We start from the raw sequence: 124,706 nt of genomic DNA, 5'->3' as shown, positions 1-124,706 counted from the left end.
TTATAATAATATTGTTGCCGTTAACTTTTGACACGTTTGTGAATTTACACCGGTCTGTTAATGCAGGGACATTTCCACGCCTCGAAACATTTCTTGGGCCTTGCAGCCATATGTTCTGCAAGACTAGTCATACTCTAGCTGTGCATGCATCCAGCTGCAGAAGCCCGTTAACATTGCGTTGAGGTTTTTTTTTCAATTAATAATGCATTTTGTATCAATACCCATAACCATTTAAATATGATATAAAAACGATGTCAAGAAATGGCCCAAAAGTACATGAAATATCATAATTGTTTTAATTTGTTTTAGAGGCTTGAGGGCTCCTTGGTGGCCACGGAGGCCCTAAGCAGCCGCTTAGTTCGCTTATGCCTTTTGCTTAACATTTTTTGAGTTAACATTCCCATATTGTTTTGACAGTATTGAACTAAAGTCAAAACAATATATACAATTTTAAAACAATCAAAGTCAAAACATTAACACAGCCATCAAAACATATTTTACATTTTCCATACGGCAATACCATAGAAAACATCAATATTTGGATGTATTTTTTGTCTTCCACCACAGTTAAAACAATGAATGTTTTTTATTAAATATGTATTAAATATAGTGCATATATATTTGATGAGAGGCTGAAGTGTAGAATGTTTTTTTTCTCTGATGTTGGTGATTTTCTGGTGGTTTCCTGTGTACAGTCTTAAAATGCACTCAAGTAATGTTTTTATGGAAATAAGAAATGTACTGTTAAAAACAACACGTAATGCAGCAAATGGAAATTCTGAATCCTCTTTTGTACCTCAGTTCAAACCAGGGGCGCAACTCAGACTATTTTACGGAACACTGAGTTAAAACCAATTTTAATTTTGGTTACAAAGTAGCCTAACAATTAATATGCAACATATATTAAAACAAAAGTAATGATACTAAAAAAGTGTTTAATTAATTTAATATGGAAGCACAATAAATGTTGTAAACGCAATACACCTACCCCAACCTTATCCTAAACCAGGGGTATTCAATTAAAGTTTCTGTATTGTACAGCGGAGGTCGAGACAATTCTTTATTTTAAATATTATATCAATTGTGCCCAGTCAAATACGGGTATGAAAAGCATATATGGATTATAGAAAAACTGGTTACTGTGAAGATGTACTGTGCTTATAAGCCCCAAGAAGTCTAGTGGTCTATTTTAATATAAAAAAGAGAACATGCAAACAATACAGTCCATAATGTAACAACTCAAACACATTTTATCATGAGCAAAAGTACAAAGTTACACTGTAAGTAGCCTTTCATGTCATTCATACCCGAGCTGATTCTAAATAATCTTCCCAATTAAAACATTCATTATTCATTATGAAATGCTCTTAACATGCTGATTATTAATGCTGTTAATATTGCTAATATCATTAATAAAACACATTATGGTTTATAATCTGTTACACACCTGGTATTTAGCAAACAGTAAACTGACTGACCGATAAAAATCGGCTAGCGAAACGGCTAAATATGGTGTTGAACACATGTCTACCGCATCACGCCACTCAAGTGTCTGTGTAAAGCTTAGTGGTTAGTATCACCATTCCATTCAGATACTTGTTGCCGGAGCTAGCGTACAAAGCTTTTGCGGGTTGTGTAAACAGACACTTCGTTAAAATTAAGCATTAAATTGATGAGGAAAGTTTAAAAAAAGTGAGGGGGACGTGTAGAAACTTTTAATGGGTCTACAGTAGCAGTTACTATCTCATTCATTCAGTTCTTTCAGGTGTTGAAGAGCTACATCACACTGATATATTACATTCTTTTCCCATCTACTGAAACCCTCTACTCTTCACTATTTTATGATCACGGTTATTAATCGACCTGTTTTCCGTTGCCTGTTCACAGACAAACATTGGCTGATTTCGCGCAGCAGCAGATGTTTGTGAGTTGGGTAGAGTACAGCGGTACAAGATCAATAGCTGGAAACAATGATGCACAGAGACTGTAGCTGAGATAGCAGACCAGCCAGCGTTCTCCATTGTGATCTGCTGTTATCACTGAAGCCATTCATTACAAACTATCGACTTTTCCATGACATATGGTAAGATTATCGTCGTTTTCCCACTTTAAAGATAGTCCAGATTCAGCTGGAAAGATGGCTTTAATAATCTTGCCAATTGAACTGCACACATTTTACAACTTTGACACAGGCTGTTCTTTACAGTATCGTTTCTGCAAATGGCCGTTTGTCATCGTGATGGATTACTTCTGAGTTTTTCTCTTTATCACGCAGTTACAATGAAAGTTCAGAGCACCTTGCAGTGTGCGTATATATAAAATTGAAAGGATTGACATTAAACTTTATCAGCCGTTTGGTACAATACTTCACTGTGCTTTTTAACACATTAGGTTTTATTTGTGCTGTGCTTGCACAGCAGAGACGGCTGTGTTGTGCTCAAAATTGGCCTTCCTGTAGCTCAGTGATTAGAGCATGGCACTAGCAAAGGCTAGGTTGTGGGTTCGTTCCCAGGGGATTCCACATACTTAGAAACAAACTTATAGTATAAAACAATGTAAATCACTTTGGATAAAAGTGTCTGCCAAATGCATAAATGAAATTGTCGATAACTGTCAATCTTGCATCAAATGTAAAAAGGTGTTTGCAACAAAATAAAAATTCTGTCAGACACCCTCATGTCTTTCTTAATCTGCGTGATGTTATTTTTCCTGCTGAACACGGAAGGAAACTTCTGAAAAAGACAGTTAATATTATGTTGTTTTTTTCTAAAAAATAATCATCACACCATAGAACAAATTTGCATATTCATCATCTCCTTCGGTAAACAAGTGAAAACGTGACATCTTAGTTCTTTGTCAGCCACCGTAGTGAAAGGGAAGGGTGGAGCGAGCAGCTGGTTGCAAATCACAACCTCGCCTCTAGATGCCGCTAAATTTCATACATAGGACCTTTAAAACAAAACAATAAACTAGAAAAGTGATAGAAGTCATATTTGATGTCTTTTGTGGCAGCAAAAGGTTTAATCGTTTAATCGTTTTCGGATTCAGTTTTAGACACTGGTAATGCAATCAATTCAGTTTTTTCAAACTATTATTATTTTTATGAGATATAAACTGAACAACAAATTATCCATATTACAAGATATGTGAGAATGTAATTTTGGTCGATGCCAGTAAGAACAGAAATCAAAAGATAAACTTGATATGTTTTTCTATATATATCAATATATACATGTTCTATTCATCTCATTCTTAAATTTGATATATTAATAAGAATGTTCTCCCAGGGACAAAGGTCCAACTAATGTAAAAAATGTTTTAAAATGGAGAGCTAGTTTTTTTCAAGGATAGTTTGTGACACAGCAAAGGAAGAGTTTGTTTAGATCTTTCATTTCTTTTTAGCTGCGTGAGATGAGCGTAGAGACATTATAAAGCCTCTCATAAAGTTGCATAGAAACCTGCTGTAAATTCCTTTCCCTTTTATATTGCTGTTCCTATCACACGAAAATACAGCATTGCTATATTATTCAGCTGACAGTGAATTTTTAAAGCAGATCCATCAGATGTAGATTGAATGTGCTCAGCTTTGTTATTTGTACAGGCTGCAAACCCATGATTATTGTACAGTTCCCTATCATCCACGTACATGCATGTTTACTGATCCGCAACATGTAACGCTAAAGCCTTGTAGGCACGTAACTGTTGGGTTTTGTGATCTATAATTGTTTCAAATCTGTCAACACCCATGTGTTTGCAAGGAGATCTGTATTGACCTCAGAATTACAGTGATCACTTAGGGAGGTCCCGAAGCCAAGCGAAACTGAATTCCAGAAGCCTGGGAACGTTCAGCTCGGCAAAGAGCAAAGACATAATTAGTAACAAGGATAATAAGCACCTTTTGGCCTCTTGTTTTTCTGATTCTTCTGGTCATGATCAGATCTCAGCGGGGGTGATGGCATATGAAAGCATTTGAATGATAGAGGCAAGCGCAGCGTGAGTCTTCTGCCTATGAACCCCAAGAAAGAACGACTAGGGGATATTATATTCTGTATCATACGACTTTAAAACACTCGCAACATATCAGCCACTGTTATATATTCTTATTACACGGCTCGTTGGAATGCTTGATTCTGATTGGACAGTCGCAACATTTGCATGTTCGTTATTCCAAGATAACAGCCTTACCAAGATAAGGAAACGTTTCTTACCTTAAAACCGAAGGTAAACAGCTAATAAAATATTTCAAATTCACATTTCATGTCCAGTAGCCATTTAATAAGCGGATGATGTGCAAGCAGCTAGCTGTTATTCCGAAATATGCTCCTTCGTTGTGATAGAACTGCATTGATATATCAAACTGTCAGGGCTTATTTCTGCCATAACAACCGACTGCTGTACATTATCCTTTACATGTTGAAGGTAAATAGTCTCTTGAAAGTCCTCTCACATATAGGACATTGGGGATAACATGCTAGTGAATAAATAAGTTGGAAATTCCATTTCCTTGTGAACTTTTTGTATAAGTCCTCAGCTGTTAGAATGCCAGCAAAGATTTTATTATAATTAGTCTTATAACTTCTGGTACTTTCCCGAGTTCAGAGTTGATGACTTCAGAAGAAATCCTGCTGGGCGCAGGTGCGGGAATCAGATTGCAGTGCAGATTCTGAATAAGATATGCTCTACTTAAAAATCTCAGAAGAGAATCACACACACACACACCTGCACAGTAAACGTAGCAGTTTAAATCCCAGTTGGCTCCTGCAGCGTTTTTGAGCCGCTCTGTGATATCCCTGTCCTGGTGAAGTCTGGGGCCTGGCCTTTGTGTGCGTTCCCGCTGTGGGCTACATTAGTATGCGGCTCAGCCGGGTTCTGGCTGGCATTGGATAAATTAATTTATATTTTGGTAGCGGGGAGCTTGTGACAGTTCCAATCTAGCAGGGACAGTCCTTCAAACTGACCCATTTTCCCAACCGCTGGAGTTTGGGGTTTAATTGAGGCGGGCCTGATTTAGCTGTTATCTAAGTGTATTATATTCAGAATGCACAAATCAGCGTTTCTTGTTCGTTGCTTTGTTAATGATGATGAATTATTCTTTTAATTATAACTAACAGCAGGTGGTCTAAATGTATAGAACAGAAGAGTTGTCATGTCTTTGGTGTTTTTTATATTCTTTCAGTCCTTGCGCTGTATTCCTCATTAAGTTTCAACAATGGTATGTTTTCAGCTAATGGGCATACCTGCTGTTGGCCTCTTAAACTTTCTGAAAGTATTACTTTTTATATTCAGTCTTGAAATGGGGAAATGGGACAGAGTGACAGCGTGCCATACAGCTTGGCTTTTTATTTATTTATTTAAATCGTTTTTGCATTTGATTTTATACTCTAGCCATTGAGTGGACTGTTGATGTCTGCTTCAAAAATAGCAAACCTTATTCTTATTGCCTAGTTGCTTCTTTACATTTTCAGGACACAGAATGTTTATTGTTGCAGTTCTTCAAATGAGAACGATTGGTTTGTGACAAATTGAATCCCCATACAAGCATTTCCAAAAGTCTCTGAGCGAACAGATGTTCTGTGCTTATTGCGAGATGAGCGGGTCTTGATCCTGATCTTTGACGGGGCAGATTCAGCGCGTGACTCATCTTTCAGTTCTTTGTCTCATGAGGTTTGGGCGATGAGTGGGCGAGAGTGCCCGTATCACAGCTGCACCTCTAATCGCTCGTTCCCATCAACCCTGACCATGTGCAACGGGGCAAAATGCCATGGAGGAGATGACAATGCCATGAATGCCAAGAAGGCTGAAGATAAGTAATGCTTTTTCTTAGATGGAGAGAGAGAGTCTACAGACCACATTATGTTTCCATTAATCTTCCCTCAATCACCTGTCAGAGGGGCCCGGGTGTAAATACACCACCTGTGATTCTCTATACACAACCATACTAGGAAAAAATGCTTTATACATTTCTTGGTTCTGTTGAGCACTTGAATGTAGGAAAGTTTGGGGCACTTTTGACCACCATTATTATTTTTCCTATATGGTTGTCTCGTCAATGGTGGCTAAGAAATATTTGGTTACAAGCATTCTTCAAAATATCTTTCTCTGTTTTGATCATAACGAAGACATTCACACAGATTTGCAACCACCGAGTAAATGACAGAATTTGTATCTTTAGGTGAACTGTCCCTTTAGTTACACTTAGTACAAATCAATAAAGGTACTTATTCATTGTAAAACTTTGCTGTAGTTTTTGCAGCAGGTTTGCCAGTATCGTACTGTGGATTTAATGACTACTTAATCTAGCACTTGAAATACATTTACAGTAGTACATTTTTGTGAACCCTTTTCACATGGGTATTCATTTCTTTTGAGAATGTTGTTAGAGTGAAGATTTCGCCATCATATTCAATAAACTGGGAACACTATGGTCTCCCTATCGTTCGAATCTTGTGTCAGCAGGTGATAGATCTAGTGAACAAACCGGCCTGTTCTCTCGGCTTGAAGACGAAATCTCTCCTCCAGTTCTCATGCCTACAGGTAAGACAGACACTAAACTGTCATGACAAACTGCTTTGGAACAGCAGGAGAGATTGCCAGGCTGTTGCAGTGCCATTATTGGTGGCTATTACATCTTCTTTCTTTTCCTCAGGTGTTATGTCGAGCTTACGGTTTGGTGCGATGAGACAAAAGGGCCATCAGGGTCAATAATAATATCACTGTGTTTCCCCCTGCTCTCAGTTTCTCTGCACCTCGGTCTCTCCTCTTTGTCCTGATCATCTCTACCTGCATTTCTACATAATGGAAATGGTCTGGACCCTTCACAGTTTCTCTGCACCTCGGTCTCTCCTCTTTGTCCTGATCATCTCTACCTGCATTTCTACATAATGGAAATGGTCTGGACCCTTTACAGTTTCTCTGCACCTCGGTCTCTCCTCTTTGTCCTGATCATCTCTACCTGCATTTCTACATAATGGAAATGGTCTGGACCCTTTACTTTCATACAAAGGTAAAACTGTGCTGACAAGCTTAATGGCGAATAAAGCACTGACTTATCAAATAATTATTCTAGCTGGGAGGCCACAGGACCTGCGAATGAAGGTTAACCGGTCAGAAGAGCATTTGAGGGTTTCGTATTAAATTTAGTGATTAAAGCCATCACATTTCACTAGATGGTGGATGGTGCTTTTATCAGTTATCCTGGCGGAACGGGGATGCTCCCTAAAGATATAAAAGAGTCTTTTTATGAGTTTGTTCATTATCTTTGATATAGCTCACAGCCGGTTTATTAAGGTTACGCACAAGGTGCACTTGTTGCTTATTGCATATCCGCTGAAACTTTAACACGGGAGACCTGAAGTGATAAAGGCGATTGGCTTTCTTGAAGAGGAAACGGAGTTTGATTAAATACAGCTGGCTTGTGATCTACCGGCAGGGATCAAATGTCCAACTTTGTGTAACCAAGAAGGTAGAAAATTATTATAGTTGTTTCTTTAAACAGGAGGAAAGATTAATATTCTCTCATCATTTATTCACCCTTATGGCATTCTAAACCCATATGCCTTTCTTCTGTCTGATCTATATTTGGAATCTTATTTTAATTGAACATCTCTGTAAAGTATCTGTGAGTGCTCTGTAAGCCGTGAAGACCTCTTGTGTCATTTATCATTGCCATGAACTTAAGGTACCGAGACTGTCTGACCCGAGGCTAACACTGATGTTCTCTCGCTAAGAGAGGCACTCAAAGCAATCGCAAAGTTACAGCAAGGGCATCTAAGTGATACCTGACATCTCAAACGCTTATTTTCTGTCCTCTGATAATCTTTACCCATGGCATTACATTTCACTGCAACTAGGAAATTGTGTATTGGTGTCAATTTACACTTATGCATTTGTCAGACGCTTTTATCCAAAGCGACTTGCATTGCATTGTACTATTCATTTGTTTCTGACTATGTGCATTCCCCTGGGATCGATGACCTTGGCATTGCTTGCGCCATGCTCTAAACACGGAGCCACAGGAAAGCTTACACTAAATTTACACTATCCAATTGTGCAAAGCCCAGCATTATGTATTATTTACATTTTTTAATGTTTCTTAATGTAGATGTTCTGAATGTTTTTATGAAAGAAATCCAAATCACACTTAAAATTATTCTAATTGGTCCAAAGATGTAGAATGGGAGATATGTAAGCGCTGTTCCAAACTTTGCCACTTGCTGCCTACATACAGTCTGTCTTCCAAAGCTCTGTTTACACTGAGCGGCAACCTTCCAGTCTCTCTAATGGAAGTGACTTAAAATGCAATTCATTGACTGGCCGCTAGAGACTGACTCCTAAACAGAGCAGAATCTCATTGAGCCCCATGTTAAAATTGCCAACTTTATAGCAGAGAAAAGCATGTTTACAGTTTGGTACAAAAAGGGTGAGGGGGTGAATTTTTTTTAAACTCCATAATTTTTTATAATTCTGCATAATTAAGGGCGTAACCACTTGAGTGACAAATTGTTTCACCAACCAGGCGTCCTGCCTTTTTGCCTTTATTTATTATGCGGGAGTAATGCACTGCCAAGATGCAGACGACTGGCTCCGCTCACTTTAGGTTTCAAAATTGCTCTTCACAAACCTAGCGGTGACTTTATCCAAAGCAACTTACAAAGAGTTCAGAGAGCAATAAGCGATATGTCATACAAGGGCAATAGTACAATAGGTGCTAATACAAAGTTTTGAAAAAGCAGTGAAAGAAATATCACCTACTGTCAAACTGGTCTCTCAATCCTGCAACAAAGTCCTTTAAAGATGAAACCAAATCCACACCTTGTAGGACTTTACTAGTTGCATCAAATCGTTTAAGTATGAGTAACGGAGGCCAGCGAACAGAATTCTGTGAAAGGTAAACCTCACTACCCGACCAACAGAGACGCTGCACCCACAGACGCTAGAGACTACGGTCTTTACCCTCCCCCCGTTAGAGCGCCCGTCGCCTATCCGGACCAACCCCGGTTTGAGGCCCAGTTACATATGCAGTTCCAGTAACTGTTAACTGTGTTTATTCCCACTTAATTAAAGTGTCCGGCAGCACAAGGCACCCATTTACATCCTGAATGCGTGACTGTACACCCTTATAAACCCCTGACATGTTGCTTGCGTTGTCACTGTCCGCGACAATTATATCATATCAATTCCTAGCTCATCAGTACAGTCATTACGGAGTTAAAAAGTGATTCCCTGTACGGCTTGTTATTGAAAGACATTCAAGAAAGCGCTCCTCTTTTTTTCCCCTTCGGGAGAAATGTATCTGTAGCATGGTTCAATAAAAGGAAGGAAGGAGGTGGAAATCGGCCGACTGCCGACCACACAAACACAATACATAAAGTCCAGGCCTGTCCTCTCTCGCCTTTCCCTGTTGTTGCTCCTCTCTTATACTGCCGGAGCTCCTCCGTGAGATATGCGAGACCAGTGCATGCGCAGCTGACGCTCGTTATCACTCCCGTCACTGGCCTCGCGCCGCTCCCTCATGGCTCTCGTCCCGCACTGCTCGCCACAGTATCACACTATAAAGGAGAGCTTATCGATATGGAAAATATCTGGTGTGGTACCCATGCTTATAAAAAAGTACTTGGCTAATTTAATTTGATTTACAATCTCTGGTGAAACCTTTTCTCAGATCCTTGATGAAACAGATCCTTAGGTTGGAGATTACAGAGGCCAGTCACGTGGAAAATACTCACCATTAGCTAGTTTGTGGCTGAAAAGCTCTTTGAAAATGCCAGTTTTTGGTGAATCTGCGATTCTGACATGGCACTGGTCCATTTCCGATCCAATGATTTTGGCCTAGCGTGTCAATTACAGCAGGCCAGCATCCTGGGTCGGTACCGTAGCTGTGGGGTCAGCTGTGGCCTAATGGTTAGAGCGTTGGACTTGTGGTCAGAAGGTTGCCGGTTCTAATCTCAGTGCCAGCAGGTCATGACTGAAGGGCCCTTGAGCAAGGCACCTTACCCCTGATTGCTCTGCAGTAATGTGCCACTGTATAAAACTACTTGTAAGTCGCTTTGGATAAAAGCGTCTGCCAAATGAATAAATGTAAATGTAAATGTAGCTGTCGATTTCCCCTGCAGTCTGATCAGATGTGTTGTCTGATGTAAGAGCTGGTGGCGGTGCCGGCACCAATATTTCACCATGCACCTGACTATTCACCATGCACCTGTCGTTTTTATCCAAAGACAAGAGGCAAAGTATACATTCATAAAACACTTGCTTTCTAACTGGTTGGTTATAAGAACAAGAACTTATTACCGTCAACGTGTAAGGCACATGGATCTACGACGGTGGTGGGTGATGCTAAAGGATTTTCCCCAGTCACGGATGTTTTGTCCGAAAGTGAACCGAAGTAGTTGAATATTGTCTGTTAGATTAGCCTCACACTTTACCTTTTCAGATTTATTTCTTCTTTTTTGCGCACCATTTAACACCAGCCAACATGCGATTGTTGCGAAAGCATAATGCAAAGAGGTGTTTCCTGATGTCATGGCGCACATTGTAAAGTGATTTTGATTGAACGTTGAATTATATCAGTCAGGAACATTTTCCAATCATTTCTTGCTATTTTATAATCAACCGCCTATATGAATTGTCAATCAATGATGTAAGGACCGTTCCCATTTCCTCCAGCCAATCAAGGGCCCCCTCCTTCCGCAGGCCATGGGGCTTCAGCCCCACCTAGCCCTGACCCTGTATACTGTATGTCCAAAGTGTCCTATTGTACAGAGTTGCAGACACTTAAAGATTTATCTTACCGAGTAAAACTTTTTTTGTATATTACATACAAAATAAGTGCATGGAAACAGCACTTTAAGACAAGTGCATGTATTATAGTGCACTTTTTTACCTGAGGTTGGGCCAATTTAGTCCCAAGTGGTAATAAAATAGTACACTTACAAGTATACTACCAGTACTGTATACTGATGTTGGTATTCCTATTGGATAAAGTATACTTTATTTACACCTGAACCATACTTGAGGATCCATAATCAAATTAACTAGAAGAATACCTATTTTGGTAAAGGGCAGTTTTCCACACTTTTGTAGAGTTTGATTTTAGGGGGTGGCTGAACTAACCTTATCACATGGAAATTCGTAACTCTTTTGTGAGGTGGTTTATTCGTATGTATGGGTACATTGTGAATTGTACAAAAATGTATGATGACAAGAAAAAAGCAATACTGAAGCCCCACCTCTAACCCTGCCCCTAACTCTAACATCACTGGCGCAGAAGCAAATCGTACTAAAATGTACAAAAGTAGCCACAACGTGAAATAGTAATGTTTTTGCCGCGAGATTGTGTTGGCTGAACTCATGATGTTGTACTCAAGCACACACAAACATTGGTTGAATATTACATGATCTTTTTAATATAAACATCAAGGATTATCTTGCCTCTTCCTCTTATGAATGTTTATTCCATGTTTATCCACTTGTCACTATACATTCTGGATTGCCTCACCTTATGAAGGCTACATGAGATGTTGCTTTAAATTTGTCTTAAATGAGCTGTCTGAAACTGCAGCATAATTAAGATGACTACCATTCAAAGCACAGCTTTAAGATTATCCCTCGGTGGACAGCTTATAAAGCTTTGGAACAGAGCCACCATATATCACTTTATTGATCTTAGAAAGAGATGAGTAAAGCACATCAGGGTTACACGTTGTCAATGCTGAAAGTTTTTCTTTCATGGAGAAATGAATCATGCTCATTAAATTCCAGTGCCGGAAACGTCACTAAGTTTTTAATAAGCAAGACCTTTAGTTCATTATCCCCGGTTATCTTTAAGCTCGGCTGTTGCATTTGGCTTTAATCCCTCAATATTTCACATTAATCAGCTCGACGTGAGCCCGGCTCATACGAATCAATTATTACACCTTGTTCCCAATTTCTTTCAAGCTGATTCTCGGAGGTAGGAATTTACCTTTGTTACAAGTGAAAAGTGGTTTTCATGGGTGAGATACTGACATCTTTTAAATGAAACAGTTTTAATATTTCCCCTTAGTGATCATGGTACGGCAACAAATTCTCACTGGGTACAGCAGTTGCTTTGATTTAGATTTATCAACTGAAATTGTCGTGTCTCTGGACATAACCAGAGTTGGCCTTTGCAATCTCATATTTAAAGCTGACAAATATCAATGTTTCAAGCACTAATAACTTTCCAAATTTTGTTACTCAATATTAGATTCTCATGATCTCAAAATCGGCACACCTGTGTTATTCAGGGACTCAAACCTACAGCGAAATTGCATTCATGTGTACACCACTACAAACTGTCACCACGAAGGCTTGACTCAGATAGATGCTGAATTCTACTAAAGAAGATAAATACGAGATGTTTGCCATGGTAATGATTCTTCAAGTCAAACAGTTTCTCATAGTCTTTTTGCTCACAAAGTAGAAGCGCAGTACTCAATCACAATGATCGGACAAGTAAAGCATTTGAGTTTCTGTCGGGAGAATTCCCCCACGGCATCCACGGCATTTATTTACAGACGGAAAACATCTTGCTTGACTCGGAGTGATAGTAGCGTTAGTATAAAAGATTAATCTCCATTATAAAGTATAGAGCTTTAGTCTAGAAGTTCAATAACAATATAATGTTGCACAAAGTCTGCTGAATTATTTTTCAATGGGTAATTTGTATTCATTGACTTTTTAAAACCGCTTTGTAATGAAACCCTTGCATTTATATTTCCTCTGGTTATGTACGTCAGGTACCACAGCAATGTAAGGAGTAAAGGATCTAATTGGTGCCGGATTCATATCGCCTCTGATGGCAGAGAAATGGTGCTTTGGCATCCTTGATTTTATTAGAGTCACATCCTTTAAGTTCATTTGAAAAAATAGTGAAATGAAAGTTAATCCTGAGATGGACAGAATTAGTGTTCTCATTAACAGTCTGAACATGCAGCTCATCGCTGACCCGCGCTTGTCAGGACATCCTGAGCAGACCTGCTCTCGCCCATCTGAGTTCTGTTTTCTCTAAAATCAGACCTGATGAGCGCTAGCGGGGTAATGATGTCCTTTTATCTTCATAAATTGGGCTTCGAGATGAATGTGGATCTCAGAACGTGGCTTATAGACCATTACTTATCTTTAATGGAGTGTCTCTTGTGCAAATGGGGACGGACTCGGGTACGAGCGAGAGTTGCCACGGGCTTCAAATTAACAATAGCAACAACAGAGAGGTTCATGCAATAAGAATGCAAAACTGAAAAAGCACTTCTCAGGACACCTGGGTGCATTTGAGTTTGCTAGTATATTAAAGATCCAGTGTGTACTGTTTTGGAGGATCTATTGACTAAGAAGGTATAGTTATGTAAACAGTATTATATTGCAGAGGTGCTTAAAGACCTTACATAATAAAGCGTTATGTTTTTATTACCTTAGAATGAGCTATTTCTAGCTACATACACCGTGGGTCCACTTGCATGGAACCCGGCAAGTTGTTTCTACAGTACCCCTAAACGGACAAACTGCTATAGAGACTGCGTTTTGTAAATCCGTTATCTCTTTCAGATAGGATGACATCTAGGACACAAAATATCACAAATACTTGGGATGCGTACCACTGTAACAGTTTGAAATATCTCCATGGGTTTTGAAAAAATGCTTTCCTGTAGCTCAGTGGTAAGAGCATGGCGCTAGCAACGCCAAGGATGTGGGTTCGATCCCAGGGCATTGCACGTACTTAGAAACCAATGTATAGTATAATACAATGTAAATAGCTTTTGATAAAAGCATCTGCCAAAAACATAAATGTAAATGTAACTTAGACATTTGTCCTTGCTTTCCATCACATTTTATCTCCTCCAAACACCTTGTCTGTATCCTTCCTCGTCCACACAACATGACAGAGCTTTAACAATGGAGCGTGAATGTTCCAAATAATAAGCGTAGACTCCGCCCAGTTTTGGTTTGGAAAGCTTGCGACGATGAACAGCACCCATCCCAAGAATTTACATTCATACATTCAACACTACTTGGCTATGTAACAACTGAGATTAAGTATTTCAAGTATCAGATGCTTAAAGTGGACCTGTGCTCTTCTGGAGGAATGTTAGTGGTCATGAATGTTCATTCAGTCACGGATGGATAATGTATAGGATCAATACTATCTCAGAAAGCTTATGGATTTGGTCATTACAGTTCTCCACAGTTTGTTCTCTAGGTGGAGGTCTAATTTGAGACGCCGAGACATTAGCACGACCCGGAGAGGTAAAGTGGCAGTTCTTGGTTTATGAGAAGTGATGAGATGCAATAATGTCCATTAACATGACCTCTGGTCAAGGACCTGAGAGAGATCAGGATCAATACCTTCAATATTTATCCTGGCGAGACGATTTACATACACCAAGAATCCTAGCGGGAGGTGACAAATCGAAGAATCAGCATTTAGCAGGCTGTTTAGAGAGCCTCAGATAGAACCTGATGTTGATCCCTACATGGCCACAAGTGGAGAAAAACACTTTTATTTTAATATTTTTTGGAGTTGCTCAATCAACGTATTGAATAGTATCTAGATTTTAAATCTAGAACCTCATTAGTGGCTGATCGGAAACATTGTTATAGGCAGCATCTCAGTCACTCATGTGTGCTACATTAACAACTAATTCATGACATTAACATCACAATGCATTTTGGAATTAGTTTATGCATTAGAAAAAGTAAAGTTAGTTGCTCAAGTCTAAATCCCTCTTGCAAATGTCTTCCTAATAAACATAAGGGGTCTGGAACAAGGAGAAATGGCAGCATTTAGTTGTTTATTAAAAATAAGGAGACACGCAGCATCTGGCAAATAACACGCAGTTGTCAAATAAAGTGATAGTTCACCCAAAAATTTTTCTCACCGCTTCATTTCAAACCTTTGACTTTTTACTTCCACAGAACACAAAAGAAAATATTTTGAAGAATGTTGCCGGCACCAATTCACGTGCATTGGTTTTGTGTTCGGTTACCAACTTTCTTCAAATATCTTCTTTTTCAATATCTGGTGAAAATATCTCTGAGAAGCTACTTGCCAAGAGGGCATCCTCCTTCAACAGTCTATTATTTTACAGGGATTGGATGGCCATAAGAAGCATGTAGGGAAACTGAATCAGATTTTGCTGGATCAATTCAACCCCCACCCCTGCTATTGACAAGGCTGTCTGGCTTATTTACTATTGGCGGTTTAATAACTAAACCTAAATTTAAATGTATTTACCATACAGTCACCCTTAAGAAAAGTGCGTCTTAATCAGAACTATTAGCTTACAGTAAATGTAACGTGATCTGCTTTTGATATCATGACTCTGCTTTTTCACTGTGTATGGTTCATTTGAGAATGATTCTCACAGCGAAAGAGAAATGCCTCCACTAATCCAAACACGCTCAGTCGAATGGTTTTGCATTCAAGGATGTTCATTTTAGTGCAGTCTATGTGAATATAGGTTCTGGTAGAGCCATATGCTCCGTTTAGCTTGTAAGTAGCTGCATGAATAATTAAGTGAGAGTTCCCTTAAAATAATTCAGTCATTATTAACGCACCGCCATGTTGGTACAAATCCTGATGCAGTGTTTTTTTACTCTAAATCGGTCATAGTTTTTATAGTACTCGGCAAGACATTTTTATTGGGTGCCAATCTATTGCCTTTTTTCAAATTAAGTAATTTTTGTACTCCGATTTTCTTTCCTTTTTTCCCCGATGAAATATCAGTGTTCTTGTGCATATTTTTTTTCGATAATGGATTGCCAACCCCTCAGTTTAAGTGCAGAATTGGGCTAATTTTAAACTCATTCTGCGGGTTGTTGTTTTATTCTGCCGGTTGAAGATTTGACATAAAACAATTCTAACAATAATAAAACTGTGGTGCTATGCCCAAGTGAGCACATTTTTGTCAGGGAGGGGCACTGCTTATGTTTCCATGGTAACAGATTGGCGGGTCTCCTCATGATTGCTTCTATTAAATATACATTTTGTTGATCAGCTGTAAATCTCAAGGTAAGATGGTTTTATTTTCATAAATATACTGTCAATGATAACTGTATGGAAGTGTTGATTGCATGACTGTAAAAATGTGTTTTAGGTTTGAGAGTGGCTCTTTTTTTGGACTAGTTTGATTGGCCACCAGGATAGTTTAGCTTGCTTACAAAAATCTGGCAACCCTGGTTGTATGGATTAAGAATTAATTATTTCTTAATAATGACCTCCCAAGGGACTGCTGATAAAAATATGCCTCTGGCTAAAACTGGTATATTGCATTTAATTCATTTCAATGAAAATAAAGAATTGTCAATATTTATTGGTGGCTTTAAATATTGGTCCATTGGTACATGGTCCATTTCCAAACAAATAAAATTAAAGAAATTTAAAACATGACAGAATAGTGAAATTATATGATCATTTTTGGGTGAGTGAATGCTTTAAAAGCATGGATTTGTTAGTGGATCATGCTGTCCTAGGTCTCATGTTTTATAATACATTTCATGAATACATGAATTGTTACACTATAGCATATGAAGTGCATCATGCCTCATGTCTTTTTTCCATGTTGTAGTTTCAATCCAAAAAATCCACATCACTGCCAATTCTTTGTCTGTCTCTATCAAAGCTGTCTGGATTCGTAACCAAACCTGAATTATGAACTGTTGTTAGCCATACTTTGGTTCTGATTTCTTTTATCATATCGTATCGTTAAATCAGTGTGACCGAAGATCAAAGGAAGGTATGATGTGGATCCACGGAGGATCAGAAAAAGTTACATTTGTCAGTGTTTGCACATGAGATGTTGCCATGGGAACTGGTCAAAGACCGTGAGTTCACCCATCCAGAACGAGCCTTGCCTTTGGACGAGTAAAGGATCTGTCATCTACATACCGCAGTAAAGTGAACGGGCATATTAGGACCGCATTAATCCATCATCAGGTAGAAAAAGATCTCGGAAACATTCATGACTGTGGTTCAAAGTGTGTGTGGTCATCATATGTGTTGTTGATGATCGTCAGTGCTATGCAGTTGCTAAGGAATTGGTTTCATTATTTTAATGTGTTGCTAGGTTGTTCTACTGGTTGCTAGGTTGTTGCTTTCCTATGGCAAAACAAGCATTCCCAAGCATCTATCATATTTTTTCTGGTCCTTTCCAAACCAACAATGTGTGAACAACCCGGGTGTGAAAGAAGTCACCGTACTCTTACCCACTCACATCCTTTCTAACACATTAATCAAGGCAGCTTCAAGCTCCAATCCAAGCTGACACCAGCGCCAATCACTTTCATCCAATTGACACTCACCTCCGGTACAAAAAGTCAGAGGCGCTGGTGTGAAATGTCCTCCTGCTGAGCAGGTTTGCAGGCGGTGAGTAAATGTCATGAAAAAATGTCAGCAGCGCGTCTGAGGTTTGATACCTCTCAAAATACCCAAAATGTGTGTTAAAGTCTCCTAAAAGTGCATCTGGTTAGCCTGGCAGGTACGGAGTAATTACATTTCTACATTTCATTTATACAAAACACTAATGTCTGGCTTAAATAAATTTAACTCCGTAGGCTAATAGCTTCCTTAGTTGCTTCTTTCATAGGCATGTAGACGACAGAGATTGCCATTTCTTAGCTTAAACACATACTATTTCTAAAATGACATTAAGTGTATACATTTTTTTTATAATTTGCTTATAAAGTGTTCAACCAGATCGGTTGAAACTGCACACAGTTTTTGTGACTGTAAAGGCTTTCTACACATTTTCATCATTTCCGAGTCTCATAATTGACAAAGTGTTTGGCTACCCATTGTCTAAGCCAGGACATATAAGAGAGCATGAGGTTACCATGGCAATCGAGACCCAGTTTGGCATCCGTTGCTGTTTAATAAAAGTTACAATACAGTTGTGTCTGAAAACATGAACATCATAAATCCATAATTACAAGGAGATCGTCAATATTTGTTTTTGTTTAATAAATGTAAAACAGGCTCAGCCAAAAGGCTTTAAAAGGCACACGTTGAACACAAAAGAAGATAATTTATAAAGTAAATAATGGCAATTACCATTTACTAAAAAATGTTCGACCTCACTAAGCTCCGTATGCAAGGACGACTTTGTTTAGCAAAGCTAGTCCGCTCCAATCATGGATTTGCTCCTCTGGACCCTTATTAGACTAAACTGTCTTTTGACCCTCATTAGTCTAATACCTGTCATTAGACTATTTATAAACCATTGCCAAAGCAAAAGAAAGTCTTGGGTGTTTCGATCAATTGGCAAACCGGGGCGAGACAAGCTTGACGCCGCATAATTACAGTGGTGCTGCCAAAGGGGTCATTGTTTTGAACGGATGCTCGCAGTATGAATTGACTGGTGAATTCAAGAAACAAACAATGAGCGGAAAACATGTAAATATCAGTAACATGTCAAATTAGCGTTTGATTTTCTGCCATGCGTTCAATTTGGTGCAAGCGTCAGGTTATTGATGAGATTTGACTATCTACAGATAAACTCCAATCTCTCACAACAGATGTTGCTCACAGAATCAGCTCTGACCGGAGGTTTTTATGAATAAATTCATATTCTTAATGAAGTTGTTGAGGAGAAAGTAATGCAAGGTATTGGACCAGGACTGCTTTCTTTTTATAGTCATATTTTACATTTAAATTTTGCATTTCAGACACAAGCCATGTCTCCATGACAACGCCACAATCTGAGCCAATCAGGGACAAATGCTCTTCTGGGGCATTGGCCTAATGATGGAACCTGCGGTTGTGTTCAAGTGGCCGATCAATGATGGACCCAATAAACTCAAATGACCCGTGCGAGCTTTTAGGGGGTCACGGCATGCTCTGGTTGATTGAGAAAAAATATGATAAGGAAGTAGAGCGAGTGATAAAGCCTTCAGGGACCAATATGTGGATGTAGTTTTAGCCCATTTTCCCCATGTTTTTTATTTGTATTCAAAATTGAAAATGTACGTATGACAGTTACTTCAAGGGATAGTTCACAGAAAATTTAATTCATCTACACGTGGTTTAAAGTGTCAACATATGACTTTTCTCTCTGTGGTACACAAAGATAACTTTTTAAGAAATATTAGGTTCTCAAAGTCAATGTTGTTTGGTGACCAAAGAAAATCTACGAAAGAAAGTCATACAGATTTGAAATGACATGAGGATGAGTAAATGATCAAATTATATTCAGGTAAACTATGACTTACTATCCCTTACAGTATGCTCTACAAATTGTTTGGGTGATATATGGATGTTTTCTAGGTATATTTAAACAAAAATGTTGTTTGTGCATAATTTACCCAGCCTTGGGCTGAAACAACCTATTGCATTTTTGAGTCTGGTAATGTACATACAGATATACCTACTACTCGATATACAAACTTGTATCTTTTATTTTGGGGGGCTTAAAACCCTTCAGAGTAGCAAGGAAAAATAACTCGGCAGTCCAATTTGATTTGATTTAAAAATAAATAGTAACATCCAAAAACATTATGTGGCAAATGTGTGAGGTTAGTATAGTTTTGGACTGAGTGTTTTCGCTGCTTTGGTTTTGATGTCAAACAATAGACGGTCCTCCAGGGAATGTCTGTAAAATCCCTCAGGAGGCTTTCAGGAACACAGCAGCTCTTCAGAGATTTATGGCAAGTCTGTTGTTGCGTCCTGACATATTGAGGACCTCCGTGGTGTTCTGTAGATGCTTGTGTTTTACATTTCATGAATGTTGTCCCCCAGTTCTCAGCTGAAACTAAAAAACTTGCCAAGTGCCATAAATTGAATTAGAAAGTGCAAAAGTAAACCACAGGCCAACCTTTAAAATACTCTTGTTTTTTGCCAAATCTGCCACTGTTATGCAGCATTTTTAGACATTATTGTTGACAACAAAAACAATTAAAGGAATAGTGTATTGTGTCTCAAATTGTTCCAAACCCCTTCCTGTGGAACATGAGGACACTTTGAACAATTAAAAATACAATTTCAGCATATCTGTGACAAAAATGTATGAAGGAAAACTTGAACAAGAAATAAATTAATCATATTATCAGAAAATGCAAAGCACGTTAGCAAACAGTATAGTGTATTGCACAAACACTGTTTTTTTTCAGCTGTTATTTTTATTTGCTTCAATATTAACTGTCAAAACCCCACGAAAATGCATCATTCATAACACAAACTATTATCAAACAATCTCGTACATCACTTAAAACTACCAAAAATACTTAAAGTTCTAAAGTCTTGCATGTGGACAGTGTTAGAAGAGGAGCTTCACAATAAATAACACACCGCTCCAGAGGAACCAATAGAAAAACAAGGCTGGTTTATTTATTAACATGCAAAATACAATCATGCACCTGGCCCTGCATATGCAAAACAGAACATAAAATAAATATATATATATAGAGAGAGAGAGAGAGAGAGGAAAAAAGCATTTCATGTCCACATATTTATACATATATATATATATATATATATAACTAATTCAAGTAGCTATTCTCTATGATCCAAAATGCTTTACAATGTAAGAACATTACGAAATTTAGCAAAATCTCAATAAACCTTTATATAAAAGAAACCAACAGATAATCCACATACATTACTAGTCCCAGTCATCATGCTCAAATCAGACATCTTGATGCTTTCACGTCATACATAACTGTAAATCTGTACATGTGCACATGTACATAATAGGAAAGGTAGCATTGCAACACCTATGCAAGTCTCACAGGCTACGCATGCAAATGCAACAAGTAGAACAGATTCGTTTTTAAAATTCACAGAAACGTGCTATTTTCAGGAACGAGCGGCAGTCCGCGCTTTAGTGACCAAACGTCCTGGAAGACTCGTACTCGCTGGGGCACTTGGGCTTGATTCCCTTACTGTTGTAATAATCCACCACCTGGTTCGGGACCTCGGCTAAGACACTTTTTGCCAGGGCGGCAGGAGAAGCCTGTGACAAAAAGCCAAACAGAAACAGCATTGGATGAAATTTTTCCAGAATTATCCACTTTGCCATCTGGTCTTGTGCTAATGATCTGAGACGATGTACTTGGCGAAACATGCAGATACTGTGATCAAAAACGCTCTTTAAATTTTTTTTATTCTTTCATCATTTACTCACCCTCATGTCATTCCAAACATTTATGACTTTTCTTTTTCCAAACCACAAAGGATGACATTTTGAAGGATGCTAGAAACCAAACAACGTTGGACCCCATTGACGTCCTTCGTAAGGACACAACCACCGACACATTTCACAAAATAACCTCTTTTGTGTTTCACAGAAGAAAGTCATGTTTCGATAAATAATGACAGATGTTTATTTTGGGGTGAACTTTCCATTTAAGCAGACTTTAAACAGCATTTCGAGATGGCAAACACCTCCAACCACTTCTGCTAATAAGATAGAGAAAAGATGCTTCGATAAGCAGTGGAGGTGGCTGACGCTTGGTGTTGTTTGACAGGGGTCATCAATCCAGATTTTGTCTGGAAAGCCTACCGTGAGGATTTCAATAACCTGCACTGTCACTTTGCCGCGTCACATAAACTGACAAGCTGCTGCCCAATGTATACATTCATCATAGACTCAAGTCAAGTTTTCCCTCAAGCTACTATTAAAGCTAGTACTGTGCTTTGGATGTGCATATTGTTTCAATAACATATATTCCTTGCTGATTCCTAAAGCTTCACCCTCCTCATATAAACTTTTGATTGTGTATGAAGAACGGACAAAGCCGCATGCATGACCCTGTAGATAGTCGACTTGTCTTTCTGTGGTTGGTTTCTCACAAGGGAACGGCAGTAGATGTGATAATTAATGAAGCAGTCAAGCTAAAGGTTATTAGATTGCTCCGAGCCTGGCCGAGAAATGTGAGAGGGACAGCGAGAAATGGGAAGAAAGTAATTAAGCAGAAGAGATTCTCCTCTGAGGTTTTTCAGACATTATAAAGATGCAGAATCTAATGATGCTCTGATTAAAGGCCGAGATCTGCCGTTTACAAAGTTCAGCTGTATGTATAATCATTGAACTTCCAATTTTAAAATAGACTGAGTTCAGACTTCAAATATGAAAAGCTCCCTCAAGCCACTTAACATTAGCTACTTACAACTAAAGAAATGATGAGTATACTAATGCCTTGTTTGTGCTGAGGGCCATCCTCGAAATTTTACCACCCTGTACACTACTGATAATTCAAAAAGAACTGAAATTAAAATAGCTAAATAGCACTATAATAAACGGAATTATTTAAAATGTTACGAAACACTAAACAAACATTATTTAGATGTTAACAGAGTAGGTTGTACATCATCGGAAACAATGTTAGCAATATTACAGTAGAGAATACAAGTTCAAGCTTTTTTGCGCTATTTTTGCCTTCCGGGTTTCAAATCCTCATCTGTCCAACGTCAAAGAATGTGATGTGGCGATGTTCTATAGTACATGGATGACGCGTCGGTGTCTCATAATTATTCATGAGACTGTGCTTTCTTGACAATGAAAATACATTTCTCCTAATTATTCATCACAGAGCCTGGTGTGTTTCTATCTGAGCCTTCAGAGAGAGCCGTTCATGGCACATGGATGCGAGTTAGGCCGGAAGAGTAGCAAACTATGTTTTATTCGGGGAAAGCTTTTCGAAATGGAGACAAGTGGACTTGTCTCCACTCATGGAGACAGGAATGCGGTACCGTGACTTAAGGACTTTTCCCTCTCTTCAAAGGCGGTACCTGTCATATTTGAACTAGAACAGTTATACTTGATAACAAAAATGATATTTAAAAATAAATACTCATATTACATTTAGTGGTTTCTGTAAAACCGATGTGGCTTGAAAGGATGATTCGTGTAATGACCATAGACTGCGTAGGGTCTGGATCATTGAAAGAAAAGCCATAACCCCCCCACGCCCCTTTGTTCTGTTTTCGTGATGCCATAATCAAAGGGCAAACCCATTCGCTTCCCCATGGGGTATTTACGACCCCTAAGCTTCAAAGCAAGCAAAAGGAGATATGAGAAGTCGCTGTCGCATCTGTAGTTTGTCCAGAGGAACTTATCTGACACGACTGTTCTTTCCTCTACATGTATGTATTAATGTTCTTGTTAATATGTCTGTTTAAACATTCACCCATAGTAGTTTAAATTAATGGGTATAACTTCTGGAATTACTAGATTTGCAGTAACTCATTTGACCAAGATGATATGTAGGTCATATTTGAGGTCTATGATGTTAGTGTTAATGTTTGTTGTGTTTTGGGTAATTCTTTCTATGTTAGAGTTATCCAATTCTTAGAAGTTTTCTTAGAGGACATCCACATGGAAAACAAGTGCTGGAAGACAAAGACAATTTACTTGCCCTACAGATGTGACTGACCCAATCAGACGACGGCACCTTTGGAGGGAGTGACATATTTACGACTTAAGGGACCACCGTCTCTTCCTTGCTGTCTTGTTCTCTCTTTCGCTTTGTGACCTTTTTCTACATACCTGCCTCCACCAGAAACCAGTTTGTGGCTTCTCTTCGGAGACCCCCTTTCGCCCCACCGGGGGGGAGAAGGAACAATGCCACGAGGCCGAAACTTTTCCAGAAACACCACATCCTGAAACCAATTGAACCTTTTACATCTCTCCAAGCGCACACGGACATCTAGCACAGAGCTCGCAAGTATCGTTTCTTTTTATAGAATCATCTTAATCTGTGTTGAAGGTCATTTTATTGGTGTTCAGGAATCGCTGTAATGCTTTCTTCCTTCTTACACAATTTCTTTCTCTCTACCTCTTTCTATGTTTTGGGAAACCTTTATCAAGGCTGGTAAATGATAAAGGAATAATGCAAAATTTTGAAAAATGAAAAAAATCATTAGTGTTGAACTATACACCGCAAAAAAATGTAATCATTTCCAGCAACTGGGGTGCCGTCGAGTAATTGTTTGTTTCAAAAAATGATTTATGTTTGTATTCTTTTTTATAATTTCACAATCCTTAATTAATACTATATAATATATGTGTGTGTGTGTGTATATATATATATTTACAAGGGTGTATCTTTGGTGTGAGAAGTGGGAGGATCCTATTTATTTGAATCCTATCACAAATTCAAAATACCTATGTTTTGAGTTGTTTTTGATTGTTTAAATTGATTAAGCCATGAAACCAAAAGGTGTTTTAGTTGTGTAGCAAAAGTTAAGGTTCATGAAGGGGTACAATGCTGATTTAGATTTATTAATTGACTGAGAAACGGAGGAAAACATGGCTTGTAAACCTGAATCTGCGGTTGCAAGGAGACGAGCCAGATGACTAAAATGCTTATCAAGTTTTAACGTACCTAAACAACGACCATGGAACCCATAGAAGTCCATTATAAGGAAACAGCACAACAGCCTACCAAAACAACGACCACGTAAAAACTAATTTTGATTAAATTAAACACAATCTCTCCATGGCGGGTGACGTTGTGCGGTGAAAGTGAGGGGGACACATACTTTATTTTGAAAAGTGGGGAGGACATGTCCCCCTGTGGAAATGAAATAGAAATTTCTCAGATAGAAATAATTATTTTTTACAGATCGTAGTTTACATTCTAGATTTTGTTTAACATGAAATTAAACTCACATGTTTGAAGTTACGGAACGGTACAAACTGCACGATGTCCCGCAATACCGGTTCCCCCTTGGGCGAACGGAGGATCCCGTCATCCCCGTCAAGCATCTCCATATCGGTAAAATCTGCGTTTCCCACTCCCACGATGATGACGGACATGGGCAGATGAGACGCGTGGACGATGGCCTCTCTCGTGTCCGCCATATCTGTGATCACTCCGTCCGTCAAGATGAGCAGGATAAAATATTGCTGCATCAAGACAAGAAAAGACAATTAATAGCAAGAGAAACTCGATGTGGAGAGACAGAAGGACACATCGCTCACCATGGCCTCTTTGGTGTGCATTTCTTCTGAAGCAAAGTTGGCCACTTTCTGGATTATAGGAGCTATGTTTGTGGGACCGTATAATTGAATCTTGGGAAGGCAATTCTGGTAGGCCTCAACCACACCCTGGATACCTGTAAAATGAACAAGATTGCATTAGATTTATGGTGCAGACAGTTGAAAGCAACAACATAAACGTTACTGCACATGCATGCTTTTGTGGCCCAAACTTAACTTCCAGTACAAATCCGCAAAGAAATCATCATTTTTTGATAACAAGCTAAAGAAATAACAAATTCCATTAATTAGCCAGTTTTATTTTGGGTAACCAGTAGAAAACCGCTACTTGGCTAGATTTTTATATGACAAAGTTATACGACCCATTCAACAAAGTTGAATATGTAGTAACATTTAAACACATTGTTATTCAATACAATTAGTACACAATAAAATATTACTATAAATAAAATATGATAAATTATAAATAGTTTGTTATTAGCTACTAACCAGACCGATCAACAAACACAACTTCGGGCCAGAGTCATGTGCGTCTGATGAAACGTCTAAAGCTGGGCTTTGCTAAATTTCACTTTGCTTAATTCGCAAGAAAGTTTTAATGCTCGCTTTAGCTGTTTTTTCTTTTTTGCGAAAAAAGGTTAATGTGAAAAATGGGAGATGGAAATGCATTTGCTAAATAAATATCTCCAAAAAGTAATATTTTGACGGCGTAACCTGACTAACCAGAGTACTAATCTTGTACAGCATCTGAACTGTTGTTACGGTCATTCTTAAATGCCAGAGCAAAGTTGTCAAAGTATTTCTGTTATCGCCTCCCAGAACTGTCACGACTGCGTCCCCAAACAGCAGGCATCCACGAAAGCACCCCGGTTATATTGATTTGTCTGCTCGCTTGAGGCGCAAGTAATTGTTATAGATGAAGATGATTATATTCATTGGCTTCTCCTACATTTCTTACTGTTATATAGTGCTAGTTTCTAACGAAGTTATGATTTTGTTCTCTTTGAGACGTTAGATGGAAACGGTCCATAATCGCAAATTTTTTATGTAATACAACATTTAACGCATAAGCTACATTCGCAACTTTGGATGGAAACCCGGCTTATAAAACAAGTGTCAAACACATTAAACACATTTTTTCATGTTAAAGCTGCAGTCATAACTTTCATCTCAATATTACAGTTTGAAAAATAAAATTGCAGGTTACTTTATGTACAGTACTTAATGTAAGTCAGTTCACATCAAACATCAAATAAATCCTTATTATAAGCTTAACGTTAAAAAAAATTCTGTACGAGTTCACTTAAAACTGCTTTGACGCTGTATAAAACGTAGTACGCAAAATAAGAAGCCACAGTGGGCATCCTTTCGGTTACAGTTCTTATTTCTGTTCGTGTAGCCATTTCCCCAGAAGTAACAATGTTGTTCTCTTTAACACATAGAAACACTGCGTAAAATATGCTTTTATTCTGTATAGCGAGTGAAGGCTAAAACTCAGCCATTAATGCTGTTGACTGACACCGTGGGCATGATCTCCTAAAGTCAGCCTGTGTTTCTCTCCATGTCTCCAACTGTGTCTTTAATTAACACCTGTGAGCTTGAACATGCATGACCGGCGGCTTAAAGGTGGAGGCGTGCCGCGCTGTGCAGCGCTGGAATTAAGATGAGAAGACTTTCATACTGGAGGTCAATGGATGTAATCGTTTCAGTGGCTTCCTCACAAAGGGAAATCAAAAAGACGCACGCTCCAGCCGATTTTGATCTTCGAGACTGACAAACATGCTAAGCCGTCTCTTGAAAAAGCTTGAAGTCAACGACTCCTGATGTCCTTTCTTCATAGCACCTTTCGTACTTTCATACACTGTCGTCACACTTGGACGATTCACACGGCTCCTGTAAAAAAGCCGTGTGAATCGGTCCAGCTCTTTCATACACTGTCGTCACACTTGGGCGATTCACACGGCTCCTGTAGAAAAGCTGTGTGAATCGCTCCAGCTCTGTGGTGTTTAAACAATAAATAAAACTCAATCGCGCTCCATAAATAGATAATATCACATATGATTTCTATGTATGGATTTCTACCGATCCAGCAGCTATACCAATACTCTTCTTCAAACAACCCATGATGATAATAATATCTAATAAATAATCATATATTGCAGTTATTCACACATTAATCGCATCCAGAATAAAAGTTTGTGTTTTCATATATGTCTGTGAACTGTGCATACTATTTTTGTATTTATTCAAACATATTAGGAAATATTTACATATATTTATTAATATTTAGAAATAATGTCAATTATATAAAAAGGTTTATTCATTTTTATATATTTCTTAAATGTATACATGTATGTACAGTATGTTTTTATAAATACAAAATTTGTACGTACAGTACACAGACATATATTATGTAAACACAAACCTTTATTTTGGATGCGATTAATCACGATTTATCATTTGACAGCCCTTAATACAATTATTGATATTATTGATCGAACAACATGAAAAGTGGTCATTACATGTCATTGACCCAGCTACCAAATCCACCTGCAGATGCTGGCCCAAGCAAAACAGCCAAACCTTGACCCTTTGATTTAGCAAGATGTTTACAACCCACTTTTCAAAGTTCTGGTTTTGAAAAGTTTGCTGCCAAATGAGTGACTTTGGACGAGTGAGGAGACTGCAAATTGGCCTCTTTGGTGTAAAAGCAGACATGCTCTCTACACGCCTTGCCAAGAGACTGTCAATAGTTAGAAAGTAAAGGTTGTTTATAAATGTACCCCACACTGTTCACACCAAGCAAGCATTTTGTGTTTCAAGCGCATGGTCGACTTCGCAACATAACCATCATTGTCATTTTTCAGGCAGTATCGAAGCGATGTTAGGGGAGATGGGCTGGCGTGCATCCTGGTGAGGCTGCAAGCCATGAGCTATTCTTAGAAGAGGCTGGCTGATCAAAAGCTGAGTGGTCTGTGCCCATTCAGGGCGCCACCCTGGTGTGTCTGCACTGACAGAGGTGGTACAGAAATAGCGAGGGAAATCAAGTGACACCACTGCATCGAAGAGATGATCAATTCATCCTATTCACGGCTGAAGAGAGGGATGATCATGGGACAACTGAGTGCCAAACACAAACTGGTACCAAAGGCAAATAGTCACAAACTATATACAAATGCTGCATTTTCAATAATGTGTTGCAGCTTCTCGGTTGACTTTCAATGCAACATCATCCCTAAGAGGCTTGTGTTACAAGACATTGACATGCATAGGTGGTGCGGTGGAGGCTTTCTGTCGACAACAAAATTATCATTTATATTACTTTACTTTTCTATCTAATTCTGCATTGGAGGCACTCATTGTTCTCACATTTTCCCTCTTTACTTTCATGGAAGGCGTCTTTTAGGAGAAGGGAGTTGCAAACTTTAAACAGACTGAGGTGATGTAAGCCAACCCTAAGAGAACAGTTTAAAAATACATCTTGTCTGCTTGCACACTTTCACAGGAAGGATGGATAAATAAAAGAGAAGAGTGTTACAAAATTGCAATAAAATATGAGCCATTTCTCATGAGCACATGCACTGTAGATTTTGAAAAAAAGAAATTCCCTTAAAACGCTCTCAGTATTTTTTGGTTTATCCTATTTTAAATTCTGTCCTTTTTATATACCTGAGAAATATTTTCTTTTTACAATAAATATAGTGTCTATATATCTAATAATTAATATTTCATTATGGATTTTAATAGAAGTCGACTGCGGTTTAATGTTGTTCATGTCGGTTGTGGTGTTTTTAATATGCTCCAAAAGTGAAAAACTATTATTCAAAAAACAGCAGTGCAGTGATTAATCACATTTAGAATAAAAGTTTGTATTTATATAAAAATATGTCTCTGCACTGTGCATTTTTATTTTGTATTTACACATTAGGACATATTATATATGTAAATGTAATTTAATTTATATATAAATGTGTATTGATATTTATGTTTTTCTTAAATATATTCATGTGCTTTTTGTGTACTGTTTATAAATACAAAATGAACATAGTATGCACCATGCACGAACATATTTTATGTTATTTCCGTTGGTCACGGGAATACCGCTCTTGCGGTACTTTGATGTCATCTGCCTGTCGGATCTTGCGGTGCTGCATCAAGTCGAACAGGCTTAAAATCACTATTAATCTCGTGACTGGGATGGGATAGGAAAAAATTATCAGCGGAGGTGGGTGGGACCGGAATAATAACAACAAGATGATTCCCAACTTAATACATTTTATATAAATAAACTATATATTTCAATTTTCAACTCAATTCTAGTGGCACTGTCCCTGTATGTTCTCCTGTGTGCTTTGGTGTGGCTGGTTAAATGAATGACGCGTTTCACACCCATAACAGTTGGTGGCGATAATGCACCATAATGTCCGGATCCGGGTTCATTCTATCCGGAGAGCGAGACATATGAAGCATTCAAAACATCTGAATATCGGAAAGTCGCGTCCCATAAAGACCTGCAGATACCAAGAGCAAGTAAATATATTAACACAACACAGGGTTGGGAGGGAATGGGAGTCATTCTTTGGGATTAGATTTTCCCCAACATTAATATTTTCAAACAAATTAAAGTTCCAGGTACAAGCTTTTGACCCTAATGCAACAGACAGGTATGACGCAATAATCCCTATAGCATCATACATCTGGTTTTGTGCTGACAGTCGTATTTTTTGTTGGGTACTAATTATTGAGGAAGAGGAGGATGTGAAAGTAACGTCACCTAGCTTCCCCCATTCAGGAATTCTCCAAAGACTGTACTTTATATTTAACTCAATGCATACAACTTTAACGTGTCTACCCTGTCAATACCGTACCTCAGTACCTCAGCCATGCATATATTTGATCTCATTAGTATGAGGTAACAATACCGAAGGGCTCTTTGACTTTGCCATTGTTATGTTGAGGCTTTGAGTAAATCCAGACCCACTGGGCAAAGATCACACAGGGAATTAATGCATCTGCAGATCGGAAGGATTTGAGAAGATATTTGGTCCAGAATGGCTAATATTGGAATAAAAGCTCCATCATACAGTACCTGCACATTCGGAGTTGTCCTCATTTAAGTTGACAGCAAAGTCATGTGAAACCTGAAAAGCAACAAAACAGTGAGAACTTCGCACACAACATTCACGCAATCCTCAAAAAGTTTTTTCATTCTGTGAACTACTAACAATATTTCTCCCAAATTTAAATTAAACATTGTTTCTATTTGCATTTACTTGCAGAAAATGAAAACTGGAGAAGCAGGTCAAAGTAACAGTAAATATGTACTGCAAAGAAAACAAGTTCATATTCACTTTCAAGCATTACAACACTAATATGTGTACATGTATTTAGGAAAAGTTAAAACATGCTTCTTTCACATTGTTGTTATTCCTGAGGTTTGATTTTGATGAAATTCATTAGACACTGAACTCTAATGGCCACAAAGCATCTAGAAACGCTAATTAAATTAAAACGTAAAAATGTCAAATCTAATGTTTTCCACAGATTTATGTTTAACAGAAGTTAATGCAAAAGTCTGATTCTGTCACCTTAAAGTCCGGAGGTATGCGAGCACCAAAGCCGAATGCGGGGAACATTTTATCACTGCATGGGAAAGCAAAGCAGACAAGAGATTAGACCCGGCAGGAATTGAGAGTCTAGGGAATAAATCACCAAATTTCCCATCATGCCCTTCTGTCTCAATAGCCTCTGATCGCTGCTCATTTGTAATGGACGTGGATTTGCATAATTGTCATTGTTAGCGGCTGCCAAATCAGTGTGTGCTGTGATTTGGGCTTTTCTCCAGACTAAACGCCCTGATGGATGTGCAGTTATTCATCTCGGGCTGGAGTGAAGCCGGAGCTCTCCGTGGTGCTGGAAATGAGCTTTCCAGTGATCTCCCTCAGTAAATTACACTTACATTTACAGTAACCAAAATGGTGAGATTTAGGATGTTATCCAAAAACGGGGTCAAGCATGGAAACAGTCACTGAGTAAATAAAGTGCTTAAAGTGATAGCTCCCCCCTAAAATGAAAATTCTGACATTTACTTCCTTCTTGTCATTTCACACCTTTATGATTTCTTTCTTGCCCAGAACACAAGAGAAGATATTTTGAAGAATGTGGTTAACCGGCACCCGTTCACTAGGTTTTGTCTCCATACAATTGAAGTGAATGGGTGCCGGTTTTGTTCGGTTACCAACTTTCTTCCAAAAATCTTTTTTGTGTTCACTTTAAAGATATAAAAACAAGTTTTGAATTTACTGTAAAATTTGAGTGAAATGTTAAGACACGATGCCGTACAGTTTTTGTGTTCTTCATTTGTCATAATTGATTCCTGAACATATGACAAAGAAAGCATTGCAGATCTTTCGTATAACAAAATAGTGTTATAAAAATGCACACAGATCTCAACATCAACAAAAACTTTAATAATGGTGACCGAATCTCAATAAAATGAACTGTCACCACACAACGTATAAACAATTATGATAATAACAACAGTAGCATTAATAAAGGCAGAATAACAATATTATATTGTATGTATAATTGATTTCTTCTGCAGTGCATGCTGGGAGACTGCACAACCCTTATAAGTTTCTATAGACTACTGTAGAGCAACATTGGCTGTACTGCTGTTTCTCCAATAAGCATTTAATGTGGTTATCATACACTACACTCTTCAAAAAAGAACTTCATCGGTTTCCTATCATGGGTGAACGTATGTAAACAACTGCTGTGTGGAAAAAACAAGTCAAGAACCATGAGCGCTAAAGCTGGGATTTGATTGGCCGTTCAGCCTGTTTACCTGTCATAGTCTTGGCAAATCTCCCCAACTGCGACTAAAGCTTTCAGATATTCGTTCGGCTGGTAGGGGTGGATGTAGTGTAGCGAACAACTGTTCTTCGGATCCCCATTAGATGCTGTGAAATCAATAGCTACCTGAAAAGACAAGCAGCAATCAAAGAGCTTTGATGCTAATTGCTGGAAACGTAAGTGAGCACCATATGGGGATTCACCACAGAGCACCTTGTCCTAACAAAAACTGTACCACAGAAAGTAAACAGATTGTAGCTGTAAAAATGCATTAGTGTTGGCAGGCATGGGACTTATAGAAAAAAGAGTGGATATCATTTAATTAAAACACATAAGCATATTCACTGGAGTATACATTATATATAATGATGCATTCACTAAACTATGTTCCAATTTAAATCACTGCTAGAATTCATGCTTGGCTGCAATATGTGTGGCACTAGCATCACGATGGCAGAACAAATGTTCATATTTGGATCACGTTTCCAAATGTTTTTGGCATCATACTGGTTTACTTTTCTAGAGAAATATAGTGATGTATCATGAGAACTGGATATTAATATTAATAATGCATGTGGCAATTTCGATTAAAGTATTATAAGTAGAGATGCACAGGTACAAATTTTCTCTCCCGATACCGATAGCCGATTATTATCGAGGGATATCTGCCGATACAGATTCTCAAGATTATATTATATAACTTTCTGAATGTTATTAATTGATATAATGATTATTAATATATAACATCAAACTGATCACGTTTCTTAACATTTTCTATGTACAGGACACAAATTCATCGCATTTTACTGTCCTCTTTCGATTGAAAGACTATATTGGCCACAAAATCCTTTATCGACCGATACCGATTGTTGGCCGATATATCGGTGCATCTCTGATTAAAATGATTCTCAGAATAAGAAAGTGTGTTCGCAAAGTGTTCAAACATACACACTATGTACTCTGAGTATATACAGTATATACAATAAAACTAAAAATAGAATAGACATAAATTCTTTAATAGTACTTGACTTCATTTTTAATATTAAGTAATTCTGGAAACAGTTTAAAAAGACGGCAGTTTTAAGGAAAATATATAAACAATGAAATACTACAGAGTTCACATCATGTGAAGATAACTTCAGTGCTACAGGTGAGACAATTATTATTATTATTATGCCAAAACAGAACATTTGAAATGACACTTTATTTTTCCTGTTTCCATTAGTGCTGACATGGTAATGAGTAATAAATTAGAAGTGCTCTGACTAACAATAACAATAATAATTCATTAAACAAAACCGGCAGCGTGCTAATATCAGGGAAACCAAATGAGAATAACTGGTTTGATTTATTGGTATAAACACAAGGGATATGCAAAACATATTAACACAATTGACTATTGGCTGCATAACTAGTCGACAAAATCAACTAAACACCGAGCTCAGCTGACTTTTGTATGGACTTTCTCTCTGTATGGAGTACTCTGGACTTACTGTAAACTGTATTTGGCAACCGCCCATGATGTAGTCCAGAAAGGAATGCATCTTAATTATCTGTGGATGTAAAAGGGCACATTATCAGAAAACCATTGGAGCATAAACTCATGCTGTTATCTTTTCCCATCACCTCCAATTCATGTCAACTGCGGTCAAATTCACGGGCCACTGTCAGCGCTAGAATCTCACATTTTAGCCGAGTGAAAAGACATCGAGCTGTGTAAAGTTCCCACCTTCAACCGCTGTCACCTACAACACCTCCGCTGACACGGACACTTTCTGAAAAATAGGACAACATACAGTACCATAATGCAAATATTACCTTGCACTGATTCAAAATGACAATCCCAGAGTTCTTGTAGTTCTTCTTCTTGACTTTATATTTTGGATTTAAGCATTCCCACTGGACCTGTCATTGTTTAAGAAAACATAACCATTAGCTTTCCATCCCTGGGAAATAGGGACACTCCAAACATTGCAACAGCTTCATTAGAATGTATGGGATGATGCGTAATGGCTTCCCATTGGAGCACAGAAGGCCAAGACAAGTGCTCGAGCAGACAATAGATTCACAAACAACAATTTCAGTCATAATAATGAGAAATGTTGTTGAGCCTGGAAGGGATATTCTAAAACAATTAGCAGAATCTGGTACTGTTGCCTGCGGAGCTGAGATACCGGCTCGGAGCATTTGGGACTTCAGAAGCAGATGTCATCCAACTGCGGCTTTTTAGCGGAAATACAATTCACAGACGGCTAAAAAGACAATGGTTTATTGCTTTCAAACCAGAAGATATACTTTCTAATGGAGTTTTTAGAGGTAATAAAATAGTCAATTTCTGGTGCTATATTTTAGAATAGGAAGTACATTACAGTCATTTTAATGGAGTGGAAGCACGTTGAAAACTTTAAGTAAGGAATTAAAGCGACTTTCATTCAAAATGACTGCGGTTGTGCAGGAAATAATTCTACCCTTTACACAGAACAACATGCTTATCATTGACAAGAAGAAAAAACATTTTTTGGTCTATTTTTATCCCTAACAATTGCAGTTATTTACTTTGTGTACACTTCATTGCAGCCATAGTTCACTTTTTAAAATGGAAATTCTGTCATTATTAAAACGCCCTCTTGTCATTTCAAATCTGTATTTACTTTCTTCTGCAGAACACAAAAGAAGATATTTTGAAAAATGTTGGTAACAGAAAACCTTGGTCCGCATTGACTTGCATTGGTATTGCATCCTTACCAACATGTTTTGCAGAAAAAAGAAAATCACAGATGAAGATGACAACAGGGTGAGTAAATGATGACAGGATTTTCATTTTGAAGGTGAACTCAGTTAAACACAATAGTCCTGAAAAGCAACAAAGTACAAATTAAAGTCTTAAAGGTATAGTTTACCCAGGAATATGAATTCCGTTATCATTTATTCACCCTCATGTCAATCAAAACACGTGTATGACTTTCTTTTGTTGAACAAAAGATACGAGATTTGTGTGATACGAGAAATGTCTCTGGTTTTGTGGTTATACAATGGAAGTCAATGGGGTCCAATGTTGTTTGGTTACAAAATATTTTCCTTTGAGGTTTGAAATGACATGGTTGTGAGTAAATGATGAAAAAAATAGCCCTAAATTGCCACTTAGATATTTAACATGTATGCAGACAGAAAGAGAGAGAGTGCAAAAGATAGAGAACTCTTCTTTACACCAGAAGATTATCTTTGTAGATAATGAAAACTAACAGTTGTGATTTGACATATGGGTGGGTAGTTCTCACAGCCTGAAGAAATATAAAATGAACTAAACGTGGCCCACATCAGAATCACCTCAAATAAACCTTATATTTCACACTGAGTCCCTATTTATCTTGAACTTATCCTGCACTGAATATCTTTAAGGAGCTCTTAACCAGAAAGCCAATTAGATGAAAAACCCTGCCTGGCTCACGGATCAGTTGCTTTGTGACAGTGCGCACCAGATATGAAAGATATGTGTGTTGATGAATTCATCCATTTTTCATGACCCGTGTTAAAAAATCTACCTGTTTGCCATCCATCGCTGACCGCATTTCTTTGAACGTGGCTTGGAATTCTCCAATGAAATCGTGCTTTCCATTCGAATCCCAGTCCCACACTGTACACTGGCGAAAGGGATATAAAAAATGAACAAAGGCGAACATCAAAACTGACCTATTTACTGTCTTATTGAAAAATCCCAGTTTTGTTTTGAATTATTTGAACGTTTGTAATCTTTAATCAAATATTCAATATAATATTTTGCTCATCATTTGAGACATCATTTTCAACACACAGTCGTGTCAATTAAATCTAACGAGATGGCCAAGATTTCTAAGAATAAGATTTTAGTTTCGTTTTATCGTTATGTTTCAGTACAAAACGGCTAGTTTAGGGGTTGAGTGGGATTTCATTATACATTTTTCTAACAATTTTACTATTTTGTACGATTCACACTGTACAAGTAAAAAAAATGCCAATTTCACTTGTATTGGGTGTAAAAGCACCCAATCTTTGCCATCCAATAGAAAAACAATTTGTGCTTCTTTTATTTTAATTACCATTTCAACTAAATAAACCCTTTCCACCCGACACGTTTGCTTCCTCAATAACTTCTAGTTTAAAAACAATCTTTCTAAGCATTCCTCTGGAACAGAAATAAATTACATTTGCACAGCATCTAGTCGAAGCCACGGTGTGATTGCCTATATGAGGTCCACAGAAAGCTCTGAACGCCAGAAAAGACTGGAACCCAAACATACAGAATAGAGAACTGGAGCAGTCTGTTCCCCGTTCATCCATGCATTAAACATAAGGTGACATTACAAATTAATTAAGCTTGATGAATTTCTGCAATATTCAGGACACTCGCTTATATAATATTGTTGGAAAGGATGAGGTCACAACAGAGTGCGAGTCCAATTTCTTACTACATACTTTTGTGTGCAAGAACAGAGCAGTTGGACAACCATAAATAGTCAAAGAATTGAATAAGAAAAGAATGTTGTTGCAACTATTCAAGTTGGCATTGTGAATGAGGTTTTGATTGTATAAAATATGCATTTCATCGTATTTTACTTAAGTGCTGACATGAAGGACAATATCATATACAAACCACTAAAATTAAAGGGGGTCATATGATATTTTTTCTAAATATTAAAATACATTTGTTTCAATAAGTCAAAATAAAGAATAGTTCATTTTTAATTGAATTTCTCAATAGATGATTTATTAATGCTTAAAGGTTCAGTGTATAGAATTTTGCTGCATCTAGCGGTGAGGTTGCGAATTGCAACCAACGGCTCTCTCCAGGACACAGGACTAAGATGTTGTCACGTTCCTTTGCTGAAGGCGATAATGTATTTACGAAACACGCTCTGTAGAGCAGTTCGTCCATTTAGGGTTACTGTAGAAACAACATGGCCAAATCTACTGTATGTAAGGAGACCCGCGGTGCACGTAGATAGAACTAGCTCATTCTAAGATAATAAAAAACATAACGCTTCATTATGTAAGGTCTTTATACACCTCTGAAGACAGTTGTATGTATGTATATTATATTGCATTTCTGTCAATAGATCGTCCAAAAAATTACACATTGAACCGTTGAGGCACACAATAAAAAAGACAAAGACGTGGCAGGGTCCACAACCATTAGACATTGATATAGGCGTGGATGTTTAGAGTCTTCGTCCAAGATCTTAAAATGAGAACATGTTTACCGCACTGTATGACAGCAGCAGTCTAATAACAGCGGGCCTGGGGAGCGGGTGGGCTCCAGCTGTGAGTTGGGTTATGTCCGCCAATGTGATTCTGCAGATGGCACGGAGGATGACTGGTACTTAATGAGGCAGAGCAGTTTGCTGCGATAGGGTTTGAGCTCTGTTCGGTCATGAAGAGAGACCACTCGCAGGCATACAGTGATTTACTATGAGTGGGCATACAGACCCTTAAGGGATGTTTGTAACGCATCCTGAGAATTTTAACGTTAAACGGACACAGTTCATGGTGAGTACGGGGTCTTTGGAAATCACTAAGCAGTCTTTCATAAATTATAAAGAAATAAACCAAGCAAAAGAAGGGCAGAGACCAGAGAGGTAATAAACACACGGGAACACCCTAATAGATTCTTTCCGAAATCTCACATGCACACATCCCGATGTAATGTTATTATGCCATGTGACTGAACCTTAATCCTATCTCAGTGTAACGGAGGCCAGCTAGAGAAGAGCTGTGCAGTGTTTAAACCTCACCAACCTCACCGTGTTTAAACCGACCAACATAGACGCTCAAGCGACAGACGCTAGAGACATCCGGACCGACGCCGGTTCAAGGCCCATGCGGGGCGAGTCAAACTGGTTACATCAGCACTGAGGTTTGTGCACTATATCACTGAAACCTACAAAGGTTTAGAAATACTCCAATTAAGTTTGTTTTTTAAAGCAAGCCTGGCCGGCATCATGAGTCCCGACTCACTCACTCACTCACTCACTCACCCACCCACAAACACTCACACTCGCATACAATACTGTAAATCTGTAATTGCTTATTTATCAAGTCTAATAAAAGCAAATATGGACAAAAGGTTACTACTTTTATCAAAAAGCATGAATTAAACATTGGCAAACCAAAACAAACACAGCAAAACAATTACAATTAATATTACCCACACATATTTTGACAAATCTCTGTCATCTCACAGTAATAGGATGTACAATATTTACACAATGAACACACCTCAGTGCATCTTAATATTATTTACAGCGATTCGCATTGATTAAGTTTTAGGAAGCATTTTCTACATTTGGAAAAGTTATACTTTTATGGATCTCGTAATTGCAATATAAATGCCTTTCCAAAGTGCTAAAGTGCCATTCTTAGTCAAAATCCGGTAGAGGAATTGGCGACTAAAGGGCAGGAAATTCTTTTTATAAAAGCACTACGAAATCTAATCAAATCTAAACAATGCATGTACTTTCTTGTAAGCTGCTTTGAAGAGATTGCTCTGCCCAGAACATAAATTGCAAATGTCAATGTAGGTGGAAAAATAAATTAAAACAGATCTGGATATGTTTTCGGTAAAAACAAATACAATTTACTACAAATTTTTCGATTGAGACCTCGTACAGCAGATGTTGTCAAATCATACTGTACCTTCAGTATTCTCTCGTGGTCTCCACTACAGAGCGAGTTAATGGACGTTTTGAAGGTTTTCCACACAGGATTGAGGTTGTTCATGATGGTCTGTGTGCAGACAGAGTGAGAGTATTACTTCAGTGTTGGTTAAGCAAAGAATATTAAAAGAAATATTCAAGAAAATATCAATTGAGAATTGAGAAAATGTTTATAACAGTTATTAACAAAAAATGTTGTTTGCAAACCTTTACAGAATACATAAACTGTATTTTCACACACACAGATGTACACAGAACAGCGAAAAAGAAAATATGAGAATAAATCAGATTAAGTCTGTGCATAGTTAAAATGTACTAAGAGCGTCTTGAAATCATTTCTGTAAGACAGGTAGCCAGTGGAGAGATTCGAGCACCTTGTTGTCTTACCTCTGTTCTGTGCACCAGCTGCTGGGTGTTGTCATCATTTATCCTGTAGATCTCCAAGAATGGATCAGACTTGCTGAAAAAGTCCTGAGGGAACAACAGAAACACAGAGGTCAGCTGATGGTATCACACACAAGGGTTTTAGGAAGGTAGAATTTGTCTTTCACTATATCTATGATGCATGAAGTGAGATACTAATATGTAACTACTTCACTTTTTTTTCATCTCTGTTTAAGTTGTATTATAGTCCAGTGTCACAAAATAAAGAATGTAAGGACCAAAGTATCTTCAAAATGTCTAACTGTTACTCTAAATACCATCAGCATTGTTTATATCACCAACACTACAACGAATCGGTCCATAGAAACGCAAGCCATTTCTGACCAAATACAAAATAGATTATTTACGAGTAAAAGATAAAACAATTAAAGTAACAGATGAGAAAACCTTGTTTGCATTTCTACTAGTAGTCTACTCTTGGATTTGTCTTGGCCAACAGTGCTTATAAAAAACCCTTCACCTTTAAGAAGACTTGATATTGCTGAATGATCTTAAGGGCACTGAATATCTAGGAGTCATTTTCATTCAGATAAAAAAATCCGACCTTTGGGGTTTTGAGAGCTTGCTGAATGAGAACACTAACAGTCTAACGCTCTTACACATTAAAGAAGCACATGCACAAAAGAATCAAAACAGACCGCTCACTGCTTAGTTTTCAAAGATGTTTATTACAGACTGAACTACTAATGTGCCTTTGTTACACTCTCTTAAACGCTTCTATAGTCACTCAGCAAAAGTTAAGGGATGACGAATGAAACAGAAACTTGTCAAAAGTTATCAGGAAATCTTGACAGTGCGTGGCTCTGATCTCCCGTTCCTCTGCACTTAATGAAAGTTTTAATTACTTTGATGCGAGGATATGAATCACGCTAAAGGATTGTGACTTAGCAGTGAAAAATGATTTAACCGGTTTTCCTCTTCTCTCTCTTGACGTCCTGTCAAGCAGCACGCAACACCCTCAGCATGAAACCGACATGCTCCTGTGGATCATTTGTTATGCTTGTATTAAATCCCTTTTATTAATCTCAGTCTTGTAATTACCTTAGCGACAAGAGTTGACTGTGTCTCCCGGAACAGTACTCTGTACAATTGAAATACAACAGTAATATCTTTACATATATTTAGGAAGTTTTAAAAGTTCAAAGATTATGTTGTTTGCTCTTTGGTGGAAGGGGATTTAATCTTTACTTTGTTGTGGTGTTAAGTATATACAAAACTATTTTTTTCTTTGTTTGTTTGGTTAAAAATCTAAAAGAGACCATTTCCAAATTATTCTCAGTTGTTTTGAATTTACTATTTATAGGTATGTGTTTAGGTAAATTGATCGGTTTCTTTTTTCATTCTGTGACCTAATAATATTTCTCCCAAATTTCAAATAAAATATTGTTTCTATTTGCAGTAAGTGAAAACTGGAGAAACAGAATTAACAGAAAAGATTCTCTGTCCCTTTTCAGACCTTAAATACTGCAAAGAAAACTAATTCATATTCACTTCTAATACAACAGTGATATTTGTATGTATTTGGGAAAAGTAAAATAATTATGTGTTAACCTCAACCTCAAATTTTTATCACGGTGTTCGTGTCTTGACAGGCTGTCAGTCTTTCACATTGCTGTTAGATGACTTTCTGTCACTCCAGAGATTTGTTTCTGTTGAAATTCAACAGACACTGGAATGACCACAATACATCTAGAATTGCTGATTAAATAAATAAAAATGATGTTAATGTACATTTCTTCTGCGGCTTTGTGTGTACTCACTTGTTAAAATCTGCAATCATTTAAGAAAAATCTGCTTTTAAATGTGCATAAAATAACATAAGCAGCAACTTGTATGGAATAGTAATGAACACAATAAAACACAAAAAACATACCAACAGAAGGAGCCATTGGCCAAGACATTGGGATTCCTGTTTTTTAAGTCAAGCTGGTGTAAACCTTCAAGTTTACTCTTTTGAACACATATCCAAGTTGAATAATTTGTAAACAATCACTGAAAGGTGTCATATCATAAGGAATCGCACCTTCCTTGATCTTTTGAGATAAAAACACACTGCAAGTTTCAGAACACAAAATTTCCTTAACAGAAGAAACAGACAGGCTGCATTATATTTTCACAGTGCTTCAGAAACTTGCTTTATTCTCTCATAGTACTAAAGGAAATAAAATGGAATCCACGCTTTTATTCTCAACTAATGTTAAGTGTTAAATGTTGTGGTGTCTGTCAATCCTTGCGCTCTTCCAGTATGACACCTGTCACTGCATATACTTCCACAGGGTTCCCATGTAAGAACCAAGTGGCTGAAGTTCATTTTAACAAGATGCCAAGATCCCTGACAAGATATCTCACGAAGTAACGCAGGCTTCAAATGAGGCTGTTCTTGAAGGATATAGAAGTCATAAACTATACAGTATTTGACATGACAGCAAGACCTCCTTAAAGATAACAGACAAATTGGCACAGCGGCCAAAAATATAAATCAGAATTCTGAGATGGTCAGTAAAAATGAAAAATATTGACTTGTATTGATCAAATTTAGGGAGAGAAATGATAAAAAATACAAACAACTCATCGCACGTAAATCTGATGATTGTTGCCATGAGAGTGCATTTTATACCAGGAAGATGTTGCACAGATGCTCGTACCTTATCATCCAGCTTCCTGGCACTGAATGAGAGTTCCACATAATCGTTATTTCCCGTCAGCTCTTCGGCGGTGATCTGGAGAGATTGAGAGTGATGAATTGTTTTCAACAAGAGATAAAACTGAATCAGAGCCTGTCATGAAGTCTGACATTTGTTTTATAGATCTTATTCCCTCACCCGCTGTGCTGTACACGCTCAACTGTTGCCGCTGTGCTCTGTCAATGTGCATTAACAAACTCCTCTGGCTTTTCTGAGCGAGCGTTTTTGTTTCATAACCTGCCTACACTACTGGATCTGACCCCTTTGGAGGGTTCTTGGGTATATTGACAGGTCAGTATGCGTTTGTTAAGGTTCAATAGTGGCATTGATCGTTTCAAGTACGTCCTTCATAAATGTTTTTAAAGGGGAGACTATGACATGTTTGAAAAACAACATTAGGATTGCGTTGTGCTCTTTTGTATGTTTGCATAAGGAGTCCACGAAATAAGGCAAACAGATAAATCTAGGATTTTGGAAATTGCTCACCATGATAGAAGACTTCCCGACTGTGTTGCCTTGTTTAAGCAGGGCTTTGGTGAATTTTCTCTGGGAGATGATCTATTTAGAGAGAACAAAGGATATTTTAAGTATGCATATGATTTTTTTCTTTTATAAACAAAATATACATAAAGTGCAAGACGTCTTAAAGGGACAGTTGACCCAAAAATCAAGCGTTCTATCAGGATTTACTCACCCTCGAGTTGTATATATTAATTTTTTCTGATTAACACAAAGAGAGATTTTTGGAAGAATGCTTGTAACCGAACAGTTCTTGGCCACCATTGACTACCATAGTAGGAAAAATGACATGGGTAGTCTTCAACAAATCTTCTTTTGTGTTCAACAGAACAAAGAAATTTAGAAGAAATTTATAAAGCAATTTTCCTGCTATGCTAGTCAATAGTTCAAGGCATTCTTCCAAATATCTTTCTCTGTGTTCATCAAAACAAAGAAATGTATACAGATCTGGATATCCAGCAGTTGGGGTTGTTTTTCTCCCTTTACATGATTTTCCATTTATTCCTCAATTATGACCACAGTAAAGCCAACATAACATTAAAAAGATTGGAAAGACTATTATGATTTATACACAAAGATCCTACGTCTGACAACCAGACATGATAATTAAATAATAACACTTTAAGATCTTTCTATTGTCTGTGTTGTTTTTCTACCTCACACAGAGTGTGAAAATAACACTGGAACCTTATGAGGGTTTTTTTATCAGACTGTATGTCTTTCCCTCACAGCCTTGTTCCCATTCATGTTAGATTAAATACGACATCTAAGTGCACACTGCAGTACATAATAACACCCTGGTGAGAATGTGGCACGCAAGCCGGTTCACAATTATACCACGAAGTCTTATTCACTTCAGATAAGTAGTCAACTTTTTTCTGGGTAGTTAAACTATTTTAAATAGAGAGGAATGCTTTCGCTTTTATTTACAATTACATTTACGTCAAGTGTCAACACCTGTCTCTCTCTCATTATTAAAAAAATAGTTAATCTCTAAAATAACAATTCTGTTATTTATTCACCCTCATGTAGTTGAAAACTTGTGTATGACTCGTTCTTAAGTGGAACACAAAAGAAGATACTTGTGTCCATACAGTCTAAGTCAATGGGGTCCGATGTAGTTTAGTTACCAGCGTTTTTTCCAAATATCTTTTATGTGTTTTTGCAGAAGAAAGAAAGTCATACAGGTTTGGAATGACTTGAGGGTGAGTAAATGATGACAGAATTTTCATTTTTGAGAGAACCATCCCTTTTAACGCAGCTCATTTCACGAGTTCACCTGCGCAGATAACAGCGATGTTGATAGGGATAATAAAGCAAGAGCTTGGTTATGAAGGTTATGCGTATTTGGCGTGCTGTCCGGGAAGCGGGCTCCGAGCTCGCCAGATCTATCCGAACCCGAAACACTACACCTTGGTCAGGGTGAGTGCGCCGAGCTCGGAACCGGTTTGAGCCCAGAGCACACCCCCCGGGGCTCTTGCAAAAGAAAAGTGAGTTTGGGAGAGGAGCCGGGGTGGAGGAGGGATGCTTAATCTTAGGAGATCGAGCAGGTAAGATGGATTCTCTATTTATGAGCGAGCTCGCTATGGCTAATTGTGTATGTGCAGTGATTGCTGATTGTGGACCAGCCGGCTGATTATATGCTACGGCTCCTCCCGAACTTTGTTAATTAAACATCATTTCACGAGTTCACCTGCGCAGATAACAGCGATGTTGATAGGGATAATAAAGCAAGAGCTTGGTTATGAAGGTTATGCGTATTTGGCGTGCTGTCCGGGAAGCGGGCTCCGAGCTCGCCAGATCTATCCGAACCCGAAACACTACACCTTGGTCAGGGTGAGTGCGCCGAGCTCGGAACCGGTTTGAGCCCAGAGCACACCCCCCATAAAGCAAGAAGTTGGACAGCCGCCGGAGTACGCATACCCCCCCAAACGCGGTGCTGGACAGTATGGAGGCGTGGACTGCGTTCGGGTAAGGACAAGAGGATGGTGGCTCCTTAGAAGGTGTGGTTTGAGATGAGGCAAGACTGGGGCAGGGGTTCCTCCAAGGATGGTTGAGACTGATATGGAGAGAGGATGCCTGCTGGAGTGGTGAGAAGTTGAAACCCATGAGCGGCTGGAAGTAGATTTAGTGCCCGTAGAGGGTGTAAATCTAGGAATTCAGAGATTATCTAAAATTAACCCCTCTTCGTGGGTGTCCCTGGATGAGGACTGATACTGAAGGAGGGGGCTACTGAAGGAGGGATCCCGCTGAAGTAGAGCACCTGATGGAGGTTCCTGCTGGGGAGAGAGCTGCTGTTGTGCTTGATCCTTAGAAAGTTGTAGATGGCACAACACGAGATGGAAGCACTGGCCTCTGCGAAGGCGATCGCTGCGGCGACGCAGGCTTCGACGTCTTAGATGGAAGCACTGGCCTCTGAGGAGGCGATCGCTGCGGCTACGCAGGCTTCGACGTCTTAGATGGAAGCACTGGCCTCTGCGGAGGCGATCGCTGCGGCGACGCTGGCTTCGACATCTCAGACGGAAGCACTGGCCTCTGCGGAGGCGACCGCTGCGGCGACGCTGGCTTCGACATCTTAGACGGAAGCACTGGCCTCTGTGGAGGAGATCGCTGCGGCGACGCTGGCTTCGATGACTTGGATGGAAGCACTGGCCTCTGCGGAGGCGATCGCTGCGGCGACGCTGGCTTCGATGACTTGGATGGAAGCACTGGCCTCTGCGGAGGCGATCGCTGCGGCGACGCTGGCTTCGATGACTTGGATGGAAGCACTGGCCTCTGCGGAGGCGATCGCTGCGGCGACGCTGGCTTCGATGACTTGGATGGAAGCACTGGCCTCTGCGGAGGCGATCGCTGCGGCGACGCTGGCTTCGATGATTTGGATGGAAGCACTGGCCTCTTGCGGAGGCGATCGCTGCGGCGACGCTGGCTTCGATGATTTGGATGGAAGCACTGGCCTCTGCGGAGGCGATCGCTGCGGCGACGCTGGCTTCGACGTCTTGGATGGAAGCACTGGCCTCTGCGGAGGCGATCGCTGCGGCGACGCTGGCTTCGATGACTTGGATGGAAGCACTGGCCTCTGCGGAGGCGATCGCTGCGGCGACGCTGGCTTCGATGATTTGGATGGAAGCACTGGCCTCTTGCGGAGGCGATCGCTGCGGCGACGCTGGCTTCAATGATTTGGATGGAAGCACTGGCCTCTGCGGAGGCGATCGCTGCGGCGACGCTGGCTTCGACGTCTTGGATGGAGGCTTCTGCTGAAGAGTCTGCTGTGGCAGAGCCTGTGACTTGGGCGATGGCCCCTGCAGGCTGGGTCTGAATCCCTGGTGATTGCTGAGGCGGTTGCAGTGACCGTGAGATCTCCCGCTAGGGAGATGAAGGCTGAATAGTGGAGGTTCGAGCCCATGTGGGTGAAGGATGGATTCTTAGATGATTCGGGAAATGAGGGTTCGATGGGCTTCCCTGATGATTGAGAGATCTGACCTGATGTAGCTCTTAAAAGCTTCCGACGTCCAGCGCCCTAGTGCTTGGATTTGAGACTGCGATAGGCCTTTTTGGGCGGCTGTAGTTGCTGCGCCTATGCGGAAGGAGTGGCCGGAAAAGTGGTCTGCGGGAATGCCAGACAAGAGCAATACGGCTTTGAGGTGTTTTTGGAACCAGAAGCGTGTGGCTGGGCGGTTAGATTCGTCCACGAAGAGAGGGTCTGATGTGGTTTTGGTCTGAGATTTCCTGAAGTGAAGGTAGGCTAGAAGGGTCTGATAAGGCTGAATCGGTGACTGGAGGTTGAAGATGTAGATGAAATGTCCCCTCCTGGTTTGGTCCGTCTTGCTTTGTTTAATTAAGAATGAGATCGTCTCTGAATCGAGTACTGATAGGTCAGATAACGTTGGATGTATTACGGGTTGAAGATGGACGTGGTGGAAATTTCAGAACATCTTAGAAAGCCGAAAAAGGCTAGGATAAACATGGAGTCGAGCGTGCGATCGACGTGCTTGGAGTGATATCCTTTACGGAGGGTGGAAATGCATCTGGTCAGTATATCCAGGGTTATAGGTTGCCTGGCGTCTGGGCGAGCAGGCTGGGTTCTTTGAATGCCCTTGATGAGCATAGATGTTTGGGAGCTGGCTATTGCTGCGGATGGAGAGTTGAATATGAGCTTGTGGAAGAACTGGACCCCACTCATGTAACCTTTAATTGAGCTTGCTTGGAGGTTTTTTGACAAGTTTAGGAAGGAGATGAAGGAGGTGATGGAGATTACGGAAAATGAGGGAAAGGGAATGTTGAACGCGTGGTGAAACGCCTTGAAGCTTTTCCATGCAGTGAGATAAGATTGGAGGGTCCTAAGGGAGACGGCTTGGATGATGGAGTTTCGAGATGCATCGAGGAGGGTTGTTAGTGGGTGGTTTACAGGAATATCAGCTCCGAATAGGGAGGTATCGGAGTTGGCAAGGGGTCTGCTTCGGGCGCCAGCTGCCTGAATTTCTGGAAAGCGAAACGAGAAAGGGCATCAGCAATCTGATTTTTTGCTCCGGGAATGTGTTTGGCAGTTAGAATGAACTGGTCACAGGCTGAGATCCAGATGAGGCGTCTGAGGAACGGCATTAAAGCGGGGGAGTGAGAGCGGCCTTTGTTAATGCAATGAACCGTGGCCTCGTTATCGCAATGTACCATAATACTGGAAGCCGACCACTCTTTCCCCCATAGGGATGCTGCGACGACCAGTGGATACAGCTCGAAAAGTGCAGAGGATGCTAAGGCCTGCGGAATCTCTAAGAGCTGGGGGGGCCAAGAGGATGCAAACCAACGACCCTGGTAAAAGCCTCCGAAACCTACAGAAGGGGCGGCGTCAGTGAAAAGGTGAATATCGACGGGGGAGGAGGACATGTCACTGTAGAAAAATGACAAGCCATTCCATTGCTTGAGAAATTGTATCCATAAGCTCAGCTCGTCAAGGCAGGGGCTGGATATGGATAACATGTCCTCTAAAGCGTGCGCGGTGGACGCGAGAGAGAGGAGGTGTGAAACGAACGGGCGACCTTGCGGGATTATTCTCATCGCGAAATTCAGATGGCCGAGAACGGACAGGAGCTCGCGTTTGGAGCAGCGGGGATTAGCTAACAGCGAGGAAGCGATGACGATTGTTCTGTCGATTTTCTCTTTGGGCAGTGAAGCCTGGAATTTAAGAGAGTCTAATTTTATTCCGAGAAATTCGATGGAAGTGCTCGGTCCTGAAGTTTTGTCTGGGGCAAGGGGGACGCCGAGTTTTTTAAAAACCTGTTGGACTTTTGCTAGATGCGCAGCTGGAAACGAGTCGGGAGACGAGATGATTAAAAAATCGTCTAGTAGGTGGATTAAGTAGGGAATTGCATAATTGTTAGAGAGAATCCAGCAAATTGCCTCTGACAACATGTCGAAGATTTTGGGGCTGCTTCTGCAGCCGAAAGTAAGGCGGACAGAAAAGTAAAATTTATTGCGCCATTGAATGCCGAAAAGGTGCCAGAAGTCTGGGTGGATGGGCATGACTTTAAATGCGGATGTAATGTCGACTTTGGCTAGCCAAGCTCCACGACCTGCATGTTTTATTAAAGTAATGGCTTGGTCGATGTTGTGATAGTGCAGCGAAAATTCCTCAATTGGAATGAGGCTGTTGATGCTTGGAAAGGCCGAGCCGTGCGGTGACGAGAGATCGAAAATGAGGCGCTTTTTGCCAGAGAATTTACGCGTTGCTACGCCGATGGGGCTGATGCGAAATACGGAAAACGGGGGAGCTTCGAAAGGGCCGATAATGAATTTTGCGTCAATCTCCTTTTTAATAAGGAGATCGACTGACTCTGGTTCGGAAAGCGCGGACTGAAGGTTGGGGCAAATTAAGCTGCGTGATGGCAGACTGATAACGCCGGGGTCGAAGCCGTTCGAGAGACCGGTCAGAAGGTAGTCCGTGAACTGAATGTCGGGGTGCGAAGACAACTCGAAAGACAAACAAGAAACGTTCACGGGAGTCGAGAGGTAATTTTTAAAATTTTTATTCTGCATTTGGGACATCGGGCATACAATGCGAGCGTGTGCACCGCTGCAGAAAAGGCACACGTGCAGGAAGCGACAACGCTGCCTGGAACATCTGCCAGAATTGAAACTCCTGCATGCCTCCAGACTGCTGGGTTGCCCGTGAGCTTGGTTGGCTGGGCGGTTTGGCAGGCGCGGAACAGAGGAAGTGGATTTGGGAGGCGTAACTGGGCATGAGGGAAGAGAGGGGGTGACTAGGGGACAGCCGATTGTAGGATGCGCTACTGAGCGACATACCGCGCAGGAAATATTCCGAACGCCTAAGAAAACCCTGTTATGCAACTCAGTGTCCAGTGCGCCCCAGTAGGGGCACTGGTTCCACTGAGCCACACGAATGGCACACTTGGCGGAGAAAAGTTTGTGGTAAGTGTAAAAATGCGCGCCCCCGTAGGAGAGAGCGAGCTCTGCCACGATGGCGAGGTAATCGCCCAGCTCGCGTCTCCTATGAGGGAACGCAGTGCAGATCACGTCAGTGTAGCGGGAAAAAGCAACGGTAAATTCGGGGAACGACAGTGTGCGGGTGTGGTTGGGTGACTGATTTTTAAATGTGAGCGATAGATCACCGTAAGAGATCTGCCGCTCGGTTGACGGGGGTGATAATGGTGAGAGGAGAAAATAAAGGTCTGTGTCCGCACCTGTCAAGATCTGCGTTCTTATGTTCCCCGAACTGGAGGCGGTTCCAGGGCTGGTGCGTTGATTGGCACTGGCATTGCTGTCGCCGAGGCCAATGAGAAGCTCGATCGAGCCTGCGGAAGAGAGAGAAGGGGGGGAATGGCGGCCGCCTGAGCGGCTAGCGGAGTCATGCTCGCGCTAGCAGCGGCTACCAGGGTGGCTGGGAAATGGCTAGGAACCGGCGCCTGCATCGCTAGCTGAGGCAGCCTCGCGCTAGCGGCGGCTACCGAGGGGGTTGGAAAATGGCTAGGACCCGGCGCCTGCATCGCTAGCTGAGGCAGCCTCGCGCTAGTGGTGGACGCAGGCGCCGTGGGCCAAGAGCCAGGGGCAGGGAATGGGAATGGGTGGTAAAGCACCGGAGCTCCAGGTGCTGGTGAGCCAATGCTTCGAGAGCAGCCCGCTACTGCTGGCGGGGTGTTTGCAGGAGGCCGAAGCTGGCCAACGGCGAGAGGGACCGGTGGGTCCGTGGCGATACCTGCGCTCGCGGAAGCCCTGCTGTTCCGGCTTCCCCGCGGGCGGCCGCGACTAGCTGCGGAGGTGGATTGCCCGGGTCGGGAATACGGAGAACCGCGAGCCGTGCCCGGCTTGGTGGCGGAACCCCCCATAGCGCCCTTCGGTGAGGCGGTGTCCGCCAGGGAAGAGGCGTAGAGGCCGTAAAGCTCCGCCTTGGTCATCCGCCTGTGGAAGTGGACGTCCGCGTTGGACAGAGCTAGTCGTAAGCCCTGGACGGTCCATTTCTGTATGGCGGGGATCGCGTTGTGAGCGGAGGTGTAGGAAGAAGCCGGGGAAGCAGGTGGACGTCTCTTTGAGGCAGGAGACGATGTGCCACCTCTCGGCTTAGCCTTCCGAGGTGTAGAACGGCGGAGCGGGCGGCCTCGTGATGAAGCCGGAGAATCGCTCGATATATCCGATCCTGAGCTGGATTGATGAGCGCTCGGCGGCGCTGGAAGATTGTCGTCGATGACGTGGGTCTCAGACATCGCGTTGATGCTTAATCTTAGGAGATCGAGCAGGTAAGATGGATTCTCTATTTATGAGCGAGCTCGCTATGGCTAATTGTGTATGTGCAGTGATTGCTGATTGTGGACCAGCCGGCTGATTATATGCTACGGCTCCTCCCGAACTTTGTTAATTAAACATCATTTAAACAATTATCATCTCCAATTCCCCCTACAACCAAAACAAACTAAACCAAACCAAACAAGCCAGCTCTTCTGAGAATAGAGAGATAGTGACTTTGATGCACAAAATAAACACATGAATATTAAACAAAATGAACTCGAGCATCCCTTATACATTTATAAGCTTCTAGCAAATTCCTCACTGAAGGGATTGCAAATCTTAACCATCTGCCATGAGATCATGAGCCTCAAAACTGCGGCGAAGAGTGGTCCATCTGGGCCAAGCGTCCCTGCACTAAGCCAACAACACGTCTCACTGTCTCACAAACTCAATCGGCCGTACTATGTCAGGAAATGCTGTTAACTGTTGTTGGTGAGATGATTTAATTAAGAGCTTTCAAGCGATTTGGGCACGGTGCCTTCGCTCATCCCTGACTGTGTGCAATCAACCTTCACATGTGGATCCTGTTGCAAAATCAGCTTCCAAGCAAACACGAAGGAGCTGTAATGAGCGCATAAAACCGGCTTGAAATTCTGCGTATGTTGCAGAACGGAGGCGGATGCTCACTTGGCCGAGCGTGCACTCCATCGCACCCAAGCAGTCCGCATCTCTTGTGCCATTATGGCTGCTGCTGATGTCATAGAGCTCGTAACGTAATCGCTGGACCTCCTCGAAGTAGAAGTCAAGGGTGAAGACCTTGGAAAACGTGGGGCTTATGGAGCTCCGTATAACCTCTGTCCTGTCAACCTGTAAACACATCAGAACAGATTTTTTTAAACTGGACATTGTTGTTTTGTTCCCACATAATCTCTAAACGATACCCATATGCCTGCGTAGGCCAAATTGAAGCAGGTCAGCCGATATCCCGCAATGCACTTTTCATGACTTTTAATTTCCAGTGTGCGGCTTGGTGTGGTACCATTAACATGTCAATGAAAGTGTCATTGCTAACTGCATCCGCTCTTTCGTAGGAAAATACATGAAAACATGAAAAGAAAGGCAAACTTTCATACTTTAGGCTCTTGTGAATGAAACCAGTGAATGGAATAAAACTCTGAACAAAAGAATAAATCCATGACACGCTGCTGCCAAATCCCTGTTACACTAGATATGTCTGTCTTTTACCTCCCAAATACAAAGAAAGAATTTATTTCATCTGCCATGGTCTTGGTCTCAGTTGTTTTACTTTCCTCAGGCGTCTCAGAGATCCATTTCTCTTTTTCATTACAAGCTGACTCCAGAACCTTCTGCATAACATCACAGGAATATTGCCAGTCTGTTCTTTGTGAAAGCTCCCTAGGATATTTTGCTCCGTAAGGAAATCTTTGGTAACGCTTTAGATTTAGCGCAAAATAGATTTATGTACTGCATAATTCAACAGAATTTACAGCGTGACTGATTGTAACAATAATGCAACTCTACTACAGTACATATTTGTAGGTAAAAGGGATCAATATGCAAAGTTTGGGGAATAAAGAAGATTTACACTGTTAGTATTTTGAAACTAAGGGTATTATATTTTTGTAAAAAAAGTTACAATGTAAATCCTGTTAAATTATGTGGTACATTGCGGGCGTAATCTAAAGCGTTGAGATGCAAGTCTCACCTTGTGATGCTTTTTAAACACTATCAACGTAGGGTAGTTCACATCAATTCTAGGATCATACACTGCAAAAAGTGAAGCATCTTTGTTTGTTTTCTAGTAAAAATATCTAAAATGTATATTTTATTACTCTCAAGTTTAACCACAAGTAAGTGTGCACCATACATAAATTAGCACAGCATTCTGGTTCATTAAGGTCTATAAATATTGGCCAGAATATTTGTTTTACAGGGGCTTCCCTCAGGCCATCTGCTGCTGTTGTATTAAGAATTCTGCTGGTGCCACCTCTTCAACATTCATCTGGAGGGATTACAAACATCAAAGATGGACCTCAAAGCATCTGTTTAATTCTCCAGGTGAATATGCAGGTAAATCTGTTATCACACCGAACATAAAGCAGTTTTGATGATGCTTAATACACATCCCTGCTCAGTCTAATATCTGGCTGCGCACAGAATTTTCAGACACTGCTGTCAGGAAACATCTGCTCTGTTGTACATCATGCAACTTGTTAACCTCTGAGAACCATCAACAAATTACCAGCATTTAAAGGCATAGTTCACAAAACATTTTACTCACCCTCATGTCATTTCATTTTTCTTTTGCAGAACACAAAAGAAGATATTTTGAAACACTGTTGGTAACCGAACTTGCATTGGTTCTGAGGCCATACAACAGAAGTGAATGGGTACCGCCATTCGTTCGGTTACCGACATACTTCAAAATATCTTCTTTTGTGTTCTGTAGAAGAAAGTAAGTCATAAAGGTTTGAAATGACAGTTTTTGGATGATCCATCCCTCGTCTATTAACAAATTGGTTTGTAAAACAATTTTTGATCAATAAAGAGCACTTTAGAGAGAGGTTGTGATAGGAGAAGTCAAGAGCAGAGGATTTCAAAGTTTACAGGATGAGTTAAAGGAAAAGTTCACTCCAAAAATAAAATTCTGTCATAATTTACTCACTCAGATTGTTCCAAACCTTTATAAATATATTTGTTCTCTTGGATACAAAGTTAGGATATCAGTAACCAAACAGAACTCATCCCCCATTGACTCCCATTGTATTTATTTTCCCTACTATGGCAGCAAATGGGGGTCGAGATCTGTTTGGTTACTGACAGTCTTCTAAATATCTCCCTCTTGTGTTGAACAGAACAAAGACATTTATACAGGTTTGGAACAATCTAAAGGCGATCAAATGATGACAATTTATATTTTTGGGTGAACCATCCCTTGAAGGATTTTTTTATTTTAGGTAAACTTTCCCTTTAAATATGGCCTCCTGAATATAACCTTGTTAGAAATCACATATCCTCTGATCTACTGCAAGAGAATCTAAAAAAGGTATTAAATAATCAGCCGTGGTCTCTATTGTATGCATGATACCGGATGGAAGTTTGGCAAGAGTAAGCATATTTCCTAAGGTTACATCACGCTCTCTCTCTCTCTCTCTCTCTCTCTCTCTCTCACACACACTCACAAATAAAAATGCCCCAAGCCAGGAGCCTCAACATGTGCAACTTTCCCCCCCAAACCCAATCTAATTACCCCTGGAAGCCACATTTACCTTCCACTCATCCTATCTCACAGTGATGCCCTCGCAGACAGAAATGCCTCAGACCGGCATCAACGTTCATTCTGCATGTTTAATGGGCTGCTCCTCATTAGCCCATCAGTGGGAGAGAATGGAAGTTTTCTCTAGGGATGATCAATATGGACTCATCTCAATGCGTATATGAACACAGCCCAATGTGAAAGGCTGCTGGCTACAGCAACAGAGCTGTCCTTAAACCCCTCTCTTCACACCAATCAGTTTATTGCTTTAAAGTAGAACAACCTGTGTCCAGAAATGTTTCATTCAGCTGTGCAATATAAATGAGGAAAATACAAAGATTGAGAAGTCTATGTATTTCTCTTTTCACCTGCGCAGGAACAGGTAGATATAATAAGCAACTTGGTGCCTTTTTCAGGGTGGATGATGAAAGGACAGAGATGGAAGAGGCAGAAAGTGTGACAATACCAGCTCTAACAATCCCAAGGGTCTTATTTCATGGCCTTGTGGTCTTATTTCATGTAAAATACATTTTTGTGGGTACCCTAGAAAGTGGTTCTTAAATAACATTTATTAGAACTGAACCTGATAAAATTACAATACAAGCCCTAATAAGACATTATGCAAGAAGGAACGGTGAAATAAAAAGAGTAGGAATTTAACAAATAGATGGTTTGCTTCGCATGACTGATATTAATCGTCAGTGACCCGTGTGACCCGCGTGACCCGCGTCTAGACGCACAACTCTGCCAGCCGGTCATGTTTATGCTCACGCTTCATGAATATTGATATAATTTTATTTTAAATGTCACAGAAGTTTAGGAGAAGGGCATCATGATAAGACACAACTCCACTTTAGAAAATGTCAATGCAAAAAAAAAAGCGTAAAGAAAAGAGCTGTTTACTGGGGCGAAAAACATGGAAGAAGAAGTTTGATTTCAAAGAGACATAAACATTAAACATAATTTTCACCCAAAAATGAAAATTTTCACTCATCCTTATGTCATTTCAAGCTTGTATGACTTTCTGTCTTCTGAAGAAGAGTTGCACATTGATATACAATTTGGGTGAGACAGGTTCTGGATCATATTGAGGAATATATAAAATGAAGTGCTTGAAGTCTAAGTTTAACATTCAAATGACTGAAAACATACAGAACGCTTTTGTCAGAGTATCTAGTGACTTTGCATAATTTTGCCTGAAGCGGCAGGCTCAAAAATCACATGTTGAATGAAATCTTAAAATACACATAACAATGTTTTGTTATTGTGTTTGATAAAATACACGTTTTTAAAAATTCTGGAAAAGAAAGTTCTCTGAAGTGTGACTGCATCGGTGACTGGGTTATTACAACAAATAAGCCATTTACAGGTATTTACAAATACATTTAATATACAATTTTTGTTTTTGTAATGTATTGTAATGATCTTTTATTGTTTTATCTTTTGCAATGGTTTCGCTTTCTAGAATTTAAACTTTCTGTATATCAACTACAGGCTTTACATATTATTTATTTACAAGCTTTTCACAAGAGGATTTGTGATTTATAATTTATGTTAATAATTTAAGATTACTGCATTGTGCTACAGAGAGCATAGTTTAAACATGGTTCGTGTAGTTAAACTGCGTATAAATGGCAATCAGTCTGCCACAAACAGGGTTAATGCACTTTTACAATAATAAAATAACAGTTAATTTCCTTAAGGGAGAAACTTGATTTATTATTACCTTGGAGCTCGGGAGGTCTGAGGGTGTTTCTGCCCTGCCCACAGGAACCCATCTACGGAAGCCAAGCGCTAAATTTCCGCGTATATTCATCTCATTTTACCACTTAAAATAATAAAGGAGCCAAAAAATTGTGTTGAATAATTCAGAACATATTTAACAATCTTGCTAGATTCAGTTTATATACAGTACAAATTTCTATGGATTAATATTTTGCGGGGGTGCTGCCCCACCTGCCCATATAGAACAACAGTGGTACCCATTGACTTGCATTGGCTTTGTGTCCATACAATGGAAGTGAATGGGTACCGCCATGGTTCAGTTACCAACATTCTTCAAAATATTAGTCTTTGCTATTGTGATGTGAGGATGGCCAGTATTCAATCGTCAGACACAGTACTCAGTAACCAAAATCTTTCTTGTTCTGTCCCTCGTTTTACATCAATATTCTATTATCTCAGTCCATCTGAGTGAAAGCTAGATAGCACACTGAACGGAGTGAGGTAGGGACTATCCTTATTCAAATGAGAAATGCTCCCTGTGATTGTCATTCTGGATGATAAAAAAAGCACCACCTGCCACAGTCATTGAGATGTGCGAGTGGATGGTGATAGTGACGGTGAGACTCTCACCTTCACTTGTGTCTTTTGTCTTATTATTGCTGAGAAATGACAGGCAGGGCACTGGGATCTGACACGCTGACAGGCCATTAGAGACATTTTCAGTGTGACTCTTTCATTTTTCTTGCTACGAGACCATTGAAATGGAGAGGTATCTTCTATCAAAGCTTAAATGATGAGGGCTTCAAAAATGAAAGCTGTTTTCTTAAAGCTTTTATTTTAAGGATCTTTGAGTTGTTGTTTCTTGAAAATATAGCGACAGTCAAGTACTTGATAACATGCAGGGTTCACACATATCAATTAAAAAATGTTTTTTCAGCTGCGTGTATGTGTTTTTGTGTGAGTACATAACAGAGCAGAACTGATAATGAAAAATGAAAAAAGACAGACTGTTTATTTTAAAATGGACTATAAATGGTGAGACGACAACCCTTTTTCTTACCCTTTCCAACTCGCTGTCTGACATTTAATCTAACTTTAATCGAGCAACATGCTTTCTGGTGGTTGTAAACTAAACAAAATAAAAAACAGCCAGACATGCGGTTCCACTGTTTTAAATCATAAATTCATATGAGAAGTCATATCAGTAGCCTACTGAAAGCGTATTTATTTTACAAAGAGTGGGTCGCAGCGTGGGTGGTCAGAAAACGACCAGCTTTATCCCTCCTGGTTAAGACACATGGTATACACAACACACAATGTAAAGAAAACATTACTGGGTGCAGTCTGATCGTTGAAATGGAGGAAAATATAAACGAAATAGAAGCTGATCATTCAGTCTACTAAAGACAACACCAGTCAGATTTTGTTATGGGGGGTTTATCTGCCTGGCACAAAACAGCAGCCACAAATCCCTTTCAGGGTATTTTCAAGGGCGAAACATAGCGGACAGTGAGGGCATTTGAGACTCTTCACCCCAGAGAATAATGGCCCATCGTGACTTTATTACAACAGTCAGCATGCTGGAGTACTTGCTTTGACCCATCGGAGATCATCTCGTTGTGTTTGATGGTGCGAACGGCTCACATTAATTGAGAGTGGAGTCAGCAGCAGGTCTTTACTCTCATCCGCAGTTTAAAAGCTTGTTTGCTCGCATCCGGTGATGTGTCCTTTACTTACACTTGTTTATGAACTCATGGCTGAATAAACAAGTACTTATCTTGATCAAGGGTTAAAGACAGACACCGCTGATTCTGAGATTTCAAAATCGACGGATGTAGTTACTGATGTAATTATTTCTAATAAACCCACTGCTTTCAGAGTCACTAGAAGCATTCTTTTAAATTGCATCCCTGCTAAAAAAAACGGCATAGTTCTTGGTAACCAGCATGAGGTGCCTTTATGTTAGCTAGTACAAACCAGCAAGTACCAAGATATTTATTCCAGTCTAGCCTGGTCTTTTGGCATAGCATCTATTTCTAATTTGTGCTAATTTAAAGAAAATGTAATACATTTACACTTCAAACAGGACAAGAAAAGGACACGCGTTTGATAAATATGTAGTCAAATACTCAATATTAGGAGAAACAACGATATAAATATAAGAAAAGTTGATCATTCATCTTATATACTATTTTTTCAAAGGCTCTCTTCGTGTGCAAAATTAAGAGACCATTAAAAGATTTCAGCATTCAACATTCAGCATTTCTAGATGTATTGTGGCCATTTCAGTAGTGACACTGGATAAAGCATAAAGTCATCCAACAGCAATGTGAAAGACTGACAGCCATTAAAGTTTTGTCAGTAATGTTTAAGACACTGACAGAAAAATCAAGGTTATCGCATGAAAAATGTTTGTGCACAAATATTACTGTTGTGCTTAAAAGTGAATATAAACTTGTTTTCTTTGCTGTATTTTAGGTCTGAAAAAATACAGATCATCTTTTCTGTTATTCATTTCTTTTTGACATTTTGGGAGAAATATTGTTAGTTAAGAGAGTGAAACAAAAAAGATAATTTTATCTAAATAAATATCACTATAAAACACTATAAATAATACATTCAGAACTGAAAATAACTTTGAAATGGTCTCTTAATTTTTACAAGGTGTAAAATAGTGACTAAGTGCAATATTGTTCCTCATGAATGAATAAAGAATTGTGATGTAATGGAATGCTACGGAAATTAATAAATCAATTCAACTCAATGCAATGCATCTGAAAAGAAGTAGCCGTTTTCCGTTAGTGGATCTTTTTCAAGTCCCCACCTACTGACCTCTAAGACGGCACTTGCTGTTATCTCCTCCTCTCCAGGTGAATGGGGCATATTCTTGGCATCGTGATACAGGCAGAATTTAATTAACAATGTCATACTTCAGCTAAAGATTTGATAATAGCTCCCAGTGTTCAGTCATAAGGTGAGAGATGAACTTTCAAGAAGACTCAGACTATCGCAATGGGATAACTCACTCAAATTAGATTCAGTGAAAACTCAAGGGTAAGAAATTTAAGTAATGGGGACACAAAATAAAATAGTTTGTATAACTGACATTTCCAGATGAATATGTCGCCCAGTTATAGCCTGGATATAGAGGAAACAGGTTACAAGATGTAAAGAAAAATGCATTTGTGCTTTTTTGTCAGCACTGCAATAAATCACATAGTTCCCTTTCTGTCGGTCTCTCGACGTTGTGTCGACAGAATGGGGTTTGACTTGAGAACCTACCTTCTCTGACTGACTTGAACAGGCCAATGAAAATTGGCGAATGAAATTTGCATGCCGGACTCCGCCCCCGGATATCCGGGTATAAAACGGAGCCGGCGTGCCACATTCATTCACCTTTTGTTCTTCGGAGCCTTCGCATCCTGATGCTGACGACTCTGCAGATACTATCTACGTTTTGCTGGTCTTACGACGTGGTGCAGCGGACTGTCCCTTTTCCTGTGACTTCCCCTGGGCGTCTCTCTAAAGAGCGAGCCCTTTTCAGGGCTTAGTGTTTCTTCAGCGCGGCATGTCCCGCTGTGCTCGTGGGTGCGGCGCACTCATCGAGGAAGGGGACGGACACGATGTCTGCCTCGTGTGTCTGGGACTCCAGCACGCTGAGGCAGCGTTTGTGGATACATCTTGCCCGCACTGCGGGCGGATGGTAATTCAGACGTTGCGGTCACGGGTAGCTGCGTTCTTCCGAGAATCAGCCGCCACCTCGAGTGCTTCCCGTTCTGCGGCAGCAGTGGCATCAGCCCTGCCGTTCACGCCCCGCCTCGCTCGTCTGACCGTCCCGGAAAAGGCGGTACGCCGCCTTGTTCCTCCGTCACGTACTCGGACACGGGGCGTGACGCCGATGAGATGTCGCTCGCAGCATCGGAGGGCGACCTCTTGGCATCCGACCCCGACGATTCCTTAGAGCTTCCCCCTCCGGGGGGTCGACCTCAGGATGAAGCGGACGTCGAGATGTCAACCATGCTTTCCCGGGCCGCCGCGAGTATTGGGCTGCAGTGCACCGCACCGCCTCTTCCCCAACGCTCGCGGTTGGACACGTGGTATCTGGGGACCGGCCGTGACTCTAAGCCACGGTCGGCGCCGGTACCATTCTTCCCGGAAGTGCATGAGGAGCTCAGTCGGACCTGGAACGCCCCCTTCTCGGCGCGTGCATGTCAGACTAGCTCGGTCGCCCTGACTTCCCTCGATGACGGGGCAGCTAAGGGCTACGTCGACATCCCTCAGGTGGAACGTGCAGTCGCGTGCACCTGTGCCCGCAGACAGCTGCCACCTGGAGAGATCGACCAAGGCTCCCTTCCAAAGCTTGTAAGTTTTCGGCATCGCTGGTGTCGAAGGCTTACAACGCTGCGGGTCAAGCTGCCTCGGCTCTTCATGCCACGGCCATCCTGCAGGTCCATCAGGCCAAGGCGTTGAAGGAGTTGCACGAGGGAAAGTCCGACCCAGGGATTATGCAGGAACTCCGCACTGCCACTGACCTCGCTCTTCGGGCGACGAAGGTGACGGCGTACGATGTCCACATTAGTGGTCCAGGAGAGACACCTCTGGTTGAACCTTGCGCAGATGCGGGACGCTGAGAAGGTTCGCTTTCTCGACGCTCCCATCGCGCAGGGTGGGCTGTTTGGTAATACGGTCGAGGACTTCTCCCAGCAGTTCTCGACTGTAAAGAAGCAGACGGAGGCGATAAAACACATCCTGCCCCGCCGCGACCCGGCCGCCTATCGTCCGTCAAGGTCCCGCGCGGCGTCTGCTCCCCAGCAGCCCCGCCCCTCGCCGACTCAGACTCCGGCTCCAGCGCCCCCTGCACAGGCGGCCTCCCGGAGAAGGACGTCGTCGAGGAGAGCACCATCCCGTCACCAACCTCCGCGGAAGCAGAAGCGTTCCTGACGGAGTGAACCCAGGGAGATCGAGTTCACCGGGCCCGACCCTGACAACTACATCGCTAGAGGGTCGGACTGGGACGGTGCCTGCCCCGTCCCAGCAACACCAGCCGGGCCCTTTTCAGGGCCTGGCGCCCACATTCTCACAGAAAGAGCTTTCTCTCTCCCTGGGTCTTTTTCACAGCCGCTCTCACCCTCTGCAGGACGGTGCTCGGCAACCCCACGTTGTGTTCCGGCGAGACACACGTTTGGGTATAACTCTCAGTGGCCACCAGCACCCTCAGTCAGACGGTGCGGTATGCCGCGAAGTCGCCCGGCAGGCACCTCGGCAGAGCCGCTCTCCTCCCCGGGGTCCCCCCCACGGCGATGGAGCCGTACTGCCAGCCATCGAACCACCCCCCACGGGGGCAATGAATCAGATCGAACCTTTGGTCCCCCTGTCCCGGTCCCTGGGAGCCTGGTTGGCTCTTCCCAGACCAGCACGGTGGCTAGAGAGAACGATCCGTCTCGGCTATGCGATTCAGTTCGCCAAGCGCCCACCCAAGTTTCGGGGCATCCTCTTCACATCAGTGGGAGTAGATGCTCCCGTGCTTCGGGCCGAGGTCGCTACCCTTCTGGCGAAGGGGGCGATCGAGCTCGTCCCTCTGGCCGAGATGTACTCCGGGTTTTACAGCCCGTATTTCATTGTCTCCAAGAAAAGTGGCGGGTTGCGCCCCATCTTGGACCTGCGTACCCTGAACAAGCACCTACACAAGCTGCCGTTCAGGATGCTAACGCAGAAGCGCATTCTGACGTCCGTCAGGCGTCAGGATTGGTTCATGGCGATCGACCTGAAGGACGCGTACTTCCATGTGTCCATCGTCCCTCGTCACCGGCCATTCCTACGGTTCGCTTTCGAGGGACAGGCATATCAGTACCGCGTCCTCCCATTTGGTCTGTCCCTGTCTCCTCGAGTCTTTACGAAGGTCGTGGAGGCCGCCCTCACTCCCCTCAGGGAGCAGGGGGTGCGCATACTCAACTATCTAGACAACTGGCTCATCTTGACGCACTCGCGAGATCTGTTGTGTACACACAGGGACCTGGTGCTCCGGCACCTAGACCATTTGGGGTTGCAGGTCAACCGAGAGAAGAGCAAGCTCTCCCCTGTGCAGAGCATCCTTTTCCTCGGTATGGAACTCGACTCTGTCTCCATGACGGCACGTCTTTCTTCCGAGCGTGCCCAGTCGGTGCTGACCTGCCTGAGGAGCTTCAGGCAGCAGCCAGCGGTCCCGCTGAAACTTTTTCAGAGGCTCCTGGGACACATGGCGTCCTCGGTGGGGGTGGTCCCCCTCGGGTTGATGCACATGAGACCGCTACAGCACTGGCTACAGAGCAGAGTTCCTTGGAGTGCGTGGCACACCGGCAACAGGCGTGTCCCGATCACGCCCTTCTGCCAGCGCACCCTAACCCCATGGTCTTCAATGACCTTTCTGCGGACAGGGGTCCCTCTTGGGCAGGTTTCGAGGCGTGTCGTGTTGACGACAGACGCCTCCCTGCAGGGTTGGGGTGCTGTGTGCAACGGGCACGCAGTGTCGGGTCTCTGGACGGGCCCCCGCCTGCGCTGGCATATCAATCGCCTAGAGTTGTTGGCGGTGCTGCTTGCACTGAGGAGGTTCCTTCCCCTCGTGCAGGACAAGCACGTGCTGGTCCGGTCGGACAGCACGACTGCTGTGGCGTATATCAACCGACAGGGTGGTATTCGTTCACAGCAGCTATCGCAACTCGCCCGACGCCTACTCCTGTGGAGCCAGCAGGTGACGAAGTCTCTGTTAGCCACTCACATCCCGGGCGACCTGAAACAGACAGCCGATGCGCTCTCTCGTCAGTCGACGCCCCGTGGAGAGTGGCGGCTCCACCCCCGCGCAGTCCAGCTCATTTGGGTGCAGTTCGGGCAGGCACAGGTGGACCAGTTCGCCTCCCTGGACACCACCCATTGCCCGCTTTGGTACTCCCTGACCGAGGCCCCCCTCGGCACGGATGCCTTGGTGCACAGCTGGCCGCGGGACAAGCGGAAGTACGCCTTCCCCCAGTGAGCCTCATTGCACACGTCTTGTGCAAGGTCAGGGAAGAGGAGCATCAAGTGCTACTAGTTGCGCCTTACTGGCCCAACCGGACTTGGTTCTCGGAGCTAATGCTCCTGACGACAACTCCCCCCTGGCCGATTCCCCTGACGAAGGACCTTCTTTCTCAGGGGAAGGGCGCGTTGTGGCATCCGAGACCAGACCTCTGGAACCTCCATGTCTGGCCCCTGGACGGGACGAGGAGATCCTGAGTGGTCTACCCCCAGCGGTGGTAGAAACCATTGTTCAGGCAAGGGCCCCGGCCACGAGGCGGTTATACGCTTTTAAGTGGCGCCTCTTCTCGTCCTGGTGTTCTTCTCGTGGAGAAGACCCACGGATATGCTCGATCGGGAGCGTGCTGTCCTTCCTGCAGTCGAGACTCGAGAACAATCTCTCCCCTTCCACGCTGAAAGTGTATGTAGCCGCAATTGCCGCTCATCACGAACCAGTTAGTGGGAAGTCTCTGGGACAGCACGACCTAGTCATTAGGTTCCTGAGGGGCGCGAGAAGGCTGAATCCGGCCCGTCCGCGCTCCGTTCCCTCTTGGGACCTCAATGTGGTCCTGGCAGGCCTCCAGAGGCCCCCCTTCGAGCCCCTCGGAGATGCCGCTCTTTCTCATCTCTCGATGAAGACGTCTCTCCTAGTGGCGCTCGCTTCCATCAAGAGGGTAGGGGACCTACAAGCATTTTCCGTGTCCACGGATTGCCTAGAGTTCGGGCCTGGTCAATCTCACGTTATCCTGAGACCCCGGCCTGGCTACGTGCCCAAAGTTCCCACCACTCCCTTCCGGGACCAGGTGGTGAACCTGCAGGCGCTCCCTTCTGGGGAGGAAGACCCAACCCCTTCCGTGTTGTGTCCAGTACGCGCGCTGCGCCTCTACTTGGGCCGCACGCAGAGCTTCAGGAGCTCTGACAAGCTCTTTGTCTGTTTTGGAGGTTAGCACAAGAGGAGTGCTGTCTCCAAACAGAGGTTGGCGCACTGGATCGTGGACGCCATCACTATGGCTTACCGATCGCAGGATCTCCCGTGCCCGCTTGCAGTGAGGGCACACTCCACCAGGGGTGTGGCCTCCTCGTGGGCACTGGCGCAGGGCGCCCCTCTGGCAGACATATGTAGAGCTGCGGGTTGGGCTACGCCCAGCACCTTCCCGAGGTTCTACAGCCTCCGCGTGGAACCGGTATCTGCCAGAGTCTTACGAGACACCGCCAGGTAAGTCCGGCAGCCGGTGGGCGTACGCCTGCCATAGCACCCCTCCATAGGTGAGACGTGGTGCTATCCAGCCTCCCCTCTTCCCCCCACGTGGGCGAAGAGTAGGCGTCCCATCCATCACTAAGCACTCCTCGGCGGCGGGCTCGGCGGAGCAGCCATGCCTCCCTTGGCCTGTTTCTGAGCTCTAGCAGTGACTCAAACGAGGCCTAGTGCTCCACACGTAGTAACCCCCCCACAGGGCGGTTCCGTCTGTTGTCTTCTCATGAATGGCTCTCAATCGATGGCCCATGACCTCTCCCAGGTGTACTTCGCCTGCTCGCGACACCCTCTCGTGTCTGCATGTTCCCACGTGCTCTCCCCTATCCGGTGGGACCGTGTGTGGATCTCCACTAAACTCCTCCCTGCGGTAGGAAGTGGTCTCCGTAGCGCGTTCCCTCAGGGGGGAATGACGCTTCCCAGTGGCCTTACGGTGCTGGGCGGCTTCTCGCTGTTAAGAGAACTAGGCCGCCGTCCGTGACGGCCGGTGGAAGGGGCTCCCATCTTTTAGGAAAGCTCTGGACCCCTTCCCTTCCACTGGAAGGTTGCAATTCATGCTAGCGCCCACGTTTGACACGCCTAGGCCAGTCAACGTCGCTTCGCGAGGAATTGTGACGCGGCACAGCGCTGTGGCGTTTTCCGAGGAACCCCATTCTGTCGACACAACGTCGAGAGACCGACAGAAAGGGAACGTCTCGGTTACGTATGTAACCTCCGTTCCCTGATGGAGGGATCGAGACGTTGTGCCCTTCATGCCACAACGCTGGCCGCCCGCTGCAGCAGTCGGGGCAAGATCCTCAGGCTCCTCAGCACAAAAGGTGAATGAATGCGGCACGCCGGCTCCCTTTTATACCCGGATATCCGGGGGCGGAGTCCGGCATGCAAATTTCATTCGCCAATTTTCATTGGCCAGTTCAAGTCAGTCAGAGAAGGTAGGTTCTCAAGTCAAACCCCATTCTGTCGACACAACGTCTCGTTCCCTCCATCAGGGAACGGAGGTTACATACGTAACCGAGACGTTCTTGTTTATTGCTTCAGAAATGCAACCTGCTTCAGGCATGTAAAGACAGAGGATATGGGGAAACAAATATCACAGTTTTTTTGTATCTTAATAGTACCCTTTAAATGTAATTGGGAGTTAGCTCACAGCTATTTATTATTATTTACGACTTACACAAATACAGTAGTAATTCAATTTAAAACCTCTAATATGAATGTCTCTTGAATAATTTGTTAATAGCATAACATAATATACAAAAAATTGGTCAATTACATAATACCATTAAAAAAATGAATCATTTTTATTTGCCAGTTTGAGCTCAAGTAGCTATAGTCATTATTCTGGCATAATCTTTTCTGTCTTTCCACATTAATAGATCTGTACATTTGTCTAAATCTAAATTACTAAGCAGTAGACTCTCTTCAAATATACATAGTGGGATTTCCAAGAGGAATAAAGGGACCCTCTGAAGCAAATCTGAAAAAAAGCTTTTACAGTGTGGTTTTCCTAGAAACACGCACACACAGACACATTTGAAAGAGAACACTTGCCATGAGTGAACATGTGAATAGGTAATGAGGACAGTAGAAAGAAAGACTAGTGAAAACAGCTTCCTGCTGGTGAGCTGGCAAACCCTTCATAACCTGACAGGGAGCTCACTTCTCGGTAAACATATGCCGCCTGCTTCTGACACTCGCACACACGCTTACACGTTCACATCCCAATTTATATACAGTATATGCACCCATGAGATTAAAGTGATGGCTGTCCCCAGCGCCCTCACCATAGTTCCCTTTACTAAATCCTCAGAAACTCAAACTCTCCCACAACATCTGATCTAACAGCTTGCTACCTTCTGTGAACACTTCAGTTTAGGTACAGTAAGTTGTCAGAAATCAGAAACAAATGGAAACGCAACAGGAAAGAAAACAGTGCATTGTCTTCACTTCGTGTTGTTAAACTGTGCTGAAGTGGCACATTTTGAGGCAAAACGATGGATTTGCATACGCCTGGCATAGGTTTGGTTTTAACACCGAATTATTAAAAGCAGCAGAAGTAAATAGATGCACTATGTTTTCGCCCACACAGTAAAACTCTTTGGTGTCAACTTCCCCTACTGACTTAACCAAAATCGGTGTGAAAATGAATAAAGAAAATAGACATTTCAAAACCTGCAATAAACCGTGTGAAAAAGGTCCACGATAATATTTTAGAAACCTTATTTACACACAGTCATTACATTTAATTCCATATCTTGGTATTTCATGCTCCTGCTTGGAATCGCACACAAACTCACCTCCAGCCACTGGCCATGGGACTGCATTTTGATGACCACGCAGGGATCAGGCTTGGAGAGGGCATCCCTGTCAGAAATCCCTTTGCAGGCTACGCGTAGCTCCACTTTGGTCAGGCAGGGACTGTTGAACAAGCCCAGAGAATTGGCTGCAGACTCGTAGATGTCACTCATGTTTTAGATACTTGTGCTGAAAAGAAAAAAGCAAATGTGGTTACACATTTTTAACATTTCTCTTTAAAAATGTTGCCAGGCTTGACCCACATCTCACTGATATTATGGTTTCTAGACATGGGTCACGTCCCCCTGATTCTTTTTTTTTGCTACTTTTTAGCATCTGCCGTGCAAATCATAAATGAAATCTCTTAACAGTCCACTTGCATTCTCAAAGCCTCAAAATTTAAGGCATCATTCGTGTGCGACGAGTTATGTGCGTACGTTTAAAGTTCCAGTGTATGAAATTTTGCTGCATCTAGCGGTGAGGTTGCAAATTGCAACCAACGGCTCTCTCCACCCCTCCTTTCAAAGCACTACGGTGGCTGACACAGGAGTAAGATGTCGTCATGTTTTCAATTCTTTGCCGAAAAAGATAACGTATTTACAAAATGTGCTCTGTGGGGCGGTTTGTCCGTGTAGGGATACTGTAGAAACAACATGGTGAATTCCATGTAATTGAATTTCATGAATTCCATGGTGTATGACTATGTAGATCGAAATAGCTCAGTAAAGGGTAATATAATCATAACTCTTTGTTATGTAAGGTCTTTAAACACCTCGTAAGACCTAGTTAAGTATATTATATTGCATTTCTGTCAATAGATCCTCCAAAAAAATGATACATTGGACACGTAATCCATACAGCAACATAAATCCTTGTCTAAGCAACACAAATGAAGGAAAACAAATCGCCTGTTACATTTACAATCAGGTTGCTTCTGTTACTGTTAGAGCTAATCTATCTTGATTAAATAAGACAAAATTGTGGTTGTGACTTTCGCAGACCTATAACACCCCCAACAGCAGATTTAGAGATGACAGGTATGACCTATGAGAGCTACATTGTGAATGAGAACAACTCATTCAAAGGATAATTCTCAGCCAATGAAATGTCATCCATCATGCCCACAGTTCGGCTCTGACAAGTGACAGCCTCATACATTATACTGTAGGTCAGCTGCGATAACACAGCGGTGAGTGTTTCTCTCTCTCTCTCTCTTTGAGAAGTACAAACTTCTCAACAGCGACTGAACACATACGTCACTAATCTTCTGCTCGCTGTTTTTTCTGAGTGTTAACTGCCAGTTTCACTTCTATTTCTGTGTGTGCTAATGATGCTCGCTAAGGTTCTTCATACAGACATGCAATTTTTATGAGAGAAAAGCGATTCGACAGACACATAAATGCGAAATCTGAGCAAATTACGCCCATTCATAACACTTAAACTGATGAAACCCCTGACGCAGGTTCGGAAGGCACACTGTAAACATTGTAAATCAATACAATCTGAAGCAAAAACAGAAAGTCGCATGTCTGTGCTTTTGCCTGGGGTGCATAAATCATGCAAGAAAGCCAAAAAAATCTTCCAGAAATAAAAGATATTTCTTCTGTAAATATACAACACGGAGGCAACAAGACGTGACCTCCTCAGAAGACTGTGACCTTAATGTCCCCTCCATCAGGCCCCTGAGGACCTGCTGATTACTTCATTTCTGACTTTGCACTGGAAAGCACCGAGCCATCCATTCCGACTCCATTAAAGTCTAATGGTGGCAGTTATTGGCTTTATTGGTTCCCTATGGCATTTTTAAAGAGCAGACGAAATCAAAATTGACTCAGTTTGCTTCCTTTATAAACGTTCCTGTCTACTTGCGCACAACTCATCAGAGCTAAACAGGTTGGTTTTCATTGTCTATTGTCAAAGTGGAATAACTTTGTCGGATGTGAGCCAATCATTTTCTTACTTTTCATTTTAAATAAAAATAACCAAAATGAAGCAAGACATTCAATATCGAACCTTCATTTTCTGATGATGTCATTAAAGCGATATAGCAAAATAAAAATGATTGTATAATATACTAACCCTCGTGTCTTTCTGCAGATGACAGTGTGATAACCGAACAATACTGACTTCTATTGTATGGATGCAAAGTTACAGATTAGTTAAAATATATTCTGTGGTGTTATCAAAATGATTTAAGAATAATACAGGACACACGAGAGTAGTGAATCCGTAACTTTCTTTACTCAACATTCTTCTTTCTCCGTACGTCATTACGTACGTACGTCACATCTCATCACGTGACAACAGCTGTTGTCTCGGGAAGTTTCTCTAATTCCCTCATCAGCAGTGGAGGAGACGGCGTTCACAGGTGGAGTTTGTCACAGGAGCACTGCTTATCTGTGCCCCCATCAGATACAGCGCTGCACTCCATCTGTGTGAGTCTTCTCTCACGACTGACACTACGCTGCATGCAGTTTGTTGCAGTTGCATTACTATTTAAAAATAGTATACACAAATAGTAACATTCCACATTACTCATGAACACAACATATTCGTTTGTGTTCCACAGAAGAAAAAAGTCATACAGATTTGGAAAAACATGAGGGCGAATAAATGATGAAAGAATTTTCATTTTTCTGGTGAACTATCACTTTAAGGCAAAAAGTATAATCACGAGAGAAAATAACAAGACAACAAATAATATACACATTGCGCTCGCACACACACACACACACACACTGAAAAAAGTAAACCTTCAATGCATTGTAAGTAAACACATGTTTCATATTTTTTACAGGTCCATAAATCACCCCTCAAGTTCGTCTTTAAAGACATATACAAAATATTTGACCCGAAAACAGCTTGTCAGCTTTGACAACACAGAGCTTAATTACTCAAATAATACAGTAGGGGTTTTTTCCACTCAGTTTTTGACTGCTTCCTTCCGATATCAACAAAATGTAACAATACACCATGCAGTACATTTACTGTATTATCAGGAGAGAAGCTGACACTCGGTGTCTCTAATTGGTGCTGGAACAAACATTGTATACTAGTAGCAAATACAAACTGCATGCAGTGTAGTGTCAGTCGTGAGAGAAGACTCACACAGATGGAGTGCAGCGCTGTATCTGATGGGGCCACAGATAAGCAGTGCTCCTGTGACAAACTCCACCTGTGAACGCCGTCTCCTACACTGCTGATGAGGGAATTAGAGAAACTTCCCGAGACAACAGCTGCAATCACAGAGAGGAGGCTGTCCATCATTCTGCCGTTCTTTCTCTTGGATTAACTCTCTGCTTTCTAACTAGTAGATGTGTCGATGTACAGCATCCTGCTTGTTAAAGCAATGACAGACAGAATGTTCTCTCATGCATCATAGATTTCCTGGAGGACAAAAGTGGTACAAAGAAACCCAGCAGGATTTTTCTGGGAATCCCCCATTTCTGCAACACAATCCCGCTGCTCTCACAGCTATACATTAACTTTGGCCGAATTAAACAGGGCTCAACATTAATGCTTGTCGGGGACAAGTGAATGTTTTGTATGGGCAAGTGAGAGAATTTTACTAGCCCAACCGGACAAGTAACTTGAATAAAGTCCACAGATTAACATGCCACACACGAGGGATGGTAGAGGATTTGTCTGCCTCTGCACTGTTTGAGGATATAAAACACATGAACTTCATCTCCAGAGTTGCCCTGAGAGTTTTTTTCGAGCATTTTTATTGTTTGAGGGAAGCTATCGTCAAACACACTAAAACTCAAGCGTCTCCCCGACGACCCATCAAAATAAAAGTTAACATGAACACTCATGTAGTAGTAAAAACTACAATTTATTAATTTACACAGTCTATAGTAAATAATATAGTATACTGCAGTAATTTATGTGGACAAATATTTCACTATTGTATAGTAAAACATACATAAACTTAGAAACAATTTAAATTTATGTAAACTAAGAATGATGTGGTCCCATTTAATTCATCTGCATGAATCATTTATTTAATTTGTCAGTTACCTGCCTATCCATGTGATGAACTGCACTTCTATGTTATACTGTTTTTAAATGATGACAACAGACATTTTATACCTGAGCTACAACTGTTTGGCCTGTGTAGCACCAGTGTTGTGCCAAAAAGTTAACGCATAGTCCTGAAATAATAAGGTTAATGCTTGCCTTTGTTCTATAGAAATCATGGAGAGTTTAACCAAATTCAGCTGACACTATAGGTAAAACGCGAAGAAGCTAAATTGAATAATCAGAAGCCGAAACAAGTATATTGACACTTCAAATCAAATTTCTTTTAAAGTCATTTTTGTATTCGGACAAGTGAATGACAAATGTACGTGTCCAAAATACCACCACATGAAAATGCTTAATGTCTAGCCATGAAAAAGCACCAAACCTGCTCACTGTAAAGGCATAGGATATTGTTAGCAGTCAGGATTAAATCAATTCCACGGCAAAAACCTTTAAGCTCCTAAGAATATTAGTCATCTTAGTGAAAGGGAATCCTATAGGAACTATAACACCCCAAAATACAAAGCTGTCTTATTGTTTATGTAAATCCTCATTTTGTTATTTCTTTTCATGTGGAAAACAAAACCTGATTATTTTATAATGGCGACACAGGCTGAAGTTTGGAGCGAAAACGTGCTCTGTAGAGTAGTTTGTCTGTTCTGGGCTACCGTAGAAACAACATGGCGAATTCCATGTAAGTGGACCCACGGTGTATGTAGATAGAAATAACTCACTAAGGCAATAAAAGCATAACGATTCATTATGTAAGGTCTTTATACACTTCTGAAGACATAGTTATGTATGTTATATGGCATTTCCGTCAACAGATCCACCAAACAATTACACGCTGGTCCTTTTGTGTTCCACTGACAAAATAACAGAATACAGGTTTATGATGAGGCTGAGTAAATACTGACAGCATGTTCATTATTCCATTAAATCATTTAGCAGACACAAATTTCCAGACTGGGGTTTAAAATAAATGCTTTAGCTATCGCATGTGAAACTGCCAAGGTAAACAGATGGCGTGCGTGCACTTCAAATCAGTTAACTGCTAGCTTTTGCTGCTATCTCCCCTGACAAGTCTTTTACAAGCAATTACCTGGCAGCAACACAGTCTGCAGGCTTGTTATACTGCAAATATCAAGACTGGAGTTGATAAACAAAGAAAAGGAAACATGTATCAAGGCTCACTTGGCAATATTTATGCAGGACGTTATGATATTAATAACGGCGAATCCAATAAATGTGTTGCTTGCTCTGACAGGTAACAACAAACTGTTTCCATCGTGTTATTAATTTAGGTGCGTAGTTTAGTGCACAGCACTGCAGTATAGTGTAAACACGCTTGCCTGATGAACCCTTCCCTTGCACACCCATGTCCAACAGAGTGTTTCTACAGGGGGCTGTTTGCATGGAGATAACCCATCTCCCACCCTAGTTTCTTCCTGTAAAGCTACAGTAGAATGTATCTGACAGCCTTTAAATTCAAGATCTAACATACAGAGATTAAATGTTGAGACATTCTTTGCAATTCAAAACTGTCTTGAATTTCTGATTTAGGGCTTGCTTCGAGCCTTAAAGCCACAGTATGAAGATTTGGACTGCTAGATGGTGCTCTTTCGAAACAACAACAAAAGGCAGATCTAAATGATGTTATGTAGGAGGGTGGAATTATGGGACATGACGTTTTGTCCACGGACGAGGTAATTAATGAATTTTATTTGATGTCATCGTAATGATTTAGCTTGCAAGGAAACGTGGAATGTAATGCTACGTTAGCCCGTGAATGATACTGGACTTTGTCAATTGATTTGGTAGCATAATGCTACACAGTTTTACATGTTTAAAAGAGTCAAACATGTCATACAGTTGTCGTTTAAAAAGTAAACTACGTTTACGCTTTTTGGGGGTTTTCTTTACTCGCCAAAGAGTAATCGTGATCCATAATAACAGAACAACAGATGCTGCGTTTCAGATGCTGTATAATCACTTCCGCATTTGCGTGTTGCTGTAGTTTCTCCAACCGGAAACTGAGGATATTGCAGAGCACCGGATATTAAGTCACTGATATGCGACAAATACTAGGGAGACAAGGGATGGGCCATTATTTTTATTAGGAATTTCTCTGGATTTGCAAATTCTTGGGTACATTTGGGATAGTGTATATCACACTGGGCAAGTGATTTTGGGATATTTAATAACAAAATACTTCCATATTGTGGCTTTAAAAAGACAATACACCCCCAAACAAATCGAAATCCCATCATCACCAACTTTCTGCTGCATAACCCATATTAGATTTTACACAGAAGTTCCACAAAACTTTTTAAAACAAGGAAAGAGATTGACAGGAATAGTTATTTTGGGTAAATTGATCTGAACCTGAATCCACAATAACTAAAAACACATAAAACCAACAAACTGGCTATTTTAACCATTCATAAACTTTAACCCAGCAACAACATACTGCATTCAATTTCACATGAGGTATTCTTTAGCACAAAATCTACAGTTGTTATGGTGATGACCCACATTTGCTCCATTGGATCAATATATGATCATAAGAAATACATGTGTAGTTAGTTCATGAGCAACACCTTTATTGAAGTGATAGTTCACAAAAAGAAAATTCTGTAATCATTTACTCACCTCATTTCAATCCTGTGTGACTTTCTTTCTTCTTCTGTCGAACACAAAAGAAGATGTTTTTAAGAATGTTGGTAACTGAACAACGGTGGTAGCATTCACTTCTTTTGTATTGATACAAAACCAATGCAAGTCAATGGGTCCGGCTGTTGTTCAGTTACCAACATTAGTACCCCATTACTGAAGGGACTAAGCTGTATCCATGTAAAGCTCATAAGCATACACACAGGAAACCAAACTCCACTTCAGATCCATAAGAATATGTTGGAATTATTTCCCCACAGCCAGATTTGTATCGTGTTTAATATGTCAAATGCAATGCATTCCGTCTGAGCAGTGTTGGTGAATGTGCGTCTATGTGTGAGGTAAGCGCCACTCTGTTTGTCCCCAGCAGACACTGGGTACTTATTCATCTCTGCTGTGCAGAGGCCACAAGCCCGATGCCTTTGATTATTTTCTATTGGAATTTATATAATTTTGTTAAAAAGTTATAAAAAGAATATGCAAAAAATGCAAGATGAAAGCAACTACTTGATTTTCTACGATTTAACACTCCTCCAGAGAAAATGTTGCTCAGGGGTGGCTCTGCCATAGCTCACATCACACTTTGCTTATAAAATGAATTATAACAAAAAAAATGTTTTAGATGTTTCTACCCGATTTGTATATAATTAATAAACAAATAAAACAACCGTGTTACCATAAGGAAACAGTAATGATCCACACATAATGTAACTATTTAAGTATAGTTAAATAGTTACATTATAGTTTTCAAAGGTTTTGATGAGAATAGCCTGAGAAATATCACACGTAAGATTTTTTAATCTCTGGAGAAAGATGTACAAAGGTCTCCTTTTTTTTCGAGTTGATTCAATTAAATTGTATTTATATAGCGCTTTTCACAATGTGCATTGTTTTACAGGGGAAAATAGAAACCTTAAAACACAAAAAAGGTAAAACACACTACATAGTGTATTATATAATAAATTCAATTATTCTAGTATATAATATCTAATAAATGCAGTCTCCCGGTCGTATATTTTGCATATTTTGCATTAAGTAAATGCTTTGCTGAAAAGATGTGTCTTTAATGTAGATTTAAAATGGGCGAGTGTGTCTGATCCTCGACTAGTGTCGGTAAGGCTATTCCAGAGTTTAGGTGCTACGTATGAGAAAGCTCGACCCCCTTTGGTGGATTTTGTTATTCTGGGTCCTGAGTTTTGAGATCTTAGAGAGCGTGATGGGTTGTAGTGTGATAGAAGCTCTGTTATGTAGGTAGGGGCTAAACCATTTAAAGCTTTATAAGTCATTAAAATAACTTTAAAGTAAATATTTAACGTGTAGCCAGTGAAGGGTTCATAACATTGGGGTTATGTGATCGTATTTTCTGGACCTGGTTAGAACTCTGGCAGCTGCATTCTGAACTAACTGTACTTTGTTTATTGATGATGCAAGACAGCCACTAAGTAAAGTGCAATACAGTAGTCAAGTCTTGAAGTCACAAATGCATGAGTAAACCTCTCTGCATCAGCCAAACACAGAGTTTTTCTGCAGTTTTTTGTGACATTTGAGATGTGATTTCGAAATGACAGGTTGCTGGCTAATATAACACATAGATATTTTACTGTATTTGTTGGAGTAACAGTACATCCTTCAATCTGCAGGTTATAATCCAAAATATTCGGTTTACGTGTCTTTCTGAGAGCTGTTCACAGAGACGCACCATTTGGGATTTGAACCTTTGAGTATCACGCATTTCTAAGCCACACATTCGACCTGAAACATGTGATTGTCTGCCACGATTGTCTTCTGAACTCATCGAAGCATAATGCACCATCTCGACGTGATAACTTTCTCTCTCCACATCAGCAGGAAATTCCCCCTCTGTAAAACCATCGAGCATAATTAGACAAACACCAATGATGACTCTCAGAAAATGAATGATGCAGTCGGTCTGAATCCCAGCAGTGTTACATCCTGCCGTCTCATTTAGCCTTATTTCCAGTCATTTACAACAAACCAATTATTCACTTGAATGTGATCAGCTCATCAGCATGCTCGATTACAAGAGGATGGGACACGGCCGCCGACAGCTATTGAAAATGATAGCTCATTATTCTTAAGGAAGTTGGCTAATCAGATGGGACGCAATTCATTCTCCAAATGGAGAAGCGTTAAATGGTTGTGACACACAAGGCACGTGTGAAACGGTAAGTAAAGATGGAATGTAAGACTATTGGCACAGTTTCCTGAAAAGGCCTATATAGTTCAGAAAATAGATTAGGGACTCAACGTATATTTTAAGTGAATTAAAGGAAAATCTAAAGATTAAAGTGTCTTGATGTACGAATGAAAATGTAACCACCACTTCTGCCAAAGAGAAACAACTTATATTAATACGGACTCTTGCACTGGAAATGCATCCTTAAACAGACATGTGCAGGTAAAGCAAACAAATAGGCTAAAGGTCTCGTGCGCTTCACTTGCTTTGACGGTTCGCCCCCATCTGGACACTGACGGAATTGCATCTTTATGAATCTTGATTGACGACCGTTGGTCGCATATTATGTACATACATTTTTTTGTTATGTACAAAAAATAACTGTTTTATAGAAAGGTATAGCGTACGGTACTTTAAAACGATATAAACAACAGTTCGCAACTGCGTAGATATTAATAGCCAGCCTATTAATTGCTTTACCTGTAAAAGTGCAGTTTACAGTATAACAATACATAACGTTTAAGAAATACAACTTACGAAGTTATTTTCTCTGAGAACTCATATTTTGCCAACCTGTTTAAAGCAATATTGTGCTTTCTCCAAGCAGAATTACCGAACCGAAATAATAACAAATCAATTCATGCACAACATGCCTTAAACACGCAACAAATATAAGCCACTTTTCCACTTTTTATTCCATAAAGTGATTTTTGTCAAAATAAAAGTAAGGGTGCACCTTTGTGGTGCACCTGCGCTCGTGCAAGGCGCTGCAATGAGAGGAATCTTTTTACTCACCTTAACAAACATGAAAATGTATCCCGGGCAAATGGATGATCCCTCTGCTCGCGATCACAAACGGAGTGTTAAGCAGATCTGCGCTGTACACGTGGAGTCGAGCTCCATCCTCACGCTGATGTGCAGATGAATGGGAGTAAAGCGCAGCGAGTGTCTCTGAGATCGCATCTCGCGCGCGCGCCTGTCCCTCCCTTCACGCGCTGAACGAGATACGAGGATTGCACGGACTAGCAGGTGCTATGAGACACAGGTAAATACGCTTTTATTTGTTAAAGTGCTACTTTATCAAACACAAACACAAGACCCGTTTTACTAAGTGACATGCAAATTAACAAATTGTGACACTGCCTGTGAACACAAACAGCTTATATTTTTGTTTTCTACATCAAATCATCCTACATGACGTTGAGTACATTCTGTAACATATAAGCTTGATATTATGTGTTGACTAAGTAACTAAGTAATGCCAAAGATTAAAATGTCAAACGTTGATGCTTGTTATCTCATAATACGATTAGACTTTAAACTGGTTTTTCAGATGATGCAGAATAATGCACATATGCTAAAGGTATTATTACAGTTCACAGACAATGTCACTTTTCCACACCTCTTCATGTCGCAGGTAAAAATATTTAATAGCATTCTATGTACATGTAGGCCATACATAAATGTTTATTTTACAGGCAACACATACAACAGAAAAAATACGTTTTTAATATGTCTCTGACAATTACGAGGTGTATCACTGAATGAGAACACTTTAGAATGACTTTAGTAGCATTATGTAACATCGATGGCAGGAATCGTCTACTGTCCATCGCAGATTGTAGCTTTGCAGGCAGCGACCTCTAGCTGTGGATTATAAAGGTGCGTCTGTTCCGTTTTGCCAAATAGTTTTTAATAAAAATGTTAATATATAAAAGCATATTTAGCGTATAAATTGTGATATGAGCAATACAAGAGGCAAATAGGCCTACATTATGTGCATGCATACAAAACGTGAAGCATAAAAACAGGTGACAGGCCATGTTAAAAATAGCCCATAGTTGTGTTTTAGTTACACAAATGTATGCTAAACCCCATATATAACCCTTAAACATCAAACTCTAATGTTTGTTAACATATGGACTACCTATACAACTAAAATAAATTACTTTGAAGATGGCGTTCAAGATGCTTTGGTCATGGTGGAAGGACGCGATTGGGAAGTGCTTTGATCCAAAAAGATTTATTTTGGAAACAATCATCATGTTAAAAACGACAACTAATAGACCCATTGAAATCTAGATTTAAGACACATCTTTTCAGCCAAGCATTGTATACCAAAAGAAAATTATGAACAGCAGCTATTCTCTTTATGCCTCGGGAGATTACGCCAAACCCAGATGAATGTCATATGCCCATCCCTAAATTAGGGACTAAACCAGATCCATCCTGGATGGACTGACTCACCATCCCAGCCCCAGCACAGGCAATCCCATCCCCAACCATTACTATTTTCCCTGCTTATAACATTCCTCTGTTGTCTGATATCGATCACAAAATAGGACCTAAACTGTTTGTACGAATGTATTTCCTAAATCACAATTTATAAGCTCTCCTTATTTTTCATAAACATTTACTCAATAACTTTTAATCAAAGTAACTAAGTTCAGACCAGTCAGAGGGGACCTGGCCCTCCCGACTGAGACTGGTTTCTTTTTCTCCATTTATCTATCATTGGACTTTGGGTTCTTCGCCACAGGGCCTTGCTGGCTTGCTCACCGGGAGACTCCATTTAATAGATATTATTTACTAGAATGAGCTTGCTTGTTCTATAAGCACCATGCACTTTGCTGTGTTTTACCTTCTCTGTGTTTCTTATTTTCTCTTTTAAAGCTGCTTCGGAACAACGCACATTGCGAAAAGCGCTATAAAAATCAAATGTAATTATATTTTTTTTAAGGTGGAACTCAGCATACTTTAAAAGTATGGGAATAGTGAGATTCTTAGACATCCAAAGACAAGGAAAAGTCTTGAGCTGTGTGCGACTCCACAGTCAACGACAGAGTGTTATTTACATAGCAAACAAAACGTCAACGGTTTGAAGCCCTTGCAATGATCATATTCCAGAACAAACAATACATGAAACAAGAGTCTGATACTTGGAACTCCAGAACTGTTTATTGCTTATAACGAAGAGATGTTCACAAAAACAGTGCTGGTAATGTGTTCCATGTGACCCTTAAGCAATGCTGGTATACACAAACCCACTACTCTTTACATTTGGAGAAATGAAAATCCACAACATTATATAACCTTCCATCGAACATGTCACTGATTTGGTTTAGTCTGATTGAATAAAAAAGCAGGTCAGCATTAAATCTGGAATTTACTGTACATATGCACAATCATATTTAACACAGGAGAAAACGCAGCGTTCCATTCTTCATCACAGGACGATAACAACGTAAGGCAAATTAGTGTCTACCAAAACTAATTTCTCTGGGTATTTTTTAAACACATTTGGGCCTATGCACATACACACAGAAACATCTGTTTGGAAAGAGTATTATTTCATTCCAAAGACATCGAATTCATCTTCTGGGATCACATGGGATCAGACAAGGAAAAATAAACAACAATTTTAGTTCCACACAATACAAAAAATATTTTCATAAAAAAACTGACTGTACACCCCTGACATTCCTTGCACAGCGAACGTTATAATCATAGGGCCAATAACGTCATCGTATTTTATTCCTAACACCTTGCCAAACTCTTAACAGTAAGACATATTTCATGATGTGCATACAATATTTACCTGTCCCACAAAACATTATATTCAATATATACAAACTGCTGTTTTTTATGATTTCAGCAATTTATCCACAGATTATTGATATTTTTGTGAAAAGATAGTGATCAAAACCTGATTCTTCTTAGAAAATACATATTATATGTTGGGAATGAATACACAATAAATAAATCGCGAATGAGCACTTCTGTAAGAAATATAATGGATCTTTGTTAAGTCATATGCAAGATGGTGGGGCAGGCTCATGCAACTACTGCAAATGTACAAACATGTGAAATTGTCAATCTGCCATAAAGAAACTATACAAAATGTCCCCTACTTCAAATCCAAAGACATCTATTGCAAGGTAAAAAACAGTCAAGGCACAAGATAACATAGTGATATGAATGGGAAACATTGAAAAAGTATAGCTACTATAAAAACAGTATTTTAAAAATACTTAAATATAACAGCATTCTGCAGATCAAATATTGGTAAAAAATACTCCCAGGACTCTTTAGTCAGTTTCATTAGCATTAAGTTTCTCACGCTCTGGCAATGGCCCAGCAGAGTTGACAGTGGGTTGACTGGTTCTGTTTTTGCATGGAATACCTCTCTCTTTATAAATCAAACCCAAGTCAATGAAAAACGCTATTGAGGCCATGAAGCCGAATATCTGCAATACAGAAGTGACAGTTGATTATTAACAATGGACAGTTGATTAACACTGGAAAATTACAGTTAAAAGCTCCATTTTATCCAAATATAAAATATAATGGAGCATCATACCATTGCAGCTTGTTCCATGGATGTCCCGCCATTGTCTGCTGCGAATACAATACTGGCAAGCAAGAATAGGACTGCCATACCTATTGTGTATGAAAAATCCTAAAGCAAATGTATAAGAATGAAAGTTAAACATTGTTGTAGTTATTGTGATATTATGATATACATTCATACATAAAGTATGTCAAGTGTAATAATTTTACATCTTTTTATTTACGTTGATGCATTTGGCACGTTTTCATCAAACAACACAATGCATTCAAGTTTGTTTGTTCCCTGGGAATCAAACCACTATGCTTTAAGTTTATATTGCAATGCTCTAGTTGAGTTACAGCAGACATGTATTCTTACCAGAGAGGACCAACTGGTAATTCCAACTTTCTGGTGCAACGTTGTGGCCAGCAGGATAAGGAGCAACAGTGTGAAGAGGAAGGCTGTGCAGCTGACAAATTCAAAGAAGTACAGCGGCCCACACGATGAGCAGTTGGACACGATCTCCTCCACCACAAACGCCACACAAGAAAAAAGCTGAGGGGACAAAGATTAAATCCCAACTCATTACGTGACCAGCAGCGGGCAGTGTCAGTAGATTACGTTTTTGATACCTTTTTCCAAGAGTAACCTAAAGTGTTAGTTGAACAGAGTTGGCAGTACCCATTTATTTCTATTGTATGGACACATTACAAATGAGTCGACATTCTTCAAAATATATTATTTTGTGTTTTGCAGAAGAAAGTAATACAGGTTTAAAATGACGGTATGATGAATACATTATGACAGAATTGTCATTTCTGAAATATCACTTTAACTGACTTACATGAGAAACATTTCACTCTCAAGTTCTTCCAAATTTGTATAAATTAAAACAACCAGTTCTTGGCCACAATTGACCACCACAGTAGAAAAAAATGACAATGGTAGTCAAAAGTGCCCCAGAACTGTTTGATTTCCTACATTCTTCAACATATCTTCTTTTGTGTTCAACAGAACAAAGACGTTTACAGAATTCTTCCTACCATGGTAGTCAATGGTGGCCAAGAACTGTTTGGCTACAAACATTCTTCCAAATATCATTCTCTGGGCGACATTTATACAGGTTTGGAACAATTCAAACTAAGTAAGTAAATTATGACATTTTATTTTGAGTTAACTGTCCCTTTAACTAAATGAAATGAATTCTTTATGGCATAAAGGTGCAAAAATAAGTCATTCTTAAAAATCTGTAAGTAATTTGTTTTTTCAACTAAACAAAAATCAACAACAACAAAAAATACAAAGTTAATACTGTTCAACTCAATCATGGAGAAATCTCATTAGAATGTAACAAGTGCAGATCAAGGACAATGGCTGTCAAAGGCAGCAGATCACCCTGGTTTTCTATGGACTCAACGTAATTGTGGTTATCTGAAATAACTGCGATGATGTTAAATAACAAGCAGGCACAACATTTATTTTTGATTTGTTATAACGAAATCTCTGCGGTACTCTTGCGACTTGAGATTCAAACATTAATTGTAGGAAGGAATAAGGCTGTTTCACAACAAGTCATTGTTATTACAGCTTAAGCAGCAAAACCTTATCACTACCCTACAGAACCTATTCAAAATCCTGTATAAAAGGGTAGCTGTTCAGGGGTTCCTGGGTCTGGCACCAAATAACAGCCGAGAGGCTCATTTCAGACATGTATTTGAGAGGACAGACTTCAAACATGTGCTCTGTGGACTTTGGGACTACGTGGCATTAAGACAAATGACAGAAGTTATAACCATAAATTCACAACCCATGAATGTTTACTTGTGTAATTTATTTATTTATTTACCCTTTACGTTTAAACACTTTACACAAATGTTGAGACAGGTTTAAACACCTGCCATACATGCTACTCGAAAAGACAGAAGCATGCAAGTGGGATCAGTACCAACAAAGCAAAAATAACTTTTTGAACAGTTTTACAGTTGCTCAATAGGCCACATCCTTTCTTAGACTCTCCTTAAAGAAGATATTTTCTGTATGTATGTATGTATGTATGTATGTATGTATGTATAGATAGTAAACTCAAAGAACATTTGAAATGTTCACAAATAAACAGAATATCAAAAGGGAATCAATGGCAATAAATAGGTGAACAAAAAACCTTCAACATCACTAACTAGTCTAAGAGAACAGCCATTACAATTGACAGGTTTCCTAAAGTGGACATATATATATATATATATATATATATATATATATATATATATGAAAAATTGTTGAATGGCATCTAAGGGAGTACAAAACGGTTAGATACTTTAAGCTGGTGAGAACCTTTAATGAAAATGACTTTTGGAACAACAAGTTTGGAAACAGGTAAGGACATGAAACTCATTGCATTGTACCCGTATCAAGATTACAATGAATCTAGATGAGGTTGTTCATGGGAAGTACCATGGCGTCCATGGGTAAAACAAAACTGAAATTTAAAGACAGAGAATTTCTAGCATGTTGTGTTTCTGCTCTTTAGGTGTAGAAATAATACTTGCATCTAGTGTTGTATACACTGTAACTATGTAATCAAATAGCGAGTCTGCCTCTGTTCTTTCAGTGAAACATGAATTTATAAAAGTAACCCTTTGTACATGACTAAACTCAACTGGCACTTTCCCAGAATAAACTTGAGAAATATTTGATGAAATCTTACTTCCTGGAGGCATGAGACCAAGTGACCTATAGGGGGTTTACAGATAAAGAGTATTTGTATGCTGACCTCTGTGAGGCAATTATTGTATAAATTCAATGAAAACAAATTGTACGGACTAATTCTTGCATTCTTGTTTTCGTGACTGATGTCATTTCAGCCTTTTGACTTTTTCTTGCCACAGCATAAGTAACAAATGCCTCAGTAATTGAATTTGGAAGCTGAAATCCAATTGTATTTAGACTAGAGTCAAAACACACAGTAATTTTTAGCACTTGACCACTTTGCATGTCACGTGAACCCACTGGTAAGAGTAAAAAAGCACACAATGCCCTTTATTAACCTTATTATAGATTATATGAATACTTAGAAAATAAAGTAACTATCCATAATACCACAGAACGGGGCTACAATTTTTGGCAAATTAATAAAAAGTCATTAGAGTAAAAGATGTTGTATGTACTTTAGATACTATAGTAAAACACAGAAAGATGTCAACACAACCTCCCAGCTTCAACTTTAACAAAACAAGAATGACCTTTTATAACTTTTTTTCCCCAGAGGACGGCACTTGTGCCAAGAAATCTGCAGCATGTGACGATTAGCAAATTACCATTTGTCACAAATGGAAAATACAGCGGAACTGAAGGGAATTTCTGACTTAAACTGGTCTTGACACAATCCCACGTGAGCAACATCCAAACAATGTTAAACCTTGTTAAGAAACATGACAAACCAAATACAGTAAAACGCACTATACGTTTATTATAGTCAAGAATCTGCTTATTTAATTCTGTCAATCTTAATTCTCTAGAAGTTCAGATGTGTTACTGTATTTGTTCTGTTTCTATATTTTTTTCTGCAGATGGTTTTTACTACATGCTACACTGTTAACGTGACAAGACAACTGGAAAACACAGACACCCAAGTGTTTACTTAATGATACGAACCATGTGTGAGACAGAATTCAGCAACAATCCTCTGTAAGAATTACAGAAACATTTGCAAATTCAAAAACAAAGTAATGCACGGTATTTCAGTGAGATTTTGGATACCTCTTTAACTAAACGTTCCCCACTACGCTGCATAATAATATGCAAACTGGGCAGAAACACAGGGTGCGTTCTTTCGACTTCATGCAGCGCTGCGCACACCGATCCGCTCACGATCCCAAAATACCGCGAGAGTTAGACCGCGCTTTTAACCAACGGTACTCTCGCGGTACTTTGATTTAACGAAACTCCCCGTACATCTATTGTTTACTATTGAAGTTTCCGCTTGACGTGTGTCTTTAAAACGTCATTAAACCCGACTAACAATTTAGTAAAACGACAGTAACCTAGTTCGAGACAAACTTACCACTTCAACCACTTTAATCCCGCATCTTATTGTGCTCAGATTTTCCGTCGGAACGATGAACCACTTTCCTTTTGGGGAGGCTTGCATTGTAGTCGCGTTGTACACCTGGTCGGTGGTGGTCGCCATGGTTTTCGATATGATTCTGAAAGCAATGAAATAAACGTAAATGTTCAGAAGCGCAATAAGGAGTGCCTGTTAAAACATGAATTAAACAAACGTGTACGCGAAAGAAACTCAAAGTAAGGCGTCTGCTAGCCACGTTGAGGAAAACGAAAGTAATTTTATTTAAGATACAGCATTGAGATAGAGACCGATAAAGATGCTGCACAGCACATTGTAAGAGAGAGTAATAATGTGATAAGTATTAAAAGATCAAATACCTGCTCGTTATATCGAATGGCTGTTTTGTGTGAGCTCTGCTATCCCACGTTCTTTGCGTGTCGAAGTTTAGCTTCCTTCACTTCCGCACTTACGGGATGTCGCTTTTGGGGGAAGGACTTGACTGTATTGCCAGTTACGCCGATAGTCTCTGTGCATGCAAACATCATTCAGCAACATTTACTTTCTTGTATTTGACAGACGCATTTATTCAAAGCGACTTACGACGCAGTCAAACGATATATATATATATATATATATATGTGGCATGAACAACTTATTGCATGAATGCATAGATGCATCTTTGGTGTGGTCTAGACAAGTTGTGCAAGTCTTCTTGCAATAACATTTGCGTTTAGTAGACGCTTTTATCCACAAGAGTTCAGGGAGAGATATGCCATACAGGAGCAATAAGACAATGGGTGCTAATACAAAGTTAACAGTTTCAACAAAAGCTAGACCACTACCTGTTGAGAGAAGAGAGAGGGTTGGGGTACATGTAAAAAAATCTTCATTTGTGTGTCAAGTATTCACAGAAGAGATGGTTCTTAGGTAGTTTTCTGAAGGTTGTGAGAGATGACTGCCCTTATGAGAAGACAAGACGCCACCCTGAACGCAGGGTTCTTGGTGGGGAGGATATCAAATACTTTGGAAGTAATATTAATGATAACAGCTGGAAGGTGGCTAGAATTCAGAGACATTCCCAGCCCGGTTGTGAGGAACAATGAATATGCAGACATAACGTCATTCAATACTCAAATACTAAGTACTCTGAAAAAAGCAAGTGTGATATAAATCCTGGAATTACTGTTTTGAGTCTGTAAATGCCATAGATCTTCCTTCCTTATACACATAATCCAAAACTTATCATTAATACACCAACCTTACTCATCGTTACTTATAATTATTTAATGACAATCACTCTAAATTGATATAATTCCAAACCTGTATTTCTTGAACGGTGAAGATCTTTGTTTCTTACATTGAAGTATTGAAGGTAAAAAAGGAGGAATAAATGCTGTGAATCACAGATTCCGGTATAGGCTATATTCAAATCATGACAATAAATTGGTTCCATTGGGTTTTTATTCTATAGAAAAAAGGAAATGTTCCAATTTCCTCTTTGGAAAAACGGTTCATCGACGTGTTTTAAATAAACACCCATTTCCTGTTAAAATCTGATTCACTTGACACCATGTATTTACAGTAAATTCTCATTTAGCCTACTTTCATTTGCAATCCTAAAATCTTACTCTGTGGCTTTTTTCTGAAGTTTTACTCCTGCCTGTGTTTGGATTTTTGGGATGTTAACCTGAGCATTTCCATTTGAGTAAAAATGACCCTAGCAAATATCCAGCAAAAGAGTTTATACAGTACATTTTATTTATGAAGCCAAAGCATGTTTTCATTATGTTTATGTCAAAACCATTGTATTGTAATTGTCACTGAGTGTAAACATTGTGTCTATGAGAATGTCTCTCTTATTTCTGAATATTTGCTGCCCTCTTGTGGCCTATTTCAATATTTTGTGAGGCCTTTTTTGTGTCTGCTGAAGCTTTGTGGGCAAAGGTTTGTGTATGCTAATGAAATTCTTCCCCACCTCATACAGTAGCCATTAACTGACTTGTAATCTTCTCATCCACTCTATCAGGTTGTTTTAGTTATCATTTGAGCAAGACACGTATGTGAATATCTATGTCAAACCCAAATCGCTCTTTTAAAGTGCTATTACTGAAAGTGTAGCCGGAGGCGAACAGACTCTGAAGGAGTTATGTTTTCAGCAGTAAGTAGCATCCTTCTCTTTCCATGGGGTCTTTATTTGGCATCATTCTTGGGTCCATTACTAAGGAATTAATTTCTCCCTATAGCTTTTTTCTTTCTAGTTTTAGTACAGTTATGACAAAGGGAAAAACTAGCACATGCCACAATTTGAAACTAAATATTGAATATACATGAACCTTTTTTTCCCCATTTTTGTTCCACAAGGCATTTCCTTCGGAAGGGGTTAAAGTGCTTTCCTGTAGCACCACCCACTTCCCTGTCACTTTCAAAGTGAACTGATTATATCCCTTTTACGTAATGGTACATGCCCAATACACCACGCTACCTAAAATTTACTTTTAGCATGCTTATTTTAAATTGGAGAAAGAGGATGTGACACAACATTTAGGACTAAGACTTTTTAAAGCACAGTGAGTGTACAAAACAAGCGACTTGCACTCGGAAACATTATGACACAATCTTCAAACATTACAGTACTGTTGAGTATACAATATCATATACAAATACTGTGAAAAGCAAAAACACTTCAACTCTTAAAATTATATTGCAGTGAGTCACCATCAATCTGCCAACTCTTTAAACTCTTAAAAACCTCAGTCATATAATACTTTAATTGCAAGCACTCTATCAATTCTAAAACACTAAATTTGATAGTATCAAATAAATAATGTAAACAGTCTTGTGGATAAATGGCCTCTTTGGCCTTTAGGCATTAAGGATAAAGGACCACATTCCACTCTTTAGGTAACATGGTCTTACAGGTGCTAAATTTAGACTTTGATCCCAGCAGCTGAATTCACATCTTGTGTCCAGAATATAGAATCATCAACAGGTGTCAAAATATCCCTTTTCAGATCCTTAAAGCACCCATCAACAATCTAAAACAAATCGAGAATCTTCCTTGATACTTTCCAGTTATGAAGATTTCATTCTTCATGTTAAACTGCTGCACCTTCAAGAAAGCATTAATATATTAAATTCTGTTAAAGTTTTCAGTTTGGAGCTTATTCAAATATCACTTTTCATTAAAGTTGATGTTATTTCTTTCTTTTACATTTTCTTGTCACAAATTGTATGGTGGTACAAAAGGGTCAAACTCACCAGTGGGTTGAGAGCCACATGTAACCTTATAAGAGGTCCATATGCTGATGGCAATAAGAAATGTAGCCATAAAGCCAAACACCTGTAAAGTAATATGTGTAAAACCAATGCATTAGTATCATCTACGATTAAATATGATTGGAAGCCAAAAATGTCGTGCAATGCACCAAAACACCTTTAAAAAGTTGTGCGCACGGATGTTGTAACATTACAGAGATGCCCTTCCTGTTTTCTCATCTACTACAGGAAGGCATTGCACTTTAGAAAACACAAATCAAACTCACAGATCCAGCGACCAAACTTGGGATCCCATAACTTTTCACGACTGCAACGATAGAAGCGATGAAAACCAGGATACCTCCTACAGCATAATGTAAAAACTCCTGTAAGAGTGAGAGAAAGTGTATGAAAATGAAAACACGCTGCTCGCTCTGCCGAGTGACCTCTGGTAAGCTAATAAGTGTGTGAAATGAAACACGTCGGTCATTGTGAAAATGGAAAAACGGTATGTGCTGACTTACTGTCAATGTCCAGTTAATGCAAGGAATTTTGCTCTGAAGTCTCATCAGATACATCAGGAAGAAAAAGAGGAAGACAATAAGGAACCATACGGTGACTACCTCGAAGTACCGTAACGCGGAGTAATCGGTCCACTGTGACTCACAATGCACACACAGGAAAGCAATGAGGAGGGTCACCTGCCCAAAACAAAAATACATAAGAAAAGGAACCAAAGAATTACAGTTCAAAGTGTCCCTGTGGCTCAATTGGTGACATACTGTCATGCACAGTAAACTATTTTTTGTGAATGTTCAGTACAATATATCCTTCATGTTCTCTTCAGAAAATACAGATTTGATATAGTCTCACAGAAATAAATGTTATCACACAAATGGCAGATGTGGCGATAGGTCAAAACTAAAGTATACTACTACTAGATAGAACATACTACGTTACAAGTATAACATACTAACAAGCATGTTAAATCCTTATCACATCATAAGTAAACAGTGAATATAAAATATTCAAGGTTTTTGTGTTAGTGTAAATATCTTTCATCACTGCTACTTTTTTTAGCACTCAGCTGTTCCACAGCATCTGTGGTTTGTGTTAACAAATTATCATCGCCATCCCACCCCCACTTTTAACACACCCACACCCTAAAACCACAACTGCGAATAAAGACCCTTTAATGGCACAGTCACTGTATAAATGGTCATACCTGTGCCATAGTCCTTATTATTACTGTAGTTATCCACAGTACTGCAAACATTATATTTCCATGACCCCATGTCCAAACAATATGGCCATAAAATTGACAAGTGCAAGCTGTCACTTTTGTGAAAATAATATGCCTTGATGAAACTTCACCAACATTCTTAACAAACTTAAAGTATACTTCGGAGAACACGTTCTGTTCTTACGTAACGTTATGAGTGCGTTAAATGTGATGATCCGGAAGTGGACAGTTCCGTTATTCGATCGATATATGTGAATGCTATGATATACGTGCCGTCAAACAATCTGACCGCATCGTCTACTTAAACGGTCTTCCTAAGATCGTGTGCATCAATCTGATTGTACAACGTTAAATAAACGACGTGACAGAAATATAACTTTGTCTTACCACTTGGCCGATTTTCAGCATTCCGTGTTGTGAAAGCGCATAACCGATGTTGCAAAATCCTCCATCCGATGTCGAGGTTGTTGTCGTTGTAGTAACTACAGTGTGAGACATTCTGATATGCTTATAAATCTAACGTAAGGACAAGACAGCGTCGATATAAAATACAATATTGTAACGCTGCTCAACTGGTTAGACTGTGAACTACAGCTGGGTGTGACCAATGGCCATTGCAAAAGTTTGCTACGGTACAGATTTCTGTGGACCCTTATAGTCGTCCACAAGGGGGCGTAACGAGACTCAGATAACCGACTAGTCTACTCGTTTAACCAATTAACTGCATTCAAATCTATACATTTTATGTTTTATGACATTTCTGTATCAATACTAGGATCAATACGTTATCCAAAAAAAAGAAACCTTTATTTAATCATTTTTATTAAAACATTTTACGTACAATAATAAACGACTTTGATTGGTCTGTTCGGATCGGCGGTGAGAAAAAATAACAAAGTGTACATCTGCAGAAACAATTATTTAAAAAAGCCTGAAAATAATTATTGTTATATGTTATTTAAAGAGCTTTAAACATCAATTCATCAACTTTCTATGTAGGTCGACTCCCTCGCGTGACCATAAACTGGGCAATTAAAACCTGTAAAAATATATACATACAATGGTTACCTAAACAAATTAGCCATTCCAAAATATTGCGATTATATGACACAAGCGTATATATATACATCACCTCTGACTGGTGTTTCTAGGGGTGAATGTCTTTCACCTAAAAACAGAAAAAATGATGTTACTATTAACTTATTAAGTTACAAATTGAATTCGATCACCCTAAAATAACTTGTTCATAAGATCCACAGGCTCATCATAATACTACAAGGAGAAAATGTGAGTGGTAGCCTAGAATATTTTTTCCGCACTATTTTAGCCATAAGAAAAGGTTACTCAAAATAATAATAACAATTAGGAAATGTTTCTTTTTGAAAAGTATGAAAATTAAACATTAAAATCAAGTCATTTGTTATAAGAATTTATCATTCACAAATAAAGCAATACTGTTTTAATATCATTTAATATTATTTTTCTTTAAGGCCTATGTAATGAATTACATCTCTATTAGATAACATAGATGCTGAGATACACGACAACAACACGTTGCACATGCCACATAAATTCATTTTACTTACCAAAGCTGACGTTGGCATAGATTGGTGTGTCATTAGGCTGATCTATAAACATTTTCTCCATCTGCAAAGTTAGGTGACTCTGGGCATTTCTTCTCTCTATAAAATAAAACATAAAAATAATCTAAATATTTTAATGCTTTAAGTATGTTTTGTTTCTATCAAACTTAGGCTGACAAAGGCTGACACCTACTTTTTACCACCACAACAACAACAAGCATCCCAAGAAACAGCAAACATCCCAGCACACAAATCCACACCAGAAGACCATCATTTAGAGGCTTCGCTGGAAATGTTCTCTCATCACGGCCAAGAGAGTTCACAGCCTGGCAGGTGAACACACCCTGCCCAGAGAATGGGATCGAGCTGATGACTATGTAGTCGCTATTCTCAGTTTTGGATATTGGAACATTCTCCTGCGATTTTGCTAAAGACAACCATTTTACTGATGGCATTGGATTCCCCCAGGCAATGCATTTCAGCATCCCACCCTGAGCTTGAGCCTGTGAGTCCAGAGTTAGATTGAGGATCTCTGCTGGAGCTACAGTGGAAAATCACAAATCATATTCAGTGGAACAACACTTGGTCTTATGGATTGTGTAAGACTCAGCCTCCTCTCTCACCTGTGATATTAAGCAGAGTGCTGGTCCTGCTCTGGTACCTCTCATAGTCCAATTCCACCCTGCAGATATACTGACTGATATCAGTAAACTGTGAGTCATTAATAACCAATGAAAGGTCTCCTCTTCTGGGGTTACCGTGGAGCCAAAATCGATTAGTTGACCTTGGATTGGAGCAAGTAAGATCCTGCATATCTGTCTGGTTGTGCAGACTGCAGACAAAAATAGTCTTTGCAACACGGTTCTGTATCCACTTAACAGTGATCTTGCTGGTGTAAGTATTTTGTCTTGGGTGTTTGAAGACACATGGGAGAATCACATTTTGACCAATAGAGCCTCTGACCTCCGGTTGCACAACTACATCCCAGTCTACGCTTGTAAAACCTGCAGATGAAAACAGATCATTCTCATTATAAGTTCAGTTTTTATGTTAAAAGTTACGTATTACCTTTATTGTCTCATTCTTAATTTTTAAAAGTGAAGAATTACATTTGAGAGTACACAGGAAAGAAAGTAAGCCCAGCTGTAATTCCTGCATCTTCTGATAAAATGTTACAGAGCCAGACAGAACTCTATAATGAAAGTATGTTGACTCAGATGGAAGGTAAAAATGACTAAAACTGGGAAATGGCTGCATGAGTGTGTTTCCGAAACTGAGTTTAGTGAACTGGTGAGTGCAAGACGTTTTGGCTGTTCAATGTTCTTTGCTAGCTTTTTCAAGCTGGATTTTTTACATGAGTTCTGTTAACAGTTGTAAAGTGTAAATCAAAGCGTCCTTTAAATACTTCTGGGAAAACTACAGGAAAGCAGCTGTGAAAACTTTATTGAAATCATCATTCACTTTATCGAAATGATCATTCTTACACGTCTTATATACCTCTTAACCACCCATTCTTGTACTGTACACTGTAAAAACAGTAAAAACAAGTAAAAAGAACAGTCAACATGAAAAGCATTAGTAAGTTATTTAACTGTATTTTTCTGGCACATACAGTATATACTGTACATGTTGACAATTGCAAAATAATGTTTACATTTTCTGAATTTTTTATTTATAGGTATGTGTTTAGGTAAAATATATTTTAGTAAAAAATCAAGAGTTTGGTTCTAAAATGAGATTTTTTCAAAAATCAGTTTTTCAAAGTTTTCAAAAATCATGTTTTTTACTGTGCTTTCCAATTAATATCAATCAAACTGCAGTTGGTTGGCTTGGATTTAAGCCACAATAACTAAAAACATACAGCTGACACATTAAAACACAACAAACCATGATAACATATTATCATGATTTTTGAAAATACTTAAAATGGAGTAATCTCATTTTGGAACTCTTAAAATACAAATATGAGTTTCTGCATTAATTTGTAGAAAATGAAAAGTGGAGTTATAGGTCTAAATAAAAGGAAAAATGCTCATCAGACCTCAAATACTGCAAAGAAAACCCGTTCATATTCATTTTTAAGCAATACAACATTAATATTTGTTACCTGTATTTGAGGAAAAGTAAAAGAAATTGTATGGGCAGTCTTTCACATTGCTGTTGGATGACTTTGTCACTCTTGAAGTTTGATTTTGTTGCAATTCAACACAGGAATTGTCTCAATACATTTAGAAATGCTGATGAAATGAAAATGAAACATAAAAATGCATGGTTTCAAAAAAGAATGAAACATTATAGCCTAAAGACTATCCTGTGGTGACAGAAAAATACAGTAAAATATTTTTTGCAAACAAAATGATACTTTTCGTCTTACAGCAACCTTTTCTAAAGCATTTCTAAAATACATGAAAACTGTACAGTACCGGAATTGGTATGAAGAATGAGTGATGTATTGCCTTGTGATATTGAGTCATTAATGGGAACATGTGGCCAGTAGATTTTTATATACCCTGAACCATAAATGCAGACAGTTTGCAGAACTGAAATGCAGACATGCAGCGCTTCGGTGGACCTCTTCACCTAATAATACTTATTTTCACTGCAGGTGAGAAAATTCTAATCAGAAATCAGAAAACATCGAAATCTGTTCATACCATAAAATAGATTCTCTTTCATTCTACCTTTCTAATCTTTATACACTTTGTTTCCTCATAGCCACAGCCAAAGACAATGACGGGTGGTCCATGAAGGTGCCCACAGAGGTCAGAGCGATTGAAGGGTACCCGATAGTGCTCCCTTGCTCTTTTACTCACCCGCACCACACCCATCCCGTCTCCATGCATGTGGTGTGGACCCTCGGCCACGGACGGGCAGCCAGCGTGCAGTTCCAATGTACGAGTCTCAACAACAGTCAGAAGTGCCAGTCAAAGCCCGACCAGGACCAGCGCTACCGCCTGGAGGGCAACCATAGAGAACATGACCTCTCTCTCAGGATCAACAGCGTGACCTTGAAGGACAGTGGCCGATATTATTGTCGAGTGGAGTTACCAGGAACCCATGGACAACCTCACGAAAGCTTTGAGAACCCACTGGGTACCCGTCTCCGTGTGGAGGGTAAGATTATTAATTCAAAGCAAATCATATTAAAGTATTTTATGTCTGTGTGCACCCTTCCAACATCTGAAAAAGTTGTTTCTTAAAAACATTTTTTTCCTACCAGCCGCACCACGTATCCTGAGCTTGTCGGCCAAGGGTACTGAAGCATCTGGCATCAAAGCCCTGTGTCTCGTTCAGGGCTCCCCTCTTCCTGATGTTCAGTGGATAGCACCAGATGGGGTCATCGGAGACGACACAACATTCCCTCTTTATCACGAGGCTGACGGGCAATACCGCACATCAAGTGAACTTCTGGATGTCAAACCTGGAGGACAGTACACCTGCGCAGCTTTAAATTCTTTGGGAAAGGATCAAGCTACGCTTTACATTTTGCCTCCTATGCCGGAGAGGTCAACCACAAACAACTCCTCTATTCTAATGTTGCTGCTCGCCCTGGCTTTAGGTACAAAGCTAATTTTAGCCTTGGGTGTGGGAGCGTGGGTAAGTTTTAGGCACAAGAATAATAGCGCGTCTGATTGAAAAACAACGGTGAAGCATGCTCACATAACAGTGTATGCCCTTTAAACCTTCGTTGTCTTTTCGTCTCTTCTGAAAAAAAGTCCTTAAAAACTTCCTCTTTAGAGGTAAAGAGCGTATGACTGTAACTTATCTTTTGTTGTTTGGCTTGGACTCAACAAGATTTAAAGAAGTATAAATATTATTTATCCAAATGTATCAATTGTATCACTCTTTACCATGCTATTACAATGATTTTTCACTGCTCAAGTCGTGATATCCACCCTAATTTGTGCGAGTTTAGAATGTCATGAGGATGAGAAAGTAATGACAGCATTGAATTTATGAACTAGACCTTAAAGTCATTTTGATGACTTAATAAAAAAATCTTTATTGTGTGTTTAATGACTATTAAATTATAATGTTGCATGACAAAAAGCATTTAATGAAATTTACCAGGAAAATTTTGTTTTAAAATTGTATTTGCAGAGTCGTTTTCAAAGTGATGCCATGGTTATATTTTTATTGAAAGATCACAAACAAATGCTTTTCCGTTGATATCATGTGTGTAGATCAATCTTTTAAAACAAGACAGAAAATCTCAAATAAATAAAACAATAAAATAGGCTTAGTTTGATTTAATGTGACTTTATTGTGTCAACTTGACATGTATTTATCATTTAAACAAGAAATCGCTGTTTTGAAAATTAAATAAAACTGCGCCTTAAAGATTCTAAAACGTCAAACTTTTAGTGACAGAATTAAACATTTTTATTTTGTCTACAGAACTACTTCATAGTTCCTTACACAGTCCTTATAAGCATTGTTTAAAATAAATTTTACCTCAACCCCCACAATAATCAAAATAGTTTAAAAATGTAATCTGTTAAAGTGACAATGTTATATATATATAATTTCTATTATTCTCTGTTGATCACTAGACATATCATTTGTTGATAAATAATAATAATATTACTTTTGCACTCAGAGTATTACATTCTTCTATTATTCACAATTAAAATATTTTAATAAAGCAACTGCTTGTTTAACTAAGTAGTTTTTCCCCCAACATTTTTTATGCCATTCTTAGATATTTTGGGTTGTTATAGCAGATGGGTCTCTTTTTGGAGCAGCAGCACGCACTCTTCCACTTAAAGATCTTCGCAGGGTCCAACGACACGGAAGCGCACAAACCTTTCTCAGGTTTATCAGGCTGTCCCTGTTCCCAGTAAGTGAAGTTCACTGGGGGATAAAAGTTATCTTCGCTCCGCCAGTACCATTCTCTGGTAAGCAGGTCTCGACGCAGACTGATCCAGCCTTCGGGGGCTTTTGGGACTGTTGTGTTTAAGACCATCTTGTCCTGGAACTGTTTACGGAAGGGCATGGCAAAGTGATCTGAATGCTCTTGGCAGTACTTACGGGACCAAAACCAATTCAAATCCTCATCACCAATTACAAATATCCCAGGAGTCACCGCACAGCCATTTGGATCTAAATCAGAGAAACAGAAATTTGCTGTTAAGATGCTCATTGAAACGTGCATATTAATGCAAAAGTGTATTATAACACATTTCACCTGGTTCGTCGCTTAAAACTATTGCTGCCCTTCCATAAATATTGTCATACTCCAACCTTTCAATCATGTAAACACCAATGACCGAGCTAGTATGCCAAATAGTGGCTGAGGTATTCCCAGCAGTGCCATTTACGATCGTCCAGGAGAACCGTGTGTCAAACACAACAGTCCACTTTGTAGTTGGGGGCAAACCAGCGGCGTTCATCCGTACATGATCAGTTCTGGATGTCTCTGCAAGCACTAAGGCCTCACTGCTTGAGGAATGAAAATGTACCAAGTAGCATCCAGCAAAAGAGCTTTCTGGAATGAGGTCTAAAATGAGTCCAGGGCCTATTAAGCTGAGAGAAACCGTCTGGCTGACTGTAATAAATTGAGATGGCTTATTGAAACTTGGGAGTAAGGGCAAAATGTTAGTAGATTTAATCACATTGACTCTATTGCCAGTATTCTGAAAAGTACTAATTGATACGTTTGATTGATTTGTTGTCAAAAACAGCTGTTTGATTGAAGTTGAAGGGTGTGATGTATTAAAGGGTATGGGGAAACTGCATGACAGGTTGACCGACTTTGTGGGGCGAAGCTGGTTCAGCACCATGTTGCATGAGCAACCTTTGGAGTCAAAGCACGGATGGGTAAACATCACGGCTATTTTCTCCGACGCATTAATTTCGGTAACCTCACCGTTTGTCGGCACCTGGAAAAGGTTGTATTTATCTAACGTTTTGTTAAATTCACTTCTCCGACCTTGATTATTGACTTTTTTTATGTTGACTGTATTGGATTTGTTCTCTGCGTTGATTATGAGCAGCCTGAACGAATCATCTATTGGATCTGGGTTAAACAATATGTTGAACGATGCAACTAGCTGGGTGAAATTCAGACTGGGGACATGATACACCCTTCCGAGGTTTCCAGTGGGCTGGACAACGTGAGACAGAAACCTCCCAGGCCACCCGCTCATGGAAAGCACCGTGACACTTTGGTTGCTGCGGATTAAAATCGATTTATTGGATGCGTTAAACCGGAATACTTCAACTTCCTTTGTAAGTCTCCAGGTCCAAGTGCCCCCAGCTTTGTTGAGCACTCTTCTGGTGCTGATGCCTTCATCCACTTCACCCATGTAATCGATCGTGACCAACGTGTTTTCGAGGAGGCACGTGATTTTGAGATAGTTGAAGACCTTCTGATGAAAATAGGCAATGTTCTCTGGGAATGCCGTGATGAAAGTCGTCCCTTGATCCACCAATGAAAATCCTGTTCATGTCCAGCAAATGATTAATGATGTGTTTTTTTTATCTTTAACCTAAGAAACAGTTCACCCAGAAACACAAAGCATCTGATCTTGTGACAATTTCTAATCGATTTCTAATACAAAACTATCATGGACTATTTTTCTAATCTTCTTGGGTCCTGTTCGAAGCCTCAAAGGCTTGATTTAATGTGATAAGATTATTTGATTTATTCGTCAAAGTGTCTTTCTCCGTGTTCCAGAGGAAAACATTTTTTGAGGGCGAGTTAATAATGACAGAATTTTTGGGTGAACTACTCTTTTGTGCTTTAAGCCAATATCACTCAATAATCCAGAATATAAGAAATTTGACCGTTTTACTTGCCTTGGCTAAACATCAACATGGTCAACATAACAGCCAACATGACTGCCTGTCCTGGCCACACAGCTCCTTGTGCAGGGTCAAACTGGTTTGAGCTGGCAATGAGCGCTACCCTGAAATAAAGCATGGCTGTATATATCATATTCTCTCTCAGGAGGATCTTATTACTGAAAATTTAGTCAAAACACAATTTAAAATACCTCCTTATGATATAAAGCCGCAAAAAAAATTCTAGAGACCATTCCAAAATGTAATCTAATCAACATAACCATATGTATTGGTCATTCCAGTCCAATGTCTGTTGATTTTCAACAAAATCAAAACTCAGGAGTGACAAAGTCATTCAACAGCATGATAATACATGAAATACATTTGGCTGTAGTGAGTCTGAAATAATACAAATGATATTTTCAGTTGTTTACCTGCTTTCCAGTTTTCACTTTCTGCGAAACAATATTATTTGAAATTTGGGAGAAATATTGTTAGAAGTTCAAAGAATACAACAAAAATAATAATTTACTTAAACACATTGCCAACCTATAAATAATTATTTCAGAAAAACTGAAAATGGTCTTTGAAATAGTCTCTAATTTTTTTCTGTGGCTGTACATTCAATTATACATTCCCAGAATAAAGGTTAGGGTCACATCGAATGTTCATTTTGCTACAGAAATGTAACTACTTAAATTGTGTTGCGAGTTAAGAATATTCTCAACAACTCTATTAAATGTATAAGAAGTGTATTATTTTGTGTAAACCGAAAATAAATCTACATACCTTACTCTTGACCCAAAACTCTTCTTCTGCCTGGACGGAAATAGCTGTGGTTCTCTGAACATTCAGAAAGGGAATATTTGACATTCAAAAATCCTTTTCTTGTCCCCGAGTGAATTTACATAAGATGCAGAAGAGATGCATGTCTCAAACACAACAAGTCTCAAATTGCTCCTGTTCTTTCCAGGTAACACACAAACTGTTGAAATGTTTACTGTGAGCTCACTTTAAGATGTTTTGCATTAAAGTTAACTAACAACATCATAAGATTCTCGCCAAATACAAATTCTTAGAATGAATAACAAAATCCATCATCTGCATCAAGAGGCTTTACTGTTTCCTCACAAAAATAGTTGCTGATATGCTCAGGCCAGATTTCAAGCAAATCATTTATATGGCTACCAAATTAACTTCTTATGATAAAGCTCAGAAATGCCTTTACAAGATTTATGCTTTACCATTCAAATAACTTTGGCCATTTTCCTCTGGTGTTCTTATCCACAGACATATTTGACATTCAAAATGACCCACTTTCCTCTTCCTTTGCATAAATAAAAGGAGACAAAAGGGCTTGGCCTAAGATGAAGAGAAAGGTCTACTTTCATTAAACTGATATTAAAATGCATTCACGGTGAAAGGTCCAGTCAGTGTGTCATTTTTTTGGAGGCTCTATTGACAGAAATGCAATATAATATACAAATCTACACGGACAAACTGCTCTACAGAGCGCGTTTCGTAAATACATTCTAGGCAAAGAAGCGAATATGTGATGTCATCTTAGCGCTGTGTCAGCCACCATAGTGCTTCAAAAGGGAAGGGTGGAGTGAGCTGTTGGTTGAAATTTGCATCCGCGTGGCTAGATTCCGCAAAATTTCATACACGGTACCTTTAATCTTCTAAATAAAATTAACCCAAATAAAAATAACATGCATGGTCTGCATAAGATTTAAGATCAGAATTTTTACTAGAATGGGTATAGGTAACAGTGGGTGCAAGATGATAGGTCCTTGTAATACTTGTTCTGTAAATGCACATAAACCCAAGTAAAACACCTGTATTGATTCTAATGACTGATGTGTGACAGTAAGCCCTTTATCACTTTTATTTTTGATAGACTGTTTTCAGCAAAAAAAAAAACACTCAAGACCAATATCAAAGGAGTAACCAGCAGAATTTTGACCAACGAATGGTCATTATGGAGTATAAACGCAATCTTCCTCAGTAATATTTTAACAAAAAGATATACTGGTGCTTATATTATTGATAATATCGCATTAATAATAATTCTTCAATATCACATCGAATAATGTTACATTCCATAGAAAACATACGAGTCAGTATGCGCCAAGCTAAGCTAATGTTTCAAAACCTGCAACATTCATTCATGTCCACCCCTTGCATGACCTACAGACTTCCGAGTTTCTCCAGGTCGACCCGGGTGCTTGCGCATACCCTTTCCTCGGCCAGTCCCAGTTCCTACCCTTTTCTTTTTATGGGAATGTCTCGGAGCGCCTGCTTCCTCTTTAAGAGCCTGTGCCCACAAGGCATCAAAGGAACCTGGTGCTTGATAACCTGGCTGGTTACTGTCAAGCGAGTCTCTGGAGAGCAGTACCCATATACAAGGCACATTCCTACTGACCGTGAGACTGTCCAACCCTGCATCAGGCACCAGAGGTTCCCACACCTCCTGAACAGTTCGATGGACCAGAGTGGTATTTTGATGTAGGCCGTGCACGCGGCGTTTCAAGATCTCCACGCACGTGATAGCTTTAGACACGCTAGTGCCCGTACCAGTAAACACGATTTGCCGGCACAGCTTCTCCAGCGACCCAGCTGTCACCTGTGAACCTTCCTGGGTGCCTGGCTGTTCTGCGGAGGCTGGCTTCTCCTCTATCCGGCTCAAAGCGAACCTCATCAGGTTGCGGATTTTGCTGCCATCCTTCACCCGAACTTCAGGGGTGTCGCTGGGCAGGTTAGGGAACGGACACGGGCATGGCTGATCCACAGTGCGCTCCTTTCTGTAGTTTTCCATGACATTTAATTTTTTTTACCTGTAAAATGGGGAAGTGCAAAAAGTCAGTAGTTGTACTTTAAACTGCTGACCAGAATGCATCAAAACAAATAACATGAAAAGCACACATAATATGTCATGCTGTAATTCACATATGTACCAGAAGCTGTTTATATTCTATTTTGAAATCGGTGTAGTGAAGCTTAATATTATCTAAATAAACGGCATAAAGCAAACGCCAAAATGAAACATCAGTCGAATGAGAAGCTGGACAACCCTACACGTCAGAGATTGATGCTAAAAACTGTTAATTTGACTGGTTTAGGGAATTTAGTTGAACTTACTTCAAATGTAGACGCAGATGTGGTTTTTGGAAAGATATGCTGTGATTGCTTACCGATTGCACCTGGTTATGTAGAAACATGTGCGCTCTGCACAAACTTGCCTTGCTAAGTTAGCAAGTTGGCTAGCACGATAAGGTGGCTGCGGGATTCTGTTAAATTGCTGAGATCACGCGAGACTCCATACAATCGAGTAGAGGCCGCACAAGATGAAAAAGTCTTTAAAATCGCTCAGTTAACTCTGAATAAAATGACAGTTGAGAGGATTCAAACGTTAAACTATTCCTTGCTTACTCACATGTCAGATCGTATGACGTCAGTTTAGTGTTCTGCCTTTTTGTTTTTTTCGTTTAGCGTTCGGCCGGAAAATGTAATTGTGAGAACGCTGTCGCAAAGCGCCGCGGGTTTTCATGGGAAGTGTAGTTTTACACAATTTACGAATTATTTGCAGGGTATAAAAGTCTTCACATTGTTAAAACATATTCACATTAAATGCATAGTTCTTCCAGAAATAAAAACTGTGTAACGCAAAAGAAAATATTTTAATATATGTTTCTGGCTTTTATGTAAGCGTTCATCAAAATATATATATTGTTTGTGCTCAGACGGAAATTAAATGAGTTTATATATATATATATATATATATATATATATATATATATATATACTAAACCAATTAATTTCAGTTTGGAATTAGATGTTGTATTAATTATTTGTTTTAATTCATTACCTTAAAAAACTGTTCATTTGTTTTTTAATTAAAAAAAAAACTGTTTTCTTTTCCTCAACAACACCATCTCAAAATGTCAAGGATACACATTATATTACACATTATATATTATCCAAGTCAGAAAACGGATTATTAAACAAATGCCTTGCTTACTCGATCAGGTGGCTATGTAGAGTTTTTATGGAAACTGTGAGGCAACAGAACATGACAGGATTACATACTTTTTATTTGCATAGCAATTTTCAACATAATGTTCGTAGCAGCTTTACAGAATCACAACGTAATTTAAGTCCCCAGCAAGTAAAAAGCTCTAAGAAGTGATGACAGTAAAACATACACCACTTTTAATTATAGAAAACTCATGTCGTATGCCTAGTGTTAAATGACTAAATGTAGTTACTAAATCAGCAAACATCCTTTGGTATATAAACACAAACTTCATATTCAATCAAAAGATAATTAAGATTTTTCAATTCATGCTATTAAAATACCGTTTTATATGCTATTTCTCATGCAAACACCATATAAACTACCAGAAAAATATGAACACAGATTACAAATGTACTTTCCCTTTAAACAATATGATAATAATTTTATAAGATAACAAATGGGCTACGTTCCTTTTCTAGTATCTCCCATAATAAACCACAGTTTTTGTTGCCAGCTAAAACAACAGTACACCGAGATAAATTTGTGGTGCTTTAACATACATGAGAACCTAAGGAATGTTTACTGGATCAACCGGATATAACGGATTAAGGTATACTAGGGGTTTGTAGCAGACAGGACGCTTTTTCTCGCAGCAGTTTGCACTTTTCCATTTGAACTCATCTTCCTGATCCAATGACAATGAAGCACAAAGGCCCATAAAACTGTCCAGTGGCTGACCATCATCCCAGTGAACGTAATCCACAGATGATGATGGTAATGATGTATTTGATGGTGTTTGCCTCTGCCAGTACCAGTCTGTTGTCATCAGACTACGACGTAGACCAATCCAAGCCTCCTCATCCTCTGTTGTGTTAATCATATTGGCCAAATCCATCTGAATGTCTTCACTTGTAGGACAGGCTAGTTGGCCTTGAAGACCCGTGCAGTGAGCCAGGGACTCAGCCCAACTAAGAGGCTCGTTTCCGACTTCAAACTGTTCAAGAATCGCCACACAGCCGAACTCATCTGAATGCATGAATAAATAAAAATTTTAACCATCACAATGATTTGCTTGACAATTTATCAATTTAATTCTGCATTTGAAGTGATTGCTTGAAATTGTAAATATTTTTTTTACCTGGTTGATCATTTATAGGTATAGCTGGTCCTCCATAAACTGCCGTGCCAGTGTTTTCCAGTATGTAAACGGCAATCTTTGAGCTTGAATGCCAGATATAGGTTGATGGTCTTTCTATAGATATTATAGTTGAAGAGTATTTTGTGCCGGTAATCTCAGTCCACACAGCGTTTGTAATATGGGTGATTTGTGTGTGTAAATTATTTTTGCTGGCAGTTTCAGCAATAACTAAGGCATTCTTGATGTCTGAATAGAACTGAAGAAGATAACAGGCAGCAAACATGTTTTCTGGGATCAATTCAATAAAAAGTTTTGGACTGATCAGTCTAAGGGACGCACTTCCTGACGCGCTTATGTACTGGGATATCGTCTGATCTGAAAGTGACAGGAAGCCTGATGGACTAGGCTGTAACTGAACATTATTGTTGGATAGAGAAGTTGACTTGTCATTTGATGTCATAAGCAAGCGGCTCTGGGTAATTCCCTGAATGTGCGGCACAACAAAGTTCTGACCCTGAAATTGTGTAGGAAGAATCTGATTCACTATCATGTTGCATTTACAGGCTGTATTTCCTAGACATGGATGAGTCAGAATCACTGCAACTTTCTGGCTAGATTTAACCATCAGGACTGAGGCATTAGCCTGAATCTGAATGAGCTGGTATGATGGGATCTTAAACTTTTCTTCTTGAACGCTGGCTGATATGTTCTTGACTATCGTGACAGTGTTTTCTGTGTCCTCTGCATTTATGATGATCAATTTGAACGAGCTGTATCTTTGGGACCAGAAGGGTGCCGGGGATCCGCTGAACGTTTGGATAAGGTCTAACTGGTTAAGCGAAGGGATCAAATAATTTGTGCCAAGATTTGTGATGGGTTGAATAACAGTGGTCTGGATATTTTTCTCCTGAACAGTACCTGCATCTCTCTGACTCAAAGAATGTACTACAATGGATGTGTTACTGGTAATTCGGATTGATTTAGTGGAGTAGTATAGTTCGTGTACTTCAGCGATTTTAGGAAATGTCACAGTTGTGGTTGAACCTCTCTGCAGGTATGATTTTGTTATTTTAGTGTTGTTGTAGAAGACAGTGAAAGAAGTGTCTTGATCGAGGGCTGTGACTCTTAGACTTCTACTAGTGTACGGGTAGAAGTAACCCACATTCTCTGGAAATGCTGTGATGAAATCCTTTCCATAGCTCACTATTGTAAGACCTTGAAAAAAAAGAGTTTGGAAATGCTCATTGGTCACAGCATCACACAGGCGTCGATCTAACAATGCTCCAAAAAATGAAAAAAGGACAGTAAAGTTGTTTTCTGACCTTGGCTTAACATTGATGCAAACAGAAGAATCACAAACATGACTGTTTCTGACCTTGAGTTTAAGATAAATGCTGTGTATTGGTAAAAAAAGACAAATACAGACCACAAGGTGAAGTAACTTTGTTGTATACAGTATTCATATACTGCATTTACAGTAGCAACAACATAAATGGCAGTTCAGGCATTAAACATCACATTTATTTGGCCAATTAAGAAACAACATGTGCCTATATAAGCTAATTATCAAGCATTATGCTTTTTACATGTGTATATTTTTACAATAATTTTTTTCCATTCAATTCTAGTCTTAGCACTTTACATTTGTGTGTATTTGCTTTGTGTGTTTTCATGATCCCTGGTCATCCAAGACTAAATCAAATTATTTTAACAATGTCACAATAACGCATTACTAAAACTGATGTTTACAAGTACAACCTTATTGTAAAGTGCTACCGCAGTATTTTGATGTAAGACAAAGGAAAATTTTATCAAAGTGCTTCCGAAACCTTGAAAGTCCAAATTCTCATGATTTTCAAGAAATGGAAAAAAAAACAGTTTTTACTTCTACTATCAAATGTTCTACAATGTGTCTGCATATGCCCAAAAGGAAACATGGGGATAACATTTTATATTATTATAACATGCCATATCATTTGAGACACATAGTGCAAAATGTTTCTTTTACAAAATCCTCCCTATCTCTACCTTCAGAATACACATGGTTCAAATAAATAAATGTACATATGCTTGTTTGGTCTTATCCACATTTCCTTTTCTTTTTAAATCTCAACAAATCTTATTTTTTTATATATCAACCTTTCTTATTTCTTATGTGTCAGGTACTGACTGACAAATTCATTTAAAGAATCATTTCAGAAATGAATTACTTGAATTACCAATATCAATCAAAACATGACACTTCTCTGCAAAAGAATAAAGTAATATTAACTCAGATAAAGACAATATAGCTACCTGATATCTGGAGCTCTTCTTGTGTCTGCTATCAATTGTGTGCAGGGTTATTTTAATGAACACCCATTTGACTTTCAAAATCCTTATTTTGAATCAGATTTCCTTACGATTCAGAGTACACAAAGCTCTTACGTCTTATACAGGGCACTGCGCAAGCCGCATTGGCCTCCTGCAAGAGTGGAGGTGGGGCACTTTCATTACATAATCGAATGAGTGGAATTTACTTGAGCCCAATTTCCTGTGACAATTACAACACAAGTCCTGGCTGAGACAAGAGGCCTATCTTGTAAGGAGTTTGCATGTGAAGCGTAGGTTTCCTACTCAGGTTTCCCTCACCGTCCGAAGACATGCAGGTTAGGTGAACAGGTGTGAAATAAGTGTAAAAGTGTATGTCCTGTAATGGATTGACCATCTAACCAGGGCCCGGTTTTTCAAAAGGTTTAATCCGGATAAAATTGATCCGGATTTAGTAATCCTTTTTTTGCGATCCGTGATCACGTAATCCATTTTACTTTTGGAGCCAGTTTTTTAAAGCAACATCGGATTGGATCAATCTGATCCGGATAGGAACTTTTCAGGATCACCAAATCTGGATAACCAGTGCTGGATAACCAGTGCTCAAACAGGATAGGAAATCACAATGTAGAACTATAGATATGTAAAGAGCAACAAGTGGAATAGCCAATGTGGGGTCAATATAAGTTTATTTTTATTTGAAATGAAAACACACACATTTAAAAAAAAACTAAAAACAAGAAAAACCCCACCCCATCCTCTTCCTGCAGTCCGCTCATCTGAGACCAACAACACAAACACTGTACATTGAGGATATTTATAACAAGCATCAAGTATAGATATATTGAATTAAAAAAAAGACAATGTCAAATACTCCACAATAATTTCAGACTTCCTCATCTGATGTGGAGAGACCAGCTTGTCTGAGAGTAGCCTTTAGGAGGCGGATCTCTGGCCTTGGTTTGCTGCAGTTTGGTCAGAGTCAGTTGTTCCTCTGCCAGAACGAGCAAACAGGGCGTGCAACAAGGGACACAATAGTTAGACACTAATTCTGATTTGGTTTTGTATTGGATTTCAAAAATCAGTGATTGCCATTCTTTACATTTTTTTGGTTATTCTGTAATCCTTGCATGCATCACTAATAAATATTCTAAAAACAAAAATATTTTCGATTGTGATGAATATGTATATCAATTAGTGACAGAATAAAATGTATTGTTTTTGGTTTGGATAATTATTTTATGAGGCCAAACTCTTTCCACTTTGCTTTAGGCCTATACTGAAAGGCTGAATACGTTTAATCACTGTAGCCTGACGGATGAACAAATACAATTAAAACCTTATGAATTAATAGGATATCTTGTAAGATACTGCATATTATTTGATACATTTTTTAAGTTTTCATTACATTTTGGGCATGAAATCCACGCTGAATCCACCCTTCTGATGGGATCAGTTTAATCCAGATATTTTGGATCAAAGTGATCCAAATCCTACAAAAAAGTTCAGAAAAACCCAAACTAAAGGTTTGATCCGGATCAAAACCAAGATTGGATTACGTGATCTAATCCGATTATGTGATCCGTTTTTTCTTTTGAAAAACACATTTTCAAGATTTGATCCAATCCTAGTGGATTACTTTTGAAAAACTGGGCCCAGGGTGTAGGTCAATCCCACCTGTAGCCTAAGATACTGGGATAGTCTTCACCAACCTTGCAGAGGACAAGAAAATTTCATTCTGGTCCTAAATAATTTTGTATTTATCTAAAATTGGATAAAACTGCCGAACAGAACCCAAGCGCAGGCAGACGCAAAACAAAAAAAACTAAACTTTATTTAAACAAAAGACCCACGATGGGGAAAACATGAACGAAGACAAGAATGTAAACTAAAACTTCCCACAAGGGGGACAAAACAAACAAAGTCCTTCGAATAATAATTCAACAAAATCCACAAATTTGGAATAAGAACAAGATAATCCACAAACTTGGAATAAAAACAAGATAATCCACAAACAGGAATAATCCAACAAGGTGCGGTTACTATGAACAGGCATGATAATGACAATGAACCAACAAGAGACAGAGTATGGCCATCGTGCCATCGATTATTCTTAAATTCACTAAACACGAATAAATGGCCCTAAGCTGTGGGCTGCTGAAGTGACCATGTTGAAAAGTTCTTTCAATAAAGCTGCATTTTCTCTGTATTTGCTCGAGAACCTCCATTTTTCACCTTCTTCAATACTGTCCTGCCCGATCTCCCTTATATATTACATAGTCTTATTAATATTCAACATGTTATTTGCATACTGATCATAAACGTAAACTAGTATCTATTATGTTAAGGATATCTTTGGTCCACAAAACCACTAGTAACTGAAAGAATAAGTACTAGTATCTAATGAGTAAGTACTAGTATCTAATAAATAAGCACTAGTATCTAATATTTAGGTACTAGTATCTAATGAATAAGTACCAGTATCTACTGAATAAGTACTAGTATCTAATGAATAAGTACTAGTATCTAATGAATAGTACTAGTATCTAACGGAATAGTTACTAGTAACTAAACAATAAGTACTAGTAGCCTATAAATAGATACTAGTAAAAGTCAAGGATTAAATGACAAAATGGCTTGCCATAATAGGAAAGCTAACAGGAGGATTGCATGAGGTAGGTGAGGGGAATGAAACACTAAGGGAAAGATGGACCAGGGCCGGTGACAAGACTAACACTAATGGGCCGCTAACAGGGAAACAAGGGGACGGGGCTAAATGAAACGACACTGGGGAGAGAGAGCAAAGACCTTGTGTCAAACCAAAACAATGCTCTTTCTCCAGACAAAACACATGGGACTGACATGATCCTGCCACAAGACTCGAAAACCAAGACAAGGAGAGGCAGGATCATGACAGAACATTTTCTCAAATGCTCACTTTTATTCATTATGACTGCCTTGAATTGGTACATTTTTACATTGCTATCAGACATTCAAAACACAACTATCATGGGCAGAGTAATTTACCAAAAGGATATATTGTGATCTTGCACATTTTAAATAAATAAATAGCCTAAAAAATTCTATTGTCCAAATTCAACTTTTAATTTGTTCATTTAGTTTTCTCACTTTCAGACAATAAATCAAACTTAAAATATAAGTGTAAGGAGGCAGGGAGAAAGGTTCGAAAACTGTTTATTTGCAATATTATCATATGTGTATTAACAATACCAATAATCACAGTTATTAAACATCCCAGTTTTTATTCATATATGTATAGTAAAGGTTGGTTTCCTGGACAGGGATTATTTTAAACCAGGACTAGGCCTAGTTAAATTGGGATATTTAAATTGTTTTAAAAACATACATTACAAAAAGACACTACAGTATTTTAAGATATGTCAGTTTAAATTGTTTTCGATAAAGACACCTCTAACATTTAAGTTAGTCTGGGACTACCCTGACCGGGAAACTGCGTTGGAACGCATTGGGCAGTACAACATGATAAGATTACATCATTTTTATTCGCATAGCTTTTTTAACAACATACATCCCCACAACATTCCTCCTTAATGCCATGTGAATAAGAAAATAAGAAAACTTCCTAAGACCACATATTTGAAATTCAATCAAAGAATCTTACAAAGAGTTTTGTAAGAAGTATGTGATGTTGGAAATCTGTAGATGGTTTTGATTAGAGCGAAAATGCCAAAAGTCCTTTAATAAAGTCATATAAACACAGACTTATTCATTTTTATGTAACTGCATCCTATAAGGGACAGACTGATAAGGTTTAAGACTAGTCCCAGACTAAAATTAGCGTTTGAGCTTTCTAAACTGAGAATAACGTGCCCTGACATTTCTTCAAATATGTGTGTGCCATTGTTTTGTCTCAGGATGCACACCATTAATCTTTTTTCCAAGGCATTTTCATAAAAGTGACTTAAATATCTTTATTTAATTAAGCTTGGCTTGTCTGCGAAATCAGGTCTAGAGCAATTCATTTCTTAGATATTAGATGATTAGGATATTAGATTATTTAACAATAGTGGATTAATGGACCACATTCCTTATTAAGCACCTTTCACCAGAAACTATATAGTGACTGTACTAAAGCCACAGTGTAAAAATGTATATATTTTGTGGTGCTACATGGTAACCTATTCTTCATTTCATGCTACTAAAAATACATGTTTTTATATGCATTTTTTATGCAAACACCATGTAAAGCTACCTGAAAGCTATTAACATGGATTACAAATGTACTTTCCCTTTAAACAATATGATGAAAATTTTATAAGATAGCAAATGGGCTACGTTCCTTTTCTAGTATCTCCCATCATAAACCACAGTTTTTGTTGCCAGCTAAAACAACAGTACACCGAGATATATTTGTGGTGCTTTTAACATACATGAGAACCTAAGGAATGTTTACTGGATCAACCGAATTTAACGAAATAAGGTATACTGGGGGTTTGTAGCAGACAGGACGCTTTTTCTCACAGCATTTTTCACTTTTCCATTTGAATGCTTCTTCAAGATCCAGTGACATTGAAGCACAAAGGCCCTTCGATTTGTCAAGTGGCTGCCCATCAGCCCAGTTAATGTAATCCACAGATGATGATGGTAATGATTTTGTTGATGGTATTTGTCTTTGCCAGTACCAGTCTGTTGTCATCAGACTACGACGTAGTCCAATCCAAGCCTCCTCATCCTCTGTTGTGTTAATAGTATTGGCCAAATCCATCTGAATGTCTTCCCTTGTAGGACAGGCGAGGTGATTTTCAAGACTTGTGCAGTGAGCCAGGGACTCAGCCCAGTTAAGACTCTCATTTTTTACTTCAAACTGTCCAGGAAGCACCACACAGCCGAACTCATCTGAATGCGTAAATAAATAAAATGTTAACGCTCACAATGATGTGCTTTACAACAATTTATTACCTTAAGTCAGGATCAGAAGTAAGTGTTTACTGTTTGTTTTACCTGGTCGATCGTTTATAGGTAAAGCTGGTCCTCCATAAACTCTATTGCCAGTGTTTTCCACAATATAAACTCCGATCTTTGTGGATGGATGCCAGATGAAGGTTAACAGCTCTGTGAAAGGTATTAGAGCTGAAGAGTATTTTGTGCCTGTAATCTCAGTCCACACAGCGTTTGTAACGGGACTGTTTTGTACACGTACATTATCTTTGCTGTCAGTTTCTGCAATAACTAAAGCTTTCTTAAAGCCGCTGGTATATGAAAAGAACTGCAGCAGGTAACAGGCAGCAAACATGTTTTCTGGGATCCCTTCAATGATAAGACCTGGACTGATCAGTGTGAGGGACACGTTTCCTGACGTGTTTACGTACTGAGACTTAGTCTGATCTGAAAGTGACAGGAAGCCTGATGGACTAGGTTGTAACTGAACATTATTTTGGGATAGAGAAGTTGACTTGTCATTTGATGTCATAAGTAAGAGGCTCTGGGTTAAACCCTGAATGTGCGGCACAACAAAGTTCTGACCCTGAAATTGTTTAGGAAGAATCTGATTCACTATCATGTTGCATTTACAGGCTGTCGTTTCTAGACATGGATGAGTCAGAATCACTGCAACTTTCTGGCTAGATTTAACCTTGTACAGTGAAGCATCGGCCTGCAACTGGATGAGCTGGTACGCCGGGATTGTAAAGTTTTCTTCTTGCACACTGCCCGAAATGTTCTTGACTATCGTGATGTTGTTTGCTTTGTCCACTGCATTGATGATGATCAGTTTGAACGAGCTGTATCTTTGGGACCAGAAAAGTGCCGGGGATCCGCCGAACGTTTGTATAAGGTCTGACTGGTTTAGAAGAGGGATCAAATAGTCTGTGTCAAGATTTGTAATGGGTTGAACAACATGGCTCTGGACACTTTTCTCTGAAGTGGCTGATTGTGTCCAACTGAAAAATTGTACGACAATCTTTTTGGTACTCGTAATTCGGATCGAGTTAGCGGAGTAGTTTAGTTGATATACTTCAGCGGTTTTTGGAAACGTCACTGTTTTAACTGCTCCTTTCTGCAGGTTTGATATTTTTTTTACTGTGTTGCCGAAGTAGACGGTGAAGGAAGTGTCTTCCAGGGCGGTGACTCTAAGACATCTACCTGAAGGGGATGGGTAAAAGTAACCTATGTTTTCTGGAAATGCTGTGATGAAACTGTTTCCATGGCTCACTATTGTAAGACCTTGGAAAAAAAGTGTAAAAATGTTAAGTGGGCATGGGATCAAACAAGTATCATCAACGCTTCATTTAAAATATAATAATACAATAGAGGAGGGTAAAAGTTTTTCTCTTACCTTGGGTAAACGTTGATGCAATCAGAAGAATCAAATACATGACTGTATCTGATCTTGAGTTCAAATTAGATGCTGTGCATTTGTAAAGAAAAGAAAAAGAAACAAGGTGAACTAAAAACTTGACTGTTGTCTGTGTCATGATTCCGCTCTCATGTCATGCTTTTTCTTGGTCTTGCAGCGGAGTCATGGCATAGCCTTAGGTTTTGCGTGAGAAAGACATGGCGTTGTTTTTGATTTTGACTTGCCATGTGCTTTCTCGTGTCTCAGCGGTGTTTCCCTCCCTTTTGTCTCGTTAACCTTCCCTGAGTGTTTCAGTACCCACACCTGACCCTTGTTAATTATCCTTTGTCTGTCTCCCTTTAAAACATCCTCGTGTTCATTGTCCTGTGCTCGTTCGTTGTACTTGTTTCCAAGTTCTCCGGTCTTGTTTGTAGTGTATGTATGGTTCCCAGTTCCTTGTTTTTATTCGTGGTTCTTTATTTTTGCCCCCCTTGTGGGAAGTATTTATTTTCTGTTTTTGTATTTTGTCTAGTTAGAGTTTTCCCCCATCGTGGGTGTTTGTTCTTGTTATTTATAATTAAAGTATATCTGTTAACCCCTTCATCCGTGTCTGCCTGCACTTGGGTTCTTCCACCACGTCCACCCTCCACTTTCACGACAGTCTGCTTCTACAGTTTTCGTAAACTGTATTCACAGCATTAACAGGCATCACATTTAGTTGTCAACGTCACATTTCTATTAGAGCTGATCAAAGTGCAAAATGTCCAATAAATGATATACTGTAAATAAAACCATTTGAGGTGTTTAAAAGTGTGCTGGCTGAAATTTCTAAATACCTAGATTACTTTCATGATTCTGTATGAAGCTTGACTTCTCTTTCACTGCTAAAAATGCATGCAAGATCAAACAATCTTAACATTTCCTCATAAAGTTAGTCATTTAAACTAATATCAAAAATGTAGAAAAGGACTAGACAAAGATCTAAACAAACACAAACTAAAGAAATTGTACCAAGAAAAGTACATTTTAACAAATGAACTTCTACCATATAAAAATAATGTTTAGGTGAGAAAATACAATTTGATATTCACATGTACACCGGATAAATATGTAAACATTATATACGATTTGTTGGTGTATCATAATGTACTGCCTGTTTTTGGCATTTTCTTTTTCTTTGTATATCTCTTGAAATCTTAACATTGTATTTTAAAGTGAACACCTGTACTGACACAACTGATTTGATTAAAAAAACATTTATTTTAGCATGTTAAGTGTGAATTATTGTTATGTTCTGTAAAAGCATGCTCAAAACCAGACACTAAAGTTCATTATAACATTCACGCAGCTAAAGGAAAATTTCCTACCTGATATCTGTGGGTCTTTTCTTGAAAATCACCTCTGTGCTGAAAATCTCCATTCAGTTCTGACAAATTTGACTTTCAAAAAAGACTTGCTCTAAGATTTGCATCCTGGTTACATAAGATACTTCAGTTTTTGCTCGTTTAGCGGAACCATTTTTTATTTGAATTTTTCACTTATATGTAATATTTCCTACAAATGATCATTCTGAATGTTTACGGCATTTGCTCTATGCATTTAAAACGTTTAAACTATTTTAAAAAACACCAAATGCAAAAGTAGAAAGGGAGTAAAAGGTCACAGAAATACATTTCAGGTTGCATTATTTGACAACAAATCTTTCTATTAGCCCAATTCTCACATATTGTTGAAAAAACAAATAGCTGGATTTCACTTTTAAGTCTGAATAAAATCCTATAACAGCCTATTTGCCAAATGCAGTAATGCTGCCTAAAAGAAAAGTATTCTTATGGGTTAAAAATGTGTGTGAGCGCTCCCAGAATTGAAATACACGACCAGACTCTTAATAAAAATATCAATATTCCCCAAAACAATAAATAAGATACATATTTTGACCCATGGCCGCAGCCAGGGTTTGAAAATTAGGTCTGTGATGGGTGTCAACTGTACGTAGGCCTACCAATAAATGCTATAAATCATTCAACTTTAAAAAAACAAATGATAAACTTATACCTATAAACAGGGCTTGATACTCTGGCTAGTGGTTTCCAAACATTACTAACAAGTCTTACGCAACCTCCCCACCGCGCACTCAGGTCAGAAGAAAACGTCATATTTGAAGCCCCGCCCGTATACTTTCTTCACAATTACTATTTTGAACAGATATGTAAATATGTTTAAATAAATATGTAATGTTTTTAAGAGTGAAGGTTGGTAGGCAACGCCTGTAAAATAGCATTTGCACACACACACACACACACACACACACAAAGGGCAATTTACCTCAGCCGGGTCTCAAACCTGGAACATTCTCGCGCAACCAACAGAGCCACATGTGCGCCACCCTGCAATCATATTTAAAAGTAAAAAGATGGCCTTCAAGAAATATTACCTCAAAATAAACATTCAAACGCAAAATCTAATTCATCAAACATGACAAAAAGAGGAGAACTTCATAGGACAACTTCCAAGGAGTTTATTTAGTAAAATAATAACAAGTAAAACCTGATGTAGTAACGCATAATTGCCATTAGGCCTACCATTTTAGAACAAAACTAAAGTGTCTAAATATGTAGAAATTGAGGAAATAAACAATATGACAGTAAATAAGTGCAAGCCTCGATTTGTTTAGTTGGGAGATTAAATGCCATAAAGCTCGTTACCGCCACCAACAGTTTGCTTTACAATATTGCAGTGACAAAAGAAGCTGTGAATTTTGCTACACATCATGCTAGAGTCTACAATTTACAGTCCACCTAAAACTTAACATTCTATCGACATTACACTTAATTTTATATTATAATACTTGTTATAGGCTTATTAAAGTTTATTATGCACTATAGTTTTAATCAATTTCTATATAGATGTTTATATTCTGTTAAAATGTATTAAATTCATAACTACATACGTAATAATTATGTATGGACATAATAGCTATGTTTCTACAATGCTATTTGCATGTATATAATGACAAATGAAAGCCCCTTAATGTTCAAACCTGGGTGCTGGTAATCTGAAAATGGTTGGGTAAGAGAAAAAACTGAAAAGCATCGGACAGATAACTGTCTTTTTAAAAATCCTGTTTTTATTTAGCATTCCAAGTAATGTCAATCAAACTACAGTTGAGATGTTTTGATTAAGTAATAGTAGCTCAAGAAATATAGCTGATTAAACCATATAAACTCTTCCTATAAGTTGCTTTGAAAACCCTATAGCCTCCAACAAAATGGATAGGCCAAATTGAACAGAAAAGCTTAAAGATTTGAGTATAATTTAGAAATCTGCTCTCATTTCATACTAAGACCTGTTGCTTTATGTTTTAATACTAATTCTAATTTAAAGCAAGCTAACAGAAAAACGACATATTTTAACGTGGATTAGAAATTTATTTCTTGCAATAACATTTTGCATTAAGTATTGGTTACGTTTTATTTTACGGTGCCTTGTTATACATGTTTACATATATTTACTATAGTATTTACTACAGAGTATGCATAATTACATGTAATGAAGCCTAAACCAAACCCTAATCCTCACCCTAACGCTATAGTAAGTACATGTAGTTACTTTTTATTACTCAGTTCTTAATAATTAATCTTTAACAAGGGCACTGTGAAGGAAAATGTGACAGAATAATCTAATAATGGGGATTATAAAGGGAATACATTATTATTTTCGGAACTAGTGACTGTTAGTAGTAAAGACAGCGACGTAAAAAGGCACAGATATATATATGTGGTGCTATAAGGGACCTTGAGGCATGTTTACTGTATTTTCTTGATATAAAAGCTACATATAAAAGTATATTGGGGGTTTATAGCAGACAGGACGCTTTTTCTCGCAGCATTTTGCACTTTTCCATTTGAACTCATCGTCCTCATCCAATGACAATGAAGCACAAAAGCCCTTAAAACTGTCCTGTGGCTGCCCATCATCCCAGTGAACATAATCCACAGATGATGATGGTAATGATGTTGTTGATGTTGTTTGCCTTTGCCAGTACCAGTCTGTTGTCATCAGACTACGTCGCAGACCAATCCAAGCCTCCTCATCCTCTGTTGTGTTTATCATATTGGCCAAATCCATCTGATTATATTCCCTTGTTGGACAGGCGAGGTGTTTTTGAAGACCCGTGCAGTGAGCCAGGGACTCAGCCCAATTTAGAGGCTCATCTCTGACTTCATACTGTCCAGGAATCACCACACAGCCGAACTCATCTGAATAAATACATTAAAAAAAATGTATCATCACAAATATGCTTTACAACTGTATTAATGAATATCTTACTTGGCATCAGAAGTGAATTATTTTACAAAATTACCTGGTTGTGTATTTATAGGTATAGCTGGCCATCCATAAATATAGCTGGTCGTGCCAATGTTTTTCAGAATATAAACTCCGATCTTTGTGGATGGATGCCAGATGAAGGTTAACAGCTCTGTGAAAGGTATTAGAGCTGAAGAGTATTTTGTGCCTGTAATCTCAGTCCACACAGCGTTTGTAACGGGACTGTTTTGTACGCGTACATTATCTTTGCTGTCAGTTTCTGCAATCACTAAAGCTTTCTTAAAGCCGAGGGTATTTGAATAGAACTGCAGCAGGTAACAGGCAGCAAACATGTTTTCTGGGATCACTTCAATGAAAAGACCTGGACTGATCAGTGTGAGGAAAACGTTTCCCGACGCGCTTACGTACTGAGATTTCGTCTGATCTGAAAGTGACAGGAAGCCTGATGGACTAGGCTGTAACTGAACATTATTTTGGGATAGAGAAGTTGACTTGTCATTTGATGTCATAAGCAAGCGGCTCTGGGTTGTACCTGGTATGTGCGGCACAACAAAGTTCTGACCCTGAAATCGTTTAGGAAGAATCTGATTCACTATCATGTTGCATTTACAGGCTGTCGTTTCTAGACATGGATGAGTCAGAATCACTGCAACTTTATGGCTAGATTTAATTTTGTACAGTGAAGCATCGGCCTGCAACTGGATGAGCTGGTAAGAAGGGATGTTGATTTCTTCTTCTTGCACACTGCCCGAAATGTTCTTTACTATCGTGACAGTGTTTTCTGTGTCCACTGCATTTATGATGATCAATTTGAACGAGCTGTATCTTTGGGACCAGAAGGGTTGAGGGGATCCGCCGAACGTTTGGATAAGATCTGACAGGTTCAGCGAAGGGATCAAATAGTCTGTGTCAAGATTTGTGATGGGTTGAACAACATGGGTCTGAACACTTGTATCTGGAAGGGTAGCTGTACTTTTCCGACTGAAAGAATGTACTACGATGTCCTTATCGCTGGTAACTCGGATAGAGTTTTTGGAGTAGTTTAGCCGATGTTCTTCAAAAGTGTTTGGAAACATCACAGTCCCACTTCCACCTTTCTGTAGGGATGATTGTGTTATTTGTGTGCCGTTGCTGAAGACGGTGAAGGAAGTGCTGCCATGGAGGGCAGTGACATATAGACCTCTAGAAGAATCGTACGGGTAGAAGTAACCTACGTTCTCTGGAAATGCTGTGATGAAATCCTTTCCATAGCTTACTAACGTGAGACCTTGAAAACAAAAAGAGTGTAAAAAGGTAAATTGATCTTGTCACTCGAGAATGAATCCAAATAAAGCGATGTTCCATTTAAACAAAACCAAATGAGGGTGGTAAAGTTTTTTCTTCTAACCTTGTGTAAACGTTGATAAAATCAGTAGAATCACGAACATGACTGTATCTGGCCCTGAGTTCATGCTGGATGCAGTGTATTCCTGGAGGAAAGACAAAGAAACACATGGCAAACTGAAAGAAATTGTCTTTTCATTGTGTGTAAATAGCAACGTCATTAATAACGGAACAGTCATTAAGCTGATCAAATTTATTACTGTGTACATTTTATAAATAGATTTTTTATAAAATACAATTTTTCTAACTATTTATTTATGTTTTGTTCAAGCTCAATTTTTACTGCTTTTCATTTAAATTATTTCATTCCCTGGTCACATGACATACGCAAACTCACTTACAAAAATTAAAATAATGACGGCTGGCAAATGGTTAATAGCATTTAGAATAAAAGTTTGTGTTTACATAATATATGTCTGTGTACTGTGCATTTTAATTTTGTATTTATAGACACAAAAACACACACATCACATATATTTAGGAAATATTTGGATTGATTGACTTATATTTACCAATAATGGAAATGTTATAAAAACGTTTATTCCTATATATTTTATATTATTCTTAATGCATGTGTATGTGTATGTTTTTATAAATCCAAAATTAATATGCACAGTGCACAGATATATATTATATAAACACAAACTTTTACACTGGATGCGGTTAGTCTTGTTTGACAGTCCTTATAATAATAGTCATCCCTTTTTTCACAAAGTATTAGGGGTGAAATTTCACAGCTAGATCGGCATTTTGATTTTGAAAGAAGCTTGACTCCTCACGCCGCTTAGAATGTGCAATACTGTATCTTAACATTCTCAGCATAAAAGTAAATGTCATTGTTCAGATAGAAAGCACTTTATCAAGCTTTTTCTTTTGAAATGTTTAAACTTTTTGCTATTCCTATACTATCATCCCTTCAAATCCTGTTTGGGTCCGCCACAGACTTTTGTTTGTGTAAGCTGGCACGTTCGTGACCTCTGGTCATCTCATAGGCTAAATCAATAAATAAGTTTGATTCAAGCAGTGTAAAAATGTCACATTTAGCCAACATCACAACTTAGATCAAAATTCATCTCGATAAAATGTATATCTTGTGTCTTCCTTTTTATATCGTTTTACTTATATGACGTACACATTTTAATTACACAAAATGAAGATGAACACTGTCATAAAGTAACGGATCTAAAATGCAAAAAAAGGACTAGCATTAAACAACTAAAATGAGTAAAAGAAACATTGTGTTATCAGTTTAACTCGAAAAAAGTACAGGGGTGTAATCACAATTCTACAGTTTATCTCCTCTTGTATGATTCACCATTTTTACAAGACAATAATCCATTTTAAGGATGTATCCAAAGCGGCTTTCAAAGACTTCAGGAAGCAATAAGCGATATGTCATACAGGAGCAATAATACAATTTATATGTCTGACTTAAATTCATATACTAATATATAACTTGGCATATCGTAGTTGAGACACATGTGTTAAAACAAAACACACTTCCCATCTTTACTGCTTCTGAATGCCATATGCTTTCATTGACAAATATCTGCACACAGTGCTTGTTTTGTCTTGACATCATTCTCTTCTACTGCTCTAAAAACCTTAACATTGCATTTTAAAGGCATTCTTGTTTCTTACATGGTAAATGACACATTTAATTTAGGTTTATTCTATAAACTGAAGCTGTTCATCAAGACATTTCTCTTTGCAGTTCAATTAGCTCAAGCTAAATCTCATACCTGGTATCTCGAGCTCTTCTTCTCTCTACAATCAACTGTGTACTGAAAATCTTATTTCAATACCAACATATTTGACTGTCAAAAACATTTGAATAAGTTCCTGGCTACACAAGGTAGTTAGTACATATACTTTCTTCATTTGGCTGACTGATTGAGATAATACTGTGAACTTTCCTGCCACCAATTTGCATTAATTACCACAGCCCACATTTACCAAATTGCTCATGCACTTAAAAACATGTTTTCCTTTGTGTTATTCCAACTATTTTGAAATAGCGACTAGGTAAATAACTCCTAGTTATCAAAGTAACTTTATTGTAGTAATTATGGTTGTTCCGTGTAAAGTATGTAACAAATGAACAATGATTTATGTTATTTCACTATTGTTTGTCAAAAGTCATATGTTACAATAATTAATGTATAATTGTTTTTTATTATAGATGTGTGGAGCATTAAAAAACACTACCAAATGTCAAATGTTTGGACAAATACATTCATTCTTTATTATTTTTGATTTCTGTATTTCTACCATTTATTTGACAAACTAGTAAGCTCCTGAAAACGAATCAATATGTAGAGATAGTCTAAATGAATTTTCACTAACATGAATTAACATGAGCTACTGTTTATTAATACCGTATTACTGAATTAAGCCTGGTTGAATCTCTTGGCCGTATTTTGACAATGTTGACACAAAACAACTTAAATAAATTATTACATTTGCGTAATGTACATCAACGCTGTTACTTTCATTTTAACGTTTTAGAAATGCTTCATCGCTGAAGTCCCGCCCACAAACGTTAGTGCTGAGTTGAAGAGAATGTCCTTGTTGTTGCATGGAAGGTCATTGTTACAGTGCTAATTTGTATTTGTAGACTGTGAACAGATTCACTATTGAATGTGTATGTTGAACAGATATTTGTTGGAGATTTAGGCACGGTTAAGGCTAGTCCCAGACTAAAATGAATGTGTGACCTGTCTTAACTGAAAATAAATCGCCCAGAAATATCTTAAACTATATCAGTGCTATTGTTTTGCAGAAGAAACCTGCTCTATGTTATTTATGCTTCAAAGAATTACATTTAGGCAGACGCTTTTATCCAAACTGACTTACATAACATTAATCTATACATTTTGCATAGGTATCTTCGAACCCACAACCTTGCGTTGTCAACGTAATGCTCTTACCACTGAGCTACGGGAAAACAGAAAATAAACGAATGGCTCCATTCAAAAGGGACTATGGATGAAAATTAGCCAATGTTGGCTAAATCTGCGCATTTTACATATTGTATGTGTTATTAATGTGCATTGTCCCTGATTAAATAAGATGAAAATGAAAGGAAATAAAATCATAGAGTTCTTCTGACACACTTTTATCTCACTGTCACACTGTCCGACCACAGTGGTCGTAATTTCAACATTAACTTAAGCATTTCATTTTGACTGTGTTAATGTTACATCACACTGTGTTTGTAACAACAACAATATGTAGGGCAGAACAAAACAGATGTGAAGCAGGAGAAGAGCCCAGGGATCGAATACATCTACCGCAGTTTCCATATGATTTTGATCTTTCATATGTATAAATATCAACGCAATCGGATGGGAATTCGTAGGCTATACCTGTTTTACAAGATGGCTCATTTGTGTAAATTTCCAACTCATTTGTACGTTTTATTATGATTCGACTTTCCCCATGTGACGTTATGTTAAGAGGTGGTGTTACACCCTTAAAATAAAGGTGCACAGCAATGCTTTGCGGCCTTTGCGGCTGTGATTTAAAATTTAGCCACCTCCTTAAATGTTAGACTTTACAAAAGTCCTTTGATATCAAGTTATAAAGTTAAAAAAAGTTGTGTCCATGAACACAAATCAATAGATTCTTAATTTCGTGTCCATGCCATGAACTGTAGTAGTACTTGAAATGTTAAGGCGACACAAGATGACAAGATTACAATTTTTATTTGCATAGCACTTTTCTACAGCATGTATTGTTTTAAAGTAGTTTAACAGAATCAAGCCTTAATGTAAATAAAACACACGCTACTTTCAGTATCAATAAACTCATATTTATGCCTAGTGACTATATGAGCAAACTTAAAGTTGTTTATGATGGGCACATATTAAACATGCATTTAAAAAGGTAGCTGAGATTTCTGTAAGAATATGCTGGGAATCTGTAGATGGTATGGTTTATAGAGAAAACTATTTTTAAGTCATAAATAAGGCTGGTTAATGTTACTGCATCCTACATGGGGATATTAGAGCTATTCGGTTATTCAAGGAATATCTTTGATTCATGCAGATTCAACCCAGATCAGACCTTAGAAAAAGCAAATTGCTTTTGAACCAAAAATGTGTGCTTGTTAGATTACTTAAGAAAAATGCACAACCAATTTTTACACTTCTAATAAGACCTGTTTTGTTTCATATAGCATGCAGTCCAAATGAACTTCTTAATAACCTTATGATTACTCTAGTAAGTTTTTATTAATATAATGAACAACATTCTTTTTTTAGTATCTCCCACCAGGAACTACAGAGATTGTTGCTAGTAAAGAAAAAAATATAGTGATATAGTTTTTCGGCGCTATAATAGGAAATCTTGAGCGAAGGGTAAAGGATAAAAGCCTATTGGGGGTTTGTAGCAGACAGGACGCTTTTTCTCACAGCATTTTGCACTCTTCCATTTGAACTCATCTTTATCATTTAGTGACAGTGAAGCACAAAGTCCTCTTAAATCCTCACTCGGATGCCCATCAGCCCAGTGCAAGTAATTAACAGATGGGTACGGTAATGAATTGAGTGATGGTGTTTGCCTCTGCCAGTACCACTCTGTTGTCATAAGACTACGTCGTAGTCCAATCCAAGCCTCTTCCTCTGTAGTGTGAACCTCTCTGGACAGCTCGTTCTGAATGTCTTCCCTTGTAGGACAGGCGAGGTGTTTTTGAAGACCTGTGCAGTGAGCCAGGGACTCAGCCCAACTAAGAGGCTCATGTCTGACTTCAAACTGTCCAGGAATCGCCACACAGCCGAACTCATCTGAATGAATAAAAACATAAAAATGTTAACCATCACAATCATGTGCTTTACAACAATTTAAGTTTGCATTAGAAGCTTACATATTTACATTAAAAATGCCTTTTATTACCTGGTTGTGTATTTATAGGTATCGCTGGACCTCCGTAATTTTTCGTTCCAGTGTTTTCCAGTAAATAGACAGCAATCTTTGAGGATGGATGCCAGATGACAGTTATTGACTCACTTAAAGGTATTAGAGCTGAAGAGTATTTTGTGCCTGTAATCTCAGTCCACCCAGCGTTTCTAACGGGACTGTTTTGTACGCGTACATTATCTTTGCTGTCAGTTTCTGCAATCACTAAAGCTTTCTTAAGGCCGCTGGTATATGAATAGAACTGCAGCAGGTAACAGGCAGCAAACATGTTTTCTGGGATCACTTCAATGAAAAGACCTGGACTGATCAGTGTGAGGGACACGTTTCCCGACGCGCTTACGTACTGAGATTTCGTCTGATCTGAAAGTGACAGGAAGCCTGATGGACTAGGCTGTAACTGAACATTATTGTGGGATAGAGAAGTTGACTTGTCATTTGATGTCATAAGCAAGCGGCTCTGGGTTGTACCTGGTATGTACGGCACAACAAAGTTCTGACCCTGAAATTGTTTAGGAAGAATCTGATTCACTATCATGTTGCATTTACAGGCTGTCGTTTCTAGACATGGATGAGTCAGAATCACTGCTACTTTATGGCTAGATTTAATTTTGTACAGTGAAGCATCGGCCTGCAACTGGATGAGCTGGTAAGAAGGGATGTTGATTTCTTCTTCTTGCACACTGCCCGAAATGTTCTTTACTATCGTGACAGTGTTTCCTGTGTCCTCTGCATTTATGATGATCAATTTGAACGAGCTGTATCTTTGGGACCAGAAGGGTTGAGGGGATCCGCCGAACGTTTGGATAAGGTCTGACTGGTTCAGCAAAGGGATCAAATATTCTGTGTCAAGATTTGTGATGGGTTGAACAACATTGGTCTGGACACTTTTCTCTGGAAGGGTAGCTGTACCTGTATGTGTCTGACTGAAAGAATGTACTACAATGTCTTTATCACTGGTAATTCGGATAGAGTTACTGGAAAGGCCTAGTTGATATACTTCAGAAGGTTTTGGAAACGACACGTTTGCAGTTTCGCCACTCCGCATAACTGATAATGGTATTTGTTTATTGTTGGAGTGGACAGTGACTTTAGTGTTGTTTTGCAGGGCGGTGACTCTGAGAATCCGTCTGGAAGTGTACGGGTAGAAGTAAGCTACGTTCTCTGGAAATGCTGTGATGAAATCCATTCCGTAGCTCACCGTTGTGAGACCTTAAAAACAAATTGAGTGTGAAAAATTATCACAGGATCACATGCACGGTGCACACTGGAATGTTACTTAAATAAAAAGATAAACAATGGGTAGAAAATATTTTTCTGACCTTGGCTCAACGTTGATGCAATTAGAAGAATCGCAAACATGACTTGATCTGACCTGGAGTTCATGCTGAATGCTGTGTATTTAAAAAAAATACTTTTTTTACTTTCTCTTGAGTGGCAAAAACAGCACTGCTCATTCAATTCAATTCAATTCAATTTTATTTATATAGCGCCTTTCACAATTTGCATTGTTCCAAAGCAGCTTTACAGGAAAAAAAAAAATACTTTTTTTACTTTCTCTTGAGTGGCAAAAACAAATTTTATAAAATAATATAATAATAACATTATTATTATTATTTCATAAAATAATAATAACAATCATTATTTCTCGTTTTTCTTTTCACTGAAGCTTGACTACTCAATTAGAATAACAATTTTTAAAGTTTTACTTAAATAATATAGCATATATGAATGTATAGTCTATTTACTATTTGACCTGTGTTTCTCTCTCCTTTATCTTATATGTGTGATTCTCAGTGATAACCACAGTGCGTCTGTGTACTTGCGAGTCTGCATCTGTGCGTGTGTCTACGCGTCCGTCTGTGTGTGCATTTGTGCGTCTTATCTATGTGTGTAAGTACATGTGCATATTGTGTGTGTGGGTTGTTTTATATGTGGGTGTGTTTGAATCAGTGTGTGTGTGTGTGTGTGTGTGTGTGTGTGTGTGTGTGTTTGTGTGTGTGTGTGTGTGTGTGTGTGTGTGTCTTCTGTGTTTTCACGTTTTTTTTTGTTTTTACTTGCATAAATTTATGGGCCGGTTTCCCGAACAAGGATTAGCTTAAACCAGGACTAGGCCTTAGTTAAATTAGGATATTTAAGTTTACAGAAAACATCACTGGTGTGCATCTTGAGACAATCGCACTGATATATTTCAAGATATGCCAGTGTAAATTATTTTTGTTAAAGACACCTCTAACATTTCAGTTAGTCTGGGACTAGTCCGGGAAACTGCCCCAATATGTTTTGTTTAGTCAATAACAACAATATGAAAATTTTAAAAAGCGCTATATAAATAGATTTGACTACGAGACTTATGCTGGGGCCACACCAAAATATATTTTTTAATCTTTTAAGAGTTCTAAACGGTGAGGGACCAAAAACATGCGGAGAAAAAATCTTAGATTGAATCATTTTGCTCCTATAATGTATGGTGCGCAGTGATGTGACGAAGACAGCACACCACACACCAACAGAGTCCTGAGTCCAGGAGATCTCCTAAATTATCTTGAGAATTCAGAATTAGTTGTTTATTATTGCACTGTAAACTTTGTTTATTATATATGTGTTCAATATAAACAAATGTGTACTTATAACCTTTTATGTAATATTATTCATCATTGAGAAATTGCTCAAGAAGCATCGTCTGGAGCATTTAAGGTGGCACAGAACTAGATATAATTTTATTGCAACTCAAATATTGTGGTATTTCTGTCTTCTCAGTAATTAAAAAATAAGTTTTGTTAAAAAGATAGCTGCTGACATTATCACCCGAAAGAGTCTACTGGCTCCACTGGACCTATTTTATCTGGTCCACCTTAAAGCATCCGCACACTCGGACTCCAACCACTACCGTCACTTGCACATAGCCTGGTTTTATTGAAATTATTCGTAATTGCGATGATAGTGTTTGTAATGCTCCTGACAGAAAATTGACAGAATAAAGAAAAGGGTTTGTTGAAGTGAAAACTACGGTTGTTATACTTCTGTCAGCTGGCTTTCTGATTGGCATGTTTATGACACCTGGGCCCAGTCCTTCAAAAGTAATCTGATTTGATTTTGAATATCGGATTGGATCAAATTTAAAAATTCTGGATCAAATTGGTATTAACATGATCAACAGGATTATACTGATCCCAGCAGAAGGGTGGATTTCAGAACAACATTTTTGAAATAAATTTAAATCAGAAATACAACATTTGTATCATGTAATATACACACAGGCATATTTTTTATTTGCTTACATTTTTGCCGCCATAAAAAACTCTATTTGTAAACTACATTGGCACTTTTGAACCTGTCATAAGTAGATCTTTTCTGGGGAACGAAAGGTCTCTCAGAAGAACACAATGCAGAACGTTTTTGAGTGAACGCAAAGGAATTAAAGCATTTATTTTTATTCCTTTAGAGCCTCCGTAGAGTATTAGTAATTCGAATTTGGTCATGTGAAAAAGTGTGTATTTGGATCAGGGTTATCCAATCCAGTTTTGCTTAGAAAAAACGGCATAAAACTAAAACCTGTTAAAAAAGACCTGGTCGTAGATAACAAATGATGGGATTTCCAAATCCTGATCACTATAATCCAGATTAAACTTTTAGAGCAACTGGCCCCAGTTTATCATAAAATGACAATATCAATAAATAAACATTTAGCCAACATCACTAGAGGTCTTGTACAGTACAGTACAGTAAGTTTAAACAAGCAGGATGCTAATCAAAACTTTACATTAATTCGGTTAAAAAACATTTATTCAGATGAAGCAAAATATCATACCTGGTACCTGGAGCTCTTCTCTCTACGTTTAACTGCGTGCTGGTAATTCTATTTCAATTCAGATTCGTACACATTTGACTTAGATTTGAATATGATCCTGGACAAGCACTTACTTCATTTGGCTGAATGATTGGTGATGCTGAGAACTTTCCTTCTACTCATTTGTAATGATTCCTTTTATCCTTAATTCAAAGCACTAAATATCATATACATTTCCAAATAACAAGTTATTTTGAGTAAATACCTTAGTGCACGAAAACAGTTTTGAAGTACTAACGCCTGATTCACACAAGCATCAGTGCTTCTAATTTAGTTTGAATGGGTGACGTCATGCGTTGCCTTACTGAATTGTGGGTCCGTTGCGTCACTGGTGTTTCACGCTGCAGAAGTTGATCATTTTTAGACTTTTCAAGCACCAACGCAGTTTTCGATTCACATCCACCCCTATTATTTGTGGGGGGGTCGGTTGGGAAGCGCATGGGTCGGTTCACATCGGCCCTCCACCATATCTGTCCACGAGAAGGGGGGGTTCAGCGCATTGGGTTCGGTCCACATCTGCCCTCCACCCTATCTATCGGGGGGGTGGCGATGCATACGTGTCTTTTGCATTCACGTTGCGTACATTTGTATTTAAAATACAGTACGTCCGTCTTAGTGGCCAGAGTGTCCGTTCCGGCCGATGAGCGCAGCCATCAGCCAAGCAGATCGCAATATGAAAATACCCGATGCAGGTGCTAGCCAATTGCAGACCGGAGCACAGAGAAGCATAAAAATTTACTTTACACTTTACACTAATGTATATTAACTAAAACAGCAATTGCTAGCACTTCCAAATCGGCATACATTTCATATCACAACAAGCTGTCAAAACAAAAGCGAGC

At 39.3% G+C, this 124,706-nt stretch overlaps 9 protein-coding genes across 11 annotated transcripts; 1 reads left to right on the top strand and 8 right to left on the bottom strand.

Moving 5' to 3' along the window:
- Positions 1 to 20,353: 20,353 nt before the first annotated feature.
- cpne4a (copine IVa) lies at positions 20,354 to 75,300 on the bottom strand. The gene is made up of 16 exons (XM_079470054.1): positions 75,139 to 75,300; positions 65,453 to 65,639; positions 50,563 to 50,742; positions 42,109 to 42,180; positions 41,584 to 41,658; positions 38,882 to 38,965; positions 38,475 to 38,564; positions 35,348 to 35,446; positions 33,624 to 33,710; positions 33,299 to 33,358; positions 31,798 to 31,931; positions 30,539 to 30,593; positions 30,040 to 30,091; positions 24,933 to 25,066; positions 24,621 to 24,857; positions 20,354 to 20,960 (listed from the first exon to the last, which is right to left on the bottom strand). Exons 2-16 carry the CDS (start codon positions 65,621 to 65,623, stop codon positions 20,829 to 20,831), a joined length of 1,662 nt encoding a protein of 553 aa, XP_079326180.1. The 5' UTR covers positions 65,624 to 65,639; positions 75,139 to 75,300; the 3' UTR covers positions 20,354 to 20,828.
- Positions 75,301 to 77,274: 1,974 nt separating this feature from the next.
- cmtm6 (CKLF-like MARVEL transmembrane domain containing 6) lies at positions 77,275 to 83,487 on the bottom strand. Its single transcript, XM_079470053.1, has 5 exons — positions 83,114 to 83,487; positions 82,734 to 82,875; positions 79,052 to 79,228; positions 78,704 to 78,802; positions 77,275 to 78,590 (listed from the first exon to the last, which is right to left on the bottom strand). Exons 2-5 carry the CDS (start codon positions 82,857 to 82,859, stop codon positions 78,432 to 78,434), a joined length of 561 nt encoding a protein of 186 aa, XP_079326179.1. The 5' UTR covers positions 82,860 to 82,875; positions 83,114 to 83,487; the 3' UTR covers positions 77,275 to 78,431.
- A 983-nt stretch (positions 83,488 to 84,470) lies between these two features.
- cmtm7 (CKLF-like MARVEL transmembrane domain containing 7) lies at positions 84,471 to 87,925 on the bottom strand. Of its 2 annotated transcripts, none has more exons than XM_079469798.1 (5): positions 87,622 to 87,925; positions 86,516 to 86,692; positions 86,279 to 86,377; positions 85,995 to 86,076; positions 84,471 to 85,845 (listed from the first exon to the last, which is right to left on the bottom strand). In XM_079469798.1, the coding sequence occupies exons 1-5, from the start codon at positions 87,730 to 87,732 to the stop codon at positions 85,832 to 85,834; spliced, it is 483 nt and encodes a 160-aa protein (XP_079325924.1). In that variant the 5' UTR covers positions 87,733 to 87,925; the 3' UTR covers positions 84,471 to 85,831. The 2 variants fall into 2 exon arrangements, with proteins under 2 accessions (XP_079325924.1, XP_079325925.1); XM_079469799.1 differs by having other exon boundaries at positions 85,280 to 85,839; positions 87,622 to 87,910.
- A 3,421-nt stretch (positions 87,926 to 91,346) lies between these two features.
- Positions 91,347 to 93,059, top strand: LOC306902145 (sialic acid-binding Ig-like lectin 15). Its single transcript, XM_079470458.1, has 3 exons — positions 91,347 to 91,422; positions 91,533 to 91,931; positions 92,038 to 93,059. The coding sequence occupies exons 1-3, from the start codon at positions 91,371 to 91,373 to the stop codon at positions 92,451 to 92,453; spliced, it is 867 nt and encodes a 288-aa protein (XP_079326584.1). The 5' UTR covers positions 91,347 to 91,370; the 3' UTR covers positions 92,454 to 93,059.
- Positions 93,060 to 97,476: 4,417 nt separating this feature from the next.
- Positions 97,477 to 98,865, bottom strand: rpp25l (ribonuclease P/MRP 25 subunit-like). 2 transcript variants are annotated; one of them, XM_079470287.1, is made up of 2 exons: positions 98,745 to 98,865; positions 97,477 to 98,440 (listed from the first exon to the last, which is right to left on the bottom strand). In XM_079470287.1, the coding sequence occupies exon 2, from the start codon at positions 98,419 to 98,421 to the stop codon at positions 97,768 to 97,770; it is 654 nt and encodes a 217-aa protein (XP_079326413.1). In that variant the 5' UTR covers positions 98,422 to 98,440; positions 98,745 to 98,865; the 3' UTR covers positions 97,477 to 97,767. The 2 variants fall into 2 exon arrangements, with proteins under 2 accessions (XP_079326413.1, XP_079326414.1); XM_079470288.1 differs by having other exon boundaries at positions 98,798 to 98,864.
- Positions 98,866 to 99,634: 769 nt separating this feature from the next.
- Positions 99,635 to 103,227, bottom strand: LOC306901191 (uncharacterized protein). The gene is made up of 4 exons (XM_079468775.1): positions 103,055 to 103,227; positions 102,082 to 102,153; positions 100,760 to 101,974; positions 99,635 to 100,647 (listed from the first exon to the last, which is right to left on the bottom strand). Exons 2-4 carry the CDS (start codon positions 102,119 to 102,121, stop codon positions 100,190 to 100,192), a joined length of 1,713 nt encoding a protein of 570 aa, XP_079324901.1. The 5' UTR covers positions 102,122 to 102,153; positions 103,055 to 103,227; the 3' UTR covers positions 99,635 to 100,189.
- Positions 103,228 to 106,252: 3,025 nt separating this feature from the next.
- Positions 106,253 to 110,776, bottom strand: LOC306901192 (uncharacterized protein). The gene is made up of 4 exons (XM_079468776.1): positions 110,753 to 110,776; positions 109,386 to 109,457; positions 108,053 to 109,273; positions 106,253 to 107,947 (listed from the first exon to the last, which is right to left on the bottom strand). Exons 2-4 carry the CDS (start codon positions 109,423 to 109,425, stop codon positions 107,490 to 107,492), a joined length of 1,719 nt encoding a protein of 572 aa, XP_079324902.1. The 5' UTR covers positions 109,426 to 109,457; positions 110,753 to 110,776; the 3' UTR covers positions 106,253 to 107,489.
- A 1,109-nt stretch (positions 110,777 to 111,885) lies between these two features.
- On the bottom strand, positions 111,886 to 116,877 carry LOC306902116 (IgGFc-binding protein-like). The gene is made up of 4 exons (XM_079470425.1): positions 116,840 to 116,877; positions 115,102 to 115,183; positions 113,749 to 114,981; positions 111,886 to 113,644 (listed from the first exon to the last, which is right to left on the bottom strand). The coding sequence occupies exons 2-4, from the start codon at positions 115,163 to 115,165 to the stop codon at positions 113,217 to 113,219; spliced, it is 1,725 nt and encodes a 574-aa protein (XP_079326551.1). The 5' UTR covers positions 115,166 to 115,183; positions 116,840 to 116,877; the 3' UTR covers positions 111,886 to 113,216.
- A 1,909-nt stretch (positions 116,878 to 118,786) lies between these two features.
- On the bottom strand, positions 118,787 to 123,845 carry LOC306902214 (IgGFc-binding protein-like). Its single transcript, XM_079470599.1, has 4 exons — positions 123,826 to 123,845; positions 121,337 to 121,408; positions 119,994 to 121,226; positions 118,787 to 119,884 (listed from the first exon to the last, which is right to left on the bottom strand). The coding sequence occupies exons 2-4, from the start codon at positions 121,398 to 121,400 to the stop codon at positions 119,433 to 119,435; spliced, it is 1,749 nt and encodes a 582-aa protein (XP_079326725.1). The 5' UTR covers positions 121,401 to 121,408; positions 123,826 to 123,845; the 3' UTR covers positions 118,787 to 119,432.
- Positions 123,846 to 124,706: the final 861 nt, after the last annotated feature.

This window comes from Barbatula barbatula (genome assembly GCF_947034865.1).
Source record: "Barbatula barbatula genome assembly, chromosome: 12".
NCBI lineage: Eukaryota > Metazoa > Chordata > Actinopteri > Cypriniformes > Nemacheilidae > Barbatula > Barbatula barbatula.
The sequence above is the reverse complement of the archived record's forward strand: the minus strand, read 5'-3'. Positions and strand labels throughout refer to the sequence as shown.

Coding starts and splice junctions, on each gene's coding strand:
- LOC306902116 (XM_079470425.1), bottom strand. CDS start 115,165: ATGAACTCAGGGCCAGATACAGTCATGTTCGTGATTCTACTGATTTTA. Junction 114,982..115,101: donor TTTATCAACGTTTACACAAG/GTTAGAAGAAAA, acceptor TTTGTTTTCAAG/GTCTCACGTTAGTAAGCTAT. Junction 113,645..113,748: donor ACCTATAAATACACAACCAG/GTAATTTTGTAA, acceptor GTATTTATTCAG/ATGAGTTCGGCTGTGTGGTG.
- cmtm6 (XM_079470053.1), bottom strand. CDS start 82,859: ATGGCGACCACCACCGACCAGGTGTACAACGCGACTACAATGCAAGCC. Junction 79,229..82,733: donor GGATTAAAGTGGTTGAAGTG/GTAAGTTTGTCT, acceptor TTGTCCCCTCAG/CTTTTTTCTTGTGTGGCGTT. Junction 78,803..79,051: donor TTACCAGTTGGTCCTCTCTG/GTAAGAATACAT, acceptor CATTTGCTTTAG/GATTTTTCATACACAATAGG.
- rpp25l (XM_079470287.1), bottom strand. CDS start 98,421: ATGGAAAACTACAGAAAGGAGCGCACTGTGGATCAGCCATGCCCGTGT.
- LOC306902214 (XM_079470599.1), bottom strand. CDS start 121,400: ATGAACTCCAGGTCAGATCAAGTCATGTTTGCGATTCTTCTAATTGCA. Junction 121,227..121,336: donor TGCATCAACGTTGAGCCAAG/GTCAGAAAAATA, acceptor TTTGTTTTTAAG/GTCTCACAACGGTGAGCTAC. Junction 119,885..119,993: donor ACCTATAAATACACAACCAG/GTAATAAAAGGC, acceptor TTATTCATTCAG/ATGAGTTCGGCTGTGTGGCG.
- cpne4a (XM_079470054.1), bottom strand. CDS start 65,623: ATGAGTGACATCTACGAGTCTGCAGCCAATTCTCTGGGCTTGTTCAAC. Junction 30,092..30,538: donor GCATACCTCCGGACTTTAAG/GTGACAGAATCA, acceptor GTTGCTTTTCAG/GTTTCACATGACTTTGCTGT. Junction 25,067..30,039: donor GGACAACTCCGAATGTGCAG/GTACTGTATGAT, acceptor TTCATTTTACAG/GTATCCAGGGTGTGGTTGAG.
- LOC306901191 (XM_079468775.1), bottom strand. CDS start 102,121: ATGTTTGTGATTCTTCTGTTTGCATCAATGTTAAGCCAAG. Junction 101,975..102,081: donor TGCATCAATGTTAAGCCAAG/GTCAGAAAACAA, acceptor TTTTTTTTCAAG/GTCTTACAATAGTGAGCTAT. Junction 100,648..100,759: donor ACCTATAAATGATCAACCAG/GTAAAAAAAATA, acceptor TCATGCATTCAG/ATGAGTTCGGCTGTGTGGCG.
- LOC306901192 (XM_079468776.1), bottom strand. CDS start 109,425: ATGTATTTGATTCTTCTGATTGCATCAACGTTTACCCAAG. Junction 109,274..109,385: donor TGCATCAACGTTTACCCAAG/GTAAGAGAAAAA, acceptor TTTTTTTCCAAG/GTCTTACAATAGTGAGCCAT. Junction 107,948..108,052: donor ACCTATAAACGATCGACCAG/GTAAAACAAACA, acceptor TTACGCATTCAG/ATGAGTTCGGCTGTGTGGTG.
- cmtm7 (XM_079469798.1), bottom strand. CDS start 87,732: ATGTCTCACACTGTAGTTACTACAACGACAACAACCTCGACATCGGAT. Junction 86,693..87,621: donor TGCTGAAAATCGGCCAAGTG/GTAAGACAAAGT, acceptor TGTTTTGGGCAG/GTGACCCTCCTCATTGCTTT. Junction 86,378..86,515: donor GCATTAACTGGACATTGACA/GTAAGTCAGCAC, acceptor TCACTCTTACAG/GAGTTTTTACATTATGCTGT.
- LOC306902145 (XM_079470458.1), top strand. CDS start 91,371: ATGCAGCGCTTCGGTGGACCTCTTCACCTAATAATACTTATTTTCACT. Junction 91,423..91,532: donor AATACTTATTTTCACTGCAG/GTGAGAAAATTC, acceptor GTTTCCTCATAG/CCACAGCCAAAGACAATGAC. Junction 91,932..92,037: donor TACCCGTCTCCGTGTGGAGG/GTAAGATTATTA, acceptor TTTTCCTACCAG/CCGCACCACGTATCCTGAGC.